Source organism: Hyperolius riggenbachi, chromosome 3 (genome assembly GCF_040937935.1).
Source record: "Hyperolius riggenbachi isolate aHypRig1 chromosome 3, aHypRig1.pri, whole genome shotgun sequence".
Taxonomy (NCBI): domain Eukaryota; kingdom Metazoa; phylum Chordata; class Amphibia; order Anura; family Hyperoliidae; genus Hyperolius; species Hyperolius riggenbachi.
In genome coordinates, this window is record NC_090648.1 from 106,079,292 (window position 1) to 106,223,470 (window position 144,179).

Consider the following 144,179-nt stretch of genomic DNA (forward strand, 5'->3'; position numbering starts at 1 on the left):
GAGTGAGGCATAAACAAAGCACACAGAGCCTGCAGGGGGCGTGCATAACTTGTATTCATTACAACAGAGGCAGCTTCCTGGGTCGACAAAGCTTGACAAAGAAAGGTAGATGAGATATATTACAAAAACAGTGGAACTAGAAAAGGCTGCAGTAATCCAGACCACATTAGAACAGGTGTAGGAAGTAGGAACTTATAGGAAAGAAGAAATAAGGTTGAAAATTGTGTTACAGAGTCTCTTTCAGTTCTGCTTTAATATCTCCATCTGTTATCTCACTCTTGTTCTTCCCTGCCTGCTGTGTGAAGCTTGGTTTTGCTTTCATTCATGGATTATTAGCATAGCTTGTAGAAGCACACTATGCCTTCTCATCAGAGTCCTATTAGTTATGCAGAAGGACAGCAAGAGAGCAAAATTATTAGAATTGCATATTTCTAATTTCCCCCTGTTCTCTAAAAAATGTGAAAACCATTGTATGACCATCTGCCCCCAGGTTCACACCATGTTTTTTGTTTATTAGAGGTTAGGATCTCTGAGGTGGAAGAGTCTAGCACGGAACACTCTTTGCACAAACTGTTTTTGGAAGCCAAATCCTCCATTTTGTTGAATTTGTTTTGAATGCAAGTTAGGTAACTTGCCTATATTTAAAGAGACACTGAAGCGAAAAAAAAATGATGATATTATGATTTGTATGTGTAGTACAGCTAAGAAGTAAAACATTAAGATCAGATACATCAGTCTAATTGTTTCCAGTACAGGAAGAGTTAAGAAACTCCAGTTGTTATCTCTCTGCAAACAAGCCATTAATCTCTGTGACTTTCAAAGTCGTGGAGAGGGCTGTTATCTGACTTTTATTATCTCAACCGTTATTGAACTATTTACTTTTTCTCTGCCAGAGGAGAGGTCATTAGTTCGCAGACTGCTCTGAAAGAATCATTTTGAAAGCTGAGTGTTGTGTAATCTGCACATATTATAAAATGATATACCTGAAAATAAAAATATGAGAATATTTTCTTTGCTGCTAATCTTCTAGTAATTATTCATAGTACACAACCAAGTTTATTTATGGCTAGCTGCAGCCATGTGCTATTTCCGTTTGCATTGCATTTTAATCTGAGTTTAGGGTTTAGTACATAGTTTGCATCCGTTTTGAATACAAGGTTTGTAACAATCTACTGAAAGTGATAGTGACATAGGAAAAATTTAATTTATAGCGCATTTTACTCTGGAACAAATATACATCTTATACATATGCATACACATGCATTTTAAATGTCACAATTTTTCCACGATAGTGTTCCTTTAACCACTTGAGGACTGCAGTGGTAAACCCCCCTAAAGACCAGCGAAATTTTGACTAAACGGGCCACTGCACCTTTAAGGCATAGCTGCAGGCCCGTACAACTCAGCACACAAGTGATTCCCCCCCCCCCCTTTTCTCCCCACCAACAGAGCACTCTGTTGGTGGGGTCTGATCACCTCTGCCCTCTGTATCTGTTTATACAAGTCTAAAAGCCATTTTTTCGTAGATTTTTTTTTAAATCAATTTTCTCAAAAACTGCAAGTCCAATTTGAAATTTTTGTTTTTACTTGTTCCCATGGAAACACAGAATCCATGCCATTCGTATCGCCGGGTCGTTCGTAAGTCGGGCGTTCGTAAGTCGGGGACTACCTGTAATTGACCTCACTAGTTAGTGGTTTTAGTTTTCCATGCAGTAAAAGCCTTTGTGAATTGACATTTAACAAATTATTTAGTAAAATCAGTACTTTTCCGCTATAGGGCATGCGATAATACTTTAAGAATTCAAGCCATTGGCACAGTACTGCTGTTCAGGGACTTCATCACGTCGACCATATATCGAGTGAATACGATCTCTTATATACTGAGTTCATGTGGTGGTAGGTACTATAAAATCCATCCCATCTATTTCTCAATTAAGTGCAGTGCTGTCATCTTCCAGTTATCTGCTGTCATCTCGGCTTCCAGTTAATGATGTTGATCCAGAAAAGAGATGCCTTCCACTTAGTATTTGGAAAAGTCCATTAATCCAGTTGATTCTCCTACTGGAAATTCTAGTCAGTCCCACCAAGTACAATTTCCATGGATCAATGTCTGCTTCAGCAGGACAGCTGTTATACCAAAAGCACATAGTCCAATGCACACTGGGTTATAAGTAGTTTATATCACTGCAAAACAACCACACATTATGACAAAAAGGTAAAAGGCTTAAAAATATATATAATTAAACATCTTATGGGAGAAGAAGCTAATATCAAGGTGGGTGGTGGAGGAAAGGGAGGGGAGGCAAGGGTAAACTGCTGCTCACCACCCCTCCCAGCCAGGATGCCAGAGGGGGTGTGGTTGAGCTGCCACTCAACCCCACCTCCTTTTGGGACAATGGAGGAAGGTGTGTCTGACTGGGGAAAGGCCATGTCCTGGCTGCAGACTGTTCCAGAGATGTAACAGGATGCCTGCCTTGTCTCTTGAGACAGCAAGATGTGACAACATCCACATGACTTGTACCGTTTGGCGCTAAATTAAGATATTTATGGGCAAATAACATTTTAAATGTTATTGGATAGAGAAAGGTAGAGATGGTCGAAAATGACTATTTCCGATCCTGATGGAATCCCTCATTCCGACAAATATCGTTCTGATTTCCACGGAATTCCGCAGAAATCTAAATTTCCAATTTCTGACTTCTGGGGAATGGTTTTTTTTTTGTTTTGCTTTTTGCAATTTTTGTTAATAATTTTTTTTTTTTAAAGTAGTTTTTACAACACTGATTCTCTGATTGGCCCAATAGGACGATGAACAACACACAATGGAGTGGGAGGGGTCAGAAGGGAGGACAATAGTGTCGGGCAGTGTTTATCCGAGGTGGTCTGGCAGGCCTGATCTCTCCCTGATGCATCTGGGAGGATCGGGTGCCGATGTACACATATTAGATTTTCAGTAAAGGCAGCCAACTTTAACCTACCATTTGTACAGATCTTTATAATCTCCAGAGATGCAAAGCCAACGCTGCTCACAAATAGAGGGATATGAGATGAAGATTAATCTTGACTTTAATCTGTCAGGATCTTATCTCTTGGAAATCTGTATGTTTATTTGACTATTCATGAGCAGTGGCGTAGCTAAGGAGCTATGCAATGGCGAAGCAATAGGGGATGCAGGCCCTTGGGCTAGAGGGGTCCTCCCTCAAGCACAGTATTAGTTCTTTATTGGTCCTGTGCTGATAATATTAACTTCTACAGATGATTTGAATAGTAGTGATCATTTACACACAGTTCCCCATCCCCTTCTTGCACCTCTGACACTCTGGTTGTCCTCCTTGATTGATTTTGGTGTGTTGTATCAATTGTTATCTATAGCATGCTTGGGGGGCCCCAATGCTAAACTTGCACTGGGGCCAACGGCTTCTTAGCTACGCCACTGGAGCTATGGACCCTGGTGCAAGTTTTACACTGGGGCCCCTCAAGCACTCAATACATAACAATTGATACAGTGCATCAAAACCTGCCAATGGCAACTACAGTGTCAGAGGTGCAAGAAGGGGATGAGGGACAGTTGGTTAATGATTACTACTTTTTAAAGCATCTATAGAAGTGATTATTACCAGCCCAGGACCAATAGAGAGCTAATATTGCGGTTGAAGGAGAGCCCCCAGGGGCCCCACTGACCCAAGGGCGCCGATGCAGTCACAACCTCTGCACCCCTATTGCTACACCACTGTTCATGAGCAATCATTTTTCTTGCTGCTTCCACTGTTTCCTCCATCCATTCAGGTGGAAACTATATCCTGGATAAAGCCTTGTCTAAATCTGGCATACATTTTGCTTTTCAAGCATTAGTGGGATTTCTAAGAAATAAGAGGCAATTTATGTAGTATGGGTAATATTACTGTGTGTGGGCACATAAGTTACGCGAGCATTGCTACAGTAATGTGTACTACGCTAATGGTGCAACTCGTGTTAGCGTGGGGCGGGCTAAATGAATAAATAAATGGGCGTGTTGCCTACAGTATGTACTGCAGGCTGTGCTTATTGCACATTGCTTGGTACTCTGCTACCACTAGTACCAATAATATGTTTATGCACAACTTGTGCATAGTAATATTACCAATAATAATCAGAACAGATCAAATTTTGGATCCATCTCCAAACCACATCTCCCCATATGTGGCCAGCGCAGAAGATCGAAAGTATTCCCTCCTGCAACATTCTAACTTCTTTCACTAAAGTTTTATTAAGCAGATATAAAAGTATAAACATACCAAATGCGTTTACAATGTGTCAGATTAAACACGATATGAAAAGTCACGAAACCAATTTTAAATGAACTATAATGAAAATAGTCCGCTGTAATGTCCATCTGAAAAAAAGGTTCATAGTTGAGTGATCTACTGTATTTTCTTGTACTATGAAGATTGCGTATTCCTTCGTTGGGCCCACCAATCGTCCCAATGTAAGTGAAATTTCTCCATAGTATCAAACATTGTATGAAAAATAAAATCTGTCAACATAATACTGTCCACCCTGGAGAGAACTTTATCAAAGTTAAGGTCTGGTTGTTTCCATGAACATGCTATAACCCATAGCACTGAACATAATAGTACATAATAAACCCTTCTCCACACTTTCGGAATTAGAATGTTGGGGGTTAGTAATAGTGCTTGTGTAGCCTCCAGATTAATTTGTTTTTCACATAAATTGCTTAAAAGAGAGCTCACCTGTGACCATATTCCCACTGCTTTCGGACAATCCCAGAATATGTGCAATATCGAGCCGTCAGTTTGACATCCTCGGAAACATTGTGGAGATACCTGTGGAAACATCTTATGCAATCTGGTTGGAACCTGATACCAACGCGTAGCTACTTTCAGCACTGTATCTCTGATTGCTGCATATTTTGTGACAGTTTTTATGTTAGAGTATATTTTATTCCATTCTATTATATCTAAATTCTGTGCTAAATCCGAATCCCAGGCCACCATGCTACTTGTTTTACATTTTTCTGCGTAGCTTCTCAAATGGTTATAAATAGAAGAGATCATTCCTTTTGGGGGTTGTTCTGAGAGATAGAAATTTTCAAAAAAGGTAGCATTTAGTCTACCACCTGGAGTGGAGTTCCGCACAAAAAAATGTCTAAGCTGGTAATATCTAAAATGCTCTGCATTAGGTATCTGTCTGTTGATTTGAAGTATTTCCAAGGGGAGAAATTTATCTCCTAACCAGAATTTATTGGCAGTGGTGTATCCATGAGAGATCCACCAATGGAAATTTCTATAGTCCAAAAAGGCAGGAGGGAATTCTGGGTGGCCAGTAAAGGGTAATTTAGGGCCGAACTTTGAGCCTAGTTGAAATTTTTTATGATATCTAAACCAGATACGCAATGAATCTGCTACAACCAGATTGCATTTATAGATCCGTCGCTGGTAATGGTCCGGTAGGTATATCAGAGATTGAATATTGTATGGCTCCACCGATAATGTTTCGAATTGGATCCATGGGATATTCAGCTCTGGTCGGAACCAGCCAATTATTTGAGAGAATCTTGCTGCCAGTAAATATGACCACAGGTGGGGTACCCCCACTCCTCCTTGGGTTGTTGCTCTATACAGGGTTGAGGTTTTAAATCTGGCTCTCTTATTGTTCCAAACAAATTTATCTATCACCTTTTGCAGTTTTTCGATAAGTTTCCTGTTGGGGGTTAGGGGGATTGCTCGAAAAAAATATAGGATCCTGGGCAGTATAACCATTTTTACGGCTGTGATTTTCCCAAGCCAAGAGATTTTATATTTAGACCATTCGTGCAACGTTTGAGTGATTGAGAGCACTAAAGGGTCATAATTAGCTGATATTAGTGAGGAGAAATTAGAAGTAATTTTAACTCCTAAGTAGGAGATCTCATGTTCCTGCCATTTAAAGTCGAAGTTGGCTTGATATAATTTTACCACAGTATGTGGGAGGTTTATTGGTAGTGCGTGGGATTTTTCTGTATTAACTCTTAATCCAGAGATTTTACCAAAAGAGTCCAATAGGGGGAGAAGTGTGGGCAGGGAAGTCAAAGGTTGCGACAAGAACACCAAAGAATCGTCTGCATAAAAGCTTACTTTAAACTCAGTTCCATTGATCTCATATCCCTTGATGTCTTCACTGGATTGAATTGCCAGCGATAGTGGTTCCAAAGCCAGTGAAAACAGCAAGGGCGAAAGTGGGCACCCTTGTCTGGTGCCCCTTCTCAGCTGTATCTGGTCTGAGAAAATACCTGGTAGCTTAATCCTTGTTTTAGGATTGTGATATAATGCTTGGACTCCCCTTAAAAAGTTACCTGTAAGTCCCATTCTCTCCATTACTCGATACAGATATGGCCATAAAACCGAATCAAAAGCTTTGTGTAAATCTAAGCTTAGCATAAGCAATCTGTTATCTTTAAGTTTCACATCCTGTAGGATATTACAAACTAATCGGACATTGTCTATAGTTTGTCTATTAGGCATAAAGCCAGCTTGTGGGTTAGAGACTAATTGGGGTATCACTCTAGAGAGTCGGGATGCCAGAATTTTTGCAAACATTTTTGTGTCATTATTAATCAGTGAAATGGGTCTGAAATTTTGTGGTAATGAATGATCTTGATTGGGTTTCGGGATTAGGGTCATGTTAGCAAAGGTCATGTCATCAGGGAATTTATGACCATTGAGGATACTATTAAACATCTCAACCATATATGGAACAAGTGTTGGTGAGAATTTTTTATAATATATGCTTGAGAAGCCATCAGGGCCTGGTGATTTCGATAATTTTAGGGATTTTATTACTTCACTTATTTCTGATGGTTTAATTGGTTCATTCAGTGTTTCCAATTGAGATGAGGTTAAGGAGGGAAGTTTAATTGAATTTAGCCAATCCTGTATCTTTGATGGGTTTGTCTCTTCTGGTTCTGCAAAAAGTTTAGAATAATAATTTTTAAAAATTTCCATAACCTTCTCTGGCAGAGATTCAAGACAACCAGATCTTGATTGTAGTCTATACACATGTGGGGGTCTGTAGTAGTGGGACAACTTACGGGCAAACATAGTGCTTGCAGAGTTACCATATAAAAGAAATCTAGCTTTTGTGAATTTTAAAGTTTTTTCTACTTTTTCTGATAATAATTTATCTAACTCTATTCTTTTTTCCCTGATTTGTCCCACCACTACAGAGTCCACCGTAGAACTCTGTTTACGATATAAACTATCCAGTTCACGAGATAATTGTTGTATCCTAGCTAGTCGTTCCTTTTTGCGTCTAACAGCCATAGTGATCAGTTTGCCCCTAATTACTGTTTTATGTGCTGACCATAAGACCTCTGCTGAGACTTCTCCATTATTATTAAGTATGAAGTATTCCTCTAAAGAATTTTGAATCTCATCAACATTTGACTGATTTTGCAGTAATAAGTCATTTAAGCGCCATGATAATGGAGAGAATGGGACCCCAAACCCCCCAAAGCTACCTGAGACCATGTGATGGTCTGACCAAACACATACATGGATGTCCGCATCTGTAGCATTAGCTAGTAAAATTGGGGAGACCATCACATAGTCCAATCTGGCAAATGATTGTTGAGGATGAGAGAAATAGGTATAACTCCTATCTCCTGTGTGAAAGGCCCTCCAAAGATCAGTCAGTTGAAATGTCCTGTGTAGTCCCCTCAGTACTCTTGGAAAGGTTCTACTATGCATAGAGGATGAATTTCTGTCAATTGAGGTATTGCTAACGCAGTTAAAATCACCTGCGAGTAGCAGATGACCTGATAATAGGCTTTCCAACTTAGCAAACATATCCTTAAAGAATTGTGCCTGTGAAGATTGGGGGGCATACACATTACATAGGGTGACATCTTTCCCCATTAGTGAGCCTTTCACTATAATATAGCGGCTGTCCGGGTCTTTATAAGTCTGAGTAAGTTCAAATGGGATTCTGTTGTGTATTAATATAGCGACCCCCCGTGCCTTTGAGGAGAAAGTAGTGGTATAACTTTTTTGATAAGATTTATCTAACAGCCTCAGAGGGTTCGCATGTGCAAAATGTGTTTCCTGAAGAAACAGTACATCAGCCTGCAATGATTTATACTGTTGAAAAGCTTTTCGCCTTTTCTGAGGGGAGTTAAATCCCTGTACATTGTGTGTAATAAATTTCAACGCCATTTCATTATCATATGTAGGCTATTAATAACCTGGTCAGAAAAGAGATTCTCCAAGGCACGTGGGGTCCCTCTCCCAATCCTTCTCCCCCCAATTATATTGATTTCCTTCTCCAGATATGCATATAAATCTCCAGGTGAACAGCAGTGAATCTCGGTAAGCAGCATAATAAAACATAACTGAAAATAAACTAAAACTAAACAAAAACATATTTGAAACCAACAGTGCTGCATAACAGATATTGGTGGAACAAAGCCTATTTGGCTTAAATCAGAACAATAATCCTTCCCAGGTCCAGTCCAAAACAGGACTGGATGTACCTGGAATACTCCAGTCGCAGTAAAAACTGACAACTGAAGGGGGTAGACAAATAGCACGAGCGAGGTTGGAGAAACATACCGCTATTAATGCAATATAGTTAACTAACTGTGCAAAGTGCTATACATTACGTCAGAGCTATACGTGTATCTTGTGTCCATTCCTATGTCTGAAGTCAGTCACCCGAAAATCGGCGACCTTTGTTCTTTTGAGATCGACGTGGTGTCCATATTGGAGAGAGGGGTCGCCTATTACTTTTAGCTGGGGTAGGTGGTAATGTCGGCGCCTCCAGACCCAGTTTAGATAAGAGACGGTGACCTTCTTTAGATGTGATAGCAGAATAGATAACCCCATTTTGTTGTACTACCAAGCGAAATGGAAAGCCCCATCTGTATTTTATATTGGCTTTTTGCAGGACTGCTGTAATGTCCTTCATCTTTCTTCTTTTTTCCAGCGTCACTGGAGAAATATCTTGATATATGGAGATTCGGTGGCTTTCATATTCCAGCGAGGTTGCCTCTCTCGATTCTTTTAGGATCCTCTCTTTGATAAGGAAGTCCTTCAGACATAAAACTATGTCCCTTGGTGGTTGCTCCGGTCCTGGTTGCGTTCTTAGTGCTCTATGAATTCTATCACAGGTGAAAGCTTTATCTTGTGCGTCAGGCACCAGTGATAGGAATATGGCGGAAACATGCTTTTCTAGCTCTGTGTATGTTTCAGGTAGTCCGCTTACCCGTAGGTTGTTACGGCGGTTTCGGTTGTCTAGATCCTCCGCTTGAGATTGCAAGGCCGTGACCGTTTCTTTCGTAAGCTCATGTTCTTCTTGCAGCTCGTTGTGGGCTTTTAGAAGTGCGTCATGTTTTGATTCAAGCCGGTCCGTGCGTTCCCCCAGCATAGTAATCTCATGTGTCAATGACGATTCAAGTTTATGCAGTTCTGACTGAAACTTACTGGCCAGTCTAGTGTACATGTTGTCCAGACTGTCTTCAAGGTCCTGTTTTGTGAGGCCTCGGTGTCTTTCTGTCCTGGATGTTGTCCAGTCTGGGCCTGAGTCTGCTACGGATCCTTGTGAGCCAGTGGGGGAACCGCGGCCATCTTGAGACTGCATGGCTGAGTCTCGTGTGCGGAGAAAATAGTCTCGTACCAGCTTCTGCTTCGGGATAACGGGTTGCCGGCGCTTCGGTGGCATGCACAGATAGTTTCTCTCGGGGATGCTATAGAAAATGTAGCAATATAGAGGCTTCTAATCCCCGGTAAGCGGCATTAATAACTCCGTTCGGCTGGAGCTACATCTAGGTGCGTCCTCCTCTCAGCGCGCCGCGCATGCGCCCCCAACATTCTAACTTCATGGTAACAGCTTTACATACCTGTGTGCACACTGCATGATTTTCTTGCGGAATCCAAAAACTAAGACAATTCCTGTGACCAGAGCCAGAGCAGTGAACGTCGCAGCCACAATGAGGAAAACATCTGAAAACATAATAGGAAAATGACTAAGGTATAAATAATATGCAGAGAGCTGTGATGTGTGGCGTCCGGGTAATTCAACATGTCAATGCATCGCAGCTTGCCTGTGATAAACTTTCAGTAAAAAGATGTTTATTTATACCTTAAAGAGGAACTCCAGTGAAAATAATGTAGTAAAAAAAGTGCTTCATTTTTACCATAATTATGTATAAATGATTTAGTCAGTGTTTGCTCATTGTAAAATCTTTCCTCTCCCCGATTTACATTCTGACATTTATTACATGGTGACATTTTTACTGTGGGCAGGTTATGTAGCTGCTCCTAGCTGTTTTGGCTGTTAGAGACAGCTGTAAACAGCTATTTCCTGTCTGTGAACCTTGTTACATTGTAACAAACTGCCAAAAGTACCGCGGTCCCAGAGCTTCTTGTGGGAGGGGTTTCAGCACAAAATCAGTCATACAGCGCCCCCTGATGGTCTGTTTGTGAAAAGCATTATATTTCTCATGTAAAAGGTGGTATCAGCTACTGATTGGGATAAAGTTCAATTCTAGGTTGGAGTTTCTCTTTAAAGATGATCTGTACTAAGTAAAAACACCCCTGGGGAGTACTCACCTCGGGAGGGGGAAGCCTCCGGATCCTATCGAGGCTTCCTCCTGTCCTCCTCCGTCCCACGGTGGTCTCACTGCAGGTCCAGGAATGGCGGCCATATAAATATTTACCTTCCCGGCTCCAGCGCAAACGCAGTAGCGGCTTTCGGCTCTGAAATAGGTGGAAATAGCCGATCCCAGTCTGGTCCGCTATACTGCACAGGAGCAAGTCGCCTGCGCAGTAGAGCAGACCCAACTGAGATCGGCTATTTCCGCCTATTTCCGAGTGGAGAGCCGCAACAGCGCCCCCGCTGGAACAGGGAAAGGTAAATATTGTGCAGCCTGACAAATTGTCAGCTGTGCTTTCCGTGGGCTGCAGCGAGACTGCCGTGGGATGGAGGAGGACGGAGGAAGCCTTCCACTTTCTGAGGTGAGTACACCCCAGGGGCATTTTTTCTTAGTACAGAGTCTCTTTAAAGAGAATCTGTACTCTAATATTCTTACACTAAAAAGCATACCATTCTATTCCTTATTTTCTCCTGGGCCCCTCTGTGCTGTTTCTGCCACTCTCTGCTGCAATCCTGGCTTGTAATTAACAATTTTAGGCAGTGTTTACAAACAAACCAACCAGCTTCTAATAGGCTCAGCTAAGCATAGTGTATGAGTCATTCAGAGTATGCAGGGGGCCTGCAGAGGGTGTGTATCGCTTCTACCAATCACAAGCAGCCCTGCACATTCCACACAATCAAGCTTTAGCCCGACAAACAGGACAGAGGAAAGATACATTGATTTATTACAGAGACAGTGCAGTTAGGAAAGACTGCAGTAAGCCAGAGCAGATTAGAACAGGCATAGGAACTTATAGGATAGAAGAACTAAGGCTGAAAAATTTGTTACAGAGTCTCTTTAAAGAAGACGTGCAGTAGAACTGTTCATTCTTTAGCATCTGTTTAGTAGCAATGATACTCTTGCACCTGTTAAATTTACTGCGGTTGATTAAATCCAAACTCAACTCAAGTTTGGGTCCTGTTCGACTTTCTGGATTTGCCAGACGATGCGGATGGCAACGGAGTCTGACCGAATCAATGCTAGGCTATGAAAACGCATGGTGTCCAGTCTCATTAAGCTGCTTGCCACCTACGTTTCTCAAAACTCACCTGCCGCCATCTATTCGGGGCCTCCACTGCTGCTGTCGCCATCCAAATCACTCCCTGCACACTACAAACGTTGGTATACTGATCCCAGATCCCCATCAGAAGCATTAGACTACAAGTGGTTTGCATGAGACCAGTGGGACAATTATCATAGGTTCACTGAGTAGTGGGCCAGTAAAAATCCTTCCTGGTGCTTGTGAGATATTCCCAATTCCCATTCGTCCTTTGCAAACCAATGGGAGCCTGATACTTCTGATGGCGCTTTGGGATATGAAGTGACAAAGAAAGGTGTTGACACAAAAATGGATCACAAAACCGATGAAAAACTGATGCCCAATGTAACAAACAGATCAATTTAAAGGGAACCTAAACAGAGAAGGATATGGATTATTTCTTTTAAAATAATACCAGTTGCCTGACTCTCCTGTTGATCCTGTGTCTCTAATACTTTTAGCCACAGCCCCTGAACAAGCATGCAGATCAGGTGCTCTGACTGGATTAGCTGCATGCTTGTTTCAGGTGTGTGATTCAGACACTACTGCAGCCAAATAGATCAGCAGCACTGCCAGGTAAAATGTATTTTTTAAAAGGAAACATCTATATCGCTCTAATTTAAGGTTCCCTTTAAACAGAAAACGGATCGTTTTTTTATAGGATCAGTTTTTCCATCTGGTAAAGTGTGAGCCCAGCCTTGAGAGTTCAGTTTTACAGAGCATCAGCTGCATTATCAAGATGCTTGTGCAGGCTAGATGTCAAAAGGAATATTTGTAATTGTCTGGTGACTAGGGATGTTGCAAACATAGAATTTCCGTTCGCGAACGGCGAATGCGAACTTCCACAAATGTTTGCGTACAGGCGAATCTGGCGGACATAGACTTCAATGGGCAGGCAAATTTTAAAACCTACAAAGACTGTTTCTGGACACACACAAAAGTGATGGAAAAGTTGTTTCAAGGGGTCTAACACCTGAACTGTGGCATACCGGAGGGGGATCCATGCCAAAAGTCCCACCAAAAATTACGAAGTTGATGCAAAGTTGGGTTTTAATCCCTAAAGGGCAGAAACAACATCATGCTCTGGGTGTCAGTGGGCTGTGGAGTGTCTCACACAGAGAAATGCAATAGTACTATCAGAATACAGTGAAATAATAATGCACTGGAGTGGTTCTGTGCCTGTAACTTAATGAGGTAACAGCAGTAGTGTGCACACAGCTATGGGAGTCAGTGGGCTGTGGAGTGTCACACACCATAAAAACAACGGAGACCAATGTGCTAGCCCTCAAAAGGCCTGTTTGGAGTGCATTCACAGCAAATGTGGAACAAGAACACAGGCCTAGCTAATGCTTTCCCTACCTATCTGCAGTAAGTCTGACCCTGCTCTTACTAACAGTCAGCAGCCAGCAGAGAATTAATTCAATATGGCCACCGCTACTGATTTTTGATAGGGGGGTCAGGGGTCCAGGAAGGGGTGCTAGCTGATTGGCTGCCATGTGTCTGCTGACTTTGAGGTAAGGGGTCAAAGTTTAGCTCATTGATAATGTATAGGGGGCGAATCGAACATGTCAAATGTTCGTTGTTCGCCGCAAATGTGAACAGCTGATGCTCGCAGAATACTGCTCGCCAGCGAACTGTTTGGGCCATCTCTACTGGTGACAATCTAACATGTGTACAGGTGTCTCCCTTTGTCTGTGGCCTCCTCTTCAGCCATCAAATGATTTGACAGAACCTTGGCCACCAGCCACTATTGTAGTTTCCCACAGCGAGTTGCATATACTCCATACAACAGAATAGGCAGCTTGGATGACATGTATCCAGCATTTGTAGATACATTTTGCCTCGAAAAGCTCCTGAACCTGCTCGAAAAGCTTCATCTGCTGGCTGTCAGTGGTATATTTCAAATATTCATGTCTAATATTTCATGTTGATACCAGGAAGAGATAATATAAAATGATTGCACTTTGTAATAATCAGTTACATGCTACACATACTGGTACTTGCTGTGGAATCGCAGTGGGGAGGTTCCCAGCCTTCCTGGCAATGACACTGCAGCTTGTGGTCACAAATCTGGTAAAACAACAAATCACGCTGATTATGTAACTTGTATATGCACAACTTCATTTGAAGGTGCGTACACATGAATCCATTATATTATACATTAGTGTTCCCCAACCTCATTCTTAAAGGAGCAGGGACAGCCAAACTATCCTAGGAAAAATACACATATACAAGTAGATAAATACTTGTTCTACTTACATAACAAAAGTATTGTATTGTCCATGTTTTTTAGTGAATTTTATATAGTAAATAAAGAGAAATCTATTTCAGGCATTTTTTATTTTTATTACCTCTGACTGAAGCCAATCCTGATGTAATTTTCACCCTTACTTTTTTTTTTTTTTTTTTCCTCTTAGAAACTGCACTGTCATATCTAGCTTGCTTTGTAAACACATGTTCGCACTGCATAGATCTTATTTCAGCAGCTTCTGCAGAGGGGTGAGGTGTATTTACCTTCTCAGCCTTGTGTCACACTGAACTGCCCTCAGCCAATCAGTTAGGAGAAGGAATGTGGGAGGGGAGATAAAAAGCTTACTTCTCCCTGGCAATGTACCAAATAGAGCTAGGCTGACTGAGATAAGATTTGTTACAGCAGAAACATTTACGATTATATTGGAATGCTTGTAATACAGGGTCAGGTTGTAGACTGCATAATAAACAAAGCAGTGTATAAATGGAATTTGATTTTATAGCTCACAGTCCTGCTTTAAAGGACAGCTGTACTGATAAGGATATGGAGCCTGCCATATTTAAGGATTGTCCTGCACAGGTGCAATAGAGATTTCCTCGTACTGTACCTGTGCAGTACACTCCTGACCATGGCAGCCAGAGCCGCGCAAGCGCAGTGGATGTCGACTTGCACCGCTGTGCACACGCTCCCTTTTCTCTCTCTTCTGCCACAGGGGACACCTATAGATCCGGCTACTTATACTGGGGACACCTATTGACCTGACTATCTATACTGGGGCCCACCTGTCACTACCTGAACTGGGGAGCACCTGTCACTACCAGATCTGGGGGGCACCTATCACTACCTAAACTGGGGGGCCTGTCACTACCTAAACTAGGGGCTCCTGTCACTACATACACTGGGCGAGGGTCCCTGTCACTTCCTGAACTGGGGGGCACCTGTCACTGCATACACTGGGGGGTTCCTGTCATACCTAAACAGGATGTACCTGTCACTAACTGAACTGGGGGGCTCCTGTCACTACCTGAACTGGGGGCTCCTGTCACTACATACACTGGGGGGCTCGTGTCACTACCTGAACTGTGGGGCACCTGTCACTACATACACTGGGGGTCCCTGTCACTACCTAAACTGGGGGGCACCTGTCACTACATAAACTGGGGGGTACCTGTCACTAACTGAACTGGGGGGCTCCTGTCACTAAATGAACTGGAGGGCTCCTGTTGCTACCTTAACTGGGGGGCCCTGTAACTACCTAAACTGGGAAGCTCCTGGCGCTACCTAAACTAGGGGGCACCTGTCACTACCTAAACTATCCAGCCCAGCCAGCCCAGCATCACCACCAGTCAACCAACCAACCCAGAATCACTGTCAAAAAAGCCACAGCATCACCACCAGTCAGGCCAGCATTTACTTCAACAGTATTGCCAGGCCAGCCAGGCACAGCAGCCAGAAGAGGAGAATTCAGAAGCCAGGTGAGAGGTGTCTACCATATTAAGGGGGCATTCTGCCTATTTATGTGAACTGCTGTCTATTTATGTGCCTCATGACTGCTGAATTTGTCTTGTTGTGGGCCTCATGGTTACTGAATTTGTCTTTTTGGGGGCCTCATGGTTACTGAATTTTTCTTCTGGGGGCCTCATGGTTACTTGTTTTGTCTTGTTGGGGGCCTCATGATTGCTGAATTTGTCTTGTTGGGGGCCTCATGATTTGTTCAGGGCCTCAAGATTGCTGATATAGATCTGGCTATCTAAACTGGGGACACCTATAGACCTGGCTACTTATACTGGGGACACCTATAGACCTGGCTATGTATACTGGGGGCACCTGTCAATACCTGATCTGGGGGGCACCTGTAACTACTTAAACTGGGGGGCCTTGTCACTACCTAAACTAGGGTCTCCTGTCACTACATACACTGGGGGTCCCTGTCACTTCCTGAAGTGGGGGGCACCTTTCACTGCATACACTGGGGGGCTCTTGTCATACCTAAACTGGGTGTACCTGTCACTAACTGAACTGGGGGGCTCCTGTCACTAAGTGAACTGGGGGGCACCTGTCACTACCTAAACTGGGGGCTCCTGTCACTACATACACTGGGGGATCCCTGTCACTACCTGAACTGGGGGATCTTGTCACTACCTGAACTGGGGGGCACTGTCACTACCTGAACTGGGGGGGCACCTGTCACTACCTAAACTGGGGGCTCCTGTCACTACATACACTGGGGGGCTCCTGTCACTACCTGAACTGGGGGACACCTGTCACTACATACACTGGGGGGTCCCTGTCACTACCTAAACTGGGGGGCACCTGTCACTACATAAACTGGGGCATGGGCGTAGGGCCCGTGGTCGCAGGGGTCGCCGTGGCGACCGGGCCCGCCTCCTAAAGAGGCGGGGGAGGGGCCCGGGGGCCTGGACCCCCCAGGTGTTGAAATCCCGGGGACTGGCTCCCGAAGGCAGAGCAGGATGCTGCAGCGGAGCAGCCAGTTTCTCCCGGAGGCAGAGCAGGGCTACGGCAAGATGGCTGCCGAAGCCCTGCACTAGAGACTATTTGTGTCTCCAGTACAGGGCTTCAGGCACCATCTTCCCGTAGCCCTGCACTCTGCCTGTCAGCGAGGGAGAAACTGGCTGCTCCGCTGCAGGATCGTCGCTGGAGGAGCTGCACGAGGGAGGCTGGCTGCATGTCGGGGAGCTCACGTCAGAGGCTGGCCAGGTGAGTGAATTTTTTTTTATTTGTACAGGTTTATTTTCTGCTGACTGCTCCCACATAACGATTATTTTCTGGTGACTGCTCCCCACATAGTGTTTATTTTCTGGTGACTGTCCCCACATAACGATTATTTTCTGGTGACTGTCCCCACATAACGATTATTTTCTGGTGACTGCCCCCACATAACGATTATTTTCTGGTGACTGCCCCCACATAACGATTATTTTCTAGTGACTGTCCCCACATAGCGATTATTTTCTGGTGACTGCCCCCACATAACGATTATTTTCTGGTGACTGCCCCCACATACCGATTATTTTCTGGTGACTGCTCCCCACATAACGATTATTCTCTGGTGACTGCCCCCACATAACGATTATTCTCTGGTGACTGCCCCCACATAACGATTATTTTCTGGTGACTGCTCCCCACATAACGATTATTCTCTGGTGACTGCCCCCACATAACGATTATTTTCTGGTGACTGCTCCCCACATAACGATTATTTTCTGGTGACTGCCCCCACATAACGATTATTCTCTGGTGACTGCCCCCACATAACGATTATTCTCTGGTGACTGCTCCCCACATAACGATTATTTTCTGGTGACTGCCCCCACATAACGATTATTCTCTGGTGACTGCCTCCACATAACGATTATTTTCTGGTGACTGCTCCCCACATAACGATTATTCTCTGGTGACTGCCCCCACATAATGATTATTTTCTGGTGACTGCTCCCCACATAACGATTATTTTCTGGTGACTGCTCCCCACATAACGATTATTTTCTGGTGACTGCCCCCACATAACGATTATTCTCTGGTGACTGCCCCACATAACGATTATTCTCTGGTGACTGCTCCCCACATAACGATTATTCTCTGGTGACTGCCCCCACATAACGATTATTCTCTGGTGACTGCCCCCACATAACGATTATTTTCTGGTGACTGCTCCCCACATAACGATTATTCTCTGGTGACTGCCCCCACATAACGATTATTTTCTGGTGACTGCTCCCCACATAACGATTATTTTCTGGTGAATACTGCTCCCCACATAACGATTATTTTCTGGTGACTGCCCCCACATAATGATTATTCTCTGGTGACTGCCCCCACATAACGATTATTTTCTGGTGACTGCTCCCCACATAACGATTATTTTCTGGTGACTGCCCCCACATAACGATTATTTTCTGGTGACTGCCCCCACATAACGATTATTTTCTGGTGATTGCCCCCACATAACGATTATTTTCTGGTGACTGCTCCCCACATAACGATTATTTTCTGGTGACTGTCCCCACATATTGATTATTTTCTGGTGACTGCCCCCACATAACGATTATTTTCTGGTGACTGCCCCCACATAACGATTATTTTCTGGTGACTGCCCCCACATAACGATTATTTTCTGGTGACTGCCCCCACATAACGATTATTTTCTGGTGACTGCCCCCACATAATGATTATTTTCTGGTTACTGCCCCCCATAACGATTATTTTCTGGTGACTGCCCCCACATACCGATTATTTTCTGGTGACTGCTCCCCACATAACGATTATTCTCTGGTGACTGCCCCCACATAACGATTATTTTCTGGTGACTGCTCCCCACATAACGATTATTTTCTGGTGACTGCCCCCACATAACGATTATTTTCTGGTGACTGCTCCCCACATAACGATTATTCTCTGGTGACTGCCCCCACATAACGATTATTTTCTGGTGACTGCTCCCCACATAACGATTATTTTCTGGTGACTGCTCCCCACATAACGATTATTTTCTGGTGACTGCCCCCACATAACGATTATTCTCTGGTGACTGCCCCCACATAACGATTATTCTCTGGTGACTGTCCCCACATAACGATTATTTTCTGGTGACTGCCCCCACATAACGATTATTCTCTGGTGACTGCCCCCACATAACGATTATTTTCTGGTGACTGCTCCCCACATAACGATTATTCTCTGGTGACTGCCCCCACATAACGATAATTCTCTGGTGACTGCCACAACATAACGATTATTTTCTGGTGACTGCACCCCACATAACCATTATTTTCTGGTGACTGCTCCCCACATAACGATTATTTTCTGGTGACTGCCCCCACATAACGATTATTCTCTGGTGACTGCCCCCACATAACGATTATTTTCTGGTGACTGCTCCCCACATAACGATTATTTTCTGGTGACTGCCCCCACATAACGATTATTTTCTGGTGACTGCCCCCACATAACGATTATTTTCTGGTGATTGCCCCCACATAACGATTATTTTCTGGTGACTGCTCCCCACATAACGATTATTTTCTGGTGACTGTCCCCACATATTGATTATTTATGGGTGACGGCCCCCACATAACGATTATTTTCTGGTGACTGCCCCCACATAACGATTATTTTCTGGTGACTGCCCCCACATAACGATTATTTTCTGGTGACTGCCCCCACATAATGATTATTTTCTGGTGACTGCCCCCCATAACGATTATTTTCTGGTGACTGCCCCCACATACCGATTATTTTCTGGTGACTGCTCCCCACATAACGATTATTCTCTGGTGACTGCCCCCACATAACGATTATTTTCTGGTGACTGCTCCCCACATAACGATTATTTTCTGGTGACTGCCCCCACATAACGATTATTCTCTGGTGACTGCCCCCACATAACGATTATTCTCTGGTGACTGCTCCCCACATAACGATTATTTTCTGGTGACTGCCCCCACATAACGATTATTCTCTGGTGACTGCCCCCACATAACGATTATTTTCTGGTGACTGCTCCCCACATAACGATTATTCTCTGGTGACTGCCCCCACATAACGATTATTTTCTGGTGACTGCTCCCCACATAACGATTATTTTCTGGTGACTGCTCCCCACATAACGATTATTTTCTGGTGACTGCCCCCACATAACGATTATTCTCTGGTGACTGCCCCCACATAACGATTATTCTCTGGTGACTGCTCCCCACATAACGATTATTTTCTGGTGACTGCCCCCACATAACGATTATTCTCTGGTGACTGCCCCCACATAACGATTATTCTCTGGTGACTGCCCCCACATAACGATTATTTTCTGGTGACTGCTCCCCACATAACGATTATTCTCTGGTGACTGCCCCCACATAACGATTATTTTCTGGTGACTGCTCCCCACATAACGATTATTTTCTGGTGACTGCTCCCCACATAACGATTATTTTCTGGTGACTGCCCCCACATAACGATTATTCTCTGGTGACTGCCCCCACATAACGATTATTTTCTGGTGACTGCTCCCCACATAACGATTATTTTCTGGTGACTGCCCCCACATAACGATTATTTTCTGGTGACTGCCCCCACATAACGATTATTTTCTGGTGATTGCCCCCACATAACGATTATTTTCTGGTGACTGCTCCCCACATAACGATTATTTTCTGGTGACTGTCCCCACATATTGATTATTTTCTGGTGACGGCCCCCACATAACGATTATTTTCTGGTGACTGCCCCCACATAACGATTATTTTCTGGTCACTGCCCCCACATAACGATTATTTTCTGGTGACTGCCCCCACATAACGATTATTTTCTGGTGACTGCCCCCACATAATGATTATTTTCTGGTGACTGCCCCCCATAACGATTATTTTCTGGTGACTGTCCCCACATAACGATTATTTTCTGGTGACGGCCCCCACATAACGATTATTTTCTGGTGACTGCCCCCACATAACGATTATTTTCTGGTGACTGCCCCCACATAACGATTATTTTCTGGTGACTGTCCCCACATAACGATTATTTTCTGGTGAATGCCCCCACATTGCGTTTATTTTCTGGTGAATGTCCCCACATTGCATTTATTTTCTGGTGAATGCCCCCACATTACGTTAATTTTCTGGTGAAAGCTCCCACATTGTGTTTATTTTCTGGTGAAAGCTCCCACATTGCGTTTATTTTCTGGTGAATGCTCCCACATTGCGTATGTTTTCTGGTGAATGCTGCGCACATAACGATTATTTTCTGGTAACTGCTCCCCATAATGCGATTATTTTCTGGTGAATGCTCCCACATTGCGATTATTTTCTGGTGAATACTGCGCACATAACGATTATTTTCTGGTGAATGCTGCGCACATAACTAATATTTTCTGGTGAATGCTGCGCACATAATTTTCTGGTGAATGCTGCGCACATAACAATTATTATCTGGTGAATGCTGCGCACATAACTAATATTTTCTGGGGAATGCTGCGCACATAACGATTTTCTAGTGAATGCTGCGCACATAATAATTATTATCGGGTGAATGCTGCGCACATAACAATTATTTTCCTTCAGACTGGCATCTTGCTACTAATTGCCCTATTTTCTCTGGGTGCTGCGTATGTTTGCAAAGTGAACGTGGCAGCCATGCTGCTGGAAAGTGGAATTGATATAGCCATGCCATGCACAGCTATGGGGATTTGGATATGTGTGTGCTTTGGGTGTTGCGAGGGGGGGGAGGGGCTGTTGTTGCCGGGAGGGGGGGGGGCCCACATCCAGATTCCGCATCGGGGCCCAGAGGTTTCTAGCTACGCCACTGAACTGGGGGGTACCTGTCACTAACTGAACTGGGGGGCTCCTGTCACTAAATGAACTGGAGGGCTCCTGTCGCTACCTAAACTGGGGGGCCCTGTAACTACCTAAACTGGGAAGCTCCCGGCGCTACCTAAACTAGGGGGCACCTTTCACTACCTAAACTATCCAGGCCAGCCGGCCCAGTATCACCACCAGCCAACCAACCAACCCAGAATCACTGTCAAAAAAGCCACAGCATCACCACGAGTCAGGCCAGCATTTACTTCAACCAGCTAAGCACAGCCCAGCATCACCGACAGCCTGGCCACAGCATCACCGCCAGCCCGGCCACAGCATCACCGCCAGCCCGGCCACAGCATCACTGCCAGGCCTTTCAGCCCACACATCATCCCCAATCCAGCCAAAAACAGTATTGCCAGGCCAGCCAGGCACAGCGGCCAGTAGAGGAGAATTCAGAAGCCAGGTAAGAGGTGTATACCATATTAAGGGGGCATTCTGCCTATTTATTTGAAATGCTGTCTATTTATGTGCCTCATGACTGCTGAATTTGTCTTGTTGGGGGCCTCATGGTTACTGAATTTGTCTTGTTGGAGGCCTCATGGTTACTGTATTTGTCTTGCTGGGGGCCTCATGATTGCTGAATTTGTCTTGTTGGGGGCCTCATGATTGCTGAATTTGTCTTGTTGGAGGCCTCATGATTGCTGAATTTGTCATGTTGGGGGCCTCATGATTGCTGAATTTGTCTTGTTGGGGGCCTCATGATTGCTGAATTTGTCTTGATGGGGGCCTCATGATTGCTGAATTTGTCTTGTTGGGGGCCTCATGATTGCTGAATTTGTCTTGTTGGGGGTCACATGATTGCTAACTGCAAGACTATGGAAAAAGCTGAATCATCATCATATGAGACAATAGCATTAAACCTACTTTTTTAGCTTGCTAAAACAGAAAATAAAACTGGGAGGTTCTAAAAAATGAATACATTTTTCAGGAATAGGATGGATGAAATTGTTTATCTTCACAGTTAACTTGGATTTTCCATAATGTTCATGTATGAGTTAAAACGTTTGTATTTAGTTTAAATTACTGTTGGCACTTTGCGATAGATAAGTGACTTTTGGGCTGTAGTTTGGGCACTCGGCCTCCAAAAGGTTCGCCACCACTGTCCTAGTCTAATGTCCCACCATTGCTAAGTTCATGTAAATTTGGCTCCTCCCGCAACCACACCCACATTTTGGCCCATGACCACACCCATTTGTCCTTGCGGCGCGCTATGCTCTCCACACGACTTAACCCTACACAACTTGCCCCTAATTTTCAGCATGGCAAAAACTTTTGGCGCCACTTCTCCCCCCCCCCCCTTTTTGCCCCCCCCCCGGAAAATTTTCTGCGGATGCCCATGGTGAGAGGCTGGCCAAATTATGTAGATTAGTTTTACTTGAAAGCCTAACAAACATAGCAAAGTATTGTGTCAACATGCTGTAGTTCTTCTCACTTTCTCGTCTACTACAAAGTTGCATTATGAACTCTCACCCCATGTCCTGGGCATTTGCTGGAGCAGTCTGCCGAGCGGAAAGCACTATTAACAGTCATACATTTCCCGCTGTAACAAACCTAGAAGAAAATGGGAAACAAAGATACCTTGTAAATACATATATCAGACACAGGAGTGTATGCACTAATCTGCATTAAGCAGGATCACATGCTTCAAAACATGTCTGAGGCTGGGTGCACACTTGTCAGTGTGTGAAAGGTCGCATTTTCTGTCATGTGCGTTTTTGCGTTTGTAGTGCGTTTGCGTTTTTTCCGCACATGCGTTTTTCTTGCAATCTGCGTGTGTTTTAACGTGTTTGTGGTTCACATATACAAAATGCATATGCGTTTTGTATGTTTTTTCCATGCTTTTTTCTATTGTGTTTTATGCAAATCACTAGGAAGACAACAGGAAACGGAAATACATCAGAAAACATTTTTTTAATAAATAACACATAAAAACACGCATGAAAAATGCATGCGAAACGTATTACATTGCGTCACTATTGACTTTCATTATGTGCGCTTTTCATACGTTTTTGAAAAATATGCAACAAAACCAGAATTAAAAAAAAACGCATATTATAAAACGCATACGCGTTTTTGTATATGCATTTTTTGATGCGACCCATTGACTAACATTGCAGGCAAAAATGCTGCGTTTTCCGCAACGCTAGTGTTTCTGCTAAATGTGTTCCCAGCCTAAGAATCCAGGTTGTACTGGAATTATATTTCCACAAAGGAATCTGCAATAGAGATTCATAAAATGCTTCCCATGTATATCAGATCTGGTAGGATTTATTGTATCTTCAATTTAATTCTTGCTAATGCACTTACTTGTCCTTCACCACACATTGTGCCATTTTGTACCAATCCCGATGGATGTAAGACTGCCCGACAGCTTGAAACAGATGCAACAGATGCACTGACTGTGGCGTTAGCGCTGCCTCCGGAGCAGAACAGCACTCCGCATTTGACATCACTGTGAAAAAATACAGGCAAAAAAAAAATAACTGCAGTATGATCACCAACTATGGGGTTCTGTTGAATGGTCTTTATTGCCACTTTGCTTAACTATTGATGAGTCATGCCATTTTCTCATCAGTCCATATGAGTTTCAACACAGAAATGTAGAATGGAATACTGGGCAAGCCATACGGATGTGAGCTGCCAGCTTCCTATGGGCTGGTAACATAGGGAAATTATATCTAGAAATGAGCTTGAATTTTCACCAAAGCTATTTTTTTTGCAAAAATATAATGGAATTTAGCAAGATGTGTATGTGAAAATAAAACCTTTCTTGAAAATGTGTTTTTGCATGCGAATTGACTTCACTGCATTCTGTAAAAATGTGATTTCGCATGCATGTCCAAGGGCAGCAGAGTGGACTTCATCCCAATCAGTAGCTGATACCCCCTTTCCCATGAGAAATATTTTCTCGAATAGATCTTCAGATGGGTCTGAATGGCTGATATTGAGGTAAAACCCTTCCCACACTGTTGCCAGGACCCTGGTCTTGACAGTTTCCTCATTGCATTGTGGGAAAAAAACAGCTTTTTCCAACTGCCAAGCAACCAGAATCTACCTTTGTGCATATGTATATTTATAAAAAAAAAACCTTTAAGGGGCCCAGACACCTAACGATTTTGCCGCCGATATACGGCCGATTCGATCACAGTGATCGGATCGGCTGTGAAATCGCCGCGCACACCGCTAACAGAACGATCGATTTCTGTCCGAAATCGATCGTTCCCATCGATTCCCGTCGATCCGTTCGTGCGGAAGATTTCTCTCGATCGCCGGCGGGTCGGGAGTGCGTCCATAGCGGCGTTCGAATGCCCGACGACCGACGCAATACAGCGGGTATACATTACCTGTTCCGCTGTCACCGCTGCTCCGTCTCTGCACTGGGTTCCGTTCCTGCAGCTACACAGAACTTCCTGTCCCGGCAGGAAGTTTAAACAGTAGAGCACCCTCTACTGTTCAAACTTCCCCTGGACAGGAAGTTCAGTAACTGCAGGAACGTTCTGGAACCCGGAGCGGAGAAGAAGCAGCGGTGACAGCGGGGACTCACGCCGGCCGTAACAGGTAATGTATGAGGGGGGGAGGGGGCGGCAGCAGCGGCAGCTCAACAGATTGTGATCAGTTTCAGGCTGAAATCGATTCACAATCTGTTTGCAGTAAAGGTGGCCATACGATCCCTCTCTGATCAGATTCGATCAGAGAGGGATTTGTCTGTTGGTCGAATCTGATGGCAAATTGACCAGTGTATGGCCACCTTTAGTCTATTGCATTGTTATGAGGTGTAGTTATAGACAATAGTAGTTGGTGCTGTCTGTTTCTTTTTCATGTCTGCCAGCAGTAAACATGATTACATTCAGGCTTATTGTGGATTAAGCAATGTGAACATATTGCATGGCGAATATCAATCATTTCTTGATCTCGCTTCTATTTTTAACTTCTCACTTTGCAATGTATTAGTTTATTTTTTTCCCCTTTTAGGTAAAGTTCCTCTATAAAATGCCTTTTATTCTTTAGAATAGAGAGAAGTGCAGGTGAGCACTTACCTAGCATTACAGGGCACATAGCTGTTAGAGATGTATTGGCAGTATCCATAGTTGGTGCCTTTCTGATTAACCTTAAAGCAAGAGTTGGATCCCACAGACGCACCTGTCAAAAAGGCAGATTCTTAACTGGAATGTGCAAAAATGGCCATTTTCGCTTTATCATAATTCTCTCCAAAATTTAACATTTTTCTTCATTTCAAGTGTACCTGAGATAATGATAACGGGTATACTTATACCTACCTGGGTTTTCCTCCAGCCCCATGAGATGTGTGGCCTCCATCGCTGTCCTCTCTGGCAAGATTACCGGGGTTGATTACAAGATAATGGAGAAGCCGGAGAGGGCGGCGATGGAGCCCACACACTACATGGGGCTGGAGGAAGACCCAGGTAAGTATAGGTATACTCCTTATCGTCATCTCAGGTTCTCTTTGAGCATTTAGCCTGACCAAGCAACATTCTGTGCATGAGCTGTAGGGAGGTCATGGTTCACTTACTTGCCCCCCACAATGTCATACACTGATCTTCCAAACTGGGGCACTTCCCATCATAGCAGTAGCCCTGCCCACCATTGCAGGGGCTTCCATTGAAGATGAAACGATCTTCTGGGCAAAGTGGAGACTTCCCATCACACATTTCGGACAGATCGCAGCCATCCTTGGCAGGTCTACACACAAAGCTTGTTTCTTTGAACTACAAAAAGACGAGATGGCAGGATGAGATACTGGGATCATTTCCTCGAGTCATAGAATTGTCTTTCAAGGAAGATGTAATTCATAACCTATCCTAATTAGGTGTGTAAACTTCAATAAGTACTCAATTAAATTCCATTATACACAATAAACCATGAAAAATGGTAATAATTTAAAACTGCACATGATTACATGATGCTGAGAACATAAGAAGTATAGTTCCTGAAAATGATACAGCAGTGGTCATCAGTTTGACCAGGACAAGTATTGCTGTTAATGTTTACCATTATAAATTCATACACTGGCCATAACCATATCATTTTTGACTGCCAGTGGTGGACCTACGGTAATTCTAGAATACTTGCCACAGATACTGTCGCAAGCATTTCCACAAATTCACTTTTTTCCATCTCAAGTCATAGTTAGATGGCCTTTCAGTCCCCAGGAAGGGGAGGTTGGAGACAAGTCAGGGCCTGTGTCCAGTGAATGTTTTTTTTTTGAGTAGAGGGCTGATGACTACTTGCTTCATAGAGGTGACAATCCTCCCTTCTTTCGAAGTTCAGTGTCTTGTGAAATGCTGGTAGAAACAGGTCAGGGCTTTACAACATGACCTGTATTGGCTCAGGGTCTGGTGGAGGATTAGGAACTGGAGGATAATCGAGCCATGTTCTTCACCAATTTCCTTGAGGTAAAACTATTAGCTTGTTCATGCATCCAATATATGACTGCATTGTGTTTAGGTACTGTAAATTGAACGGCAGAAACCAAACAGAGGAAACTTTGAGAAGAGGTGAGACATTTCTCTCATAGATCCTTTGATGACACTGGGGTTTTGGCAAGATGAGTGGAACAGCTGCAGTCAACTGTGCAGGGGCATAACTACAAATCATGCACCCCTCAGTAAAACTTTGATAGTGCCACTAATGTTCGAACCCTTTCCCTTGCCTACCCCTGGTGACCCTCACAGCCTGGGGCCCATCTTGCAAAGGTCATAAAACAAGTGTGGGCATCGTAATCTTCACACCTATAACAAGTGTAGCCACAAAAACACCTGATCTGAAGCATGGGCCCTTTATCAGAGTGGGTGAGGTAGTAGTTGGGGTCCCCTTACAGCTCTGGTCCACCTGCCATTGCAGGGACTGCTCCCTTCCCTTGTAATTACGCAGCTGCACCTGTGATGAAAATGATGTTTTATTGCTGATCACTGCTTATTGACATGGTTTCAGCAGACAATCTTTGTACCTAATACCTGTGTATTGGTGAAAATACACCAACCATCAGATACTGTTGGCAGTTAGACATATACCTGAGTACTGAGTTCTCTGTTCATATCAACATTCCCATGAGTACCTCAACCTCAGAGAAATATCATGTCTAAGGGCTCCTGTATTTCAATATTTCTTCCTAGACCTTTGGTAGTTTTCTACATAAAGCTAAATTTCAGTTAAGGGTGCCTTAAAAGAATGCACAAACCTTACAGTTCTCGCAGCAGTCTCCTTCTGCACACTGAGCTTTATCCACGAATCTACAAGTGGCTGCATCACAGCAAGGATCTGTGCATTCCTGCAACACAAACATATGTACGGTGTATAATATAAAACAGCAGCACTTTCTTTACCTACAATGTGGAAACTGAGCATATGTGGTTAAGGCAGGGTGCTGGTGCATTACATTGCCAATTCAAGACAATATACCTAGATATACTACAACTACATATTTGCAATAAATAGATCCGTGGAAGATGGGAAAAAGTACAAAAATGACACAGTACCTGTATATTCCGGCGTATAAGACGACTGGGCATATAAGACGACCCCCCAACTTTTCCAGTTAAAATATAGAGTTTGGGAAATACTTACCGTATAAGACTACCCCTCTTCCAACACATACCAAATAAAAATTAAAAAAAAAAATCATATACTGGTGCTATGTATGAACGGATACTGGTGCTGTACTGTATGTGGTATCCAGTATATAAAAGTATATAGGTGATTGACTGGTTGGATTGGTCAACTCTCCCTAAGTGGATTCTCTTTCTCCCCATTTATCAGAGCGGTATGGAAGAATAGATTGCGCTGTGCCCATAAAACACGCCTCTTTCACCTGTCTGGTCCGCCCTTGTATCCTATTTACCTCCTTCTCTGCCTCTCAGGTCTCGCACATGTGCGCTGCACCGCTTCACTACAGTCCTCAGCAGCGAGATCTGAGAGGCGGTAACAGGATAGGGCGTATCACCCGGCATCAATGACATCTGGCGTATAAGACGACCCCTGACTTTTCAGAAGATTTTCAAGGGTTAAAAAGTAGTCTTATACGCCAGAATATACTGTACTTGTTTTTACCCAATTGTGAATGTTAGGGGCTTGTAAGCTTGCAATTATATGATCACCCAAAAAATAGTGCTTTTCCTGTTGAAATAATATTATGTTTCTTATCACCATATTTATAAAAGTGGCAATCAGCTTAGTTGATCACCACTTTTATAAGTGTTTGACACTTAGGAGGACCCATTCACATTACCAAACACAGATGGCCGGGTGATCAGAACGCAACGCATACGAATGAATGCCATCTGTGTTTGCATGCGTTGCGTGGCTGATTACCATTGTAGTGAATGGGACAGCCATGCGTTTGGGCAAAACATGCATGCAGCATGCGTTCGCAGACCGCAACGCATGCAGTGTGAATATCAGACAGTGCAGTCTATACACTTCTAATGTCGTGCGTGTCTGCTTCCTGCACATGTTGCCGAAATCCGGATGGCAGCGCGTGTATTGTGAACGGGGGCCTTATGCTGGGCATACATGGTTCGTTTTTGCCGTCCAATTCTCCCATTCGATAGTTTCGCCGCTCAACTCTGCAGTCAAGACTCTTATCTTCCACTCATTTTCCTTATCTTTTTCCATTCACTGCTATCAGGAATTGATCAGCGAAACGATCGGGCAGGAGATCGGACATGTTGGAAATGATCTATCGAGCCATCTAAATAGCTCAAAAACGAGCCGTGTAGGCCCAGCATTAGTTACGACTGTCACCTCTCTGCTGGAATTACTAGACACCGGTAATGATTGCTATAATTAGAAAGGCGTATACGCCATAATGATGCACACATTTTTACACCTAAGTGCTATTTGTGTCCTGCAAAAGGTTCCCCTTTAACCACTGCACGGTGCTGTTCATTCTGACAGGTAGTGATTACCCCTGACCATGCTTGTACTTCTGGCCAATCTTGTACTTGATCGGTGTTCTCCATTTTGAGCCGGCTTGCCTGACCCCTCTCAATCCTGATCCCTTGGCTTGACTCAGCCTGTGACTTCGACCTGCCTGCTAATACTGCCTACCCCGGTCTTGACCTTTTTTTTCTGACTAGGCTTATTGCTGCCTTCCCTGACCTCAGCCATAATGTAAATAATGATGCAGGGTAGAAGGTGAATGAGTAACATTATTCAGTGCAGGTATATAGGTAACCATTACCAGCTTAGCACCAGTGAAGGGCTAATGCAGATGTTGGAGTTGGTCCCCTAGTGGGACCATCTTGTTCAGGGGCACTGGTGCAATTCCAATCTCTGCATCCCCTATCACTACACCCGAGGCTGGATTTATAATATTTGTGCCCCATGGCCAAGTAACTTGTGACTCCCCTATCATGTGCCGCAGCACCCCTCCCATTTCATGTGCAGCCCCCTCTTCCATGTGTATCATCCATGTGCAGCAGCCCCTTTATTTCATAAACAGCTCCGTATAGCATCAGTTTCCTTTTCCATGTGTTTCTCCCTATTTTCACCCTCCTCTTTCATATGTAGTAACCTCTCCTTCATGTCCAGGTGCCCCTTGGCCTGCAGCCGACCAAGGCCCGGGCCTTTGTGGCCTTTCCAGAAATCCAGCCCGACTACACCACTGCCTTCAGTGGCGTATCTACAATTCATGGGACCACCAATGTTCACACCCCTTCCCTTGCCCCCCTTTGGTGCCCATCGCAGCTTGGGGGCCCATCTTACAAAACAAGTGTGGCTATCATGATCTTCCCACCCATAACAAGTGTAGCCACAAAAACACTTGATCCATAGACCCCTGTATCGGAGGAAGCGAAGGTTAGTCATTGGGGCCTTTACAGCTTTGGGCCCCCTGCAATCGCAGGGGCTGTTCCCCTCTAGTTATGTCCCTGACTGCCTTCACTGGAGGTGACAGTCTGACACTACATAGCTTTCCTTTGTGATACTTGTTAAAGCGGAATGAAACCCAGCATTTCTTCTTTGCTCTAATAGATTATTTACAGCATATTACAGTATACACTACCACCAATTTTTTTTTTTACTAGAACAGCATACAAAGATTTAAACACAGGACTTAGAAGCTCCCTGCCGGGAAAGCTGACCACATCCGAACAGGAGATAATGTTTACTTGTGTTTACTTAATTGTATCAAGTGAGGAATGTAAACACTTCTCTGACACTGCAGACTCTCCTGAACACAGACAGACCATCAGAAATTATTTATGAATAAAGCAGTTATAAATAAAAAAAAAAGCTCTCAGAGCAAAAAAAGTGTACTTTGGGAACTTGTAATTTCTTAATGAATAATAATACTTATGCACAAAAGAAAATGATAACCGTATGGCATATAAAAAGTAGGAAAACATGTTTTTTATTGAATATTATGTCAGGGTTTTATACCGCTTTAAGATTACCTGTGTTGTACCGCAATCACAGTCCTCACCCATTTCAGTGAATTTATTGCCACAGACAGGAGGGGATTCCATATACTGTATTGATGGTTTCTTTTTCATACACATCGGCATAACATTGTAAATGAAATTCTGGAAGTTTTCCAGGCTGCAGGAACTAAAGAGCTGTGGGGTGTATTTGCTGTGTGGGAACAGACGAAAAGAGAGTGACCACCTGGAAATCTGGTCATGTGACATCACTGTCATGACTTGCTATAAACTCCTTTGTGTAATGCCTGGAATACACAGGTCAACTGGCGGCTTGATTACCGCTCGTCCCCGCCGGCGCTTCCTTATCAGCGCTCGATTCCCTGCCATTGTCCGCCGGCGGGAATCGAGCGGGCGCGGGTCGAGCGGCATGATCGGGCCAGCTGAATATTATCAGCTGGCCGGATCAGCTGGTCGATACACGGTACAGAAACGTACCGTGTATCCCCAGCATAACTGATGAAACAAAGTAGTATGTACATACAGATAGGCACCCAGTATAACAAGTAAGAACTCTTTACTGAAGAAAAAACAAGCAGAGATATACACCACCATGGAAAATGCAGCTTAGAACAGAGAGGAGCACAGAGAGTACACAGGAAATCCCAATACCATAGAGATCATCGCCACATTTTACAGACAGTGACATTTTGTGGTTGCTTTACTGTATTACAGTTTAACTAATAATATTGTTACTACCAACAGTAACTTAATTTGTCTAAAAGATGAATCCATATTCATAAAAGTCTGTAGCTATTCTTTTATCACAAATTCCACACATATTTCATTTTTTTTGACACCTTTATATAAACTACATTCAAGTCACATTTAAGATGCTGCAACTTATAAACCCCTAAAGCAACAAAATATCTATTGTATATAATATACAAAATGTGGAAGGGTTGCAATTGTTATAGCTACCAGACACGCAAATGTTTCTTTTTGTAAGGATGCTCCTTCAGATTTTGCAGAATTGAAATATCGGCATTTCTGAAACATACCTTGTGAGATATTATATGGAAGGGGTATGGCCCGATTGAGTACAAACAACTTTTGTATATTATTTGTAAAAATACAAAACTTTATTAATCACTTGCAAAAACCACTATACAAAATTAGCATCAAACCATATATGGCAGCAGGAAATCCCCAGTTCCCAATAACCCACACCCCAAACCCACTGTACCCAGGGCCCTCTAGGGGCTTGATTCACAAAGCGGTGCTAACCTACTTAGCACGTCTAAAGTCTTTAGACGCGCTAACCAGGGTGCTAAGTAGGTTAGCACCGGATTTCTCAATCAGATCGCGCACTAACTTTGCGCGCGCAAAGTTTTACGCGCGCAAAGTTTTATGCGCGCTAAGTCCCATAGGCTTTAATGGGCACTTCGCGCGGAGCGCCCTGCGCTCTGTGCAGTACGCGCGTAAAGTTTTACGCGCATAAAGTTTTGCGCGCGTAAAGTTTTATGCGCGAAAAGCTTGTTTAGACGTGCTAAGGGGGTTTTCACAGGCGTGCTAACAGTTAGCACCGCTTTGTGAATCAAGCCCTAGATCTGACAAGGTCCAACCGGTGGACTTAATGCACAATGATTGAAAGCTGCGCAGCTTTGTAAACAAAAAATCAAAAGCAAAAAAAGAGAGAATCAAAATCAAGATGCAAAAAAGTTCAGGCTAGCCACATGATATTTATAAATGTTCCAGTGTAGAGAGAGGCCAAAACAAAGGAGCAGGTATCCTCAGCTCTCAGCGAACCATGCCGACATCACCTCAGATGTTTAAGAGTTCATTATTTGTTGTACATTCACCAAGAGCCAGTATATTGCAGCATATATTGGAAACAAAAGTCCATGCAGCAGTGGCTCATTAACCACAAGCAAGTTGGCAAATATTAGCAGTATTGATGTTGGCAATTCCTTGCAGATATGCCAATACACCAAGAGCCAGTATATTGCAGCATTAATGGAAGCAAAAGTCCATGCAACAGTAGCTCATTGACCATAAGCAGATTAGCAATTATTAGCAGTATTGGTATTTGCAGTTCCTTGCAGGTAAACACATTATTGCTGAAAGCAGATCAAGCAGCCAGTAGATGAGAAGCAGCAGCAGCAGCCATAAAGCATAATGGCAATATGTATCAGCCAAGCATGTGGATAGTGTAGGGTTGCCCAGTGGGCTCTTACTCATCCGAGCAGGATTCCTGCAGATGCCAGCGGTGTTGTCCGAGAGGAGGTGATGTCCTGTGGGGGCATGGGGAGTCAGGCACCAGGGGGGTCCGCCGCCATAGAAGAGGACGGCGTCCTCGATCGATTTCTCCAGCTACTACCGGCTTCTTCAGGAGGCGTGTCCACAGAGCTGCAACGCACTCCCTATGTAGTCGCCGCCGCCCAATCCAGCCACACCACTCGGCCACCCGCGCCCCCGCCCCCGGGCCAAAGCGAGCAGGGGGGCGGGGCGGGAAGACACGACGGGCGAGCCAGCCAATGGTGCGCCCGGCGCGTCCGCCAAGCCCCGCCCCCCTGCGCGCAGGCCAGGGGACAGGGGCGAGAGAGACCAGGAAGCCGGATCAGGCGGCGGGGACACACGGGGAGTGCGCACAGATCATCAACAGACTAGGTAATTTCTCAAATCAAATACTACATCATTCACATTATAACCAGCCTTTTATCCGGAACAAATTCGTATAGATCAGCAGCTAGTAAAATATCATAATATGAAATAATATGCCCCATAGATAAAGTAGGCACCCTCACAATGCATGCGGTGCCAATCATATGGGACAAATATGCCACCACAGAGGTGGAATTAACAAACATAAATGTAGATTAACTAGCAAGGCTACGAGAATACCCCAATGGAACGGATGGTCCCCCCCTAAAAGCCACAGACAGCTGAACGGGAGTGCAGCAGCAGCACACCAGAGACCCACAGACAACACAACTTAGAGGGGCAAAAATGGGGCATAACTGATATTTTCATTTAAGCCAGGATATCTGGTTGCATCTAGCTCAAATATCCATCTGGCTTCCTTTTGTAACAAGAGACGATCCATGTTCCCTCCTCTAGGTGAACCGTGGATCCTATCCAGTCCAATAAACCGCAGAGATGAATATCTGCCATTATGGGCTTCTTTAAAGTGCCTTGCCACCGGGGTGAGACCGGCCGCTCTCGAACTCTTGATACTAATAATGTGCTGCGACATAATAGAACGAAATTCGTTCCTAGTCTTTCCCACATAAAATGCCCCACAGGGGCAGATCAATAGATAGACAACAAGGGCAGTGCCACAATTGACGTAGTGCGAGAGCGACCAATCCCTACCACCCGGCAGCAACACACTCCTTCCAACCTGAATAAATCGGCACATAGTGCAACCGCCACAGGTATAGGTGCCCGTTAATTTACAGTGCTTGGTACTGGACCGGGGATCCACAAAATGGCTATTCACCACCAGATCACGAAGAGAAGGTGCTCTACGAAAATACAAGAGGGGAGCATCGGAAACAATGGTACTTAATTTGGCATCGTTCGTCAGGATATGCCAGTGTTTCTGTAGAATACGGGAAATCTCTCTATGCTGAGCTGAAAATTTGGTACAGAATCTTGGTCTCTGTTTCTCGCTTCCGGCAGGGCATTGTTTCCCAGCCAGGAGCGATGTCCTCGAACTTGCATCTGCCCTTTTGTATGCTTTAATCAAGTTCTTATAACTGTACCCCCTTTCTCGAAATCTCGACCTCAGGCGAAATGCCTCTTCATGAAAGGTTTCATCGTCGGAACAGTTCCGACGAATGCGTAAATATTGACCAGTAGGAATACCTTTAATGGTATGTGTGGGGTGAAAACTTTCCGCCCTTAACAGAGAGTTTGTTGCTGTCTCTTTCCTATATAGACATGTTGATACATGGCCATCGCCGGAGATCGAGATCAGGAGATCTAGGAAAGGGACGTGTGTTGGGCTCATTTGCATGGTAAATTTGAGATTCCGAGTGTTCTGTGTCCTGATCACCCCTCTCGGCATTTCTGTTTGGAAATCTGCATTTACGGTCAGAAATTGGTAACCAGAAATCCTGCACTATCGTCACTCTGTAATTTTATCCCGATCACAGAACTCATTGGAACAATCATAGAATGCATAGTCAGCTCAGAAGTATTTAGCCAATCAGAGAGTGAAAAAAAATGACCACAAAAAAGAAAAGACTCCTTGAAAAACAGAAATAGAATTTCCACAGATATACCGCATTACAGCAATTTGGTAATTTTAGGCCAATCACAGAGCATTGGACAAATCAGAGAATACAGAGACAACTCAGCAATGGCAGAAATCAGAATTTCTGACAATCCTAATGTTTTTGTTACTTGTTCCACTGACTGCTTCTTCCTTAATTTCCATGTCCCCGGGTTCCTGTGTGACGTAATGCAGAGGCCTAATACTACAGGCCTCTAGTAGTCACAGACAGGGAGTCTATCTGTTGGCCATGCTGACCAGTGTATGGCCACCGAAAATGTAGGTACCTTCTCTTAGGTACATAACAGAACATTTGAAAGCATTCTCTGTGTTTAAAAACTTTAACTTTTAATGCAGAGAACAATAGGAGTTTATATTGCTTTGTCAATCTCTGCTAATCTTAATCATTGTTGACCTCCAAGCTAAGCTTTCTGTCTCGTCTCTTCACTCTTGCTTCCCCCTCCCTCTTCTACTAAAGTGAGCCGTTGCAATGGTAACGTGTCTATTCATCAGAGGGAGGGGATGCAGAGTGAAGATAATTGGCGTAGAGCTTATCCTGAACAGCAATGATTACATTTGCCAATTAGCAGAGATCAGAATAGCAGTACAAACTGCTCTCTGTATCAAAGTACCGTAAATGTTTTTCACTGAGGGATGTTTTCAAACACTCATTTATGCACCTAAGAGTTAAAAGTAGGTACTTAAATTTCAGTTTAGGTAGATTAATCCCACTTTTACTTATGAATGGGAGATTTCTTGATGTGAAATACATATGTGAAATATATGAAATATGAAATCGGTGGCACAATACAATAATAATAATTGCATTATTTGTATAGCGCCTTTCTCCTGTCGGACTCAAAGCGCTTGCGAGGCAGCCACTAGAGCGCACTCAGTAGGCAGTAGCAGTGTTAAGGAGACTTGCCCAAGAAACTCGTTACTGAATAGGTGCTGGCTCACTGAACAGGCAGAGCCGAGATTTGAACCCAGGTCTCCTGTGTCAGAGGCAGAGCCCTTAACCATTACACTATCCAGCCACTACGATTATTCCTCAATGGGAAGTGTGCTAAAAAACGTATGTATCTCTGCACTCTATCCACGCAAGTACCCACCCTAGGCTGGGGGCCATGATACAAGACTCATTGAAGCACAGGCAGGTGCTCATGTCATGACTCATCCCCAGGTTGTGTCCCATTTCATGGGCAACTGTGGCAGCAACAGAGATGGCATTTCTGCTGTGATCCTGAAAGCAAAGAAAAGCATTACAGAAAAGGTGAGGAATAGCAAAACATTTGCGCCATACTTTACCAATGAGATTGCAACAATACACAAACATTTCAACACTGAGCCTCATCCACCAACCCAACCATCTCCATGTACATGAAAAAAGAGCGTCCAAATCTGAGCGCTCAGAAATAATCGATACTAGATATCTTTACATTTATTGATATTATTACAGTGCTAATGACAATAGTAAACTATTGGTGATAGATCACAATATTTTTATACAGCTAAACCTTACCGCATTCTCACACTGAACCCTCCCTCTACCAATGCCTAACCTTAACCACTTACCCTGGACACCTAACCTTATAGAGGAACTTTAGCCTAAACAAACATACTGTCATTAAGTTACATTAGTTATGTTAATTAAAATAGATAGGTAATATAATCTCTTACCCATCCACCCTAAAAGAGCAGGCAAATGTTTGTGATTTCATGAGGGCAGCCATCTTTTTGGTTGAAAGGAGGTGACAGGGAGCATGAGACACAGTTCCAACTGTTCTGTGTCCTGATCACCCCTCTCAGCTGCGTGCGCTAGGCAATGAGAACAACATCAGAAATCCCATCATGCTTTGCACAGCATCAGGGAAAAAATGCCCGGGGCAGATTTCTTTGATGGGGCGGAGCTGAGGTTCTGTGCAGCTAAAAATGAGGCTTGGGTAAGAAAAACCGTTCTGATGCTGTGAAACTGTTAAAGAAGCACCAAGCCTTTTCAGTACTGCTGAGTAAATGTTTAGTCTGGAGGTACACTTTAAGCAACCTTAAACATTTATCCGTATCCCAGCCACCAATCCGCCAGAAAAAAAACCCAATATAAATAGCGGCTATGGAGGGAAATTTGGGCTACAAATAGCAGGCGGGTGTCCCCAGCCATGGAAGCCCAAATTTTCTCTCATAAGCACTAGTTATATGGGCGCCTTTGATAGTGTCTAAACTTCTGCAGATCACTGCCGCCCAAATTTCCTTTGTCCAAACTAAAAATATGAACTGAATCTGCAAAGACCATCTCACTACCTGAGCCCTGGAACTCATGCCTTCCCATCTCATTTCATCCTACATCTTTCCTCATCTTTCATTCCTGCCTTAACATACTGTATTTTGTTCAAACTCTCTCTCAAATAATATTGTGAAATAACCAAAAAAGAAAGTTTCCGAGAACTTTTAGTGATGGGACAGCAACTAGTTGCCACTCCGGTACTCAGAGGCCAGACATCTGCTGCATGCTTGTTCAGGGTCTATGGCTAAAAGTATTAGAAGCAGAGGATCAGCAGGACAGCCAGGCAATGTGCATTGTTTAAACTGAAATAAATATGGCAGCTTCTATATTCCTATCACTTCAAGTGTCCTTTAAGGACAGTAAAGTCCTTAGATGTAAAAATGTCTCACTCATCCGCTGGGTGTTAGGCCCTGGACATTGAAAGAAACACTAACTCACCTGAATAACGCCGGTGGAATGTGCTTCAGAACACATTGTCCCCTCATAGCCCACACCAGCCATGGCACCATCCAGGTTTGTATTCCTGAGAGACAAACAAGCTAAGATGAAGTCAGGTTGTTTTCCAATAAGAACATAAAAAAACGATTTCCACCTTTAGTCAAGAAAAAAAGAAAACCCATTGGAAATGGGGCTAATGGTCAGTGCTTGGAAGAAAACAGATCACCATATTTTTCTATGGCCAACCACAGTATGAAAGATGCTGACTGTTAGGGACTGGAACAGACTGGACAGAAATAGGAGAATATGAAAACATTACCTCATGTCTGCCCATCAGTGCCTCCAGCTGCTTCCTTTTCCTAGGCCACCTGTCACCTCTCTGTTCCCTCCCCCACACAGCATGCTTGTTCTTCCCTCACCATGCACGGGCTGCCCTCACCACTGAGAAAGCATACTCAGCCAATCAAAGGCATGCTGGGTGGGGGAGGGAACAGAAATGTCACAGGTGGCCTAGGTACAGGTAGAGCAGCTCTGCACCCTCAGGGGTGTGAATATTCCAACTAATTAACCTCCATTCACCGGCGTACCTACCGGGGATGCGACCCCCTCAGCCGCAGGGGGGCCCGGGGCTGCTCTGGGGCCCGCTCACTGTGCGTGGGGGGAGCGCTGCTCTGGACCCCCCAGCAAGGTGCTCAACTGGCCGCAGCGTCTAATAGACGCTGCGCCAGTTCATTCCCCGCAGCCCCGCTCCACAAGCCTGCATAGTCTCCGGCAGGCAGAGCAGGGCTACGGCAAGATGGCCGCCGAAGAAGCCCTGCACTGGAGACTATTTGTGTCTCTAGTACAGGGCTTCGGCAGCCATCTTGCCGTAGCCCTGCACTCTGCCTGTCAGCGCGGGAGATGTGCTGCAGGAGGACTCGGGGAGCTGCGAGCCAGATGCCGGGAGAGAAGACTTCTGTCAGGTAAGTGAATTGTTTTTTTTTTCACAGGTGCATTTTTTTTCTAGTGTCTGCTGCCTACATTGTGATTTTCAGGTGTCTGCTGCACATTATGATTTTCTGGTGACTGCTGCCCACATTATGATTTTCAGGTGTCTGCTGCCCACATTACGATTTTCAGGTGTCTGCTGCCCACATTACGATTTTCAGGTGTCTGTTGCCCACATTACGATTTTCAGGTGTCTGCTGCCCACATTACGATTTTCTGGTGTCTGCTGCCCACATTATGATTTTCTGGTCACTGCTGCCCACATTGCGATTTTCTGGTGTCTGCTGCCCACATTATGATTTTCTGGTCACTGCTGCCCACATTGCGATTTTCTGGTGTCTGCTGCCCACATTGCCATTTTCTGGTGTCTGCTGCCCACATTACGATTTTCAGGTGTCTGCTGCCCACATTACGATTTTCTGGTCACTGCTGCCCTCATTGCGATTTTCTGGTCACTGCTGCCCACATTGCGATTTTCTGGTGTCTGCTGCCCACATTACGATTTTCAGGTGTCTGCTGCCCACATTACGATTTTCAGGTGCCTGCTGCCCACATTACGATTTTCAGGTGTCTGCTGCCCACATTATGATTTTCTGGTGTCTGCTGCCCACATTGCGATTTTCTGGTGTCTGCTGCCCACATTACGATTTTCTGGTGTCTGCTGCCCACATTGCGATTTTCAGGTGTCTGCTGCCCACATTACGATTTTCTGGTGTCTGCTGCCCACATTGCGATTTTCTGGTCACTGCTGCCCACATTACGATTTTCTGGTCACTGCTGCCCACATTACGATTTTCTGGTCACTGCTGCCCACATTGCGATTTTCTGGTCACTGCTGCCCACATTGCGATTTTCAGGTGTCTGCTGCCCACATTGCGATTTTCAGGTGTCTGCTGCCCACGTTGCGATTTTCTGGTGTCTGCTGCCCACATTGCGATTTTCTGGTGTATGCTGCCCACATTAGGATTTTCTGGTGACTGCTGCCCACATTGCGATTTTCTGGTGACTGCTGCCCACATTGCGATTTTCTGGTGACTGCTGCCCACATTGCGATTTTCTGGTGACTGCTGCCCACATTGCGATTTTCTGGTGACTGCTGCCCACATAAGGATTTTCTGGTGACTGCTGCCCACATTGCGATTTTCTGGTGACTGCTGCCCGCATTAGGATTTTCTGGTGTGTGCTGCCCACATTATGATATTCTGGTGACTGACTGCTGCCCACATTAGGATTTTCTGGTGACTGCTGCCCACATTAGGATTTTCTGGTGACTGATGCCCACATTGCGATTTTCTGGTGACTGCTGCCCACATGGCGATTTTCTGGTGACTGCTGCCCACATTGCGATTTTCTGGTGAACTCTGCCCACATTACGATTTTCTGGCCCACATTACGATTTTCTGGTGAACACTGCCCACGTTACGATTGTCTGGTGAATGCTGTCCACGTTACGATTTTCTGGTGAACGCTGCCCACATTACGATTTTCTGGTGAACACTGCCCACGTTACGATTGTCTGGTGAATGCTGTCCATGTTACAATTTTCTGGTGAACGCTGCCCACATTACGATTTTCTGGTGAACTCTGCCCACATTACGATTTTCTGTCCCACATTACGATATTCTGGTGAACGCTGCCCACATTACGATTGTCTGGTGAATGCTGTCCACGTTACAATTTTCTGGTGACTGCTGCTCACGTTACGATTTCTGGTGACTAGTGCCCACATTACGATTTTCTGGTGAACTCTGCCCACATTACGATTTTCTGGTGAACTCTGCCCACATTATGATTTTCGAAAGGCCCACATTACGATTTTCTGGTGAACTCTGCCCACATTACGATTTTCTGGCCCACATTACGATTGTCTGGTAAAATGCTGCCCACTTTACAATTAATTTACAGTGAAACGCTGCCCCATTACGATTATTTGGCACCTATGGGGGGGGGCCCCATCCAAATATTCGCAGGGGGGCCCAGTGATTTCTAGTTACGCCCCTGCCTCCATTCCCTACAAGAGTTGGTGGATGCTTGATTGCAGGTTTGCAGTTTGTCCGCCAAACAGCACCGCATAAAGTTTGCATCATGAGAGCAGTCTCATACACTCCTCCCATCCAGATTATGCTCCTTGGCACTTGTTTGATGTCTGGAATAGCTCCAGAGTGAGCCGAGTGAATGGGCACACCAGACAGGGGAAGGGAAAGAGAGGTGCCAACCGTGGCTCATGAGCAGGAATGATGTAAACTGCAAACCTGCAATCAAGCATCCACCAACTCTTGTAGGGAATGGAGGTTAATTAGTTGGAATATTCACACCCCTGAGGGTGCAGAGCTGCTCTACCTATAGTTGGCTGCAGCCCTGTTAAGGTGGGCATACACTGGTCGATTTGCCTTCAGATTCGACCAACAGATAGATCCCTCTCTGATCGAATCTGATCAGAGAGGGATCGTATGGCTGCCTTTACTGCAAACAGATTGTGAATTGATTTCAGCATGAAATCGATTCACCATCTGTGGAGCTGCCGCTGCCGCCTCCGCCCCCCGCCAGCTATACATTACCTGCTCCGGCCGGCCCGAGTCCCCTGGTCTCCACTGTCTCTTCTCCAGTCTGGGATCCTCCAGCATCACTTTACTTCCTGCCGGGGAAGTTTAAACAGTAGAGGGCACTCTACTGTTTGAACATCCTGCCGGGACAGGAAGAAGTGAAGCCTGCTGGACTCGGAGCCCAGCGCGGAGACGGAGCAGCGGTGACCAGGGGACTCGCGCTGGCAGAACAGGTAATGTATTGCCACTGTATTGCGTCGGTCGTCGGGCAATCGAACACTGCTATCAATGCACCCCCAACCCGCCGGCGATCAAGCGAAATCTTCCGCATGGACAGCAACGACGGGAATCTACGGGAATGATTGATTTCGGACGGAAATCGATCGTTCGGTCAGCGTTTGCGCAACGATTTCACAGCCGATTCGATCACAGTGATCGAATCGGCTGTGTATAGGCGGGAAGATCGGTAAGTGTATGGGCCCCTTTAGAGGTTACGACCAGGGCGTGTACCTGTATGGATCATGGGTGTTAAGTGGTTACATATAACATACTTGCTAACACACATTCAGCAATGTTGTTAATATTTTTCTATATTTTGCAAGTCGCGGTTATAATAAAATGCTATTAATTTAAAGGGAACCTTCACTGAGAGGGATATGGATGTTTCCTTTTAAACAATACCAGTTTCCTGGCAGTCCTGCTTTTGTATTTTGCTGCAGTAGTGGCTGAAACAAGCATGCAGCTAATCCAGTCTGACTTCAGTAAGAGCACCTGATCTGCATGCTTGGTGAGGGGCTGTGGCTAAAAGTATTAGAGACACAGGATCAGCAGGAGAGTCAGGCAACTGGAACTATGTCAAAAGGAAAAATCCATATCCTTCTCAGTTTACTTCTGCTTTTGTCTGCTATGCTATGTATGGTTAGTCTCAGCATTCTACTGGCCAGAATGCCTCTTCATGAATATTAAGCGGCATCTCTCGCATTGTGGTATCTGGAGGTATTCGCAGTCAGTACTATTAGCGGGCACTTACGTCAGAAACTGGGCATTGTCGTGATACTTTCTCGGCAGCAGGTCTTGCTTTCTCCAGGCAGAGAAGCGCTGAAGGTTTGTGTTGGCTGCGGGGACAACTTCAAACAGATCTTTTGTTTCCCAGAATTCTATCCCGACCAGTGCAACAAATGTATTGATTGCTTTATATACCTGAAATAGAGTGAGCAGACGATGTGTCATATCCGTGATAACTGCAATATAGCATGGCCAATAACTTCTGGGTTCATTTAAGTTGTGTGCTGTGGCCCCTGTAATTATTAGGTGGAGATTATGGCCTCTATTGCTGCCTTTACACATTAGTCATAATTTTATGAAACAGCCAAAAGGCTAAAATAGCAATAAAATGTCTACAATTGGAAAGTACCAAATTCTCAACTTACCACATTAACATAATTTATCATTTCAAAAGTTCTCTGTTTAATGAGTTCCTTGCTGTGGTTATACTTCTCACACTACAATGCAATAAAAGAAAAAGAGGACGTAAATCAAATAATAACAGAATGAAATAAAAACAGATTTCAAATGATCACAATTCACACTGCCTACAAGATTAGATATATACTTTTTCTGTCCCTAGGCCGAATTTCTTGTGGCTAACCTTCAATGGGCAAAAGATACCCTCCCAGTCTGTGGGCAGACCGCCCATTCTTGTGTTGCTGCCAGTTTGCAGCAGCCTTACCTTTCCATTTGCAGTTTTCTCTTCCATTTGCAGCCATTTCTCTTCCATGTCCAGCTGCCCAAATCCCAGGTCTCTGTGGATTTTCCAGAACTCCATCTATGACTACCAAAGTAAGCAGCCCATTCTATTGTTCTTTTGTAAGTACACCTTTTTAAAGAGGAGCTGTTAGGTATAAGGTGTCAGAGAAAATAAACACATATATCAGTAGCTAAAGATTGGCTGTACTTACATTACATATGCATTTCACTGTCCACGTTTGGATTTCACAGAATTTGTATATAGTATATGCAGAGATAGATGCTCCTGACAGCTCATGGCAGGCTCCATGTTTTTCTGTCAAATGTGTCGTCATGTCCTGCCTGCTTCCTGATCACAGATAAGCTCGTACTTGAACAACACAGTGTGCAGTGAATATTAATGAGCCATGTGGCTAGGAACAATAGCTGACTCCTGCAGTGTACTCTGCCCGGAGATTTATCAGTGTTACGCGCTGGACTGATTACAAGCTGCTGTAACGTCTCATTAGCAGCCGAGGGGAGGGCCCCAGAATGCTTTGCAGTATAGTATGCGGCTTGCGTCCTCTTGGGTTTTAACAGCCTTACTGATAAGCACACATCAAAGGTAACTGAGATTTTTATCTTCACTAATGGCTTTTGGGCTTCCTTCTAAACTGTTTAACACAGGAGAATAGAGGTTTAAATTAGCTTCTGCAGCCTGACAGTTACTCTTTAAGGACTAGTCCAAGCAGGCGAGTGGGAAGTGGTGTGGCCACTGAATTACAACTGTCTGAACAGCTTCTCACGACAGCATATGCATGCAAAGTTGTGCTCATAAGCTGTTAGCATGCATTGGTCAAAATCTTGACAAATTCCTGTCTGGGGCCCTTGGCAATTGCCCAAAATGTGGTTAAAAATAATAACAGAAGCACAACCAAAACTTTCTATATAACCAGGCTGCCCTCAGAAAGGTTCTTTAGAACATATCTTTTGGCACTGCCCAGAAATCACTACTCTATGGGAAGAGACCCACCAACTGATATCATCAATAGTGAATGTCTCAGTTCCTCTGGATCCGATCTATATGCTCCTAGGAAAACCTATCCCAGGTGTAAATAAACACTCCATGCGTCTAATCACACACATCCTTACTGCAACCAGGCTCTCAATTGCTTCTGCCTGGAAAAACATTGCACCTCCCAATATCTCTGATGTTAAACTGAAATTAAACTGGGTCAAATCTATGGAACAGATGACGGCCTCTCTGAGAGACACCGAAGATTTGTTCCACAGAGTTTGGGACCCTTGGACCACTACCACCCCGGACCTTCTACCCCATTGACCTTCTAGGGTCCCTGCCCTATAAACCTCAGGCCCTTTCCGTACCTGTAGTCCCACTTCAAGGAGTTGTCTGAACACTGTGTCTTACTAACCCCCCCCCCTTTCTTCCCTTTGCCCTCCCCCCCCTTCCCCCCCCCCTTCCTCCTCTCCAGTTCGATGTCAATACCCAGAATTTTCTTTCTCGAACAGGAAACCCTCCTCAGCTCCTCCCACACACCCTCTATAGAACCTTTCATACGCCTTTCGGTTGCTCCCAGTGAATGTGTCTATATGGACCCAAGGATACCTCTACTCATCTCTTACCTCTGCTCCTGAACTCCACCCATAACATGGTCTCCAACTTCTCTGGTCCTTCCTTAACCTCAGAACATTCTCGCAGGGACATTTTCTGAGTCTGTCACTTCAGACTGAAGATTTTGTTAAAAGTTATATCTGTACTGTATATACCTATCGGGTTCTATAGTCCCAACTGCATTCTACGTCTTGTACACTTATTGTTATCTTGAATAAAATATAGTGTTACAAAAAAAACTTTCTATATAACCAGGCAGGATCAGTTATATCCCCACTAGTTACAGCATCTTAGGTGGCAGCTTGTTTGCAAATACAACATTTGTCAGCACTTGATAGATTATGTTCAGTCCTTGGTTCTTATTAATTGTTTTGTACAAAAAGGTTATAAATATGCTGCTCTAGGGATCTGAGATAAGCTGGCCATGTGGACAGGATATTACTTTTAAAAGATAAGAAGCAATCACACTTTGCCATGAATCATAACGGTGTATTTATTATTATTTTAATTCTCAGTACAAAGATTTTACAGATTCCCTATCACTGTTGAAGTCAGGTCTATCTTAAGGGCCCGTTTCCATTAGTGCAGAAATTGGGCAGATCCGCAGCGTTTTCCCCTCAGGCAAATTGGGAAACCCAGCCATTAGGAATAATGCTGCAGCCATCCGAATCGCTCGCCATAGCGATTCGACTGACAATGCAGCAAGTTTGACGTTTCTTTTCAGAATTCGTTTGTTGTTATAGACGGTATTTTGCCATTTCATTTCCATTTATTTAACCTTAGCGCTAAATTTTCGTTTACAACCTCTTAAAGGGACACTTAAGTCAAACAAAAAAAATGAGTTTTACTCACCTAAGGCTTCCAATAGCCCCCTGCAGCTGTCCGGTGCCCTCGCCGTCTCCCTCCGATCCACCTGGCCCCGCCGGCGGCTACTTCCGGTTTCGGTGACAAGAGCCGACAGGCTGGGAACACGAGTGATTCTTTGCGTTCCCAGACTCATTAGCACCCTCTATGCTGCTATATGATATATGCTATAGCAGCATAGAGGGCGCTATTGTGGCCGGGAATGTGAAGAATCACTCGCGTCCCCAGCCTGTCAGCTCCTGTCACCGAAACAGGAAGTGGCTGCCGGCGGGGCCAGGAGGATCGGAGGGAGACGGCGAGGGCACTGGACAGCTGCAGGGGGCTATTGGAAGCCCCAGGTGAGTAAAACTCATTTTTTTTGTTTGACTTAAGTGTCCCTTTAAGAGGTTGTAAACGAAAATTTAGCGCTAAGGTTAAATAAATGGAAATGAAATGGCAAAATACCGTCTATAACAACAAACGAATTCTGAAAAGAAACGTCAAATAGCGTCTATAACAAAAACGATATTTACACTTGTATTAAGCATAGCAATGCAATGGTAGGTTTTACAAATATTTTACTGTAATTATATACTTAACTGTAGGCTCACACAGATCTCTCCCTATCCCTATCCCTAACCCCTAGACCCCCTCTTTGTTTAAATATACATCATTTAATAAATTGTATATATTACATATATTGTGCTGTAACTATACTTAACCTTACTCTCACACAGAGCCCTCCCTGTACCTATCCCTAACCCCTAGACCCCTCTGGTGGTGCCTAACCCTAAGACCCCCCTGGTGGTGCCTAACCCTAAGACCCCCCTGGTGGTGCCAAACCCTAAGACCCCCCTGGTGGTGCCTAACTCTAAGACCCCCCCTGGTGGTGCCTAACCCTAACCACCCCCCTGGTGGTGCCTAACCCTAACCACCCCCCTGGTGGTGCCTAACTCTAACCACCAGTGGTGCTCAGCAGAGCTCGAATATTCGAGTAGCTCGAATATTCGAGCTCTTTTTCAGCTATTCGAGCTCGGTATTCGAGCTCCGAATAGCTAGAGCTATTCGAATGGGCTATTCGAGTAAACTCGAATAGCCCATTCACTATTCGAGCTATTCGAGCAAACGGCGCTATTCGAGCTCGAATACCGAGCTCGAATAGCGTCATAGCCCAGATTGATGTCCTTAGAGCCAATCAGAGGGCTCCCAGGCCCTCTGACGGCAGCCAATCACAGAGGGGGACCCTGGCCAGCCCCTACCCTATAAATAGCGGCCGCCATGTTCCGTTTTTCCGTCCTTGCCTGAGACTTGTACAGAGAGAGATCTGCTCCTTTGTGCTTTGGCTTAGCAAGAGCTCTATTGTGGTCATTTACCTAGCGTTTTTGCTCACATACACCTCCTATACACACCTATATTGTTGTTAGTTAGATAGACATTGTATTTTAGTTAGTAGCTTTTGTGTTACATAGAGACAGCTGCTGCAGGCTTACAGCTTTAGGCCTCAGGGCCTTGCCTGTGTGGGCAGCTGTTCTCTCCTGTCCTCTGTTTATTTCTCATCTATACCAGTATTTCTGCTGTCCTTTACTAGAGTTGGGCTGAACCTCCGATTTTAGGTTCGCGAACCGGGTTCGCGAACTTCCGCGGAAGGTTCGGTTCGCGTTAAAGTTCGCGAACCGCAATAGACTTCAATGGGGATGCGAACTTTGAAAAAAAAAATAATTATGCTGGCCACAAAAGTGATGGAAAAGATGTTTCAAGGGGTCTAACACCTGGAGGGGGGCATGGCGGAGTGGGATACACGCCAAAAGTCCCCGGGAAAAATCTGGATTTGACGAAAAGCAGCGTTTTAAGGGCAGAAATCACATTGAATGCTAAATGACAGGCCTAAAGTGCTTTAAAACATCTTGCATGTGTATACATCAATCAGGTAGTGTAATTAAGGTACTGCTTCACACTGACACACCAAACTCCACTGAACAGAACAGGTATGCAGTGGCAGGTTCACTAAACAGGTATACAGTGGCGGGTCCACTGAACAGAACAGGTATGCAGTGGCGGGTTCACTGAACAGGTATGCAGTGGCAGGATCACTGAACAGGTATGCAGTGGTGGTGGGTGGGTTCACAGAACAAGTATGCAGTGGCAGGATCACTGAACAGGTATGCAGTGGTGGGTGGGTTCACAGAACAGGTATGCAGTGGCAGCAGGATCACTGAACAGGTATGCAGTGGTGGGTGGGTTCACAGAACAGGTATGCAGTGGCAGCAGGATCACTGAACAGGTATGCAGTGGTGGGTGGGTTCACAGAACAGGTATGCAGTGGCAGGATCACTGAACAGGTATGCAGTGGTGGTGGGTGGGTTCACAGAACAGGTATGCAGTGGCAGGATCACTGAACAGGTATGCAGTGGCAGGATCACAGTAGAGGTATGCAGTGGGCTGAGGGCTCACTGAACAGAACAGGTATGCAGCCAGGAAGAAGTTAAGCCTAACTAATCTTTCCCTATATGAGAGACTGCAGCAGCTCGCCCTACTCTCACTAATGCAGGCACACGAGTGGCCGTAATGGCCGCCGCTGCCTGCCTTATATAAGGGGGGTGGGGCTCCAGGGGCTAGTGTAGCCTAATTGGCTACACTGGGCCTGCTGACTGTGATGTAGAGGGTCAAAGTTGACCCTCAGGTGCATTATGGGGCGAACCGAACTTCTTCCGCAAAACGTTCGCGTGCGGTACCCGCACGCGAACCACCTAAGTTCGCGCGAACCACGTTCGCCGGCGAACCGTTCGGCCCAACTCTATTTACTACTGATTGATTGTATTTTGTATTGTAGTTATATACTGTAACTGTACTAGGACAGTCACTCAGTCACTGTTCATAGGCTACTAGCTCCTGCGTGTGCGTGCACTCACTGTCTGTGTACACACACTCTATTTCCTTCTGATTACTGATTGATTATTTTAATTTCTAGTTGTACTTCCTGACTGTTACTACTTACTTACTGTACTAGGGACACTCACTCAGTCTCTGTTCATAGGCCAGCTCCTGCGCGTGTGTGCGCGTGCGTGCACTCACTGTCTGTAGTGTACACACACTCTATTTCCTTGTGATTACTACTGATTATTGTAACTGCTAGTTGTACTTCCTGACTGTTACTACTTACTTACTGTACTAGGGACACTCACTCAGTCTCTGTTCATAGGCCAGCTCCTGCGCGTGTTTGCGCGTGCGTGCACTCACTGTCTGTAGTGTACACACACTCTATTTCCTTGTGATTACTACTGATTATTGTAACTGCTAGTTGTACTTCCTGACTGTTACTACTTACTTACTGTACTAGACACTCACTCAGTCACCTCACCCACCAACCCACTCCATTAAAGTACCCCACTTTTCACCCGCCCTTTTAAAAAACTTTTGTGTTTACGCCCAAAACATCGAAGATGTCTGGAAGTGGCAGCCAGCGCGGTTTGGGCAAGGGGAAGGGCAGCAAGGGAATCAGGAGGAGAGGGAGCAGCATTGTGGCAAGCCGCGGGCGCGGCCGCGCCACCATGCACAGTTCCGCAGCAGCAGCGTCAGTGGCTAACATTCCTCCTATAGCCACTGGCCGTGGACGCCTTGGGCGCCGCCCAGCAGGAGCATCTGCAACTCACGCTGCAGAGACACAGCAGCAGCAGCGTGTAGCACCTGCTCCGATTTTCCTCCAGCCGAGTCGGAAACGTCCCATTGAGGAAAAGGATGCAGACACTGTGGTGCAACTGATGACGGAGGATGAGCAGCCCGCCATCAGCTCTGCATCCGAGGCCTCCACCCTCACCACCACCACCACCACCCCTGTTCGCAGCAGCCGCCCAGCAGGGCCTGGGGAGGAGGCCAGTTCACCGTCAGTCGCCGACCTGTCACTCAGCACTCTTTTGACCCCAGGCATGATGAGTCAATTGTCTGCTGTTGTTGGCGATTTGGAGGAGGAGATGCTGATGGGCACTTTGGGGGATGAGGGATTGGACAGCAAGACTGTGGCGACAGTCAAGCAGCCCATCCATGCATCAGGAGAGGAGTTTGGGGGGTCATCATCCCAGCAGGACATGTTTCAGGAGGGGGAGGATGATGATGACACGGTGACAGACAGAGACTGGGTGCCACCAGCTCCAGGGGATGTCGTCATCAGCAGCTCTGAGGAGGAGGAGGAGGATGCGCTTGTGGGCCTTGCAAGGAGGCGCATCATTGCAAGCATTGGCAGCAGTAGGCAGGTCCCACAGCCTGCTGGTGTCTCAGGCTCAGCAGCAGCAGCAGCAGCATCTGCCAGTACCACCACCAGCCGCACCCAAGCCCCCCCCCCCCCCCCCCCAACCACCACAGGGACACAGGCAGCAGCGGTTCCATGCCGTAGGGGGTTGTTTTTGTCACCAATCTGGCGTTTTTTCACCATGCCCACAGTGTACAGCAAGTACGCCACTTGCAACCACTGTCAGCGGAAGTTGAGCAGAGGTGCAGACCCCTTAAAGTTCAGCACGAGCTCGCTCATCAACCACCTTGCTGCGAAACATTTCCACCAGCATGAGGAGTTCCAGAGGCTGAAGGCATCTGGTGCTGGCAGTGGCACCACACCCATCACTGCACAGCCTTCAGCAGCTGCAGCAGCAGCAACAGCAGCCACCCGCCCTCCTGCTCCTCCAGCAGCACCAGCAGGAGTGCGGAAACGCACTGCTCCTCCCCCCTCTGCAACTCCTGCCGCCGACACTGAGGCCTGTTCTGGCAGCCAGTCCTCAGTGGCCTCCTCTGCTGTGTCTGCTGATTCCCGTGCCAGAAAAAGGCCACGCCAGAGCCTTTTGAGCGAGTCCTTCCAGGGGGTGGTTAGGGCTCTGCCTCCCAGCAGCCGTCGCGTGCGGCAGCTGAATGGCTTGCTGGCACGGGCCATGTGCTCCCAACTCCTGCCGTACACGCTCGTGCAGGAGGGGAGCGACATGCGTGCGCTGCTTGCTTGCGCAGCCCCAGACTGGCAGCTCCCCAGCAGACACTTCTTCGCCCGCAAGGCCATTCCTGCACTGCACCGCTTTGTGATGGCCAATGTGGAGCGAGGGCTGGAGCACGCGGTTGGTGAAAGGGTCCACGCCACCATGGACTCCTGGAGCAGCCGCTTCGGGACAGGCCGCTACCTGTCCTTCACTGTCCACTGGGTCAGCTTGGTGGAAGGGGGTGAGGATGGGAGAGCAGCAGCGGGCACAGCAGCAGCAGCAGCAGCAGCAACACAGTGGGTGGTGCCCCCCCCGCAGGGTCAGGGGAACTGCAGCAGTTTCCTCCGATCCTCTGCCATCCTCCGGCACACCTGGCCAAACCCCCCGCCTCAGCAGCAGCGTGAAGGCCCGCCACTGCCAAGCGCTGCTGCAGTTGGTCAGCCTTGGGAAGACCAAGCTGACGGCAACCCATGTGTTGGCCAAACTCCGGGAGCAGGAGAGGATTTGGCTGACCCCCAGAGGCCTCAGAGTCGGAGAGGTGGTGGCCGACAATAGGGCCAATCTGGTTGCCGCAATAGACAGGGGAAACCTGACCCACATCCCCTGTCTTGCCCACGTGCTGAACCTGGTGGTGCAGAAGTTCTTGCGCACCTACCAGGGGATGGGCGAACTGCTGGAAACGGCAAGGGAGGTTGTGCGTCACTTCTGGCGCTCGGCTGCAGCCTGTGCGAGCCTGGAAGACGTGCAAAAGGAGCTGGAGCTGCCACGCCATCGGCTGATCATTGACGTTCCAACTCGCTGGAACTCCACCCTGGCGATGTTGGAGCGTCTGGTTGAACAGAAGCACGCTGTCAACCAGTACCTTGCCCTGGCCACTGTGTCCGCCGCTCAGAAAAGGGACAAGACCAGCAACATCCCATCCATCATCCCCGATGACGACTGGAGGCACATGCAGCAGGTGTGCTTAGTGCTGGCTCCCTTTCTGCAGGCCACCAACATGGTGAGCAGGGACCATGCTATGGTCTGCGAGTGGGTGCCCCTGGTTTGTCTGCTGAACAGGGCCCTCGATGCTTTGCTGGAACAGGGAGCGGCAGCCTTGGACCAGCAGGAGCGGCAAGCAGCTGCACAGTTCACCTCTGAGGGGGAGGAGGAGGAGGACTTGGTGGAGGTCCCTGACCTTGCTGCTGATGAGGGGGATCAGCACAGTGCAGCTGAGTTGGTGCAGGGGTGGAGAGAGGATGAGGCAGCAGAGGAGGAGGATGAGGACAGCACTGTTGTCGATGTGCCAGCACACGTGGCCTGCCTCTTCCCAATGGCAGCGCACATGCTGACGTGCCTGCGCAAGGACCCCAGGGTGATCCAGATGAAGCAGAGGGAGGACATCTGGATCAGCATGATGTTGGACCCACGCCTCAAGGGGAAGTTGAGCCAGTTCCTGCCGCCTGCAGGAGGAGACCCAGCGCAACAAATAAGGAGCTTGCAGCAGGCCCTTGTTGAGCGCTTGGAGGAAGCCTTCCCCCAGCCTTCCACCCCCACTGTCCAGCCAGCACAGAGGCAGCAGCAGGTGCCTGCATCCAGCAGCAAGCGCCCCACAGACCTGCTGTCTCTCAGCAACGAGCTCTACAGGACTGTAGAGGCTCCGGCAGCAGTGACTAGAGAGGAGGTGCATGCAGCAGCATCCTCCTCCGGTCACAGCCAGCGCCTGACCCGCATGGTGGCTGACTACATGGGGTCCTACAGCGGGCTTGACAGCGATGCCCCTGTTGAGCCCATGGAGTATTGGGTCAAGCGCCTGGAGATCTGGAGCTAGCTGGCGCAGTACGCCCTGGAAGTGCTGTCCTGTCCCCCTTCCAGCATGCTGTCCGAGCACTGCTTCAGTGCAGCTGGTGGCGTGGTCACCGAGAAACGCTCACGTCTGTCTCACAAGTCTGTGGACAGACTGACGTTTCTCAAGATGAACCAGGCGTGGGTGGAAGGCGAGTTCCTGGCCCCTGTTGTCGGCGAGAGGGGGACATGAACTGGCTGCCGGAACTTAGAACCATCGTTAATGTGCCTTACCACCCTTTACCACCTCCTGGCTCCTGCTCACTAAGCCAGCCTGGTTCACTTTGACTATTACGTCGCCTGCAGCCACACATTTTACACCTACAGTGGGCTGCTGTGTACTGCCCTTCTGCTGTCTGTCTGTGTTTCCCACTGCCAGGGTACACAGAATTACCTTCTGCTGCCACTCTGCCACCAGCTATTACGTCAAACAATAGCTATATCTGTAATTGGTTGTAAAACCAAATCTACAAAACCATAAAAAAAAAAAAGGTTTAATTTTTCTGAGGTGCCCGGGTTGAAAACTGTGTTGTCCCAGTTGTGTATTGGACACGATGTGGGCTGCACGACCGCTGTCTGGGACCTCCTGCCTGCTGTTTATTTACAGCCCTGGTATCACCGCTAGGTACCAGGGCTATTATGTCACGCTGCCTGCCTGCTGCCACACTCACACTACTCCTCCATTCCTCCTGCTGATGCTGTTGTTTGTCTGTGTTTCCCACTGCCAGGGTACACAGAATTACCTTCTGCTGCCACTCTGCCACCAGCTATTACGTCAAACAATAGCTGCTCACATAATTACTCCTCCATTCCTCCTGCTGCTGCTGCTGCCGGTCTGTGTTTCCCACTGCCAGGGTACACAGAATTACATTCTGCTGCCACTCTGCCACCAGCTATTACGTCAAACAATAGCTATATCTGTAATTGGTTGTAAAACCAAAACTACAAAACCATTAAAAAAAAAAAGGTTTAATTTTTCTGAGGTGCCCGGGTTGAAAACTGTGTTGTCCCAGTTGTGTATTGGACACGATGTGGGCTGCACGACCGCTGTCTGGGACCTCCTGCCTGCTGTTTATTTACAGCCCTGGTATCACCGCTAGGTACCAGGGCTATTATGTCACGCTGCCTGCCTGCTGCCACACTCACACTACTCCTCCATTCCTCCTGCTGATGCTGTTGTCTGTCTGTGTTTCCCACTGCCAGGGTACACAGAATTACCTTCTGCTGCCACTCTGCCACCAGCTATTACGTCAAACAATAGCTGCTCACATAATTACTCCTCCATTCCTCCTGCTGCTGCTGCTGTCGGTCTGTGTTTCCCACTGCCAGGGTACACAGAATTACATTCTGCTGCCACTCTGCCACCAGCTATTACGTCAAACAATAGCTATATCTGTAATTGGTTGTAAAACCAAAACTACAAAACCATTAAAAAAAAAAAAAGGTTTAATTTTTCTGAGGTGCCCGGGTTGAAAACTGTGTTGTGCCAGTTGTGTATTGGACACGATGTGGGCTGCACGATCGCTGTCTGGGACCTCCTGCCTGCTGTTTATTTACAGCCCTGGTATCACCGCTAGGTACCAGGGCTATTATGTCACGCTGCCTGCCTGCTGCCACACTCACACTACTCCTCCATTCCTCCTGCTGATGCTGCTGTCTGTCTGTGTTTCCCACTGCCAGGGTACACAGAATTACCTTCTGCTGCCACTCTGCCACCAGCTATTACGTCAAACAATAGCTGCTCACATAATTACTCCTCCATTCCTCCTGCTGCTGCTGCTGTCGGTCTGTGTTTCCCACTGCCAGGGTACACAGAATTACATTCTGCTGCCACTCTGCCACCAGCTATTACGTCAAACAATAGCTATATCTGTAATTGGTTGTAAAACCAAAACTACAAAACCATTAAAAAAAAAAAAAGGTTTAATTTTTCTGAGGTGCCCGGGTTGAAAACTGTGTTGTCCCAGTTGTGTATTGGACACGATGTGGGCTGCACGACCGCTGTCTGGGACCTCCTGCCTGCTGTTTATTTACAGCCCTGGTATCACCGCTAGGTACCAGGGCTATTATGTCATGCTGCCTGCCTGCTGCCACACTCACACTACTCCTCCATTCCTCCTGCTGATGCTGCTGTCTGTCTGTGTTTCCCACTGCCAGGGTACACAGAATTACCTTCTGCTGCCACTCTGCCACCAGCTATTACGTCAAACAATAGCTGCTCACATAATTACTCCTCCATTCCTCCTGCTGCTGCTGCTGTCGGTCTGTGTTTCCCACTGCCAGGGTACACAGAATTACATTCTGCTGCCACTCTGCCACCAGATATTACGTCAAACAATAGCTATATCTGTAATTGGTTGTAAAACCAAAACTACAAAACCATTAAAAAAAAAAGGTTTAATTTTTCTGAGGTGCCCGGGTTGAAAACTGTGTTGTCCCAGTTGTGTATTGGACACGATGTGGGCTGCACGACCGCTGTCTGGGACCTCCTGCCTGCTGTGTTTATTTACAGCCCTGGTATCACCGCTAGGTACCAGGGCTATTATGTCACGCTGCCTGCCTGCTGCCACACTCACACTACTCCTCCATTCCTCCTGCTGATGCTGCTGTCTGTCTGTGTTTCCCACTGCCAGGGTACACAGAATTACCTTCTGCTGCCACTCTGCCACCAGCTATTACGTCAAACAATAGCTGCTCACATAATTCCTCCTCCATTCCTCCTGCTGCTGCTGCTGTCGGTCTGTGTTTCCCACTGCCAGGGTACACAGAATTACATTCTGCTGCCACTCTGCCACCAGCTATTACGTCAAACAATAGCTATATCTGTAATTGGTTGTAAAACCAAAACTACAAAACCATTAAAAAAAAAAAAAGGTTTCAATCTGGTGAGCCGCTCTGTTACTAGAGGTGGTGGGGTCACGAGTGGACACTCTTTTTGGCACGAGCACGATTAAGGAGTGATAATTATTGTATGCCTGCAACAGTATTACACTATTCTAGGTCTTTCTTTCAGATTATAAGCGCGCAGTGGATTGATTTTTATACAAAGTATCTCAAGAGGACTGGACACAGCGCACTTTAGCTTAATAGAGACGTTAATTAGTAGTGGGGTGGCGCAGCATTGTTTTGTGTTTTTTATAACTGCCTCATTCACTGCCTGCTGCCACACACTCATCCTCCTCCTCCTGCTGCTGAATTTACCTCCTGCTGTCTGTGTGTTTCCACTGCCAGGGAGCACATACAATGGCGCTTCCAACATGCGTGCGCCACCAGCTATTTGTTACGCTCAAAAATAGCTGCATTTCTTTAAAAAAAAAATTGAAAAGAGAAATAAGTGAAGAAGAAGAAGACGATATAGAAAAAGAAGGAGAAGAAGAAGAAGGAGAAGAAGAATAAGATGAAGAAGAAGAATAAGATGAAGAAGAAGAAGAAGAAGAAGAAGAAGAAGAAGATGAAGAAGAAGAAGAAGAAGAAGAAGAAGAAGAAGAAGAAGATGAAGAAGAAGAAGATGAAGAAGATGAAGAAGAAAAAGAAGAAGAAGAAGAAGATGAAGAAGAAGAAGATGAAGAAGAAGAAGATGAAGAAGATGAAGAAGAAAAAGAAGAAGAAGAAGAAGATGAAGAAGAAGAAGAAGAAGAAGAAGAAGAAGAAGATGAAGAAGAAGAAGATGAAGAAGATGAAGAAGAAGAAGATGAAGACAATATAGAAGAAGAAGAAGAAGATATAGAAGAAGATATAGAAGAAGAAGAAGAAGATATAGAAGAAGATATAGAAGAAGAAGATATAGAAGAAGAAGAAGAAGATATAGAAGATAAAGAAGAAGAAGAAGTATATACAGTACTGAACAGAATTTTGGACACAACTTCTCTTTCCACCTTTTTTTTTTTTTTTTTAAAGGAACATCCTCACATAATCACTTGCTGTTGTTACTTGGAAAAAAAGATGTTTCTTGCATCATTCACCCTCAAAACAAGTGTTGGAAGCTATTTAAGGCCAATTCGAATAGTCAGCTCGAATAATGAGCTCGAATACCGACTCGAATAGTGAGCTCGAAGTCCGAGGTCGAATCGAATAGTAAAAATTATTCGACTCGAATATTCGACTGACCTCGAATAATTTACTATTCGAATTCGACCAAACTCGAATTTTAAAAAGGGGTATTTGAGCACCACTGCTAACCACCCCCTGGTGGTGCCTAACCCTAACCACCACCCCTGGTGGTGCCTAACCCTAATCACCCCCTGGTGGTGCCTAACCCTAACCACCACCCTGGTGGTGCCTAACCCTAAGACCCCCCTGGTGGTGCCTAACCCTAAGACCCCCCCTGGTGGTGCCTAACCCTAAGACCCCCTGGTGGTGCCTAACCCTAAGATCCCCCTGGTGGTGCCTAAACCTAAGCACCCCCTAGTGATGCCTAACCCTAACCATCCCCCTGGTGGTCTATATTGCACTGTAACTATACCTAATCCTCCCTGTACCTAACCCTAACCCCTAGACCCCCCTGGTGGTGCCTAACCCTAACCACCCCCTGGTTGCGTATATTATACTGTAACTATACCTAACCCTCCCTGTACCTATCCCTAACCCCTAGACCCCCCTGGTAATGTCTGAACCTAACCATCCCCACCGCACAAACACCCTAAACACATATAAACAATAATATATTTAATCCTTAAAATACTTCTCTACAAATAACATGAATAAAATAATTTATATATTTGTAATAAAATAAATAGCCTTAAAATCATGTATACATTAATATTATAAATAGAGAAAAGTATAGATAAATATATACAATACAATAGATAGCCTTACAATCTTAAAATAACAGTATTATTAAAAGCGATATTTTAGTAACTATAATCAACGCATTATACCAGTTAATACCAAAAGCGATGTATTTCTAATACAATAAGGTTGAAAACGGTATTTAACCCCCTTGGCGGTATGAAAAATACCGCCAGGGGGAAGCGCAGCAGTTTTTAAAATTTTTTTTTTTTTTAAATCATGTAGCGAGCCCAGGGCTCGCTACATGATAGCCGCTGCTCAGCGGCATCCCCCTGCCCGCTTCGATCGCCTCCGGCGATCTCCGATCAGGAAATCCCGTTCAGGAAATCCCGTCCATGGCGACGGGGCTGGATGACGTCACCGACGTCAGCGACGTCGGGACGTCATTGGGAGACCTGATCCACCCCTTGGCGCTGCCTGGCACTGATTGGCCAGGCAGCGCACGGGGTCTGGTGGGGGGGGCCGCGCGCCGCACCGGATAGCGGCGATCGGGCGCGCGGCGGCGGCAATCGGGGTGCTGGCGCAGCTAGCAAAGTGCTAGCTGCGTCCAGCAAAAAAAAAATATTTAAATCGGCCCAGCAGGGCCTGAGCGGCACCCTCCGGGGTTACCGCTAAGGAGGTTAAGCATTATACATATGAAAACAAATTTTTAAATGATCAAAGAAGTGTAAACAAAAATTTAGTTGTTATACTTTTGTAAGCGAAATTTTAAAACTAAAAAATAAGTAAAAACTGATATAAGCGAAATTTAAAAACGAAAAAATAAGTATAACACAAACTCAAAACGAACTTGTAAACGATATTTGTTATAAACCTTATTTTGTAAACGAAAACTTTTGTTAACACGATCCCTGTAACCGCTATTTCTCGGGCGCCCTTTTTTCCTGTCGGGCGCCGAATAGCCGATATTTTGCATTGCAGTCTATGGCGGCGCCCTTTTTGTCCACTATCCCTGTGCGCCCTTTTTTACTAGCCCGCTTCCTTGTAGTATAAGAGCTTGATCGTTTATGTAAATATAGGCTAATAAATATTCTGCAGTTCGGACAATAGATACTGGTTGGTCTTTTTCTTTTAATTTGTGTAGTATAAGAGCTTGCCTGCAAAATTTGTTCATAGCATTCAAAGTCTATTGGCCCTCATGCTACACGAAGGTGGTAAAATTGGTCAGTGATTGGCCAATCAAAATGGAAGGTATGTATGTACCTTAAGAAGTGAACCAGTATACACAAGTGCACCACTCATGGAATGAGGGATCCATACCTCTAGTAGAAAACGGACTGCCTTTGCCATTGGTCACTTGCATGTTGTGACCCTCAAGTTCCTGGCAAGCTAACATTAGCCCCCTGGAAGAATTGCAGAGTTGGGTAGTCCTGAGTCAGGGGACAATGGCTTGCAATCAGCCAAGCTGGAGTCAGATGCCTATATGGATGGATTAACACCATCCAAGTCAGGATCAGGAGCCAGTTCATAAGCTTGCATTTTAGGTTTGTGCAGGGGTTTAGCAGTAGGAAACGTAAAGAATACAACCACATCCAGGCCCTTTAGAGGCCGTTCTTCACCGTTTTTTTTTCCGCTTTTAATTGATGCTATGGCAGTAATGATTACCTATGTAAATTTATTGAATAGTGGCAGTCATTAACAAACTGTTGCCCTCCTCTGCTTACACCTCTCTAACAATGTAGATATCCTTGGCCCAATGACCCATAACGCCTTAGCTACACCACTGGCCATGTGGCACTTGCATGCCAGGGTTCAATCCGTCCTGGACACTATATGCATGGAGATCATATGTATTTTCCATGTTTGCATGGGTTCCCTTTCAGTGCTCCTTCTTTTCTCCACATTTCCAAAACATACCAGCACATTTATTAATTTAGCTCAAAACAGAACAATGTGGGGATGTGAGATTATGAGAGAACTAGTGACTAGTGATGGGCGAACACCTGGATGTTCGGGTTCGGGCCGAACAGGCCGAACATGGGCCAGATGTTCGGCATGTTCGGCCCGAACCCCGAACTCAATGCAAGTCAATGGGGACCCGAACATGCCGCAATATGGCCCCTCTATGGGGTCGCAGGCATAAGGGGGGAGCATGCCCCGATCGCGGGGGGGGGGGGGGTCGGAAATTCCCCCCACCCCCTCCTGCTAGCGCTCCCCCCTCTGCCCGCTTCCCCATAAAAAAGTTGGCGTAAAGTTAAATATTACCGGTGGTGGCTGCTGCAGTGGCTGGCTGGCAGTGGTGTGAGTGAGGACTAGGAGAAGGAGTCCGAGTATGACGCGTTGAGGCCGGGCAGCGGGCGGTTCAGCGGTAGTACCCTTGTGGTACTTCCGCCCTTTCTCTGACCTCACGTCCTCTACGTGATGACGCATATGAGGGTACGCGTGACGCGTACCCTCGTATGCGTCATCACGTAGAGGACGTGAGGTCAGAGAAAGGGCGGAAGTACCACAAGGGTACTACCGCTGAACCGCCCGCTGCCCGGCCTCAACGCGTCATACTCGGACTCCTCCTCCTCATTCACACCACTGCCAGCCAGCCACTGCAGCAGCCACCACCGGTAATATTTAACTTTACGCCAACTTTTTTATGGGGGAGCGGGCAGAGGGGGGAGCGCTAGCGGAGGGGGTGGGGGGAATTTCCGACCCCCCCCCCCCGCAATCGGGGCATGCTCCCCCCTTATGCCTGCGACCCCATAGGGGGGCGGTATTCGGCCGAACAGTGCCCTGTTCGGCCGGGCATTTAGTAGTTCGGGCGAACCCGAACGGTTTGGCCGAACACCATCAGGTGTTCGGCCGAACTCGAACATCACCCGAACAGGGTGATGTTCTGCAGAACCCGAACAGTGGTGAACACTGTTCGCCCAACACTACTAGTGACATGAATTGTTCCATTAACTGTGTACAACATTTTTGAAAAATAAGTCAATACTATACAATGCATAATAATAACACAACACGGGTCTACATCACACTTACCATAGATTTATCCACCACTAGATAAAGCTGGACATATTTTTGAGATTTCAAAAATGCCTGCTTCTGGAGAAAACAACAAGGATACAGAATATTAGACCAACTTTGCAGAACACTGCAAACACTGTAGTAGCACATAGGGAGGTATTGCAACATGCACTTCCTCCCCTCCTTCTACAGCTTTCCTCTGAATTCTTCTCTACATGAGAATTTCATGTACGTAGAAAAATAGAACCTGAAAATTTTAGTGCCCGAAAAAGCCAATAGTTCAAAGGTAATAGTAAATATCAGTAAGAAATACAGATATTTTGCTGAAAGTAAACATAACCTTATTCTAACACATAACTCTCACTCTACCATTGGCTAACCTCAACCATCCCCCATGGCTTACCTTAACCACACAGTCCCTCCATGGATAACTTTAACAACACTCCCCATGGATAACCTTAACCACTCTCCATGGCTAACCTTAATCACTTTCCATGGCTAGCCTTAACCCTTCCTCAAACCAGCAAATTTTAAAGCTCCACCACAGGCGCCCATACAAATATGCCTATGGCTGCTCCATAACTTCTGCTACTAATGGGCGCTTACATTTCCTGTTTTCTAGCACTCCCTTCTTCAGCCTTGAGTACAGCTGTATCAGTCTAATCTTCCACAGCTAACCCTAACCCTACCACTGCTAACCTTAACCTCCATCCCCCCACAGATAACCTGAAAGGATACCCGAGGTGACATGTGACATGATGAGATAGATATGGGTATGTATAGTGCCTAGCACACAAATAACTATGCTGCGTTCCTTTTTTTTCTTTCTCTGCCTGAAAGAGTTAAATATCGGGTATGTACAGTAAGTAACTGACTCAGTCCTGACTCAGACAGGAAGTGACTACAGTGTGACCCTCACTGATGTGAAATTCCAACTATAAAACACTTTCCAAGCAGAAAATGGCTTCTGAGAGCAGGAACGAGATAAAAAGGGTCAATAGTTCATAGATTTTAGCTCTGGCATACTTCAATGAATGTGTCATTGAGCAAAAACTATAAACAGTTAAAACTTAAAAGTAGGTTTAAACCTAAAATAAAACTGTGGAATATTTTTAAAAGTCATTTTTAGGAGAAGTAAGACAGATACAATCATTTATTTCATTAGATTATTTTTGCCTCAGGTGTCCTTTAACCACACAATCCCTCCACGAATAACATTAACCAACCTCACACGACTAACATTAACCACTTTCCACTCCTAACCTTAACCCTTCTTCAAACTCGCAAATTTTCAGGCTCTGCCATAGGAGCCCATACAAATATGCCTACTGCGGTGCCCAAACTTCCACTGCTAGTGGGTGACCAAATTTCCTGTTTTTAAGAACTTCCTTCTCCATCCTTGAGCACAGCTGTGTCAATCTAACTCTGTGGGACTTTCTGGGTTTGCCAGATGAGGTGATGCACCTCTTCACAATGGGATCATGTAAGCACAATCTACTGTATATGTACCCAGAACGATCTGCTGGATTTCAGCTTGTCTGTACTGATAGCTGTTGTTCTTTAGTATAGCGTTAAAGATTACATAATGTTACAGGGCTGGGGGGGAGGGAAGTTCAGGACTAAATATTTACCTGAATGGCTGTAATTCCTCCAGGCAGATGATTGCCACGCCTTGCTCGGAATTGCAGCCATGGCTGAATTTCTTCAAAATCTCTGCCAAAGCTCTGGCAACGTCCATCTACATTTCCATCGTCTACTCTATCCCCGGCTTGGCAGCAGCAGCCTGATCAGTGGCTGGGGACGTGCGCGGCAATGCAGGTGGAGGTATCTGAAGATTTTTGGAAGATTTACAAAATATTGCCGCATTCCAGAGTGGGGGGAGGGATGTGTCACCTGCTTTCCAGTTATGTCAGATCAGCTAAGTATGTAACCCTGAGACGCCTCTCCCAATTCTGCAGCATTGAGACAGTGCTTGTCAAGAGATGCTCTGTCTTTTTTACCGGAGAACACCTGAACTGAGAGAGATATGGAGGCTGCCATATTTATTTGCAATTTAACAATACCAGCTGCTGAACTTCCAGGCATCGATAGTGAATCAAACACTTAAAACAAGCATGCGGCTAATCCAGTCAGACTTCAGTCAGAGCACCTTATCTGCATGCTTGTACAGGGTCTATGCCTAAAAGTATTAGAGGCAGAGGATCAGCAAGACAGCCAGGCAATTTGTATTGTTTAACCACTTGAGGACCGCAGGCTTTACCCCCCTTAAGGACCAGACCCTTTTTTTCCATTAAGACCACTGCAGATTTCACGGTTTATTGCTCGCTCATACAACCTACCACCTAAATGAATTTTGGCTCCTTTTCTTGTCACTAATAAAGCTTTCTTTTGGTGCTATTTGATTGCTGCTGCGATTTTTACTTTTTATTATATTCATCAAAAAAGACATGAATTTTGGCAAAAAAATGATTTTTTTTTAACTTTCTGTGCTGACATTTTTCAAATAAAGTAAAATTTCTGTATACATGCAGCACGAAAAATGTGGACAAACATGTTTTTGATAAAAAAAAAACCCCATTCAGCCTATATTTATTGGTTTGGGTAAAAGTTATAGCGTTTACAAACTATGGTGCAAAAAGTGAATTTTCCCATTTTGTAGCATCTATGACTTTTCTGACCACCTGTCATGTTTCATGAGGGGCTAGAATTCCAGGATAGTATAAATACCCCCCAAATGACCCCATTTTGGAAAGAAGACATCCCAAAATATTCACTGAGAGGCATAGTGAGTTCATAGAAGATATTATTTTTGTCACAAGTTAGCGGAAAATGACAGTTTGTGACAAGAAAAAAAAAAAAAAGTTTCCATTTCTGCTAACTTGTGACCAAAAAAAAAAATGAAATCTGCCACGGACTCACCATGCCCCTCTCTGAATACCTTGAAGTGTCTACTTTCCAAAATAGGGTCATTTGTGGGGTGTGTTTACTGTCCTGGCATTTTGTAGGGTGCTAATTTGTAAGCACCCCTGTAAAGCCTAAAGGTGCTCATTGGACTTTGGGCCCCTTAGCGCAGTTAGGCTGCAAAAAAGTGCCACACATGTGGTATTGCCGTACTCAGGAGAAGTAGTATAATGTGTTTTGGGGTGTATTTTTACACATACCTATGCTGCGTGGGAGAAATATCTCTGTAAATGACAATTGTTTGATTTTTTTTACACACAATTGTCCATTTACAGAGATATTTCTCCCACTCAGTATGGGTATGTGTAAAAATACACCCCAAAACACATTATACTACTTCTCCTAAGTACGGTGATACCACATGTGTGGCACTTTTTTGCACCCTAACTGCGCTAAGGGGCCCAAAGTCCAATGAGCACCTTTAGGATTTCACAGGTCATTTTTGTTTCAAGACTACTCCTCACGGTTTAGGGCCCCTAAAATGCCAGGGCAGTATAGGAACCCCACTAATGACCCCATTTTAGAAAGAAGACACCCCAAGGTATTCCGTTAGGAGTATGGCGAGTTCATAGAAGATTTTATTTTTTGTCGCAAGTTAGCGGAAATTGATTTTAATCGTTTTTTTTTCACAAAGTGTCATTTTCCGCTAATTGATGGGTGATTGACACGTGGTTGACAGGTGATCAGGGGGATAGATGCATACAGTACACAGGGGGGGGGGGGGGGTCTGGGGAGAATCTGAGGGGTGAGTGGGGGTGATCAAGAGGGAGCAGGGGGCAGTTTAGGGAATAAAAAAAAATAGCGTTTACAGATAGTGACAGGGAGTGATTGATGGGTGATTAGGGGGGTGATTGGGTGCAAACAGTGGTCTGGGGGGTGGGCAGGGGGGGGTCTGAGGGGTGCTGTGGGCGATCAGGGGGCAAGGGGGGGAAATCAGTGTGCTTGGGTGCAGACTAGGGTGGCTGCAGCCTGCCCTGGTGGTCCCTCGGACACTGGGACCACCAGGGCAGGAGGCAGCCTGTATAATACACTTTGTATACATTACAAAGTGTATTATACACTTTGTATGCAGCGATCCGGGTGCTAGTAACCCGCCGACGCTTCCGTTACAGCGCGAGGTGGGCGGAGCCAGGCGCCGGTGGCTGATCGCATCACGAATTACGCGATCGCTCCGCCCATGCCCGTACAAGGACCGCCGCCAATTGTACATGCGGCGGTCCTTGCGGGATCCACTTCCCGGCCGCCATTTGTACATGCGGCGATCGGGAAGTGGTTAAAAGGAAATACTATGGCAGCCTCCATATCCCTCTCAGTTCATGTGTTGCCCTTTAAATTAAAGAAACATATGAGGATGCCTAAACTATTTAAATTGAGGCAAGAGAGAAGCACTAGCTGATGTTTCCTATGGAAAGTCTTACAGCAGGTCCACCTAAAGTTGCCTTACCTGTGCCGTATTGCTGGATCGGGAGGATTTGGAAACCTTTCCCTCCACCCAGGTCTCATTAGTGACGCCGCAGGTTTTGGGAGTCTCTTCTGTGCTCTCGTACACGGCATGTTCTCCATCATCCATCTGATTCAGCGGTTCAATCAGGTAGCGGCGATTACGAGTGTGAATAAGACCCCTGTAATGGCAGGATATATGTCCAAGCTATGCAATTGCAAGAGTTAGGAGGAATAAGAAAACCTGATCTGTCTACATAGACTGGATGATTCCAATAGAATGAAAACCCGGCTTCATCCTTCATCAATCTTCAATTGTAATATGTTAGAGAATGGAAAAGACTAAAGGTGCGTACACACATGCGACTATAGTCGTTTGAAACGATCGTTCCCCGATCATTTCAAACGACGATCGTTTAAAAAAAGCAGCCAACGACCATTAAGTCTAACGATGGACGAGCTAGATCGTTAAAAATGAACGATCTAGTTTGGCGGATTTTTTCCAACGTTTGCAAAAGTAATACATCATTCAAAAAAAGCAAGAAAGAAAAATTGGCACTAAATGCAATGATGGTCAGGCCCTCGGAAGGGGTTATAGGTGGTTACGTCTCTGAGGAAGCAAGCAACCTAGCTTGCGAAACGGCTGTTAGACCAGCTACTTGTTGCATGTATCTGTCTATGGATGGGATGAAATAAATAGGTGTGTTTCAAACTATTGGTGCCCGGTTCGCCTTTCTCTTTTCAACTTCTAATACATCGTTGGAAACGGTCGTTCGTACTAGGCTTGACATGCGCATTTCACTATTTTTCCATGGAACTTTTCATTTTTATGCGCAAGCGCAATAGTTGCTTTACGTGATGTAACATTCGTTCTAACGATCTGATCGTTACACACCTTTAAAAGCTAACTTTACTTAGGTCGTTCTTTCCTCAATTAAAAGTTTGTTCGTCGTTCACAACGAACGATCGTTGTCGCATGTGTGTACGTAGCTTAACAGTTTTGTTTTTCAACTAAGAATTGCAATGGCGAGGCGATTGGCTTTGTTCTATTTTCCACAACCAGGATTCCGACTAAATCAGTTGGGTATACAGCACAATTGCAGTGCATTTGCAATTTCTGATGGGAGAAAAGAAAACATATAGGAGAATATTTGAATCACTGAAAAAAATGCATAGTAGTACAATTGTTATGCAATTTCCCTGCGCTCCTATACTTTGTATAGAAGGCCAATCACATGAAACATGCAGCAGGTGCAAGATCTGCGATCAAGAAAAATGGTGTTGCAAATGCAGCTCACTGGTGTAAACATCTCTGCAGGGTCTAAAATAGCATAGGGAGTACTGGCGTTTTTGCGCTCATAACGCAATATTGATCGGATCACAAAATGCACTAAGTGAAATGCAGCCCTTAGGCCTACTCTACACTACAAATCGCAATCGCTAATCACTTTTGTGTACAATATTGTGAAGCGATTACCTGCGTTATTTTGCAATTTGCATTTTTTGCAAGCGATTTTTGTATGCATTTTTGTTTCGGGATTTGCAATTTTCTCTGTGCAAAGAAACAGTTAGTGCCATCTTTAACCCAGAAGTGAATGTCTTTTAAAGCAAATTTGCCTGAAAAAAATGCTCACAAAATCGCTGTCCAAAGTGCTTTTAGGGCTGGAACCCACTAGAGCGATTTTTTGAGCGTTTAGGGAGGTTTTCAAAACACTAGCGATTTCCCTAAACGCTCAGCTAATGTTAATGGATGGGCCAAATTTCACTGGAGCGATTGGGATGACCAAAATCGCAAACGCAGGACATGCAGCATTTTTAGCGTTTAGGGTTTCTGCAATATAAAGTATATAAACGCTGGGATAATTGCTCGTCAAAACCTACACAGAGCGATTTTGTTAGCGTTTTGAAATTACTACACACTCTAAAAAAATTTAAATTAATTAAAGAGACCAATCAGAATAAAAGACGCTAATCGATAATCGCTACACAATCGCTGGCAAAACGCTTACACTTTTTAAAATCGCCACCCAAATCGCCAGAAACCGCTCATGAAATCGCTTACAAAACGCTCATACAAAATGCTAGCGATAACGATTAGTGATAGTGATTTGTAGTGGGTTCCAGGCCTTAAAGCGATTAGCAATTTTTCCTATACCGTGCATTGAAGCGCAACCGCCCAGAAAATGACGCAGGACCCGCGTTTGCGATTGGAAAGAAAGCTCATCACTCAGGTGGGAACACTCACATATAATTTCATTACACAATCACTTTTACAGCCCTTTAAAAACACTAGTGAGAAATTTTTTTTTAAAACTCTCATGGGGCTTGATTCACTAAACTGTGATAATTCATATCACGGCCATTTGCGCATGATTACAAAATGCGGGTCCTGCTCCATTTCCTGGGCGGTTGCGTGCAAAAATCCACGACGTGATAATTCGCGATCACACGCAAATGCAAAAATGCCGTGATATCAGTTGTCACGGTTTAGTGAATCAAGCCCATAGTGTGAACCGGCCCTCAGGCGCCAAAATAACCAGAAATGGTCCTGGCTGTTATTATCATCTATGTCAGGTATGGGCAAACTTGGCCCTCCAGCCACAAATCCTACAAATCCCTACAAATCCCACAATGCATTTGCCTTTCAAGTCATGACTGTGGCTGTCAGAGTCCTGCAATGCATTGTGGGACTTGTAATTCCTCAACAGCTGGAGGGCCAAGTTTGCCCATGCCTGATCTATGTGATTGCAGCTCACAGCTTTAGCTCACCTGAGTCCCTCACATGTAGAGATGCTGACCTGAGACTCATCATCTTGCTTCACATATCCCTGATAACAACAGTGGTCCTACAGGAGATTAAGAGACAGAATTTAATTCATTTAATATGCAGGTTCATCTCTATTTGAAGGCTTCAAGACCCTTTAAATGCACTTCGTATCTAAACTTCCATATAAACTGGATAACAAAAAAAATCCAAAGTATAATTTGGCATAATAATAGAAAGCACTGTCCACACACATTGAGGGCTGGAACCCACTAGAGCGATTTTTTGAGCGTTTTGGGAGGTTTTCAAAATCGCTAGCGATTTCCCTAAACGTTCAGCTAATGTAAATGGATGGGCTAAATTCCACTGAATTGCAATGACCAAACTCGCAAACGCAGGACAAGCAGCATTTTTGAGCGTTAGCGTTTCTGCAATGTAAAGTATATAAATTCTGGCGTAATCGTTCATAAATCACTATGCAGAGCGATTTGCTAGAGTTTTAAATTACTGTACACTGTAAAAAAAATGTTAAATTAATTGAAAGGACTAATAAGAATTAAAAGCGCTAATCGCAAATCGCTGGTAAAAATCTTACACTTTTTAAAATCACTACCAAAATTGCCAGAAATGGCTCATGAAATCGCTTACAAAACGCTTATTGAAAACGATAGCGATTCTGATTAGCGATAGCGCTTTGTAGTGGGTTCCAGGCCTCAGACAGGATCTCTTTCAGCTCTACATGGACCAGTTTGCAACAGATTTGGCCATCTACCCTGATGAACAAAGTAACACATATGGAAGACCTCTGTGAAGGGATAAGAAGATAGCATCAGTCACGTAACTGAAAGGGAAGCAATGGGCTTGCCTTGCCATCAGGAGAATGGATTCCACTGCTTAGCTATAGACAGATCTGCAACCAGAGGACTAGTTAATATTACTGGTATTGTAGACTACTAGTGGCTTCACCCAGCACCTAAATTACCGAATACCCCCTTTCAGAGTACCTGCTAAGGTCCCTAGCCATGGGGGTCACTACAGGAGGAGGAGTAAGGGAGCATGAACCCAAACAATAATTTCTGGGTGTCCCATGTGCTGTTTTCCCCTAGGGGATTGATGAGCATCTTCTGTATGTAAGGATGAAAGGTCTTATTTATGGACATTTTCACCAAACAGGCATTGGCTCTACATACAGAACATCATACATTCTCTATAGGTACCTGATTGTCTGGGCTGGTGGTTACACGAGTACCGTCATCCAGATAGGTAGTCTCGGTGAAATCTGTTGTTATCAGACCCCTGCAGCAGGCAGTAAAGAAGACATCATGTTAACATCACTTCTGTGAGCACAAAACAAAATATTAAGCTCCCATTTAAATAAGGCTCTATTAGGTTGCCCGCTGTTCGCTAAACCTGCCCTGAATTTCATAAACATTAATGTTAACCAAATCACTGTCACCAAGCACAGATCTACAATTTACTGTTAGAAAATTGATCTTTCCAAATTCCAATCCATCCTGTGTCCAGCTGAGAATTTCCAAAACTGACAGTGAGCCTTACTTGTCAACAGTCTTGGCAACAATACTGTGTTTGGAATACTGTCTGTTTCCAGAGAATACAAGGAAAATGGCACAGAATCAGAGTTTCAGCACTTCTTTTTGCAGAAGGATGTGGTGCCCAGGTGTGGGGTTTGTGCATAGATTTTGTTTTAACCTGCTGCTTGATTTCAGTTCAAAGGTCCCACCCCCTTTAATAATGGCAAAAATACATTTACAATAAGAAGTAGCACTAGGCATAAAAGGTTATAATCACTTTATTATTCCATTCAAGATAAAAACTACAGTAATTTTAATCAAATGACAGGTACCATAAAATTCATTAGTTACTCAATCAGAATATACAGTATGTTTTCACTCTCTCTCCACCATTTGAATAAAATAAGCTTTTAACTTAAATGGAATAATAAAGCGATTATAACCTTTTGTGCCTAGCATTATTGCAATTGAAAATTCCAAGTTTTTAGGAAACGTTCCTAGGTTGCATGTTTCCCTCATGTGTGCAGTACCTTCATTTTGCTTGTTAAGCTCAGACTTCCAGCATTTAGTATTTAAAGGGATACTTAAAGTGAACCTTAAGTCAGAAAAAAAAAATGAATTTTACTCACCTGGGGCATCTACCAGCCCCTTGCAGCAGTCCTGTGCCCTCGCAGCTACTCACTAATCCTCTGGTCCCCCGCTGTCAGCTAGTTTCGTTTTTGCCGACAGGCCCGTCAGGACTGGCCACGCGTAGCTTTTTCCACATTCCCGACTGCAATTAGCGCTATTGCGGGCCGCAACGTGCACAAAAATACGCGTTGCCGCATATCTATGCATTCGTAATGCGGCAACGCGTATTTTTGTACGCGTTGCAGCCCGCAATAGCGCTAATTACAGTCGGGAATGCAGAGAAAGCTACGCGTGGCCAGTCCTGACGGGCCTGTCGGCAAAAACGAAACTAGCTGGCAGCGGGGGACAAGAGGATTAGTGAGTGACTGCAAGGGCACAGGACTGCTGCAGGGGGCTGGTAGAAGCCCCAGGTGAGTAAAATTCATTTTTTTTTCCTGGTTTAAGTGTCCCTTTAAGCCTTGGGTAAAAAAAAATCAGTTTTACTCACCTGGGGCTTCTACCAGCCCCCTGCAGCCGTCCCGTGCCTTCGTAGTCACTTACGGATCCTCCTATCCCCCACCACCAGCTTGTTTCATTTTCACCGACAGGCTTACTGCGCCTGCACATTCTTGGCCACATGTCTCCTTGTTCGCGTTCCCGTCCGCAAAAGTTTCCTGCTCCGCAATAGCGTCCTTCGCAGGTGCAGGAAGCTATTGCGGACGGGAACACAAAGAAGACTATGCATGGCTAGGCCTATCGGCGAAACAAAACTGGCTGGCGGCGGGGAAATGGAGGATCCGTGAGTTTCTGGGAGGGCACGGGACGGCTGTAGGGGGCTGGTAGAAGCCCAAGATGAGCAAAACTGATTTTTTACCCAAGGCTTAAAGCGATCCAGAGACAAAGCACCCTCATGTATTTTTCCATATATATCAGTGGGAACATTAGAGGAAACTCCTACCCTGCTCTCTGTATCATTCTTCACTGCTCAGTCTGCCTATTATCAGCCCTGATAAAATCTCCAACTGAGTATTCAGTCTGGCTTTGCTTAGGAATCATTATAGCTGAGTCATTATAGCAGAGCCAGAAGGGGGCAGGCTTGAGCTTGAAAACACATCAGAGAAGACAGACTCAGCTATAATGATTCCTGAGCAAAGCCAGACTGAATGCTCAGTCGGGTGATTTTTTTCAGGGCTGATAACAAGCAAGCTGAACAGTGAAGAATGAAACAGAGAGCAAGGTAGGTGTTTTATCTAATGTTTCCACTAAAATATATGGTAAACACATGAGGGCACTGAGCTACCATCACTGGAACTCTTGTACAAGACTCGCTGTATGAGAAGGGTCAAAAACATTATCAAGGACAACACTAACCCTGGAAACGCCTTGTTTGAGCTCCTTCCATCAGGTAGACATTTTAGATCAATCCGCATACACACAAACAGACTGAAAACCAGCTTTTTCCCATCTGCCATGAACTTAAACTCTGAATCCTCCCTGAAATAATTAACACTGTGTACAAATTGTTTAAATATTGAAATACCTGGCATACTTGTATAATTTCTTCTCTTTCTACCACTCTTACTATCACTATATTCTCTATATGCACCGTGGGGCTGTCATGAAAAGTAATTTTGTTGTGTTACACAATGACAATAAAGTGCTTGAATCTTTCATGTTATGTAATGGCCTAAAGGAATTTAAAATATAAAAGCAATGTTTTGGGTCATCATAACTTCCCTGAGTACCCTGCATGGCTGAGCTCCTATGCATTACCGTTTACATGCAATCACTTTCTTCTATTCTGCCGCAGCTGCGTGACTCAGGCATAACTTTTGCTAAAAGATCAGCACGCCATTAGGAATAGAAAGTTCATATTTTTGAAAGTGATAGAGGTAGCAGCTTCAGTATTCCTCTCACCTCAGCTTTCCTTCACAGAAGCAGAAGGGACTTAAACAAATAAACCTAAAAACGAACATAAACGAAGAGAATGAAAGCAGATCTGGCACCGGCTGCAGTTGACCAATTTCCTTTAATCCAGTGGGTACAGCATACAAACAAGTAGTAAAAGGGTCGGCCTAACAGCCGTTTCGCAGGTCTCCCTGCTTCTTCAGAGGCACATGTGCCTCTGAAGAAGCAGGGAGACCTGCGAAACGGCTGTTAGGCCGACCCTTTCACTACTTGTTTGTATGCTGTACCCACTGGATTAAAGGAAATTGGTCAACTGCAGCCGGTGCCAGATCTGCTTTCATTCTCTTCGTTTAAGTACTACTTTGGTTTATGGATGTGAGCACGGTGGTGACCAGAATCCAGTGCTGTTCCCAGTCCCTATCTTTGAGTGCTGGTCATACTGCTTTCTTTCCTTAACAATAAAAACGAACATACAAGAATGTGGAGAAACCTGAAAGCCTAGTTTTAGTTTAGCCAAGGTTAGTGAAAGTGCTGTTTATAAAATAATAGGCACTTACAAGGAGGAACTCCGGGCACCAGTACTACCTGCATCACTGAGTATTTACTTTCAATGATTATTACCGGATGAGAAATCAGTCACCAGGGACAAATGTGTGGAATGGAGGGAGATGTTATCTAAGTTCTTTCACCAAGCTTGATTCAAGTTCACCCACCGCCAGCATTACAGTGAACCAAGCACCATTTTTAGCACCCAGGGTATCTCAATAACACATTTAATATGCATGCCAACAATGTGGGTCATTAATAAAAAAAAAAACTTTTAATTTGACCTCTTCTTTTTACATTTAAATGTTTAGCAGAGTTTTTTATTTGCCTATTTCCGAGGCCTGCCTGACCGCAGATGTTTCAGGCAGGTAAGGACTGATATAATTATTTTATTGTACACATTAGCAGAGAGCAAACAAAAGCTTTCATCTGCGGGGGCGTGTAGTTTGGACACATTGTGCTCCAAAGAGTTTACAGAAGTCACAGATGCTATCTTTACACTTTTCCCTGGTAAAATAATTGCAGGGAAAGTTGATGCATTTATGGCCTGCTTTACTAAAATCACTATCAGGACTGCTGGAAATCTTCTGGCAAAAAGTGGGTGGTTTTAACTTGAGTAAGTAATTAACTCAAGTTAAAACCACCCACTTTTTGCCAGAAGATTTCCAGCAGTCCTGATAGTGATTTTAGTAAAGCAGGCCATAAATGCATCAACTTTCCCTGGTCAGTTCGATTACTCTGGTGGAAATCTATAGCGCTACAAGACACATCATCATCATTTTGATTTATTTGCAACAAAAGTCAATCAAAATTATGATCGGATGGAAAATGTCAGTCTATCAGACATGGCAGAGGAGCACCGGCAGATTGAAAATCTGTATGAGAGAATTTAATCCCTCTCTGATCAAATTCAGATCAGAGAGTAATTGGTTGGATGACAATCTAAGGGCGTATGGCCACCTTTAGGAGGAATAGAAGGCTAAAGGTAGCAATGAGTAGAGCAAGTAGAAATCTGTCCCAGTAACCAAAAACAGGATTGGGGGAGGTTTGTCAGTTAAAAAGTGGAACATAGCACTTCATGTGCATTAATTGGAACTGAAAAAATTAGCCTGGTGACCAAGATTGCCTGGTGCTGGATACATGTGCTTGCCGGTTGTTGGAGCAACTGGCCAAAACAGCATAAACCTCAACCCTCCCCCCCCCCCCCCACCCCGACCCCATGCAGCTTAAAATACCCACCGAGTGTCCAGCACCATCTTCTATCCTTCAATTTGCAACTAACGGCTTTTCGCCATCCTCCGTGCATGGCTCCCGGCATGTCACCGGACCCGCCTAGTGGCTTTCCGACGTTTCGTGCACGTGGAGCTGTGCACAGATGCCAGAAAGCCGCTAGGGGCAACAGAAAGGTTAGAAGATGGCGTTGGACATTTGGTGAGTATTTTTTGGCCTAACGCCCAATTCCGTCTCCCCCCCCCCCCACACACACACACAAAACTGTCCCCATTATCCCCTCAGGCATGTTAGTTGAGGCTTCTGGTTGCTTCTTTAAAGGATAACCAAGGTGACATGTGACATGATGAGATAGACATGTGTATATACAGTGCCTAGCACACAAATAACTATGCTGTGTTCCTATTTTTCCTTTCTCTGTCTGAAATGTTCAACATCAGGTATGCAGGTGACAGTTTCTCTCTGGATCGGACTGCGTCAGACTGTAGCATAACCCTCACTGATAAGTAATTACAGCCATAAAATACTTTCCTGTCAGTAAATGGCTTCTGAGAGCAGGAAAGAGATAAAAAGGGTCAATAATTCATAGATTTGAGCTCTAGCATACTTCAATGAAGGTGTCATGGAGCAGAGACTATAAAACAGTAGAAACTTAAAAACTAGATTTAAACATAAAATAGAACTGTGGGATAAAAGTAAATCAGTTAAAAAAAACAACAAACAGCCCCTGGAGAGTACTTACCTTGTGAGGGGGAAACCTCTGGATCCTAATGAGGCTTCCCCTGTCCTCTTCACACTCCGGGATCCAACACTGGCAGCCCCAAACAATGGTGATGTAAGTATTTACTTTCCGCTCTCCTCCGATGGGCTCCAGCGGAAATAGCCGAGCCCGATCAGGAGTGCTCAGAAACCAGCTACTGCCTCTGCACAAGAATGCAGAAAGTCAATATTGCAAGCACTTTTGTGCCTGCACCACGGCCCACATCCTTCACTCTGGAGAGTGAAGCAGACGGGGGAAGCCTCATTAGGATCAATAGCCTTACCCCCCCTCCACCCAGGTACCGTAAGTACTCCATAGGGGGTGACCTGAAACATCTGCAGAGGAGGAAAAGGACTTTATGTTGTGGGATTCTACTGCTATTACATTTAAAGAGACTCTGAAGTCTCATAAAATTCAAGTTCTTATTTAAAAAAATCTCTTTTACATCATTGCCCTAACTAAAACGCTGCATCCCCGCAGCTGCACACTAACTAAATCCCCCCAAACTCCCCAGGGCACACTGCGGGCAGCGCTTCTGTGAGAGGCAGAGCTTTCGGCTGCAGCTCTGCCTCTAACAGCACGGACCGCCTCCTCTCCCCCGCCGCTCTCAGTCTTCCTTCACTGAGAGGGGTGGGGGAGAGGTGGAGATACGTGCTGGAGGCAGAGCTGCAGCTGAAAGCTCTGCTTCCCGGGGCAGCAAAATCTACGACCAAGAAAGTCATGGATTTTGCGGGGGGAGTAAGGGGGGATTTAGTTAGTGTGCAGCTACAAGGATGCAGTATTTTAGTTAGGGCAATGATGTTAAAGTGATTTTTAAAATAAAAATGTGAATTTTATGAGACTTCAGAGTCTCTTTAAATGTACTTAGTATTGAACTGTATTATTGTTAAAAAGAGCAGGAGGTGCACCAATAGCAAGCTAAGGTGCAAACAGTGACAGCTAGTGCGCATCAGATATTGTGTATTGATATAGTTTGATGTAATATCACTCACTCTGTCTTCTGAAGGTGTAAAAGTACCGGTTGCCCTTCCACATGTAGCCTGTACTGGACCTGATCCGGATACTTGCTCTGGAGAGAGAGTACATGTACTGAAGATTAAGTGTGACAAGTAAACATAACATATCATTCGAAGCTTTTGCCTTTACACCATGGGCTTCTGCTTTTGGCATGGGCATGACAGAATGCAAAACAGCCTTAAACACCTCTACATTAAATGGTTAGTGTACATATACTTAACTGTGTATGAAAATGAGAATTTTCCATAGTATATGTAATTCTGTTACTGATTAACTCCTTTTAAGGTACAGGAATGTTAAACCCAGAAGTACAGTATGAGCTGTTACTAATAGTAAACAAGCTGCTGTGCATGCCGCTGATCTTTGTTCTAAAATGCTGTAATCAGTAATGGAAGTAAATTACATTTTTGATAAGAATGTTTATGTTATACTTTAAACTTTTGTTGAATGTTTGGCTTCAAGCAAGCCCGAACTGAAAATAAACTTACAACAAGATACCATAATTAATTGTCTGCATAATAATACCGGTAAATAGAACTTGAGTTTCATATTCTTATTTTCAATTTAAGGGCTGCAACTATTGTGAAGTGTAAACAGCAGCCATGTCAGTGTGACCTAAAATCTGCTTTATTCAGCTCCAACACAGAGAAAAATGATTACTTTTTGAACTTTTCAGTGCTATTCTGTTATGAGTTTGTTCAGCTAGAAAGAAGTGTTTTTACTTTTATTTACATTTCAGGTTTCCCTGCATTCAACCGCAATGTGACTGTCTCCTTTGCATAGATAAAGCACTCTTTTACTAATCCTTGTCGTTAAAAAAGGAAGTAAAGTCAGGTAAACTCTAAGTAGGAAAGGTACTATACTGCATGTACTCATGTTTATCTTATCATGTGACATATTAGTTCAGGTTGGCAATGGAATAACTGAGGATTTTGTGGCCCCAGGGCAAATTTTACATGGGGCCCCAAGCACTCTATTGATATGAAGCCCCAGTGTCAAAGAGGTGAAATAAGAGTAAGGTGACAGTTTGTTAAGGATTACTACAATTCAATGCACATATAGAGGTGTGTTCATTACCAGCATAATAGCAATGAAAAGCTAATAAGATGGATGAAGGAGAGCCCCTAATGAACAAGTTTGGTCCAGGGGCCCCGGGGCGGTCGCAACCTCTGCACCCCCTATTGCTATGCCACTGTGGGCAATACTTAGCAAACTTGTTCAATGGTCCACTGACCGTGAAACAGACAGCTTTTCCTACCCAGTTTATTGTGTGGAAAATGATCCTTGATAGGTTGTGTGGCGTGACTATTTTATCTTTATATGTTTATATGTTATATTCCAGCTGTACCTTGTATCTGTACACCTGTGAAGGGATGTGCAACTTGCAAATACTTATGCTAATGTTTGTTTTTAGCCACGTCCACACTTCTTCCTATATGAGATCATTGTTGCTTATCAATCTTTACACTTAACCACTTCACCTCCAAGGGTTTTTCACTCCTTCCATTCATTCGCCTATAACTTTATTCCTACTTATCACAACAAAACAATCTATATCTTGTTTTTTGTCGCCCCAATTAGGCATTCTTTGGGGGTACTTTTTGAAATATTTTATTCTAAATGTGTTTTAACAGGAAAAATTAAGAAGAAAAATGGAAAAAAAATATTTCTCAGTTTTCAGCCATTATAGTTTTAAAATAATGCATGCTACCATAATTAAAACCCACACATTTTATTTGTACATTTGTCCCAGTTATTGCAACATTAAAAAATTTTCCCTAGTACAGGTACAGTACACCCAGTAAAGGTGCATTTTTTCAGTGTTGCGTCCATCCCTAATTACAAGCCCATAATTTATAAAATAATAGTAATATACCCTCTCGACATACATATTAACCATTTACCGCCATCCTAACGTATTAAAACGTCATGCTTACCGCTATTAACAGCAACATGACGTTTTAATACGTCGCGCATTCCCGCCGCTGCTACCGCCGTGTGTCCGCCGCTACCGCCGCCATTACCGTCGGGATCCCGTGCTGGGCAATTGGGGAAGAGGACTGAACAGTCCTCTACCCAATCGCAGTGCCTGGAGTGAATGGACGTGACCGCGAACAGCGGCTACGTCCATTCACATAAACAGGAAATGTAACAGTTTAATAAAGTGTGTAAAAAAAAAAAAAAAAAAGTGAACACGTCCTATGAGTGTTCACCATCGCCATCTTGTGGCCAAAAAGTATATTACACCTACAAAATACATACATTTTCAAGTATATACACATCATTAATAAAATTACACTTCCAACCCTCCCCCCCAAAAAAAACACTTGTAAAAAAAAAATCAGCTTAAAAAAAAAAAAAAAATAGTTGCCTTAGGGACTCAGCTTTTTTTATTCTATATTTTATGGGGGAAAATTAATTTTAATTTATTACATAGGAGCTTGTAATTATGGCCAGAACAAACAGAAAAATAACCACTTATATTTCAAAATAATATACTGTCGCCATACATTGTGGTAGGGACATAATCTAAACGGTTTAATTATCGGGACCACTGGGCAAATAAAACGTGTTTGTTTTATCCACAGGAGAATGTTTAATTTTAAAACTATAAAGGCTGAACACTGAGAAATAATGATTTTTTTTCTTTTTTTTTCTGTTTTTCTCATTAAAATGCATTTAGAATAAAAAAATTCTTAGCAAAATGTACTATCCACAGAAAGCCTAATTGGTGGCGAAAAAAACGAGGTATAGATCATTTTCTTGTGATAAGTAGTAATAAAGTTATTAGGGAATAAAAGGGAGGAGCGCTGACAACTGAAAATTGCTCTGGTCCGTTAGGATAAAAACCCTTGGGGGTGAACTGGTTAAAAAAGTTCAGTCCCTAAGGCTATTTTTTTTTTTTAAAACATTTTTTGGGGATAACTATTGGGCAGTGTGGGAGGTCAGGGGTTAATTTAAAATGTAAAAATAATGTCAAAATAGGTATTTTATTGAAAAACATATGTAGATGTAATTTTACTATTTGGCCACAGGATGTCCTCACGCCTGACTTCCTTATGCGTAGTATTTCTATGCAAAGAGGAAGTGATGCATGGATGGTGTTTGTGAATGGTAGCGCCGTCTCATGGACAACTGTGTTCATTCACACAGGGACTTAGATCAACGAATGGGGACTGTGTTCCCATTCATTGATCTAGCAGCAAGCGATCGGCAGCAGTAGCAAGCATGGGGGGGGGGGTAAGTGGGAACGTGCATCGGGGAGGGACGTAGTAGCTACCTGCCTGCAAGCAGTTATGGCATTTTGCAGGGACGTAGTTATTCGTGGGAGGGGAAGTGGTTAAAGGGTACCTAAACTAATATGTGACATGATGAGATAAACATGTGTCTGTACAATGCTGAATTGGGTGTTTATTTTTTCTCACTGTGAGGGTTAAAAATTTAGGTCTGCAAATTACAGTTTCTCTCCTATTGGACCTAGTCAGACCATAGCATAACTCTGACTGATAACTAATTACATGCCATAAAACTCTTGCCTTACAGAGAACAACCTTTAAATGCTGGGAACAGATTAAAAAAGGTCAATAGTTCATAGACTGTGGCTCTGGAACACTAAAAGATTGTCATTCAGCTGAGACATAAAAAACATTAAACCTACTTTTTCGCTTTTAAATGAAAATGAAAACTGTCGGATTCTAGACATAAATGAATAAAGTTAGAAAATATACTGTATGTCATATTCGGGAGCAGAAGGATCAAGACAATAGTTGACAATTGACATCCTCATTAGTTTATTTTTTTGTTCAGGTTTGCAATTCTGTACTGTATTAAGCTCGGATCTTGTTACATCCAAATCACGATGACTGGACTGATTCTTACATGATAATGGCAAAGCTTATATGCCTCTAGGACCATAATTCCAACCTTCCCACCCAACACATTCACCCATAGACAAACAATTAAAATGCTGGACTGCTTAGCTAATTGGATAAAATAGGCCAAAGCAGCCCTTCTTTATTAACACAACCAACTTAACAATTCTTATAAAGAACACAACATAAATTGAGGTGAGTCAACCGGAGGCCTACTATTTTCCAACCAAGGAATTATTTTGGGCAAGCAGCCTGTCCGGCCCCCAGCCGTGTTCCCGGCTCAGGGACAGCTGAATGCCCCCCACTTCTTCTGCAACAGCAGAGCTTACTTTTTACCCTAGGTGTTTTGCCCCGCGGCAAAACCCTCACAACAATCACAATAAACTGACCTCCGGAGACCTCACCCCGCCACAAATCGCGTGCTTGACCCCCTTAAGCCCGCGATACCTCCACCAACCTGAGTGCCCTCTGGATGCCGTCCTGCAGCCCCAAAGCCCACATGTCGATTCCTACCGCATTTAAATGAACTCCATCAGCTCTCAAGTACAAACTCAAACTCTCCTCCAGCTCCCTGTGACGAATCGCCAATCCCCCATTCCTTGTCATAAACTTCGCAATAGCCCTATTCAATTTTGACCGTGCTTTGTTGACCTTGTCAACCGATCTGGCCAGCCGCCATGTTGTTCTGGCCACTATGTCGGACCAGACAACTGTCGTGTCAGGAAACTCCCTCCTGATTCTCAAAACATCGAACTTAATGTCCTGCTTCAATGATCTAGCCGATCTGGCCGCCAGGTCATTGCCGCCCGCATGCAACACCAGCACGTCCGGGGCCCGATCCAGCCTGGAGTATTTGTGAACCTCCGTCAAAACTCTTGACCACAGCATACCCGGGAACCCCAGCCATCGTACCAACACTTTACCTCTTGGAAAGCCCAACTGACGGCCTTCAGGCCTGACGTCCGCTCTCCTGGCACCCCAAGCTACATAGGAATGTCCCAAAATCCAAACCAGTAGAGGTGGGGAGCCATCTGAGGACACAAGCAGGCGCGGAGCTAGGGGGGGTCGGGGTAGGTCAAGTGCCCCCGGGCGCCGGGTCCCCAAGGGCGCCCAGCTGAGCTGATTTTTTTTTCCTCTGCGGAGGGGAGCAGCGCAGAGAAGAGAAGAGGGAGAGCTATGCGGACGGTGGAGAAGGGGGCCATCTCCCCCCCCTTCTCTCACCTTAGGGCTCTCCCTCCCTCCATCGCTGTCCCCTCCGTTATTGTCCGGGTGCTGGCGCAGCGGGCGGGACTCACCTCCGTCTCGCTCCAGCGCCGGCCGGAAGTTCGGATCCCGCAGCCGCTGCTCTGGTCTGGACTAGACCAGAGTAGCGGCAGATCCATCCGCGCTGCGACGAGACGGAGGTAAGTTCCGCCCGCCGCTGCCAGCACCCGGACATTAATGGAGGGGACAGCGAGGGAGAGAGAGCAGCTCTCCCTCTTCTCTGCGCTGCTCCCCTCCTCCTGGGGAGGCAGGGAGGGGGACACCTGGCTACCTACTCTGGGCATATATACCCCTGGCTACATCTACTGGGCATATATACCCCTGGCTACATCTACTGGGCATATATACCCCTGGCTACATACTGGGCATATATACCCCTGGCTACATATACTGGGCATATATACCCCTGGCTACATATACTGGGCATATATACCCCCTGGCTACATCTACTGGGCATATATACCCCTGGCTACATCTACTGGGCATATATACCCCTGGCTACATCTACTGGGCATATATACCCCTGGCTACATCTACTGGGCATATATACCCCCTGGCTACATCTACTGGGCATATATACCCCCTGGCTACATCTACTGGGCATATATACCCCTGGCTACATCTACTGGGCATATATACCCCTGGCTACATCTACTGGGCATATATACCCCCTGGCTACATCTACTGGGCATATATACCCCCTGGCTACATCTACTGGGCATATATACCCCTGGCTACATCTACTGGGCATATATACCCCCTGGCTACATCTACTGGGCATATATACCCCTGGCTACATCTACTGGGCATATATACCCCTGGCTACATCTACTGGGCATATATACCCCTGGCTACATCTACTGGGCATATATACCCCTGGCTACATCTACTGGGCATATATACCCCTGGCTACATCTACTGGGCATATATACCCCTGGCTACATCTACTGGGCATATATACCCCCTGGCTACATCTACTGGGCATATATACCCCTGGCTACATCTACTGGGCATATATACCCCTGGCTACATCTACTGGGCATATATACCCCTGGCTACATCTACTGGGCATATATACCCCTGGCTACATCTACTGGGCATATATACCCCCTGGCTACATCTACTGGGCATATATACCCCCTGGCTACATATACTGGGCATATATACTCCTGGCTACATATACTGGGCATATATACCCCCTGGTTACATATACTGGGCATATATACCCCCTGGCTACATCTACTGGGCATATATACCCCTGGCTACATCTACTGGGCATATATACCCCTGGCTACATCTACTGGGCATATATACCCCCTGGCTACATATACTGGGCATATATACCCCCTGGCTACATATACTGGGCATATATACCCCCTGGCTACATATACTGGGCATATATACCCCCTGGCTACATATACTGGGCATATATACCCCCTGGCTACATGGACTGGGCATATATACCCCCTGGCTACATATACTGGGCATATATACCCCTGGCTACATATACTGGGCATATATATACCCCCTGGCTACATGGACTGGGCATATATACCCCCTGGCTACATGGACTGGGCATATATACCCCCTGGCTACATATACTGGGCATATATACCCCTGGCTACCTACTCTGGGCATATATACCCCTGGCTACATATACTGGGCATATATACCCCTGGCTACATATACTGGGCATATATACCCCCTGGCTACATGGACTGGGCATATATACCCCCTGGCTACATATACTGGGCATATATACCCCTGGCTACATATACTGGGCATATATACCCCCTGGCTACATATACTGGGCATATATACCCCCTGGCTACATATACTGGGCATATATACCCCTGGCTACATATACTGGGCATATATACCCCCTGGCTACATGGACTGGGCATATATACCCCCTGGCTACATATACTGGGCATATATACCCCTGGCTACCTACTCTGGGCATATATACCCCTGGCTACATATACTGGGCATATATACCCCCTGGCTACATATACTGGGCATATATACCCCCTGGCTACATATACTGGGCATATATACCCCCTGGCTACATATACTGGGCATATATACCCCCTGGCTACATGGACTGGGCATATATACCCCTGGCTACATATACTGGGCACATATACGCCTGACTATATATACTGGGCACATATTATTCTCCTGGCTACATATACTGGGCATATATACCTCTGGCTACATATACTGGGCACACATATCCCTGCCTACATATACTGGGCACATATACCCCTGGCTACCTGTTCTGTGGACATCTCTACCCCTGGCTACCTGTTCTGGGGACATCTATATCGCTGGCCACCTATTCTGGGGACATCTATACCGCTGGCCACCTATTCTGGGGACATCTATACTGCTGGCCACCTATTCTGGGGACAACTATAGACCTGGGGCTACCTATTTTTGGGGAACCACGTCAGATTGAGTGTATTTTGGAGAACTGCTGCCAGGTGAGAGGTGTCTACCATATTAAGGGGGCATTCTACCTATTTATGTGAAATGCTGTCTATTTATGTGACTCATGACTGCTGAATTTGTCTTGTTGGGGGCCTCATGGTTACTGAATTTGTCTTGTTGGGGGCCTCATGATTTGTTGGGGGCCTCAAGATCGCTGAATTTGTCTTGTTGGGGGCCTCATGATTGCTGAATTTGTCTTGTTGGGGGCCTCATGATTGCTAAATTTGTCTTGTTGGGGGCCTCATGATTGCTGAGTTGGTTATGTTGGGGGTCTCATGATTGCTGAATTTGTCTTGATGGGGGGGCTCATGATTGCTGAATTTGTCTTGGAACATGCTGGAAGGTACATACTGAGGGAGGGTGGGTGAGCGTGAGCCTGCTAACCTTCATATACATTTGGCTCCACCCATAACCACGCCCACAATTATTATGTAACCACGCCCCTTTTTGGCGCGGCGCGCGTACCTTGACTTTGGGGGGCGCATTAATAGTCTTTGTCCCCGGGCGCTGAAAACCCTAGCTACGCCTCTGGACACAAGAGAGGTACAGCGGAGGGAAGAAGGATAAGGAGTGGAGGGAAGTGGACAAGGGGTGGTGGGAGAAGGATGAGGGATGGTAGGAGTGAAAAGAAGGGGAAGGGGGGGGGGGGGAGGGGGGGGGGTTTAAGCGAGCAAAGGAGGAAACAAACTCAGTAATATGTCCACATAACAATGACATTTTTAACACTTACATACTACACCAAATGCGGTCTGACATAACCCAAGAATCTACTGGATTCCCATCGGCCGATGCGCTTTACCATAGCACTACCTAGACCCCACCTGGCGGCCTCCGTGGCCGCCCCGATCCTAAACGAGTGGGAAGCAAATTGCTTTGCCTGAAAACCCAAACGAGTCAAACATGCCCGAAAAACTGCCACAAACTGATAGCGGGATAACGAAGATCCGTCCCCGTGGCAAAAGAAGGATACCCCTGACCGCCTCCGCTCTACCAGGAATTCCCTAATCGCTGCAACTGGGCAAATCTTAGAACCCGGAATTGGCGATAAGACCACAGTAACACCCTTCCCTGCCTGGTCCGCTTTGGACTTTCTGACATGAACCCTCAGACCTTCCCCCACCAATGTCACATCACCGGCTAACAGGCCCCCATGCTTCCATTTCGCCGGGCTAACCACCTCACTTATTCTAAACGCCCCAAAAAATGTTAGAGTAAACACCGCTCTGAACAGTAACACTTCCTGTTGCGATGAACAAACTGCTGGCAAGAGCTCCACCAGCGAACCCAGCACCTCAAATGTCACTGGCCTGCGGGAGTCCCGTACTTTGGAACCCAACCGAAAACCTCTCATTGCTTGCCTAACTATAAATTCTTTTGTCACATCCTTAAACCCATTTAGCTTGAACATAAAGGCAAGCCCAGCCAGCTTCCTGGACATGGCCGTCGCCGAAATACCCTGAGCAAAACCATTACCAATAAAGTAGATCAGCAGACTTAGGCGATCTTCATCTGACGAGCAATTTATATGGCGCGTTAAGCCGTTCCATTGCTCCCAGACCCCTGAGTATGCCGCCCAGGTAGCTCTTGACAACGACCTCTGAATCAATGATGCGACCGCCCTCCCGGAATCAACCACACCGCATCCGGGCAGGGATACCCCTGATCTTCCGCGTCCGGTGCTGCCGCTCGAAACCTCTCCCACTGAAAACGAGAGAGAGCATCGGCGATAGTGTTAATGCAACCCGGAACATGCACAGCCGACACAAACATATTCAAACGTAAACAGCACAGAACCAAATGACGCAACAAACGTACCACCTGTGGCGACGAGGCCGACACATTATTAATGGCCCCCACCACTCCCATGTTATCACAGTGAAAACGTATGCGCTGATTCCTAAAGAAATCACCCCACAATTCCACCGCGACCACAATCGGGAATAGTTCCAACAATAAAAGATTTTTTGTAAGACCGGCCTCTCTCCAATCCGCCGGCCATGCCGCCACGCACCACTTTCCTCCAAAATAAGCCCCAAATCCATGCGCCCCCGAAGCGTCCGTATAAAGTTCGATTTGAAAATCCTCCACCGTCTCGCTCAACCAAAATGACCGACCGTTGTATTCTTGCAAAAACGATAACCATACTTTGAGGTCTTCCCTGTGCTCTGCCGTAACCCTGATCCTGTGATGAGGTGATTTTACCCCTGCTGTCGCCCTTGCCAGTCGTCTGCAAAACACCCTACCCATGGGTATAATGCGACACGCAAAGTTAAACTTACCCAACAGCGATTGCAGGGACCGCAACGTAACCTTTTTGGACTCCAAGACCAGTAGAATTGACCTCCGTAGGTCCTCAATTTTTTCCTGAGGCAATCTACACTCCATGGCCACGGAATCGATTTCCACGCCCAAAAACTTCATAGTAGTGGCCGGCCCTTCCGTCTTGTCCCTAGCCAATGGAATACCGAACTTCTCACATATGTGCTCCATTGTAGCCAACAACTGCGCACATATATTGGAACCAGGCGGGCCCAGGAACAAAAAGTCATCCAAGTAGTGAATAACCGAATTCACTCCTGCGATGTCCCTCACTACCCATTCTAAAAATGAACTAAATTTCTCGAAGTAAGAGCAGGAAATCGAACACCCCATAGGGAGACAAAGATCAACATAGAATTCCTCATTCCACACACAACCCAACAGTCGTGAACTCTCCGGGTGAACTGGCAGCAGTCTGAAGGCCGATTCAATATCGGATTTAGCCAACAAAGCTCCCTGCCCTAATTTACTCACCCAACGTATGGCTACATCGAAAGACGTATAAGCCACTGATGCCTCCATGTCACTAATACCATCGTTCACCGACGAACCTCTAGGATAAGAAAGGTGGTGTATCATACGGAACTTACCTGGCTCTTTTTTGGGCACGATCCCAAGCGGTGATACCACAAGATCATCAAAAGGTTTTCCCCTAAAAGGACCTGCCATGCGACCTAACATCACCTCCTTTCTCAATTTTTCTGACACAACCTCGGGCATTTCCTGAGCGGATTTTAAATTAACTGAACGAGAACTTACTGCAGCGGAGCATGCACTGGGAATCACAAAACCGAACTGAAAAACCGTTCCTTAAGAAGGCTCCCGCCTCTGCGTCTGGATACCTACTTAGAAACGGAGCCATCGCGTCCACTCTCACCGGTGTCGTCCCTCTTTGAATAATGCTCGCTACCCCTCGACTTTGCTGGTCTTGAGCACTTGCTGGCGGGGTGACTTCCATTGCATGAGGAGCACTCGTGTCGAAAGCGGCATGACCCCCCGAACTTGCAAGCTCCCTCGTTATATTGCCAGCACTGGCCCTTTCGCTTACCTGTTTGCTGTCCGGTTGCGGACGACCCCCCAGCCGCGGCAGGAAAGGACTGGGAACTCCGAGTCGGAATCATCAAATTCATCCAGGAGATCATATCCTTGTGATCCCACCGGACTCCAGGCCTCACCGCTTTTTTCTGCCTAAACAATTCGTCATACCGGAGCCAGGCTTTGCCTCCGTATGACCGATATGCGTGACCAATTGAGTCCATATAGCAGAACAAACCGGTGCAGCATTCCGGCTGTTTCTCGCCGATAACCCCTGCCAGGATGGTAAAGGCCTGAAACCAATTCTGGAATGTTCTCGGTATCAGCCGGTACCTCCGCTTTTCCTCCTCCTCCTTCTTACTCTCGTCAGGCTTCACCCTGTCGAGATTAAATTTCTCGAGCGGAAGGAGGGAAAAGATCTCCACGTACTCACCCCTCCAAATGCGCTCGCGTACCTCCTGCTTCAAATGTGACCCTAACGGCCCCTCCACACACAAGTACATCTCTGAATGAGCCGCATCCGCTATACGTACACCTTTGTCTGACGTGCCCAACCCAACGCCGCTAGAAGCTGCTACTGCAGCGGGCGCCAGCGTTGTCGGTGCCTGCATGACTTCGGACGATACCATTGCTGTCCCCTCGGGCGTCGCACCAGCCAGGGGAGTTAACCCTGACCATGCTACTGTCGGGGGAGAAAGGGGCGACGAGCCTGCGCTCTTAGCCATCACGTCCCTGATAGAAACCATAACTGAATTCAAAAGTGCTAACGCAGTATCTGCCGACACCCCAACCCCGCTCGTCTGAGGCAAACCTTGTCCCCCTGACACCGCCATGTGCGGTGATGCAACTACACTCCCAACTCCGGCAACCCCCCCGCCGACACCCAAACCCCCATCTACAACAGAACTAGCCAAAGTATTTGCAACAATGTTTGGTACAGTATGCATAACATTCAAGGTTGCTGGCTCACCGAGCTGCATCGGACGTCCGTCCCGATCAGCGGGCAATCCCGATCCTGGTTGCTGCAGGGGCTCGTCTTCAGAGGAGGAGATCTCGCCTTCGGACCTCGACTCCGGCTCGGACGGCTGCTGGGCGGAAGATGCTGGGGAAGGAGACCTGGCTCTCCTAGCGGCCGAAACTCCATGTCCTTTTTTGCTGGACCCCTTTCCCGGGGCCTTGGAAGCGATCTTGGGGGTGCTTTTTGGGGGAGCAGGAGCTTTGCCCTTGCTGGTCCCCGTGCTCTGACTCTTCCCTCGCCGGGCAGCCCCGCGGGGGGCTGCCGTAGAGCCACCGGCCGTGGAGGTGGACGCCCGTGGGGGTTGGGCCGCCCTGGCCTGGGTGGGTGCTGCTCCTGTTCCCGGCCGGGCAGCAACTGATGCTGCTGCCGTGATCGCACCTGTGGAGGGGAGTGCACTGCTGGATGCCTTGCCCTTGCCTCCCCTCCCGCCCTGCGAGCTCCGTTTCTTCGCGGGATTCCTCCCGCCCGACCGACCAGAAGCATGGGTGGAAGCTTTGGCGGCGGGCTGAGGGTCCCCTAGGGGGCTCCCATGCCGGCGGCGTGCTCGCGGGGTCCCATCAGGGCTAAGCCGCTCTGGCGGCCTGGACTTGCGGGGGCCCAAAGCCTCTGTGGGTGGCGTCGAGGGGCCGGGCTGGCTGCCCGCAAGCTGCTCATGGACCCAGCGGGCCCCGTTTACCTCTGCTGCCTCCCTCACTAACCTCATAAGGTCCTCCATTGCCCCCGCTCGGTGCAGACACGCGTGGCAGACTTCCTAACTCCGCGCGCAGTCTGCCCGAATGCCTGTTCCGCCCCCCGCCTTGCTCCCAAGCTCCTCTGCGCCTCCCCGCCCCTGGCCAATCAGCGCTTCTTCCCATCGTGCAGGGCCCGTGCTCGCCCCGCCCCCCAACACACTTAACCCCGTCCTGTCCCGGCAAAAGCCTGCCCTATCATGCTGGGACTCCCTTATGTCCTGCGTCCTCCTGTCCATCCCTCACTTTCATCACTTTTGCAATAAATGGTATTCTTAGTGCCAAGCATAAATACACACATAGTTCATCTGGGTATTCTGTAGTGCTGGTCCAACTCCATAGTTGCTCACTTAAAACATAATTATCACAAATCACTTCTGTTTTAAGAAGGCAAAATTATATTCAGCATTTCTTTTTAGTAAGAGGGCTTTTCGGTCTGTTAGCCTTTTATACATTCCTAGTGGTTCTGGGTCACCATGAGCTAGCTGGGTATTCAGGAGTTACCTGTGTGTCTCTCTTGTGCCATAAATGAATTTTCTCTGGAAAAACAGTTTCATACTTCAGATCTGTGGGTAGTTCGTCAAAAGCTGGGAGAGGGAAAAATGATGTTTTTATTAATTTTGGAAGTAGAAATAGGAACAATTCACTAACACATCACAGGGCCTTTCTGAAGTTCACAGGCATTCCAAATTCATAGGTTCTAAGTGTCCCTACTGGCAAACATGTCTTACAGGGTTCCTGAAGTGAGATGTGGCTTAACCACTTAAGGACCAGCCTATGCTGGTCTGATCTGTGCTGCGTGGGCTCTCCAGCCCACAGCACAGATCACTTTGAAGCCAGGGCGACCAGACTTCCCCCCTTTTTTCCCCACTGGGGGGATGTCCTGCCGGGGGGGGTCTGATCGCCGCCGGCCATCTGCGTTTTGCAGGGGGGGGGGGCTCCTCAAAGCCCCCCTCCGCAGCCATTTCCGCCCTCACGTTCCTTACCTCCCTCTTCCTACGTAATGCGCAGGACGGAATTCCGTCCTGCGCATTAAAGGATAGGCTTCCGCCTATCAGATTCCGGCGATCCCCGGCCAATCAGAGGTCGGGGATCGCCGATCTGCCTTACGGCAGCGCCGTATGATGTAAACAGCGGTGATTTCTTCCCCGCGTGTTTACATTTTGCCGGCGGGCATTCGGCGGCTCTCCGGCTGTTCACGGAGACACCCTCCATGAACTGACATGGAAAGGCCGCTCGATCGAGCGGCCGTTTCCATGGTAACCCACTTAAGACCTGCTGACTCCTATGGGCGTTAGCTGGTCGTTAAGTGGTTAATGAGATAAATGTGGACATAAAGTGCAAGTCCTGCTTAGAACTTGTCTGTGTCGGCTTTTTATTTTTATTTTTTTAATAGCAAAGGTAAATAAAATCAGTGCTTTATTTCTGCAGTTCTCCTGAAACCAATTATAGGTTGTTAAACTTCTGGGAGCAGGATAGTGATTAAAAAAATCAATAGGTCATCATTTCACTGTATGGGAGCTGAATGAACAGCAGTATTGTAAGCGTGATGCTAACTAAGGCTCAAAATTCAAACTTCAAGAAAGATCTGTTTAGAATTAGTTCTACAGAAACTATTACTTATGTATATCTTCAATTTATTTTCACTTCAGATTTTATTAAATTAGGAGATTTGGAGGTGCCCATACATCTGCCGATTTTGCAGCCCAATTGACTATCCGATTCGATACTTTTATAGAATCGGATAAAAATATGTCCCTTAACATGTCTGCCCAATTGATTTGGTAATGGGTAGGATAGATGCACCCAATGGGCCTGATTCACAAAGCGGTGATAACCAAGTTATCACGCCTAAAAGACTTTAGGCGTGATAACCTTTGCACCGCTGAGTTAGCACCGCTTTGTGCTGGTGATCGCGCAATTGCGCAATTCCGTGCGCAGCGCCCATAGAGTTTAATGGGCACATTGCGCGCACCGCGCAGATCGCGATGCGCGACTGCGCTCGCAAAACTTTGCACGTGGGAATTTCGCACGAGTTTCTTCTTATCATGCCTAAACTGAGTTTAGGGGGGGGGCGTGGCCAAGATGGCGTACTAAGCAGACGGCTTTCCCTGGAGCTCCGCGGACTGGCGATCACAATCTGCATACATCAGCTAGCTGGGACACTTAAATCTTATGATCTGCATAGTTTTTCTCACCCAAGCAACCTGGACGACTGGTATACCCCTCCAGAGCCGTCGGCAGAGGGTGGCTTGATATCCCCGCCGGACCCAACAGATTCTCCAGGCCCTGCTCGCCCTCAAAGAACCGATCACCGCTTTGCACCATATGGCGAGATGGGAGGAAAGAAAAAAGACAAGCGGGAGGGAAACCCAGCTCTTGCAGCTCCCCCATCGACATCGTCGGCTCAAAAAAATGCAGTAGCTAACTCTCCGCCTGAAAGCCCTAACATGGCAGACGACCACGTGGAGGAGGCTGCTACCTTACCTAATACAGCAGAGCTCATGGACGCCATAAAAACATGGCAAGTTGCCCTTACTATGAAGATTGATCACATGGAAGCTAAGTTCGGGCTGCTCCGGCAGGATGTGGCGGTAATTAGAGACAGAACCTCTGATCTGGAACGCCACACCTCAGATACAGAAGACACCCTTCGGCGCCATGAGGTTTCTATCTCAGACAACACCAAGAGAATTACACAGCTGGAGATCAGGGCTAATGATGCCGAAAATAGAAACCGGAGAAATAATCTTCATATGTTAGGTCTCCCCGAGGGGACTGAAGGCGCTGATGTGGAACACTACATAGAGCATCTCCTCAGGGACCTCCTGCCAGATGATACCTTCTCGGCTCACTTTGTGATCGAGTGAGCACACAGGCTACCGACTAGTGTTGGGCGAACAGTGTTCGCCACTGTTTGGGTTCTGCAGAACATCACCCTGTTCGGGTGATGTTCGAGTTCGGCCGAACACCTGATGGTGTTCGGCCTTTTAAGTTCGGGTTCGCCCCGAACTACTAATTGGCCGCCGAACAGGGCCGAACAGGGCCCCTGTTCGGCCGAACAGGGCCCTGTTCGGCCGAATACTGCCCCCCTATGGGGTCGCAGGCATAAGGGGGGAGCATGCCCCGATCGCGGGGGGGGGGGGGTCGGAAATTCCCCCCACCCTCTCCGCTAGCGCTCCCCCCTCTGCCCGCTTCCCCATACAAAAGTTTCAGGAAGTACCGGTCCGGTGGTAGTGGGTGGCTGGCAGTGGGCGGCACTGTGAAGTGAGTGACTGAGGAGGAGGAGTCCGGAGAGTGACGCGTTGAGGGAGGCCGGGCAGCGGGCGGTTCAGCAGTAGTACCATACTACTGCTGAACCGCCCGCTGCCCGGCCTCCCTCAACGCGTCACTCTCCGGACTCCTCCTCCTCAGTCACTCACTTCACAGTGCCGCCCACTGCCAGCCACCCACTACCACCGGACCGGTACTTCCTGAAACTTTTGTATGGGGAAGCGGGCAGAGGGGGGAGCGCTAGCGGAGGGGGTGGGGGGGAATTTCCGACCCCCCCGCGATCGGGGCATGCTCCCCCCTTATGCCTGCGACCCCATAGGGCCCCCAAAAGCGGGATGTTCGGGGAGTTCGGGGTTCGGCCCGAACATGCCGAACATTGCGGCCATGTTCGGCGGACTTTCCCGAACCCGAACATCCAGGTGTTCGCCCAACACTACTACCGACGCGTACAGGCCCTCCGGGTGCATATCCCAGGCCGGTTATCTTTCGTGTCCTCAATTACAGGGACAGAGATGCAATCCTTGCTGCAGCCAGGAAGAAAGGGGATCTGAAGCTGGGCAATACTCGATTGATGTTATTCCCTGACTACACAACTGAGACCCAGAAGCAGCGACAAAGCTTTCAGCATGTCAAGGCTAAACTGCGCGATAAAAAAATCAAATATGCTATGCTGTTTCCAGCAAGACTCAGAGTCCAACACCCAGATACGGTCCACCTCTTTGAAACACCCGGAGAAGCCTCGACTTGGCTTGAAAAGCTACCTGCTGCGGACGAAGAGGAGTAATACTTGCTAAATCAAGGTTTATGCGTTTCTTTATTATACTTCACTTACTTAACATGGCTGAAAACGGCTGGTGAGTTAAACTGTTTATTTTCTACTGTACTAAGGAGCACATGAACATCTATTTCGTTTCCTAAGGATCTGGTTTATAGACCACTAGACTCTGGTTAACTTTTTCCTAGTGTTATATGCTCTCTAGATAGCAATATGGCGCCGGAGACGCTGGAGACTGTAGTTTCTTTATATCTGTTATAGGATTAATGCAGGGTTCAGAAAACAAGAGAGGTGCCTGTAGCCACTGGAGCGTCAGGTGTCTGTGACACTGTGGGGAACTCTCCGCGAGGGGAACCTTTTTGAAGTGCTTATATGTAAACTACGCATTTCTTCCTCATAACACTGAGCATTTCGGAGAGCTCCTTGTGGGAAACCTTACTACAGCTTAACAAACTGTGTAGATGATCAGAAACTGTACACAAGATGATCCACGGCTGGTTGCCTACACTTTAGCTCCTCTTAAACATCGATAGTCACTGTGCTGAATATTTCTTATTCATATCTTTAAAATATTCAAAAATATGCTGCACATGATTGGCGGGAAAAACCCCGCGCCTTTTTGATTTGAACTGAGAAGAGCGGGCTGGCCTGAGTCGCGGTGTACTGAATGACCGAGGAATATCTCCTGGCTCGGTTGTGGCTGCGGTGTGGGTCAGCTCTAAACACTCGGGCCCATTACAAGTACACTGGGAACAGTTTTGCATTTATATGAATATTTCACTGAACGCATAATGCACATGTTTCACGCTATACTTTAATTACTATTTACTATTAACCATGTTTCTTCCATACTTACTACTGTCCCCCCCTCCTCCTCCTCCTCCCACCTCCCTCCGGGTACTAAATTGTCTTACATATTTTTTTTCCGGAATTAACCCCATCTCCTCCGAGCCTATGCCTTCTTCCCTCTGTCTGCATCCTCTAACAAGCAAGCTCTATCTATATACCCTTCCTAGATAATGAGCAGAGCAATACGAGGAGAATACCTGTTGAATATGTATCCTGACATTTGTATAGCTAAAGATGTTTACTCTGCTAGTCGCTGCTCTGGCAAGCTGCAACAAAATAATGGAAAGTTTATGAGACCTTGGCAGCGCCATTATCAATACATGTCACTCTGCACTATTCTTACGCTGCAGGGTAACACGATGCTGCTTATTTTAGACTCCTCATAGGCTAAGCGATGCTTGGAAGTGCGGAATGCCAGGGCTCCGACACTCTCAATTATCCTTTGAAGGGGTATATTCTTGGTTCAACATGAGAAATTAGCAAATGGGAGCCCATATGAAGGACGGCATGGCTAAAACTGCCCTACCTCATTTAACGGGTACAACTTTATCGCGCATCCACTGAATCCTATGTCATATTATACTCAAGTTAACGTTAAGTGAATCTACACTTTACCCCCTAAGCTTGCCTAACACTACGGCACAACCTTGCAGTATGGATGTGCTCTTACTGTGAGCCCCCGGCTCTCCCTACAATGGTGGTGATTTGGGGGAGGGATGCATGAAACATATTGAAGTGAAGCCTTCATACTTGCTCACGAGAGTTTGATGGAGGTGCGGGGGGTGCGGGGATTGTCTCAGTCTGTCTTGGGGAGGCAATTTCCCCTCATTTTGTGGAGTGCAGATAGGTACCGCTGACATTCTCTGGTGTGTCGGGCGCTTTCCCTGGGGCAGACTGCGACAAAAAAGTGTGGGCTTTATATATACTATGTATATGTGCTTGCAATACGTATTATATACGCTTACTCCATAACTCCTTTGAATACTCTCGGGGACAGGACTCTCTACCCTAGCCGACTTAAATGTTCAACCTAGAAATGCCCGATGTCTCAATTATATTATTAACTCATGCAGCATGCCCAAAACTTGTCTGGCCCTTGTATGTCCACTGGGTGGAAGTGCAGGACAATAAATACTCACAAACGAAAATTCTGCAGAATTATTTTCTTCACAGCACTGTAGTATGGGTGTAGAGTGGTGTCTCAGTATGGGTGGCATGCCTGAGCCGCTGCGGCCTTAATCTCTGCACTATAATACCCTAAACTACCGCTAAGACAGCTAAAGCTACACTTAGCCACTTAACACATATACTATTTGATAATTGATGAGAATTCTTCTGAGCTAACTACACTTGATTATGCTAAAATTCTCTGATCGCAGTTTAACTAAAGGCTGCGGTCACATGGGCGTTTAGGCTCACAGAATCCTTTCCCCTAGGATGTTTACAGGGGCTGCGGCGACTTAGGGTGTGTGTACTCACCTCGGTGAGTCGGGAGACACCTATTGCAACTTATACATATTGCCCTGAATAATGTTAGTAGACACCACTTCACTGTGTCCAACCTTCACATGCAAAGTATTTGGCATTTAACTAGATACCTTACCCGAAACAATTCAAAATATAGGCAACCGAATTTAAATATACTATGTATATAGGTCTGAATTAAGTATTATATATATTTCTTGTATGGCTTCCTCTAAACCTGCCCAATAGAAATGAACTAAATCCATATAGTCAATTAGGTAAGCTCTATACGCGTATACAGGGAGGAGGACCCCCCCACTTCCCTTCCCCATTATACAGTCTCCTTAGGACATCGCTCAAATTCCGTAGTGATGAATCTAAATGCGACCTCCTTGGTACAATGTTAACACTTTACCTAAATGTTCACTAAATAGTACCCCCAGCATTATTGCTGGGCGCCGCTGGTTTGCGGACCTCCAGGGGGCCCTACCACACACCCTAGTAGGAGCAACAACAGTTTTTCTTTTTTTTTGAGTTCCTGTTTCCAGTCCTTTTTTGGGACTGAAGGTTGCTTAGTGCACAAGTTCCGGTTCAAGGGATCCAAGACGTCCTGATGTTGAGGTTTGAAATACAGGATGTAGGGTGGGGGGATTTTGGGTATATACAGGTTTATTGCATCATGCTTTGTCTTTGTTCTCTTTACTGTCCTTCTTTTCGTCCGGTCTCTGCAGCGGTCCCTTCCTGCCCTCCTGGTCGGGGACACCCCCTTCTGACTTGTAAGTACAGGTCTCTTCGTCATCATGCATACAGTTGTTTAATTATAAAGCATAATAACACAAATGACAGTACTTAAACTTATTTCCTGGAATGTGCGTGGACTGGGCTCTAAGATAAAACGATCATTGGTTACTAGTTTTCTCAAGCAACACTCGCCCAATATTTGCTTCCTCCAAGAAACACGTCTTACAGGAGGGAAAATCTTAGCCCTTAAAAAGCCATGGGTAGCCCAGGCCTTCCATTCTACATACTCCTCATACTCTAGGGGGGTATCAATATTAATAAATAAAAATTTAATCTCTCAATTACATGATATCAAAATTGACCCGAGTGGGCGGTATATAATTATACATGCCACAATAAATAATGAAAAGCTTCTGCTGGTAAATGTCTATTTGCCCCCTCCCGCTGACATAACAATACTAGACAAAATACTCACCATAATTGCTCAATTCCCCACGCGAAAACTTATAATATGCGGAGATTTTAACTTGGTACCAAACCCTAAATTAGACAGACTGAGGTGTAATACAAGAGACACACTAGAATTCAGTAAATGGATAGATACCTGCAACATGCATGATGTGTGGAGATGGAAACATCCCGCCACAAAAGCGTATTCCTGCTACTCCACATCACATGGCGCGCTGTCTAGAATAGATTTGGGTTTGCTTTCCTCTGAGGTTCTCCCCTTGATTAAGGACACACAATTTCTCGCAAGAGGCATATCAGATCATGCCCCCTTGGAACTGGTCATGCAACTTGGTATTAGGCAAGGGGACAGAACCTGGAGACTCTCCAAACACTGGATAGCAGACCCCACAATAGATGATTAGAGTTGGGCCGGACCTCCGATTTTAGGTTCGCGAACCGGGTTCGCGAACTTCCGCGGAAGGTTCGGTTCGCGTTAAAGTTCGCGAACCGCAATAGACTTCAATGGGGATGCGAACTTTGAAAAAAAAAATTTATGCTGGCCACAAAAGTGATGGAAAAGATGTTTCAAGGGGTCTAACACCTGGAGGGGGGCATGGCGGCGTGGGATACACGCCAAAAGTCCCTGGGAAAAATCTGGATTTGACGCAAAGCAGCGTTTTAAGGGCAGAAATCATATTGAATGCTAAATTACAGACCTAAAGTGCTTTAAAACATCTTGCATGTGTATACATCAATCAGGTAGTGTGATTAAGGAACTGCTTCACACTGACACACCAAACTGTTCACTGAACAGAACAGGTATGCAGTGGCGGATTCACTGAACAGAACAGGTATGCAGCGGCGGGTTCACTGAACAGAACAGGTATGCAGTGGCGGGTTCACTGAACAGAACAGGTAAACAGTGGCGGGTTCACTGAACAGAACAGGTATACAGTGGCGGGTTCACTGAACAGAACAGGTATGCAGTGGCGGGTTCACTGAACAGTACAGGTATGCAGTGGCAGGTTCACTGAACAGGTATGCAGTGGTGGGTTCACAGAACAGGTATGCAGTGGTGGGTTCACAGAACAGGTATGCAGTGGTGGGTTCACAGAACAGGTATGCAGTGGTGGGTTCATAGAACAGGTATGCAGTGGTGGGTTCACTGAACAGGTATGCAGTGGTGGGTTCACAGTACAGGTATGCAGTGGTGGGTTCACAGAACAGGTATGCAGTGGTGGGTTCACAGAACAGGTATGCAGTGGTGGGTTCACAGAACAGGTATGCAGTGGTGGGTTCACAGTACAGGTATGCAGTGGTGGGTTCACAGAACAGGTATGCAGTCAGGAACAAGCTAAGCCTAACTAATCTTTCCCTATGAGAGACAGTGCAGCAGCTCGCCCTACTCTCACTAATGCAGGCAGGCAGTGGCACACGAGTGACCGTAATGGCCACCGCTGCCTGCCTTATATAAAGGGGGTGGCGCTCCAGGGGCTAGTGTAGCCTAATTGGCTACACTGGGCCTGCTGACTGTGATGTAGAGGGTCAAAGTTGACCCTCATGGTGCATTATGGGGCGAACCGAACTTCCGCAAAAGTTCGCCTGCGGGACGCGAACGCGAACCACGGAAGTTCGCATGGAACCGTTCGCAGGCGAACCGTTCGGCCCAACTCTATAGATGATATCATAAAAAGGCGAATTAAAGCGTATTGGTACACTAATACAGGTTCCTCTACCCCTCAAATGATATGGGATGCTAATAAGGCAGTAATACGGGGACATTATATAGAAGCCATTAAAATAGCTAGAGAACAGACCAAAGCCCTGGTCCAGTGGAAGGAAAGAATAGCAACTGAGCTTCAAGCTGATTATATAAATTCTAACGATCCAGAAATATATAAAAAATGGCAGCTAGCTTTACAAACCCTAGAACTATATAGACTTGAAACCACCAGAAAAAATCTCTTGGTCCAGAAGCAGAGAATTTTCGAACAAGGAGACAGAAATGGTGGTATGTTGGCATGGTTATCTAAGGATACAAATACCACCATTTCTATTCCTCAGATATACACAACCTCGCAAACACTATCAACCAATCCAGATGACATTAATGCAACCTTTTATGAATTTTACTTAGATCTTTATTCCAGTAAATCTACAGTGACAGATACTGAACTCACAAATTACTTAGCTGGAATAACCTTACCCACACTGAATGAAGAAGATCTTAAGTTACTTGAAGCTCCCCTAACACTAACAGAAGTATCTGATGCTATTGTGGATATGCAAGCCGGTACAGAAGTATCTGATGCTATTGTGGATATGCAAGCCGGTAAAACTCCAGGGTTAGACGGTCTCCCAGTAGAATACTATAAACAATATTCTAAATTAGTGGCTCCTAAGTTAAAGGACTCCCTTCAGTCCTGCTTCAACGGAGGGTCTCTCCCGCCCTCCATGTCCGACGCCCTAATCATAGTGATCCCCAAACCAGGAAAAGATCCTCTGCAATGCTCATCCTATAGACCAATTTCGCTGTTGAACACCGACGCCAAAATCTTGGCAAAGATACTGGCCACCAGACTGAATCAAGTTATAACCAAATTAATACACCATGACCAATCCAGATTTATTCCGGGCAAAGGGACTTATATAAACATACGAAGACTAATGACCAACATCGCTGCCTCCCACTCAAATGCAGGACAAAGGGTGATTGCCTCTCTAGACGCCGAGAAGGCATTTGACTCGGTTCAGTGGAAGTATCTATGGGCAACACTAAGTAAATTTGGATTTGGCTTTGGTAATAATTTTATTAAATGGATTAAATTGCTGTATGCAGGTCCTAGGGCAAGAGTTAAATCGAATAACACAATATCAAAATTCTTCCCCCTTGAGAGAGGTACAAGGCAGGGCTGTCCCCTCTCTCCTAGCCTTTTTGCTCTGGCCATGGAACCCATTGCATCCATCATCAGGCACACCAACACAGTACAGGGCCTGGTCATAGATAATCTTCATGAAAAGATATCCTTGTACGCAGACGACATCCTCCTCTATCTACACGATCCTGGCCCCTCACTCACTAATGCCCTTAATTTATTTAACACCTTTGGCAATATGTCAGGAATCAGAATAAACTGGACTAAATCACTATTATTTTTACTGGATGCCGTATCTCCTACTGCATCACACCTAAACCTCCCTCTGCAGGCGGTCACCTAATTTAAATATCTTGGAATACACATTACTAAAGACCTTACCAATTATCAATCCCTAAATATTGACCCAATTATTCGTCAACTAGAAAACAAATGCACAATTTGGAATAGACTACCGTTGTCCTTGATAGGAAGAATCAACCTGATAAAAATGATCTTCCTGCCTAAATTTAGTTATGCCTTTAGACAAACCCCTATGTGGCTGCCACTATCGCTTTTCCAACGAATAGACAAAATCATTTTGAGCTTCATATGAGCAGGTAAACAGCCACGGTTAGCCATTGACATTCTACAACTACCTAAAAACAGAGGTGGCCTTGCCTTGCCAAATTTTCAAAAATACTATTGGGCATCTGTCCTCGTAACTATTAGGTGGTGGTTCTCACAAGATGCAACAAATCCAGCGGTGAATCTGGAGGCAGCGATGTTGGGGTCATATGAACAACTCACTAACTTACCATACAGAGGGCCTAAACTAAATCCCCGAGTAACTCTGGCTATGAAGACAACCTGGAGGTCATGGAGGGCGGCTAGAGCTCCCCTGATAAAACCTGGTAATATTTCTCCATTTACACCACTCTGGGGCAATCCACAATTACCTAATTTTTCCACAATTCCTGACCCAGTTATATGGGCAAAATACGGAATAAAAAATATAGCGCATATACAACACGATAACACTTGCTGCACATTTAATGAGCTTAAAGCCCAATTCAACCTTCCTAACAAATACCTCTTCCGCTATCTGCAGCTTCGCCATGCCCACAGGGCTCAATTTGGGTCACAACCCCCCGCACTTCAGACAGATGATATTGAACAATTATTACTAACTAAAGACCTCCCCAAACCTTTGTCTGCCATTTATAACGAACTAGTAAACTTAAATAATACCAGACTTGATAAGTGCTTACAGAAATGGGTGAATGATATTCCCTCCTTAGACAGAGATGATTGGGACGTTATACTGGAGGACTTCCCCACATCGGTTATCTCAGCTTCTGACCAACTAATTCAAACCAAATCCCTACATAGGGTCTATCTAACTCCTGAAAGATTACATAGAATCAATAGTGGTAATTCGGACAGATGTTGGAGGTGCAGTATAGAATTGGGTAATTTCATTCACATATTTTGGACCTGCCCACGAATTACTCCATTTTGGAGAGATGTGCACACAACAATGAATACTCTATTGCAGGTTTCCTTGCCCTTTGATACAGGCTTGCTGCTACTTGGGAGATTTAGTGAAGATACTATCCCCAAACACAAACAAACACTAATTAAAGTTCTCTGCTTTCAGGCAAGGAAAGAAATCCTAAAATATTGGAAGAAAACGTCAATACCAACTATAGGTACCTGGGCTAAAGCCATCAATCTGACCCTCCCGCTCTATAAAACCACTTACCTTAACAGACGCTGCCCTAAAAAATACAATAGAGTATGGGGGGTATGTGAGACCAGAATACTAGATCCTACGAGTGAAAATTTTATTCCAATTTTAGACTAAATTAATGGGTGTGGCCTTCTGGGGGGGTGTGTGGGGGGGGGTGATCGGACGGAAATCTTTTTCTTTCTCTCTCTCCCACAAGTCATACTTTTCTCTGGACTTGTTTTTCTCTAACCCTCTAGTATCACAGTGGGATCAAGACTCTCTAACGCAACTGAGCCTTCGCTTAAAATTACGCAGCATTTTGTCAAGTATAATATAAAAATAATATAGCTACTGTAACTTGATGTATTATACGTGATAATACTGCTGAATCTAGAATTACCTGATGATTGTACAACCCACTGTGTACTATCTACTTCTATCTGTTGTTGTACCACAAAAAATCTAATAAAATTTCAACTGTTAAAAAAAACAAAACTGAGTTTAGTCATGATAAAGGGCTTTTCACTGGCGTGCAAACAGTTTGCACCGCTTTGTGAATCAGGCCCAATGTGTGTTCTATTTTAGTATTTTTAAAGAAAAAATTATATAATAAAAAGAGAGGTAATTGCTTACCTCTCCAGAAGATAGACACCAGTTCAACTGGAAAAAAGTTTTTATTCAAAAAGCAATCTGACAACACATTTCATGGGTCATGGCCCCCTTCCTCAGGTCAATACAAAATTCCTTGATAGCATTGGGGATAGAGTGTAGGTGCCTCTAATACCAAACCAATCAATTGATTTGGGGTCGAAATCTGTTTAAACCATCAATCAGACATGCTGGAAAAATCTCAATCGAAGCTGCTCGATTGGGTGCGTGGCGGACAGACCACAAGTCCCCAAGTGTAAATGGCACCCCTCCTGTTGCCCGTTCAGTGCAAAATCTTACTTGTCCTGCAGCCATGACTCCCCAGCCTCATCTGCCATCACTCCCATGTGGCACCAGGTGTGTGTGACGTCACTCTCACACACAGGGGCGGACTGACAACTCATGGGGCCCAGGGGCAATAGGAGATTATGGGGCCCCTTACCAGTGTCGTCCACATTTTTAATGTTATTTTTTTACAGAGTAAGATCCCTATTTATTGTCCAGCTGAAGACCAGACTAGTGGCGCGCAGAGCGAGAGCGTCCCTTGCAGCTGGAAGAACAGCGGTAAGTCTCCGCCCGCTGCTAAACCGCCGAGATTTAAAAATACCGGAGGGGAGAGCCAGGAGGGGGGCCCCAAGGTGAGGGAAGGGCGGGAGACTTCCCCACGCTGTGCACACTGCCCCTTTCACTGCGCTTCTCCCCTCCTGCTTAGGGTGCTCTGGCGGGCCCCCCCTGACCACGGGCCCTCGGTCTGTGCCCGAGTGCCCAAATGGTCAGTCCGCCCCTGCAGTCACACACACACCACGTGATACACGTGCCATGTGGTGGTACTTGGGGGTGACAGCCAAGGAGGCTGGGAGTCGTGGCTGCATTACAGGTGAGATTTTACACTGTATGACACTAAAGGGACGTGTACACTTGGGGGACGGCCAGGCAGGCGGCAGAGGCGGCGTCATTAGGGAATTGGCCTGGGCGCAGGCAACAGATTTTTTTGTGATCGGGCTCTATCAGAGAGAGATCTGTCTATTTGTCGATCTGGCCATATATTGCTAGAGGTATGGGCACATTTAGACCACAACAGGAACAATGACTGACTGCACAGATCTGTATAAATAAGAGAACAATTTAACTGGTAAAGATGTCTATACTGTCTATCCAGTGTAAGTATGACAGCAGTAACACTTCAGTTTGTTTTTTCTGCGCAATTCAGCTTTTGATCTGCTGGCCAACAAGCACTTTCGACATTGAACTTAATGCAACCAAAATACAGCATTTGTAACCACACACGTGTCAGGATTTCACAGTGTGGCTACACAGCACCAAAGAATCTCTGCTTGTCACATGTGAGAGCAGCTACTGCCATGCCCTGTGTGCATCCATGGGACAGACGCCGCCTCTCACAGCGCCTGTGCTGAACACTCGCACGTGCCTCACAGGTCAATGTATGCAGCGCCTGCAGCTAGTAATGTAAAGGAGGCCTTACCAGGAGAAAAACCACCTTAACATTTATGTGAAAGTACTGGCAAGTAAAATATATTCAAATGCAGTTTCAGACTTGTATGGTGCAACAAAGACAGTAATTAACCCAAGCAGATTACAATGATCACTCATACAAAGCAATGACAACCCCTAAAAGTATATCCGGGTACACATTAATTGTAATTTGATCTCAGTCACTAGAAACTGATCTCTGTACATAGTTTCAATACACGCCTTATAAAGCCATTGCTGTTATTCTGTAGTGTTATTTCATTTTCAAACTGTCAGTCACTGCAACATATCATCATTATCAATATGCCCCAGTGGTGTAGAGGGAGACCCAATGCAAGTTTTATATTGGGTCCCTTCAATGACTTTATTTATGACAATGGATATGGAACACCAAGACCTGCCAAAGACAGCTGCATTGTCAGGGAAGTGGTCGCTAAGCAGAGGAACAGTTTGATCACTATTACAGCTGCTTAAAGAGAACCTGAACTGAAAATAAAAAGTCAAAATAAACATACACAGGTCATACTTACCTCCCATGTAGTCTGCTCATCAATCTCTTTCTCCTCTCCTGCGTCCCGTTTGTCTACTGTAGTCGATGGAATTCCCTGTCCTCAATTTTGCAAATGGCCATTACCCCATAACAGCTTCCTGGTCAGCACGCTGTTAAACTGTTATATCGTCCACTTGAGCCATAGGGAAACATGGACATTGCCTTGCACATTCAGTTGTAACTGACAGCAGCTGATATATAACTGACAGCAACTGGTATATTTCAGTTCTGACAAAATATTGTCAGAACTGGAAGACATCACTGTAGGAAGAAAATGGTGAGCTTCTGAGAAGAACTGATGGCGAGATAAGCATGTAATATTCATTTGCAGCTAAACCATGTGTTTATTTTAAATAATTTTACTCAGTTCAGGTTCCCTTTAAGCAGAGCCCACAATGGGGTGCTGTGGCGGAACAGGTGATTTGGGTTCAGGGGATAGCGGGCACCTAGGCGGTGAGCTGAGTAGCCAATGCGGTACCAGTAGCCGATCCGAAACTAGGTAGAGACATGGCCGGATTTCTGGCAAGGCCTCATAGGCCATGGCCTAGGGCACCAGATAAACAAGGGGCGGCCTGCAGACAGTGGGCATTATTTGCAGGTCATTATTTGCAAGTGTCCAAACAAATGAAAGGGGTCAGGATAACTGCACTATTAGTACCAGCTGGCATCTGCCTGTGCTGTGCTACAGGCAGCTGCAGTCCGTTAATCAAACGTTTGTGAACAGTGTGTGACTAGCAAAAAGCCAGGCCTTGTCCAATGACATAGCAGCAGCTGCAGGCAGTTACAGAAGGCAGGGTCTCACGCACTTGGCGTGGGGGATGAAAGGACCAGGGACAGCACCAGCAAATAGTACAGAATACAGAAGGCAGCCTCTCACAGTACACATTTCTTAATTATTGATTGGCCAGCGCTGTTACCCTGAAAACAGCAGTGGGTACAGGACTCACTTTTACGTGTTGCTGACCCCACCCAATGTCCAATTGTGAGCCACTTTTGACAATGTGTGTGTGGTGGATGGATCCCACCACGCCCATCACCTGTAGATCGCTTGATTGACCAGTTCCCCGTGTGACGTGATTGATTCACTTCATATTGCCATAGAGACCTCGGCACTAGCCGCAATAGAGGACACCAGCGGCCCAAAAATGTTTGGGTGGGTGTGTGTGTGGAGAGAGGTGGTAGGATACGGTTTTGGTTGGGGCGGCTGGTAATAGTTGGCCTTGGGCGGTAAGATGTACAAATCCGGCCCTGGGTAGAGAAGGAATATAGTAGCCCATCATTTACTTGTAGATGATGGGCTACAATAGTGGTCGTTTTAGTACTTGAGGAGGTTAGTGTTCGGTACTTGGAGGGGGGGAGGGGTAGGCATTATGTGAGGGGAGGGGGCTGTCGGTTTAGGCACTTGTAGGGGAGGGTTCAAGTGAGAATGGGTGCCGGGTAAGTGCATAGTAAAATATCAGTAATGTAAATATAATAATTTTACTAGCAGCACCACCCAGGCACCGCTATCTATATGCCGCTATGGTCCATGGGCTCCAGTGAGGTTGTAACCTCTGCATCCTCTATTGCTACACCACTGGCAAGCCCTAAAGTTCCTATATAACCTTAGACCTCACAGTTATGGTGCACTGAGGTGACAACCAGATGGATCAGTGGCAGGGCCAGGGACTCACCTAGCAGCTGGCTGTCCAGTAGAGCCAGTAGTAATAGGAGTGCAGCTCCCAGCATGTCCTCCTGACTGAGATCCCTGCTTCTAGTCACAGTGACTGAGGAAATGAGTTGTGTGCATTGTGCGGAGACTCTGGCTGCCTTTATAGGCTTCTGCGAGATTCATATGAGAAAACAGGTTACTCAAGTCCACAGACAAGGCAGAGGTGACAACATACCTGTCCCAAGGCCACTTCTGTTATGGGTGTTATGTTAGAATGGTATCTAGGTATAGTATGTACTGTTTTAGATGTCATCATAATATCATTGTACAAATGCTGCAGTGAATGATCGCTGACAGTTGAAACTAAAGTACTGTGTAATGGGATTTCAGCATTACAATACAGACTGGTAAATATCTACCTAATCTTATGGGGTGATATAAGGAGAAAAGGAAAACCTATTGAGGTTGAAGTATATGGCTAAGACACACTTTCAGAAAAGCAGGAGTTTGGTGTTCGTTTCTAGAGATGTCGCAAAAGTAGAATTTTCTGTTTGCGAACGACGAATGCGAATTTACGCAAAATGTTCGCTAACAGGTAAATCTGGCCAACCGCCATAGACTTCAATGGACAGGCGAATTTTAAAACTGGACACAAAAGCGATGAAAAAGTTGTTTCAAGGGGTCTAACACTTGGACTGTGGCATGCCGGAGGGGGATCCATGACAAAAGTCGCACCAAAAAATTACAGAGCTGATGCAAAGTCGGGTTTTAAACCCTAATGGGAAGTAATCACATTATGCACAGCTCTGGGTGTCAGTAGGCTGTGGAGTGTCTCATGCAGATAGATACAATAGTACTATCAGAATACAGTGAAATAATAATGCATTGGTGTGGTTCTGTGACTGCAACTTAATGAGGCAACAGCAGTACTACTAGTACACAACTCTGGGTGTCAACAGGCTGTGGAGTGTCTCACACACAGAAAAACCACATGAGACCAATGTGCTAGCCCTCAAAAGGGCTGTTTGGGGTGCTTTCACAGCAAGTGAGGAAGAAGAACACAGGCCTAGCTAATACTTTCCCTACCTATCTTCAGCCAGTCTGACCCTGCTCTCAGTGACTAACAGTCAGCAGCCTGCAGAGAATTGATCCAATATGGCCACCGCAACTGCTTTTTGAGGGGGGGGGGGGGAGGGGTCCAGGAAGGGTTGCTAGCTGATTGGCTGCCATGTGTTTGCTGACTGTGAGGTAAGAGGTCAAAGTTTAGCTCAAAGATAGTGTATAGGGGATGAATCAAACACGCCAAATGTTCGCTGTTCGCCACGAATGCGAACAGCCGATGTTCGCAGAATACTGCTTGCTCAAACTGTTCGGGCCATCTCTATTCGTTTCTGCTTCTTTCTCTCTGGTTTTAATTTTTTGAATTTTGTTTTTGTATGCCTTTGCATTTTGGTGTGTTTTCCATGAGCTAGGTTATTCCACATGGGCATTGCTAGGCTCCTCAGAGATCCAGGGCACTTTTGGGCACTCCAGACAGAAAATGGGTGTGGTGACTCACCAGAATGTGGGTGTGGTCATGGGATTACATGAATTTAACAGTGGTGTAAGTAGGCTTGCCCAGAAAAAATGTTGGATGAAGTCCCCTCTCCATTAATGGAAAAAAATGCAGCATATCACATAAATAGGCAGTGTCACTTAAAACGAGTTGCCTGGCATCACAGCGCCGAGCATGGCACCACTAGAGATGTCGCGAACCTCCGATTTTCGGTTCGCGAACCGGGTTCGCGAACTTCCGCAGAAGGTTCGGTTCGCGGAAAAATTCACGAACCGCAATAGACTTCAATGGGGAGGCGAACTTTGAAAAGTAGAAAAAATTATGCTGGCCACAAAAGTGATGGAAAAGATGTTTCAAGGGGTCTAACACCTGGAGGGGGGCATGGCGGAGTGGGATACATGCCAAAAGTCCCGGTGAAAAATCTGGATGTGACGCAAAGCAGCGTTTTAAGGGCAGAAATCACATTTAATGCTAAATTGCAGGCCTAACGTGCTTTCAAACATCTTGCATGTGTATACATCAAACAGGGAGTGTAATTAGAGTACTGCTTCACACTGACACACCAAACTCACTGTGTAACGCACCGCAAACAGCTGTTTGTGTAGTGACGGCCATGCTGGACTACTGCGCAACATGGCGTGATTGCTCTTTCTCACTCAGTGATGTCAGGTAATGTGTGACTTCCTTCTCAACTTTCCATGGCATTGTTAAAAAGCTTACATTTTGTTTTTAATTTACATTTTCTACTTGCTGTGTACTTGTTCAGTACCGCTACAATGAGAATCCTGTGGAGGCGGGCAAGTCTGCCATTGTGACCCCGGGTAATGGCCGGGGAATGAGAGGTTTGAATCCGGTGTGGAGCCTGAGCAACGGCTACCACTACACATCCAAGGAGGGCAGCGGGCAGGCATGCACAACCGCCCGCCCCGAGGTAGTGACCAAAAATAACAATACAGGAGGAGGACTTTCGAGGCCCTGCTGTGTATTTGAAATTAATGTACTTTAAATCCTTTAACGAGAACCAGTTATGGCGGGCAAAGATGACACCACATTCCTTTCATGAGAATCATATGGAGGCGGGCAAGTCTGTCATTTGTGACCCCAGGTAATGGCCGGGGAATGAGGGATGGAATCCGGTGTGGAGCCTGAGAAACGGCTACCACTACACATCCAAGGAGGGCAGCAGGTAGGCATGCACGCCCGCCCCGAGGTAGTGACCAAAAATAACAATACAGGAGGCGGACTTTCGAGGCCCTGCTGTGTATTTGAAATGAATTAACTTTAAATCCTTTAACGGGAATCCGTTATGGAGGGCAAGTCTGCCATTGTCACCGCGGGGAATGAAGGTTGGATTGCGGCCCGAAGTGGGAGCCTGCTGAGACCCATGCTATAGCTGCCCTGACCGTGCTTTGCAGACCAGGCATCTGTGGTCAGATGGACCCTTGAGCCAGCGGAAGACAAACCAAGTCGAAAGCATTTGCCAAGAATGTTTTACGGAGGGCAAGTTTTTTTGCCCTTTTTTAAATTTTTTGAAAATGATAGATGGTTGTATTTTTAAATTGTTTGAAAGTTTAGATGGTTGTATTTTTAAATTGTTTGAAAGTTTAGATGGTTGTATTTTTAAATTGTTTGAAAGTTTAGATGGTTGTATTTTTAAATTGTTTAAAAGTGTATCCATTCTTCCTCCCCCCAGCCACGAACAATACCATGGGAACGTGGAGCAGCAGAAGCCCCCTGTGACGGCTGCCACGGTTGTTCTCCGCTGCTTGTCTTTTGAGGGGTGCTTCTTTTCCTCAGGTGTTCTTGCCATAGCCGTTTGTGCCTTCTCTCCAGGTACCTTCGTAAAGCACTTGTCCCTACGTGACAGTTGGCCTTTCCACGGCTCAATTTTTGCTGGCAGAGACAACAGATGGCTTTGCTCCGATCTGAGACACACACGTGAAAAAATTTCCAAACCGCTGAGCCCCCCTGGGGTGATGGCGCTATGGTGGCATCAGCAGCAGCTGACGTTGAAGGGCATGTGTGCTCCCTGGCCATAGCTGGCGATACATGGCACCGGACACTGCCCCCAGCTGTTTCTGAGGACGAGCTCCCTCTGCTTCTATCATGGAGTCGTCTCCTCCTACTTCTCTCTGACTCCTCCTCTGAACTGTCCCCCTGGTTAGTGTTGGGCGAACAGTGTTCGCCACTGTTCGGGTTCTGCAGAACATCACCCTGTTCGGGTGATGTTCGAGTTCGGCCGAACACCTGACGGTGCTCGGCCAAACCGTTCGGCCATATGGCCGAACTAAGAGCGCATGGCCGAACGTTCCCCGAACGTTCGGCTAGCGCTGTGATTGGCCGAACGGGTCACGTGGTTCGGACCCGAACGCGCTCTGATTGGCCGAACTGTCACGTGGTTCGGGTAAATAAATACCCGAACCACGTCATATCTCCGCCATTTGTCTGTGGGTTTAGCTTTGGGTAGGCAGGCAGGGTAGTTCGCGCTCCAGCCACGCTAGCCAGGGTCCCCCCCAGTCATTGTGTGTCGCTGCTGGGAATAGTAGTACACCGCTCGCTCAGCATTCTGTTTACTGCCACTCTGTGTACCTCGCTCAGCCACACTATATAGCATTCTGTTTACTGCCACTCTGTGTCTGCTGGGAATAGTAGTACACCGCTTGCACAGCCACACTATATAGCATTCTGTTTACTGCCACTCTGTGTACCTCGCTCAGCCACACTATATAGCATTCTGTTTACTGCCACTCTGTGTCTGCTGGGAATAGTGGTACACCGCTCGCTCAGCCACACTATATAGCATTCTGTTCACTGTTCTGTGTCTGCTTGGAATAGTGGTACACCGCTCGTTCAGCCACACTATATAGCATTCTGTGTACTGTTCTGTGTCTGCTGGGAACAGTAGTACACCGCTCGTTCAGCCACACTATATAGCATTCTGTGTACTGTTCTGTGTCTGCTGGGAACAGTAGTACACCGCTCGCTCAGCCACACTATATAGCATTCTGTTCACTGTTCTGTGTCTGCTGGGAATAGTGGTACACCGCTCGCTCAGCCACACTATATAGCATTCTGTTCACTGTTCTGTGTCTGCTGGGAATAGTGGTACACCGCTCGCTCAGCCACACTATATAGCATTCTGTTTACTGTTCTGTGTCTGCTGGGAATAGTGGTACACCGCTCGCTCATCCACACTATATAGCATTCTGTTCACTGTTCTGTGTCTGCTGGGAATAGTGGTACACCGCTCGCTCAGCCACACTATATAGCATTCTGTTCACTGTTCTGTGTCTGCTGGGAATAGTGGTACACCGCTCGCTCAGCCACACTATATAGCATTCTGTTTACTGCCACTCTGTGTACCTCGCTCAGCCACACTATATAGCATTCTGTTTACTGCCACTCTGTGTCTGCTGGGAATAGTGGTACACCGCTCGCTCAGCCACACTATATAGCATTCTGTTCACTGTTCTGTGTCTGCTTGGAATAGTGGTACACCGCTCGCTCAGCCACACTATATAGCATTCTGTTTACTGTTCTGTGTCTGCTGGGAATAGTGGTACACCGCTCGCTCAGCCACACTATATAGCATTCTGTTCACTGTTCTGTGTCTGCTGGGAATAGTGGTACACCGCTCGCTCAGCCACACTATATAGCATTCTGTTTACTGTTCTGTGTCTGCTGGGAACAGTAGTACACCGCTCGCTCAGCCAGAGTATATAGCATTGTGTTTACTGCCACTCTGTGTACACCGCTCAGCCAGACTATATACCATTGTTTACTGACACTCTGTGTACACCACTCAGCCACACTATATACCATTGTTTACTGACACTCTGTGTACACCGCTCAGCCAGACTATATACCATTGTTTACTGCCACTCTGATTCTGCTGGGAACAGTAGTACACCGCTCGCTCAGCCAGACTATATACCATTGTTTACTGACACTCTGTGTACACCGCTCAGCCAGACTATATACCATTGTTTACTGACACTCTGTGTACACCACTCAGCCACACTATATACCATTGTTTACTGACACTCTGTGTACACCGCTCAGCCAGACTATATACCATTGTTTACTGCCACTCTGATTCTGCTGGGAACAGTAGTACACCGCTCGCTCAGCCAGACTATATACCATTGTTTACTGACACTATATAGCAGACTATATAGCATTGTGTGTACACCGCTCAGCCAGACTATATACCATTGTTTACTGACACTCTGTGTACACCGCTCAGCCAGACTATATACCATTGTTTACTGCCACTCTGATTCTGCTGGGAACAGTAGTACACCGCTCGCTCAGCCAGACTATATACCATTGTTTACTGACACTCTGTGTACACCGCTCAGCCAGACTATATACCATTGTTTACTGACACTATATAGCAGACTATATAGCATTGTGTGTACACCGCTCAGCCAGACTATATACCATTGTTTACTGACACTCTGTGTACACCGCTCAGCCAGACTATATACCATTGTTTACTGCCACTCTGATTCTGCTGGGAACAGTAGTACACCGCTCGCTCAGCCAGACTATATACCATTGTTTACTGACACTCTATGTACACCGCTCAGCCAGACTATATACCATTGTTTACTGCCACTCTGATTCTGCTGGGAACAGTAGTACACCGCTCGCTCAGCCAGACTATATACCATTGTTTACTGACACTCTATGTACACCGCTCAGCCAGACTATATACCATTGTTTACTGCCACTCTGATTCTGCTGGGAACAGTAGTACACCGCTCGCTCAGCCAGACTATATAGCATTGTGTTTACTGCCACTCTGTGTACACCGCTCAGCCACACTATATAGCATTGCGTACTCTGCCAGTCAGTGTGTATATTGCTGGGATCAGTAATACTCCACTCACCGTCAACCACTATATGAGCTCAACATGAGTTCCCCAGAGACCTCCGCTGTGAGCAGCACTCCCAACAACAGCAACAGCCAACGCCCCACGCAAGCTATAACATCCACCCCAGCAGCCAGTGGTCAGCAGCAGCCCTCCCCGGAGGAGAACGTTGTGTCCATCAGTCCGTCGCCAGAGCGATTAATGAGGGCTGCCATTGAGGAGATGATGGGGCCTGATGTGGAGGAGGAGGTCTGGCTCAGGCCAGCATCCCAAGTTAATGTTGAGGACGATGAGGGGTCTGTGTCTGGGGATGTTGGGGTGGCAGAGGTGGTGGGTGGGTCAGACTCAGGAGAAGAGTTGTATGATGAGGATGATGATCGGGACCATCTGTATGTGCCTCAGAGTCCGACCCCGGAAAACATGTTGTATCGTGTGTTTAGGTACTAAAATCTGCGTTCCCTCCCAGTAGTGTTGGGCGAACAGTGTTTGCCACTGTTCGGGTTCTGCAGAACATCACCCTGTTCGGGGTGACTATATAGCAGACTATATAGCATTGTGTTTAATGCCACTCTGTGTACACGGCTCAGCCACACTATATAGCATTGTGTTTACTTCCACTCTGTGTCTGCTGGGAACAGTAGTACACCGCTCACCCGCCACTGTATAGCATTGTGCTCTGTGTCACTGCTGACAATAGTGGTACACCGCTCACCCACCACTGTATAGCATTTCTGTACTGCCACTGTACTGCTGCCAGTCAGCGTGTACTTTAAGGATAAGTGAAATGAGGAAGAAATCCGGTGAAAGAGGGAGGGGCAAGGGAAGAGGTGTTTCCCCTGACGGTTCACGTACAGGCCACAGGGGAGCACCCAAGAAAACCCACTCAATACTGCCCATGTTGTCCAGGACAACAACCCTCACAGATCCAAAAGAACAGGACCAGATAATTACTTGGATGACCTCTCAAGCGTCCAGCAGTGGGTTAAGCAGCACCAGCACATCACGCACGAGGTCCGAGTCCTCAGCCAGTTAAAGTCTGGGCTTTCTTTGAAGACTGCACTGAGGATGTTACCATGGCGATTTGCAAGGTGTGCAAGACCCGCCTGAGCAGGGGGAAAAGTATTAACAACCTCTCCACCACCAGCATGAGCCGCCACATTCTATCCAAACATCCCACTCTGTGGGCAAACGCGGCAGGACAGGGTACCACCAGCAACACTGCCTCCCTTGGGTTCACCAGACTCACCACCAGACCCGCCTCAGCAGCAGCAGTAGCCCAGCCATTGCGTGGTTCACAACATTCACAAACATCAGACGATGCTGACACTGTCACTTTCCGGACTAGTGCTCTTGAGGTCTCCCAGTGTTCATCAAACACAACAACCAACAGCCCTTCGGTGTGCAGCGCTACGGTTGAGTTGTCTGTTTCTGAGATGTTTGAGCACAAGAGGAAATTGCCAGCAAATGACCCCCGGGCCGTGGCAGTAACAGCCAGCCAGCATAGCCAAGCTTCTGGCCTGCGAAATGCTGCCATATCGAGTGGTGGAGACAAACAGCTTCAAGGGCATGATGTCAGTGGCCATCCCACGTTACGTGGTTCCCAGCCGCTACCACTTTGCGCGCTCTGCAGTGCCTGAGTTGCATGAGCACGTGGTCAGCTAAATAACCCGAAGCTTGAAGAATGCCGTTGCCTGCAAGGTTCACCTCACCACTGACACCTGGACGAGTGCGTTCGGCCAGGGTCGATACATCTCCCTTACCGCGCACTGGGTGAACCTTGTGGAGCCTGGCAGCGATTCCTCACCTGCTACGGCGCGGGTGTTGCCCACGCCGCAAACAGCTGGATAACAACAGCAGCACCTACCTCTCTGACTCCTTCTCCTCCAACGCATCTCAAAGCTGTACCTCATCCGGAAATGCTAACCCAGCACCAGCAGCAGTAGGATCGTGGAAGCAGTGCAGCACAGCTGTTGGCATGCGTCAGCAAGCGTTGCTGAAGCTGATCTGCCTTGGGGATAAGCAGCACACAGGGGAGGAAATTTGGAGGGGAATAAAGGAACAGACGGATTTGTGGCTGGCACCGCTGGACCTGAAACCGGGCATGAAGCTAGACACCTGGCACGAACTGGCAATGTACGCAATAGAGGTGCTGGCATCCGCACGCTTTTTGTCCTCATGCAAGGCCTGGGTTGTTGTGTCTCACAAAGCGTGGCCTTCTCCTCCTGCGCCTCCTCCTGTTCCATCACGTGTGCTGCTGCTGCTGCTGGGTTACCGTTGCCGCGTGGTCCCTGTTTATTGAACCTCTTATCTTTATTACATTTATGACTACATGGCGGTACAAAGCATGCTATCCGCACGCTTTTTGTCCTCATGCAAGGCCTGGGTTGTTGTGTCTCACAAAGCGTGGCCTTCTCCTCCTGCGCCTCCTCCTGTTCCATCACGTGTGCTGCTGCTGCTGCTGCTGCTGGGTTAGCGTTGCCGCGTGGTCCCTGTTTATTGAACCTCTTATCTTTATTACATTTATGACTACATGGCGGTACAAAGCATGCTATCCGCACGCTTTTTGTCCTCATGCAAGGCCTGGGTTGTTGTGTCTCACAAAGCGTGGCCTTCTCCTCCTGCGCCTCCTCCTGTTCCATCACGTGTGCTGCTGCTGCTGCTGCTGCTGCTGGGTTACCGTTGCCGCGTGGTCCCTGTTTATTGAACCTCTTATCTTTATTACATTTATGACTACATGGCGGTACAAAGCATGCTATCCGCACGCTTTTTGTCCTCATGCAAGGCCTGGGTTGTTGTGTCTCACAAAGCGTGGCCTTCTCCTCCTGCGCCTCCTCCTGTTCCATCACGTGTGCTGCTGCTGCTGCTGGGTTACCGTTGCCGCGTGGTCACTGTTTATTGAACCTCTTATCTTTATTACATTTATGACTACATGGCGGTACAAAGCATGCTATCCGCACGCTTTTTGTCCTCATGCAAGGCCTGGGTTGTTGTGTCTCACAAAGCGTGGCCTTCTCCTCCTGCGCCTCCTCCTGTTCCATCACGTGTGCTGCTGCTGCTGCTGCTGCTGGGTTAGCGTTGCCGCGTGGTCCCTGTTTATTGAACCTCTTATCTTTATTACATTTATGACTACATGGCGGTACAAAGCATGCTATCCGCACGCTTTTTGTCCTCATGCAAGGCCTGGGTTGTTGTGTCTCACAAAGCGTGGCCTTCTCCTCCTGCGCCTCCTCCTGTTCCATCACGTGTGCTGCTGCTGGGTTAGCGTTGCCGCGTGGTCCCTGTTTATTGAACCACTTATCTTTATTACATTTATGACTGCATGGTGGTACAAAGCATGCTATCCGCACGCTTCTTGTCCTCATGCAAGGCCTGGGTTGTTGTGTCTCAAAGCGTGGCCTTCTCCTCCTGCGCCACCCTCCTCCTGTTCCATCACGTGTGCTGCTGCTGGGTTAGCATTACCGGTCCCTTTTCCTGGAACCTCTTATATGTATTACATTTATGACTGCATGCCGACAAAAAGCATGTTACCTGTGCAAAGAAAACAGACATTTCCCGCATTTAAAAGACAGTTTTCCCTTTGAAACTTTAAAATCGATTTTCTCAAAAACTATAAGCTCTTTTTGCTAAATTTTTTTTTCCTCTTGTACCCACTCCCAAGGTGCACATACCCTGTAAATTTGGGGTATGTAGCATATAAGGAGGCTTTACAAAGCACAAAAGTTCGGGTCCCCATTGACTTCCATTATGTTCGGAGTTCGGGTCGAACACCCGAACATCGCGGCCATGTTCGGCCTGTTCGGCCCGAACCCGAACATCTAGATGTTCGCCCAACACTACCCCTGGTCATCTCCTCTACCGGGAACATATGTGGTATCCGTATAATCGTCATCATAATCCTCCTGGCCAGCTGCGCTTTCCTCAGACACCTCCTCAAGTGCACCAACTTCAGGTGGTCCACCATCATCCCCATCCACACACGTTACGTCCATACTATCGACACCTAACTCAGACGTATGAGGTGGTGTACCTGCGCCTTCTTGTTGTTGTTGCAGTAGTGGCTGGGAATCAGTGATTTCACCACCACCACCAAATAACTCCTGCGAAGTGTCAAATGCAGCGGATGTGGTGCTTGTTGTAGCGCTGGTGGCTGCGGGAGATGAGGTGTTCTGTGTTAAATACTCAATCACCTCCTCACGATTTTGGGAAGTGATGGCACGTGCCTTCTTCTGAGCACTGAATTTTGGGGCAGGTCCGCATGAAATCACAGCAACACCACCTCGCACAGCCACAGACCTGCCGGTGGCTGGTGGCCTTCCTCTGGGTCTGCCTCTACCTCTTCCTCTACCTGGTTTGTCCATTTTGTCCATCTCGGGGGTATGCTAGCTATATGCAGTGAGGTGGGTTCTCACTCAACACAACAGGTAGTTAGATGCAGTGAGCTGGGTTCACTCAACAGTAAAGGTACTTAAGATGCAGTGAGGTGGGTTCTCACTCAACACAACAGGTAGTTAGATGCAGTGAGGTGGCCAGGTGGGTTCACACTCAACACAACAGGTAGTTAGATGCAGTGAGCTGGGTTCACTCAACAGTAAAGGTACTTAAGATGCAGTGAGGTGGGTTCTCACTCAACACAACAGGTAGTTAGATGCAGTGAGGTGGCCAGGTGGGTTCACACTCAACACAACAGGTAGTTAGATGCAGTGAGCTGGGTTCACTCAACACAACGCTAGGTATATGCAGTGATGATGTGGGTTAAGTAAACACAACAGGTACTGGGTAGTTAGATGCAGTGAGCTGGGTTCACTGAACAGTATACAGTAAAGGTACTTAAGATGCAGTGAGGTGGGTTCTCACTCAACACAACAGGTAGTTAGACTTAGATGCAGTGAGCTGGGTTCACTCAACACAACGCTAGGTATATGCAGTGATGAGGTGGGTTAAGTAAACACAACAGGTACTGGGTAGTTAGATGCAGTGAGCTGGGTTCACTCAACACAAAGCTTGGTATATGCAGTGATGAGGTGGGTTAAGTAAACACAACAGGTACTGGGGTATATGCAGTACTGGGTAGTACAATGTGCAGCTCCCTGTCACACACACAGGCAGTCAGTCACTCACTGAATGTGCTGGGCTGCTGGCAGTGGCACACACACTATCAATTAGCAAGGCTGTGCATGCAACAAAAGTGTCAGAAAAAAAAAATGTACAGGTTGAGCTCTGAAAAGAGCTGTTGCTGGGTGCTTTAAAAGCAATATTAATCAGTCAGGAACAAGCAAAGCAGCCTAGAACCTAACTAATCTGTCCCTAAGAGAAAAAGTCTGCAGCAGCTGTCCCTTTCCTCTCTCTAGCAGGCACACGAGTGACTGTAATGGCCGCCGGAGGCTGCCTTATATAAGGGGGGGGTGGGGCTCCAGGGCTTACTGTAGCCTGAATGGCTACAATGTGCCTGCTGACTGTGATGCAGAGGGTCAAAGTTGACCCTCATAGTGCATTATGGGGCGAATCGAACTTCCGGAAAAGTTCGCCTGGCGCAGGCGAACGCGAACCCCCAATGTTCGCCTGGAACCGTTCGCCGGCAAACCGTTCGGTACACCTCTAGGCACCACACCACCCAGTATGCCCACATAGAGACGCCAGCAGATTGATGCACCACAGCTCCCAGCATACCCGCCATTGAAGCACCACAGCTGATCTTTGGGGCTAGCAACTCCCCTGTTATTCCATAATCCAAACAATGAAATATAGTATCATATTTTTTTTTACAAAATGACATGCGCTTTTGCGGTCTGTGCAGAACAGCAGGAGTTTTGTGCCATGGTCATTTCTGCATGTTTTATTTTTTTCTGTGTTTTGAATTTTTGAAATTGTGTTTAATAATATAGTGTAAAACATATATATTAAATAGGGAGTGTAGTGATACTCCTATATTATTCCACACCAACCAAAGTAAAATGGGCTGGAAAAATAATCAGGCTTTGCACCCTGATATCAAGCACAATTCACTAAAACATAGAATGTTTGAGAAATGCATTGTGGTAATAATGACAGAGTGAGAGAGAGAAAAAAAGGTTTTATTTGTCTCTATAGATGTACAGATGCTTGTACATAGATCTGGAAATATATCAGTATAAGATAAGATATCAGTATAAGGAAACAAGATCATGAGTAGTATTCAGTCAAACATGGTTAGCTCACAAAAAGTGTCAGCTGTAAAGTGGTTGCACTAATAAAGTTACAAATAACAAAACTAAGCTCACAGTAGCCAATAGAAGCCCAAGTTGGCTCATACTGGAAGCTGATTGGTTGCTAGGGGTGGCAACAAGACTTGAAAGTGTTTTTATGCACAAGGCCCAAGCTGCTTTGCTGTCATTGAATGTGAGTCTGTGAGGCATCTGTACAAAATACATCTACTGTTGAGGTGTGACAGAATTACCACTCATCCCCACCCACCATCAATCATTTTGGAATTGTCCTCATATCTGGGAATGGAGGGAGATGATCCAAAATGAATTTGGATGGGTGAGGATTGGTGAAGATTCTGACTTTGTACAAGCACACCTTGTCCTCTGCCGGTTATGATTATCCTAATAATGTATTCATAAATAATTACAAGAAATATATATATGCCAATGTTCATTTTATTTATTTTTTCATTATAAGAAGACACTGTGTGGTGCAAATGGTAGTTACCATAGCAACCAAACCATATTCACCTTGTAGGCTGTAATTAGTAAAGGAAATTTAAATTGGTTGCTATGGGTTACTGCCATTTGCTTTCACTGCTTGCTTCCAGCACCATTGTATAAATAAGGTGTACAGTTTATTTTTCTTCATAACATGCAGTATAGCTATATTTATGTCCCCTTGTATTGTAAACTGAAGAAATGTGCATAGTAGCTTCATTTTAACAGTACCCTGGTTGCTGTTAGTCTTGTTTCAAAATAGAATTATAACTGATGCAGGGACTGGTGCATAGAAAAGTGAAGCAATTACTTGTATCAAACAATCCCCATGCAGACTCCATAAATACACTTTGCTGCAGTAAAACATGGGCTTTCTATTTTGTTTATTTATCTTTGTTGTGTTAATATTAATTAACTGGCACTGAATTATCAAGATGTGCAAACACACTTGGACAAAAGAAATGGAGCAGTTTCAGTAAACAGTGATCGTTTTAGCTGATTGCCAAGAGCAACAGTTTTGCTTTTTCTTCAGTTTTCTTTGTAGTGTTTGTTAAAGGACCACTCCAGCAAAAAAAAAAAGTAAGCAGTTAAAATCTGACAGAGCTGGTAGGTTTTGGACTAGTCCATCTCCTCATGGGGAATTCTCAGGGAGATGGACTAGTCCAAAACCCGTCGGCTCTGTCAGATTTTAACTGCTTACTTTTTTCGCTGGAGTGGTCCTTTAAAGAGAACCCGAGGCAGGGTTCTTCCATCACATTCCCCATACAGAGGCTGGGTCTGCCTATAGAGCCCAGCCTCTGTTGCTATTTAGTTTCCTCCAAAGCCCCCCCTGCGCGCTGTTAGACCCCATAAAACACAGCCGCGCTGGCGACACGCAGCGTGTCGCAGCCGGCTGTGTTTATCTCACTAATGCCAGTCTCACCGCTCCCCCGCCTCCTGAATCGCTCCGGTCCCCGCCCACGTCCCTTTCCGCTGATTGGAGGGAAGGGACGCGGGCGGGGACCGGAGAGATTCAGGAGGCGGGGGGAACAGCCGAGACTGACGTTAGTGAGGTAAACACAGCCGCATAGGGCGGCTGTGTTTTATGGGGTCTGGCTGAGCGCAGGGGGGGCTTTGGAGGAAACTAACTAGCAACAGAGGCTGGGCTCTATAGACAGACCCAGCCTCTGTATGGGGATTGCGATGGAAGAACCCCGCCTCGGGTTTTCTTTAAGGTGCCCATTAGACGTACAATATTTTCCTAAAATGTGATCATTCAATCAGATTTTTATGATCAAATTGTACAGAAAACCAAGCATTATGTGAAGATAATCAGCATGAAATTATTCTATTGTTGAGCGCAGGGCAATTTTACCATTACTAGCACTGGGGAAGCACTGGCCTTTAACCCATTGGCAGCATGCGCGTTACAGGTGTAATGCGTTTGTTGCTATGGCAACGTGCATTACCCCGGTAACGAACGTGCCGATAGCTTAATGGCTGGTGCCCCCTCTATTGATACACACCTGGTTCTAATTCTAAGTACTTAGGACTTTCCTAGAATCTTATTTTGGGTACAAAAGCCAAAAAGATTGACATTTTTATTGGTTGACCATGAACCATTGGCTGACTTTTTTATCTGTTCTTTGGACTCAGAAGCTGTCATTAACTGCTGCCCTAATTCTTAACTGTTAGAGCTGGTTCATACTCTGCTCTTTTTCAGGGCTTTGTTGAACACCGGCGATCAGCAAAGCGCTGCTCCTAATGTATCCCTATGGATACAGTCACTCTGCAGCGTTTGCGATCAATTGCAAATGCGCTGCATGCAGCTATTTGGGGGTGATTGCGCTGTGATTCCCATTCTATTGAACGGGAATCACAATCGCAAATCATGGAGAATCGCAAGATTTTGAATCGTGATTGCGAACCTGAACGCAATTGCGGGCAAGCGCCAAATGTGAACCGGGTTTACAGTTTTGAGGGGCGGGGTTAAAAAAGCAGCCTACTTCTTCTATGTAGGATAGGAACTGTACATACAAATGCTTATTGTTTTGCGCATACGCTAATGCATACACGTGCCTTTCGGGACCGCACTCACGTGGCTGGTAGCATTCTGCTCTGTGCAAAATGCTCCCGGCCACATGAGCGCATCTAAGAGCAGCGCATTTGCGCACTGCCGACCTGCCTACGGAGGGGACCGCAGATGAGTGGCTGCCAGCAGAGAGACTTCAAGGGGCTGAAGGAGGCTCCAGGTAAGTAGATCAGCATTTATTTATTTTTTCTATCATGTATCCTTTAACCACCCTGGCGTTCTGATTAAATCGCCAGGGTGGCTGCGGGAGGGTTTTTTTTAAATAAAAAAAAAACTATTTCATGCAGCCAACTGAAAGTTGGCTGCATGAAAGCCCACTAGAGGGCGCTCCGGAGGCGTTCTTCCGATCGCCTCCGGCGCCCATAATAAACAAGGAAGGCCGCAATGAGCGGCCTTCCTTGTTTTGCTTACATCGTCGCCATAGCGACGAGCGGAGTGACGTCATGGACGTCAGCCGACGTCCTGACGTCAGCCGCCTCCGATCCAGCCCTTAGCGCTGGCCGGAACTGTTTGTTCCGGCTACGCTGGGCTCGGGCGGCTGGGGGGACCCTCTTTCGCCGCTGCACGCGGCGGATCGCCGCGCTGCAGCGGCGATCAGGCAGCACACGCGGCTGGCAAAGTGCCGGCTGCGTGTGCTGCTCTTTATTTCATTAAAATCGGCCCAGCAGGGCCTGAGCGGCAGCCGCTGGCGGTGTTGGACGAGCTGAGCTCGTCCAGACCGCTCAGCTGGTTAAAAAGAGTCCAGTATATTTTAGACAACTGTTTTTATGTATGAAAAGTTGTATATCAAGTTGTTTGTAAATTAGGGACTGTCTTGTTATTCTTTTGCAACTAACTAAATGGATCTTCTTTCAGACCTAGAAAATGCTGATGTGTACTCTGACTCTGCTCAGACTACTGCTGCCAGTTTTAGGTGAGTAATAAAACTAAAAAAGAAAAAGTATGTTGGTTCTTTAGTTCTGCTGTTCAGTTTATGTATGGCACAGCTTTCAGACAGATTGCAGCAGCTCATAGTGTAGGCACCACTTTTACTACTGTGGAAGAAATGTAGCATATATGGAATACTTTTTTTCACTATCTGCAATCAGCTAAAACCATTTTGCTGATCCTAATACAATTAACATACAGTATAAGGCCCCTTTCACACACGTTTCACGATGTGACGGAATGCTTCCGACAACGCAGAGGCAATGTATACTCTGCAGTGCATTGGCGAGCTGCACTGCTCAACACACAATTGCACTGGAGTCAATGGCACGGCAAAAATCTATTTCGATTGTTGAGGTAGCGGTGCGGCGCGCGTGCGTGCGGTGATCGGCCATAATTCAGTGATGTACTTCCTGTCCAGTAGGGAGCACGTCACTGAGCGAGTGGCAGAGCTAGGCAAATCACCCTGTTGGCGCACTCTGCCGCAGGGTGACTTAAACACAAAATGGTGCGGTGTGATTACCCTCAACGGGCTCCCCTGGACAATCGCACCGCACTATGGCCCATATGGAATTAACTTTTTCTACTGAATTTTCTCCTCGAAGAAAATGTTTCACCTTTAAAAAAAAACAAAAAAAACTTTTAAGCACTTTTTAATTGAAAAAGTATATTACACTACCAGAAATAGTACTAGCAAAACAGATACACTCACACTTTACCCAAAGGGGCTAAAGCATCGCGCGCAAAGTCCGGTGCGTGCTAATGTCGCACCTAATGACCCTGTAACGTCGCATTGGATGCGTCCTTAACGTCGCCCCTATGCAACGTTAAAGTCGCATGCATGCAACGTTAAAGTCGCATCCAATGCGACGTTATAGGGCCATCGCGATGCAACGTTTCGAGCAAACCGGACTTTGCGCGCGGACTGATTTGGAAAACAGTGATAACCTAGTTAGCACCCTAGTTAACACGCCCAAAGTGTTTAGGCGTGATAACTGGGTTAGCACCGTTTACTGAATCGAGCCCTTTATAGTCATAATGCGGTGCGTGTGTCTGAGGAAAATTTTTATTATAGCCAAATAGAGACCACACAGGGGTCAAACAGTATAGGTAACACTCCTTCACGGAAGGTATACTGGGGTTTAATCACGACAGGACAAGAAAAGGGTGCATACAGTGTATATACAATAATAAGGTATAGCCTCTATTTGGCTATAATACAAATTTTCCTCGGACATGCACCGCATTATGACTATATAGTGTGTTTATTGAGGATCCTAGCCTTCTATTATAAGTCCAGTATTGGTACTATTAATACTTAGACTTATATACAGTACTCAAATCACAGTTGTGGAGTGTGTTGGAAGGAGATAGCTACACCCCACTATCTAGTGGGGGGGATCAGCAAAGACCCTTTTTCCTCACACTTACAGTACCATTGATGATTGTTGGTTATCAACTGTAACCAATTTCAGTACATATTGGGCTTGATTTACTAAGCGGTGCTAACTTTAGCACTGGCCCTCAGCATGTCTAAACTCAGTTGAAATGTGAGCTCTGATTGAGAAAACCAGTGCTAACCTACTTAGCACCCTGGTTAGCACTAAAGACTTTAGACATGCTAAGTAGGTTAGCACCGCTTAGCAAATCAAGCCCATTGGCTTTAGCCCCTTTGGGTAAAGTGTGAGTGTAATTCAAAAAGTACCAAAGTGTAAATTAAAAAGTACTACCAAAACTATTTTGAGGATTTTCTCACTTGTTGGTGGTTTTGAAGGCAAAAAAAAAATTGCATATGGGCCCATGGGTGAAACCAGCCTTAATCGCAGTGCTGTTTTTATACTAGTGCAATGTTGGAATCTGACTGTAACGATTGTGGAATTCTCTCCGTGGTCAGCGCACAGGATGTGCACTCACACCGCGGAAATGCTCCACAAGTGTATGATTTGAGAGAACCCAGCAAAAGGTGCAACGCACCTGTAGAGGGAGATTCCTGTCGGCAGATGGAGCTGTGGAGTGCAGAGGAACAGATCCTCTGCCCTGCCACAGACGCCAGACAGGAATTGTACGAAGGGAAGAACGCAGGGCAAGATAGCCCTTAAAGAGAGAGAGTAAGAGACAGAGTGTATGTGTGTCCACCAATCTAGTCGCCACCCAGCGACGATGAACACACAACCATGAAAATCAGGTGAGAAGGCAATCGCAAGGGATGGTGATTGCTAACAGCGACACAAAACTGAATAGGCACAGAGGAGGATTCTATGTATGTCCACCAATCTAGTCGCCAACCTGCGACGGTGGACACACAACAGAGGAAACCAAGTGAGAACGCAATCGCAAGGGAAGCGATTGCGAATGAGAATGAGCACAGGGACCGAATGTATGTGTGTGCACCAATCTAGTCGCCAACCCACGACGGTGCACACACAACAGCAGATACAAAGTAGAAACGGAATCACGAGAGAGGCGTGTGAGAACGCGGAAAAGCCGCCGCATCTGCTGAAAGCAAGGCGGCTGATTCCGCATCCAACGCGGCGGTTTGCACGCGTAGGCACGCGTCCAAGGTGGCAGTTTGTACGCAGCAGCAGAAGTCAGGACCTTTATACCAGCAGGGAAAGTGTCAGCTGATCAGGACGATCACCTGATTCCTGCTGGAATTCAAATATACCAGCACTCCAGTTTTCTCAAAGAATCACGTTCTTTTATTGAGCTAACATATCCACAGAAATGACCGACAATTGTTTCGGGGCCTCGCAGGGTCCCCCTTTCTCAAGGCGTGTGTGGTTACAATCAAACTTCCAAATACAACTAATATATACATCACTAATCCCCTATGCCCCCACCCCAAACCATGGTGAAAAGGTGATGTCATCTCCTCTGCTCAAAACAACAACATATGCCCATTTTGTCAAATATTTACTCATCTATGCCATGAGCAATTTTGCTTTAAACTCCAGTGTACACAGTGCTACTGAGTCATGCATGTCTACCTGTCCCAGTGTCTCCTCGCGGTGCTCCTGTTGTAATCCATGCTGATTTCCTTCAGATGTATATCTCTTCGTTCCTGATTGCTACAAATTCGCAGGACCCTCAGAAATTGTGACACTGGAAGTCCATCTTTAAGATGTTTTGGATGTGAACTCGTGTAATGCAACAATGTATTTCTGTCCGTTGATTTCCGGTACAGTGACGTACTGAGTTTGTTATCAACGTTGTGCACCATAACATCAAGAAATGCGATGTGGGTTTCTGAGGTCTCTGGGTGTCACTGTCGTAACCTCATGAGGAGGTGAATGAGACACCGTAGTTCCCAGCCCCACGTGAGCTACATTAGCGTAGCCTGGCAACAGTGGGACACGCTGGAGTCAATCCCATGACTCCTTGCGGCCCTGGTTGCCGGGCAGCGATGTGATGCCGCATAGTGATTGGTTTGATGGCATTAACCAGTCACGAAGCGGGGGCGTGGCCAGCGGCGCGAACGATAGCCCGATACGGGATTAGGAACGTGAGAAGCTGTCAGTCATGACTAGCAACGGCTCCCCGCTGGATGTTTACATTTGAATGGTGGTACTAATCAGCATGGATTACAACAGGAGCACCGCGAGGAGACACTGGGACAGGTAGACATGCATGACTCAGTAGCACTGTGTACACTGGAGTTTAAAGCAAAATTGCTCATGGCATAGATGAGTAAATATTTGACAAAATGGGCATATGTTGTTGTTTTGAGCAGAGGAGATGACATCACCTTTTCACCATGGTTTGGGGTGGGGGCATAGGGGATTAGTGATGTATATATTAGTTGTATTTGGAAGTTTGATTATAACCACACACGCCTTGAGAAAGGGGGACCCTGCGAGGCCCCGAAACAATTGTCAGTCATTTCTGTGGATATGTTAGCTCAATAAAAGAGCGTGATTCTTTGAGAAAACTGGAGTGCTGGTATATTTGAATTCTGGACTTATACTTTGGTGGTTTGCCTATACCACAATACCAAGCACCCTACCTAAGATGGTGTGCCCAGTCACAACTTTTCCTGTTTCTGATTCCTGCTGGACTCATACTTGTAAAGCAACAGAGCAAGCAGGATCCACTGCTCTTTCCGCCAGAGCAAGTGCGATCCAAGTAAAGCAACAGAGCTAGCAGGATCCACTGCTCTTTCCGCCAGAGCAAGTGCGATCCAAGAAAAGCAACAGAAGGGGCTACCAGTAGCAACCGCTGCTCTGGTTAGCGCCCAACAGACAGACAGAACAGGCAATACAAATATACAACCTGATTGAACTAGAGGGGTGTCTAATACAGCCCCCAGAATTACTCTAAGTTAGCTAACAAACCAACAGAGAAGGCTGACACTCCAGGAGTGAGTTTACAAACCGTTATGACCAGCGAAGCCTTCTGGTCAGCAGCAGGCTTTTATACTGCCAGCCCTCAAACGAGACAGCTGAGCAATTTGCATTTATGCAAGTCTCTCAGCAAAGCAACTCTGAAAGTTGCAAGATGAAGCCAGGTCTCTTTTCCAGAGACCTGCATCTCTCAGGCATAAGGAATGGTCAAACAACTGGCTGCCTGTGCAGCCAGCTGAGCGGATCATTACACTGACCTGTGCGATTGCACTCCTACACCCTACGGTATATGGCGCAATCACAGCAAAATCTTGGATAGTGGAAATAGAAGGAATTTACCTAGTGAAAAAGTACCCTTTATGAGAACTTAGCAGATTTTATATTACTGCAATGTAGCAATGCTTATGGTTATTCCTGAATGTTGTGAACAGCAATCTGTGTTGCAATAATTACCGGGCCCTTTACTGCTAAGTGACATCACACTGTTTGGTGTGTATGAGGATGTTGGGAAATATTACCATTCAGTCTCTTGCCAAAGAAAATAAAAGATTATTAACTGGGCAGGAGAAACCCTACAATAGGGTGTATACACTAAATACAGGTAAAATGTATGTTCCCAGGTAAATCTTACCGGGTTTAGAATAGTTAGAGCGGGTCTCCCTTTTCCCGGCAGCCTTGTACCTGAAATATCAGCAGTAAAGTGTTTGTGTGGCTCACACATTCCCTTCTGGCCTGTCTCTTGCCCAATTCCAGTTTAAGTGCAGCGATTGAATCCACCATATTGGATTGTCTGTGCGCTGAAATAGATTGGGAGGCATTGAGCAGTCCGGCCACCATGTGGTGTGTGACACTAACTATACAATTCGTCAAACAATCATTTATGTGTGATTATTCGTACGGACAATCGGAAATGATCGTTTGGGACTAGGGTTGCTCGTAAACAAAATTACGAGTAGCACTTACTAGCCACGGGAGAGGGAGTGTTACCTTACCCATGCCGCTTCCTATAGCCGAAGTGCTCCACTCGCGTTCCACGTAAGTCCCATGCTTCCTCCTTAGACCCGGAAGCTATAGGGTGTAGCATGGGTAAGTTAAACCTCTCCCACCCCCTACCCCCTTCACCCAGCAAGTGCTACTTATAATTTCGATTGTGAGCAACCCTATTTGGGACCACTAACTGTCAGAAATCTCCTAACCAATCAGATGAATGGAATCCATCGATCCCGTCAATCTGATTGGTTAGTACATTTTTGCCCGTTAATTTTCTCAATGATCATACGGATAATCGTTTGTAACCGATAGTTTGGCAAATTGTATCTTTAGTGGCCACCTTTAGAATTAATTACAAATTACAATTAATCCTCCTACTTTTTTCCAGAGTAATCCTCCTACGTTTTTTCCAGAGTAAAATGAGCCATAAATTACTTTTCTCCTATGTTGCTTTCACTTAAAGTAGGTAGTAGAAATCTGACAGAAGTGACAGGTTTTTGACTAGTCCATCTCTTCATAGGGGATTCTCAGCAAGGCTTTTATTCATTATAAAGATATTCCCTAAAAAGGATTTAAACAATGATGCTGGACAGCTTCCCTACTCGCTACACAGTTTTTTGGCAGTTGGACAGAGCAACTGCCATTCACTAAGTGCTTTTGAAAATAAATAAATCCCTGAGAATCCCCTATGAAGAGATGGACTAGTCCACAACCTTTCACTTCTTTCAGATTTCTACTACCTACTGTAAGTGACAGCAACATAGGAGAAAGTAACTTATGGCTCATTTTACTCTGGAAAAAATGTACTTCTTATTTGTCTGTTTGCACATATTTCAAATTTTACAATTTTTCAACATAGTGCCCATTTAACAGTAAAGCTCTGTACACACTCTTGACCACTGTCACCCTAAAGGAATGAAATGTCTGGTTGGCCGAGAATCGTTTAAAAAAAAAATTATCCTAATGATGGTTACAAGACAGGGATTGTCATTCATATAGAGCTTGATTCACAAAAGGGTGCTAACACAGTTAGCACATCTAAAAGCTTTGGACGGGCAAATTAGGGTGCTAAGTAGTTTGCACGTCCAAAGCTGTTACTGATCGCGCGTTAAGTTGGTGTGCCTGAAACATCACACAGTTCGCATGTAAAATAGCTTTTCAGGCTATTTTGCGTGCAAATGGTGCGACATTTTATGCGTAAAGCGGCCGTTTTCGTGTCCTAAGTGCCTTTTCACTGGCGTGCTAACACTTAGCACCCTTTAGTGAATCGAGGCCTTAGACTGATAGCTCCATTCTAAGGGCTTGATTCACAAAACAGTGCTAACTGTTAGCACGCTGTGAAAAGTGAATTTTTTGCGCGTTAACGGTCATGTTCGAGTGATAAATTTGTCTTATTGCGGGAACGCGACCGTTAACGCGCAAACAATTTGCGTTAACGCGCAAACACGAATTTTTGAGCACGATAACCGGTATTTCATGCGAAACCTGGTTTTACACGCGAAAACGGGCTGAAACGCGGGAAAAGCCGCGCTAACAGTTAACACCGTTTTGTGAATCAAGCCCAAAGTACTCACATGTGGCAAATTTTGCAGTTCTGGCTCCTCATTTTTGCACTTCTGCGTTGCATTGTGGCAAGTTGCATCGTGTTGCATTGCAGCATGCTTTTTTCAATGGGATGCAATGTGATGCAACTCAATGCAACGCATCTAAGGGCTGGTGCACACCAAAAGAGCTTTTCTGAGCGCTTTGTGATTTTAAAATCTCTTGCTAATGTTATCCTATTGGTGTGCGCACACTGGAGCCATGTGATTCTGTAAAAATCCACCATAGCATTGCATTAGCAAGAGCTTTTAAAATCATTAGCGCTTAAAAAGCTCTTGTAATGTGCACCAGCCCGAAGTGTAAATGCAGGCTCCAGCTTTAGGTGCTTGCAGTGATCATGTGTTATAGCTAGTAGCCTCCATATTAGGGTAAAGTTTAGAGGAGCAATATAGACTGACTCGAATTAAGTAATTGCTACAGGCTATACTGTATAATCACTCTATCCTGCTCTGAGTTACATTAGTGGAGATACAGCTGTGGGTTTGTCCTTCTACAGGTTATAATCCTCTATACAAGGGACATAATTATGAGGTGGTGTTTCCTCGGCAACTTCACTCTATCTACAAGAGAGACACTCAGGTATGTTGGGTGATGCAGGATGTATTGTAGTATGAAACATTCTCTATTGCTTTCCATCTGAACTTTGTGTAATAAAACAGCGATGTTCTGTCATGTTTATACCTAGTGTATTTGCAGATATTTCTAATGATCTAGGGAAATGAAACATTATTTAATGATCTATGGAATTATTTATATATTTTTTGTCTCCATTCCAAACCTCTATAATAAATTATATATATTTATAAACTTTCTTCAAACTTCTTTGGCTGATATATGTCTTGCTCCAACTGGAGTCCTCTACCAGAGGTCTGGGGACAGGAGTGTAACAATCGCCCCACATGGGAAGGCCAAGGGACTAAGGTGGTCCACTCCTGTGAGCAAATGTAGAGTTTAATGCAAAGCAAAGGAGCATCATACTTGACCTGCTTCTGTTGACAGGACAGATCTCCACTCCCCCCTTCAGTGTAACCATGTAATGGGCAGCCAATAAACATGTTCTTCGCAATGCATGTCACATGACATGCAGAGACAGAAGCCTCAAGGTAATTAGCTGCACATCACGGAGCTACACTGAAGCTAACCAAATCCTAACAGACCTCCCCCCAGTGATCCATATCCAACCCCGCACCCATGCCTAACTCTAACTGCCCCCCCCCCCGCCCACCCAGCTGGAAATCTGTATGGCCCGCACCTGCATAGCAGCGCGGAACGCAGCCTCGAAGTAAAAGAGGGTTCCGGTGAGCATTGGTGGGGTGGATTAGAATCAGAGCAGCCTCTGGATCATCATCATCTTACTATAGAAAATGTGTGGCAAATTACTTACATTTAATGCCGGCTTGGATGCATTCCCTATTTTGAAGACAAAACAAGACACAGAACATTTATATTGCGCTTTTCTCCTGGCCAATGATGCATGCAACTTTTCACCAAAGTAATTTTCACATTGAAAATGACCTTGTTGATTTTGAGGAAATTTTTGCGAAAATACATTGCATTTTCACAATATGGTAAAAATTCGCAAAAACGAGATAAAATTGTAATTTTACTGCAAAACTGCAAAAATTTTAGTTTTTTTTAATCTTAGCATGAACATTCTAAAAAATACAAAAAAATCACAAACCTATGACAAAATGATTTTCGATGTGAAAAGAATATCAGCATTTTCGCTCATCACTGCTCCTGAGCTCCAGCCACTAGGACACACTCTATAAGCAGTAGCAGTGTTAGGGAGTCTTGCCCAAGGTCTCCTCACTGAATAGGTGCAGGCTTACTGAACAGGCAGAGCCGAGATTTGAAACCTGGTCTCCTTAACCATTACTCTATCTGTAACGATCGGTGTAACACAGAGAGGGTCTGATTACCGGTGAACTGCAGTATCACCGAGAATGCAGAATATACCCGATTATTGGTGATCTGCAGTATCACCGATAATCAGATATATCTACTAACCTCTGGACACCTGAGATAGCAAGTGAGTGTTAAGTGCAACAATAATACTTTGAGAATAGCACAGTAGTAGTTCCTTCCGTAGGCCTAGACTCTCCCGGGGGAGGAGCTAGGCTGAGAGTAGGAAGGACAGAGCGTGAGTGACACCAGAGAGAGGGTGTCACTAACAGGTCTGGGAACTGCCTCTAACAGTAAGGCCAGTTCTCGAGGTCGGGCAATCCAGGTCGTAAACACACAGACAGATACGGTACAGATTCAGGAGACAGATACGGAATCCAGTAAACAGGCAGGGTTTGGCAACGGAGTATCAGAATAGCGAGGTACAGAATCAGAATGCAAATACAGAGTCCAGGAACGAGCAGAGTTTGGCAACAGGATATCAGAAATAGCAAGGTACAGAATCAGAGTACAGGAGGATAGTCAGGCAGGCAGAAGGTCATAACAAATAATACAGTTCAATATTCCTAGCGCTAAGGTGTGAGGTCCGCGATCGTCGACACCTTTGGAAACTATGCTAGAACACAGATACAGACAAGGCCTGAGTGCTACCACGTAGTGATCGCAACGCCAGACACCAGAGGAATGCCCAGCACCCAGTGTATATACACCAGTGCTCTCCAGCACCTCCCCCAAGTGCTGGACCAATGAAAGTTGCTGCAATTGTCAGCCGACCGGCCTGGTCAGCTGACCCTCCTCTGACTGCCATAAAGGCCCTGCCTCTCCGCGCGCGCACGCGTCCCCCCCAAACCAGCGTGGACCACCAGTCCCAGCCACACCAGTCATGTGTGGTAATGTTGTTGCTGTATGGGATGCGGATTCCGCCGCCACGCTGTCTGAGCGTGCGGCGTTTCCTCCGCATCCCGCCTTACTGAGAGAAGTAGGCCTATGCGTACAAACCGCCGCGTCTCTCCGCGCTACCGCTATGCCAGCCGCGGAAACAGCCGCCTCATCTTGCGTCCACGCGGCGGCTTTTCTGCGTTTCTTCACAGTACCCCCCCCCCCCCCTGAGGAGTGGACTCCGGACAGCTCCTTCCAGGCTTCTCAGGATATAAAGCGTGGAATTCACTTTTCAGTCTGTCAGCATGCATGCGACCTTCAGGTACCCATGATCTCTCCTCAATACCATACCCTTTCCAATGAACCAGATATTGTACTGAGTTCTGAACTATGCGTGAGTCTAAAATCTTCTCTACCTCGTACTCAGGTTGGTCATCTATCATCACAGGAGGAGGAGGAGTGGGACCCACATGGACTGCTGGCTTAAACAGAGACACGTGAAAGGATCTTACGCCACGCATACTGGCAGGAAGATCAATGGCATAAGTAACATTGTTGATCTTTCTAGTTACTGGAAATGGACCCACAAACCTGGGCCCCAACTTGGCTGAAGGCTGTTTTAAGGTTAAGTGACGTGTGGATACCCAGACTAAGTCTCCTGGTTGAAATTTCCACTCCAAGGAACGTTTTTTGTCAGCTTGACCTTTCTGACTTTGAAACGCTTTCCCCAAATTATTTTCCACGATCCCCCACACGTCCCTAAATGACTTTTGCCAGGCCTCCAGAGCTGGAAACAGAGTGGAAGCGATTGGCAATGGGGAAAATTTGGGCAGCTTCCCAGTAACTATCTGAAATGGACAGAATCTCGTGGACGAACTTTTCAAATTATTGTGCGCAAATTCTGCGAAGGGCAAAAACTTGACCCAATCGTTTTGCGCTTCAGCAACGTAACACCTCAAAAATTGTTCTAACGATTGGTTGACCCTCTCAGCCTGACCATTGGTCTGTGGGTGGTAGCCCGACGAAAATGACAGTTCCATGCCCATTTGGTGACAGAATGCCCTCCAAAATCTCGAAACAAATTGGACTCCCCGATCTGACACGATGTTTTCCGGAATGCCATGCAAACGGAAAACATGGATGATGAATAAATCGGCCAACTCCTGGGCCGAGGGGAGTCCTTTTAAGGGCACAAAATGGGCCATTTTACTGAAGCGGTCGACTACCACCCAAATGACCGACATGCCCTCAGACCTGGGAAGTTCACCCACAAAATTCATGGACAGGTGGGTCCACGGCTCACTCGGGGTGGGTAAGGGCTGCAACATTCCCACAGGTGCCAGCCGGGAGGGCTTACTTTTTTGCACACACTGCACACTCTCTACCATACTCCTTACAATCCGTTGCCAGAGAAGGCCACCAAGCGCACCTGGCAACCAGATCCTGTGTTCTGGAGGCCCCAGGGTGTCCCGCATTTTTGTGTGAATGGAACATTTGTAAGATCTGGAGACGGAATGGCAGTGGTATAAACATAACCCTTTCAGGCTTCCCCTCCGGGGCGTCCTGCTGAAAGGGCCCTAAGGTCTCCGTCCAGTCTTTCCATGTCTCAGTTGTTGCCAGTATCAGTTTCTGCGGGACAATGGTCTCTGGGGTAGAGGGCTGTCCTGTCTCTGGCTCAAAACATCTGGACAGGGCATCTGCTTTAATGTTCTTGCTACCTGGAGTGTACGTAATTATGAATCTGAACCTCGAGAAAAACAAAGACCATCAAGCCTGACGGGGACTTAATCTTTTAGCTCCCTCGATGTATTCCAAATTTTTGTGATCAGTGAAAACTGTGATTGTATGTTCTGCTCCTTCCAACCAATGGCGCCATTCCTCAAAGGCTAACTTAATGGCCAGGAGCTCCCTGTTGCCTATGTCGTAGTTTCTCTCTGCCGGAGAGAACCTACGAGAAAAATAGGCGCATGGGTGTAATCTACCCTGCAACCCTGATCGCTGCGACAGCACAGCCCCCACCCCGACCTCCGAGGCGTCCACCTCAACAATAAAGGGGTAGGAAGTGTCGACGTGTCTCAGGATGGGTGCAGAGCAAAACAAGTCTTTTAACGTGGAGAACGCTTGTAAAGCTTCTGGAGACCAGTGGGTAGTATCTGCCCCTTTTTTAGTGAGACTAGTGAGGGGTGCAATGACTGTGGAGTACCCCTTTATGAACCTTCTATAGTAATTGGCGAATCCTAAAAATCTCTGGAGAGATTTTAGTCCCACTGGTTGAGGCCATTCCAGAACAGCAGAGACCTTGGCAGGATCCATAGAAAGGCCCGAGGTGGAAATTAGTGTTGGGCGAACACCTAGATGTTCGGGTTCGCGAACGTTCGCCGAACATCGCCGCGATGTTCGGGTGTTCGCGCCGAACTCCGAACATAATGGAAGTCAATGGGGACCCGAACTTTCGTGCTTTGTAAAGCTTCCTTACATGCTACATACCCCAAATTAGCAGGGTATGTGCACCTTGGGAGTGGGTACAAGAGGAAAAAAAAATATTTGAAAAAGAGCTTATAGTTTTTGAGAAAATTGATTGTAAAGTTTCAAAGGAAAAACTGTCTTTTAAATGTGGAAAATGTCATGTTTCTTTGCACAGGTAACATGCTTTTTGTCGCCATGCAGTCATAAATGTAATACAGAGAAGAGGTTCCAGGAAAAGGGACCGGTAACGCTAACCCAGCAGCAGCAGCACACGTGATGGAACAGGAGCAGGCGCAGGAGGAGAAGGCCATGCTTTTTGAGACACAACAACCCAGGCCTTGCATGAGGACAAGAAGCGTGCGGATAGCATGCTTTTTACCGCCATGCAGTCATGAATGTAATAAAGATAAGAGGTTCAATAAACAGAGACCGGGCGTCAACGCTAACCCAGCAGCAGCAGACGTGATGGAACAGGAGGAGGCGCAGGAGGAGAAGGCCACGCTTTCAGGTGCAACTCAGGCCTTGCATGTGGACAAAAAAATGTGTGCGCAAAGCAATGCAATGAGTAGTTTTCAGGACACAATGGGCTATTCGGAGGAGCTATTCCCACCCCCACAATCTTCTACCTGTGAAAGGTCAATGGAACAGCCACAAATGTTGTGCCCGGATTCACAACCTTTTTCTGTGGAAAATGCACCTCGCACTGAAATGCAAGGCGAGGCCGAGGATGAACATGACGTCAACAACTCAACATGACGCAAAATGGGGGCGGAACAGAAAGCTGCTTTCAATGTTTTGAAGGCCTTAATTGCCTCCGGTGGCCAGTTAGATGCATCATTCATCACACCCAAATCCCAGAGCAATGTGTGCAGGAATTTGAATCGCAGGAGGTGTACCGAGATCATCTGGACAAGTGACCAAGTGACCAAGTGACAAGTGACCAAGTGAAAAGTGACAAAGTGACCAGTGACAAAGTGACAAAGTGACAAAATGACAAAGTGACAAAATGACAAAGTGACAAGTGACAAGTGACAAAGTGACAAGTGACAAAATGACAAAGTGACAAAGTGACAAGTGACAAGTGACAAAGTGACAAAATGACAAAGTGACAAAGTGACCAGTGACAAAGTGACAACTGAGAGGTTGTTCTGGGGAGCTCCACTGCACTCAGTCGCATATGAGGAGAGGTCTCGTCGGGACTGCTGATCCTCCTCAGCTTGCTCAAAGCCTTGAGGGTTCCTGAAGATCCTCTGCTTGCATTTCGCCGGGGTTCAGCTTGGTGTCGGGGTCGGCGGCGTCCTCCTCACTCCAACGTGGCAGATCTTCTGTTGAAGGAAAAAAAAAAAACATTGTTAAAAGTCCAGTACCGCTTCTGAAGGACTCACCAAGAGATGCAGGAGCGCTTTAATCTAGCGCACCATCGCTCGCTGGGTGATGTCCCTCCCTACGCGCTGGAATTCTACGCTGCACATGCTAGCACGCTTTTGCGCAGTGCCGAGGCGCATTCCAGCAGCTAGCTACCAAGCTTCTGTGGATCTGATTGGGCCACCATGTTGGATCTCTGCCAAGTCCTCCAAAATTTTGAGCAATCCACATTGCGTGACTGAGCAGTGACAACTCTACAGTCAGCATTACAATACCACTGCTGTGTTTACTGAAGAAATCAATGTTGAAGATGGAAACCGCTGGCATGATGCAAGTGGGGGATTCTGAAGATGAAAACGATCAGCGTGATGATACCAACATCAGGCAACCTGCCTCAGGAAACGCTGGTCCCAGCTATGACAAATACAATACAATACAATAACATTTCTATAGCGCTTTTCTCCCATAGGACTCAAAGCGCTTAGGCTCTCTCAGATTCAGTAATTAGTAGGATGAAGTATTCACACAACAAAAGTTATATTTCTGCAAATGCCAAACTGAACAGGTGGGTTTTCAGTCTGGATTTAAACACGTCCAGGGATTGAGCTGTCCTGATCTGTTGAGGTAAGGAGTTCCAAAACGTAGGGGCAGCATGACAGAAGGCTCTGGGACCAAAAGTTTCCAAGTGGACTCTGGGTATTAATAGATTATTAGAACCTGTTGATCTGAGAATGCGGGGATTGCTACGCAGCTGCAACACATCTTTCATGTATCCAGGGCCTAAATTATTCAGGGATTTAAATGTCAGTAGGCCGATCTTGAATAGGACCCTCCATTCTATAGGTAGCCAGTGAAGGGAGTGCAGGACTGGCGTTATGTGGCAGTGACGGGGTTGGTTGGTTAGCAGTCTGGCAGCAGTATTCTGTATCAGCTGTAGTCGGTACAGGACCTTTTTTGGAAGGCCAGTGTAGAGAGCATTGCAGTAGTCCAGTCGAGATGTGATGAAGGCGTGGACTAAGGTTGGCAGATCTTCTGGGGGTATGAGGTGCTTGATTTTTGCAATGTTCTTCAGGTGAAAATAGGATGATTTCACCACAGCAGAGATTTGAGTTCTAAAGTTTAAATCCCAATCAATTAGAACTCCCAGGCTACGCACATGATCAGAGCTGCGCAGATCCGTGCCTCCTATTCCCAGTGGTGAAGACTGCAAGTTAAGTTGTTTTGTTATCATGCTCTGCCCTCCTATCAGAAGGACTTCAGTTTTGTCTGCATTTAGTTTCAGCCAGTTGTCATTCATCCATTGCTGTAGTTCACGTAAGCAGGCGTTTATAGTTAGAGTTGGGTCTGTCACACCAGGCTTGAAGGAAAGATATAGTTGAGTGTCGTCTGCATAGCAGTGGTATGTCAGGCCATGTTTTTGGATTAGTTTTCCCAGTGGTAACATGTAAATCGTGAAAAGCAGGGGAGAGAGGATTGAGCCCTGGGGCACCCCATACCTAAGTGATACAGGGGTGGACAGGAAGGGCCCCATAGACACTTTGTGGGTTCTGCCACTCAAGAAGGATTGGAACCACTGAAGAACTATGCCATCAATGCCGCAGTATTCCTGTAGCCTGTTTATCAAGATGTCATGGTCAACTGTATCAAAGGCTGCAGAAAGGTCTAGCAGTATGAGGATGGAGCACTCTCCTCTGTCTCTTGCCATGAGCAGGTGGTTGCATATTTGGATGAGGGCCGTTTCAGTGCTGTGGTGTTTCCTGAAGCCAGACTGGAATGGGTCATAACTGTTGTTTTGTAGGATTTTGGCTTCTAGCTGGAGGTAAACAGCTTTTTCAATTAGCTTGCCCAGAAAGGGAAGGTTAGAGACAGGTCTGTAGCTGGTCATTGCATCTGGGTCCAGGGAGGGTTTTTTGAGGAGAGGCCTGATGATTGCTTCCTTCAGTAAAGCAGGAAATATCCCTGATTTTAAGGAACAGTTAACAATTTTTAGGAATACCGGTACGAACAGGTCGGGGCAGTTCAACATGAACTGTGTTGGGCCAGGATCTAGGTCACAGGTAGTTAGGCGGACGTGAAGGAGGATGCTTGATGTGACTTCTTCATCAATTTCTTTGAAGTTTGACCAAGGTGTTACATTGTCTCTGCTAATGGTCTTCGGCGCTATATTAGGCTCAGATGCTGTAAGTTGGATGGCGGACCTTATAGCGGAGACTTTGTCTGTGAAGAAATGGGCAAATTGGTCACAGAGGTCCTTTGAAGACTCGATGTTAAGTTTTTGACATGCCGGGTTGCAGAGTTTTTCCACTGTGCGGAACAGTTGGGCTGGTTTGTTAACTGCATTTGCAATCTCTTGTGATAGAAAGGATGATTTTTTTTCCCGTGATTACCTTTTGGTAGCTCTTCAAGTGGAGGATTAAGGCATGTTTGTCTTCTGGGGACTGAGATTTGCGCCACAGTCTCTCAAGTTTTCGACCTTGTCTTTTCAGCTCTTTTATAGCGTTATCAAACCACTGTGCATGATGGTGTGGAGTAAGATATTTGGTGCGCAGAGGAGCAATGGTCTCAAAGGTGGAGGACACACATTTGTTGTATTTAAACACCAGAGTATCAGGGTCCAAGCTGGAGTCAGTCAATTCATCAAAGCTAAGGTTATCTCGGATATGTTGAGGTGTTAGCCCTTTTAAGCGGCGATATTTTATTTGATTCTTGACCTGGTGTTTGACAGCTGGTATTGAGAGGGAGAAGTGGATAGTGTGATGGTCTGACCAGGCAACAGGATTAATTTCCACATTGGCTATTGACAGCCCAGTATGGAATATAAGGTCCAGAGTGTGGCCTTTCCTGTGAGTACCAGAGCTGATTGATTGGAGGAAGCCCAGTTCATGTAAGGCACGAGGTAGCTCTATTCCAAGTTTTGAAGAGGAGTCATCCACCCATGTATTGAAATCTCCAAGAACAATCCATCTGGGGTGTTCCAGTGTTAGGTTGCATAGGAGGTCTACAAGTTCCTTAAGGAAGTCTGAGTGTTTTTCTGGTGGGCGGTAGATCAGCAATATGTTAATGTTTTTCTCAGCTGAAAGTTGCACCCCCAAGCATTCAAACGAGTTGGTAGGACCTACAGTAAGTGGTCTGATTTTCAAAGCTGATCTAAAGCAAAGTGCAACCCCTCCTCCCCTGCGTTCTTTCCTGTTGCAGTATATCACGGAATAGTTTGTTGGCACGGCAGCCTCCAGGGTGGGGCCAACTGGTTCAGAAAGCCAGCTTTCAGTCAGGCAGGCCAGATCAGAAGACTCTATTAGATCATGTATGATTGCTGTTTTGTTGTTTATCGATCTGACATTACAGAGGACAGCCTTGATGGGGCTACCCTGGGAGCTAGGGTCTGAGATTGATGACTCCAAGACAGAACAGTCTCCAGATGTGTGGCTGTCATCTCTGCTGGATTGTGCTGGAGCTATTAGGGTTGTTGGCTGGGTGTACTCTGCAGATTTTGTCACAGAGTTATTTTGGTTCTGCGGTGAAGAATATCTTTTCCCACGTCCTCTCGAGCCTCTCGAGAGGACGAGGAACAGCTGGAGTTGGAGCAGGAATTGGATGCCCCCACTGCCGAGGGACAGAGCGGTGCACGTTGGACTTCCACAATTTAGCGGGAATGGACAGCAGAAGAGGAAGAAAGTGATGCTGGTGACGAATATGGTGCATCACAACAATCACAACGCTCACAAGAACATGAAGACAGAGGAGTCTGGCAGGACTCTCTGGCACACATGGCTCAATTCATGCTAGACTGCATTGAACGCGGCCCGCGCATTATTCACTATTCATTATTATTCATTATTCTGGAATCTGGACAACACCAATTACTGGGTTTATACCCAGTTTATACAAACACAATGTTAAAAAACTGATTGAAGAAAGTGTCAGACAGGTCAAAAATGGAACAATTCCAGCAGGCCCTTGAGGATGGAGACTTTAGAGAGGAGATTGACATCCTCCTCCTTCTCTAGCCAGTTGTACGCCGACAGACTGACTTCAGCAAACCCAGGAGGACCAGGAGGGCAGCAAAGAACACAAGCTACTGCTAGTGCCGAAAAGGCAATGGTATTGGCAGTGTCCTTGGAGTGGGAACATTTTCTGACACCCATGCAGCAGCCCACAGAACAGCAATCGGGCAGTTCCACGTCCTCCAACACCAATCGCCTGGAGAAGATGGTCAAGGTCCAGGACTATATGTCAGATGGCGTAGCTGTGTTGAACAATCCACCTGCAGACAGACGGTGAGTGTGACAGGCAGCACAGAAGGACCATGGCAACTCACTCATAGTACCACAGTTTGATAGTGCTGCCCAAAAAATTATATGGATCCGTGGACCCGGGCACTGCGGGCAGTACTGGGAAGTGGGAACGCAGATTTTAGTACCTAAACACACGATACAACATGTTTTCCGGGGTCGGACTCTGAGGCACATACAGATGGTCCCGATCATCATCCTCATCATACAACTCTTCTACTGAGTCTGACCCACCCACCACCTCTGCCACCCCAACATCCCCAGACACAGACCCCTCATCGTCCTCAACATTAACTTGGGATGCTGGCCTGAGCCAGACCTCCTCCTCCACATCAGGCCCCATCATCTCCTCAATGGCAACCCTCATTATTCGCTCTGGCGACGGACCGATGGACACAACGTTCTCCTCCGGGGAGGGCTGCTGCTGACCACTGGCTGCTGGGGTGGATGTTATAGCTTGCGTGGGGTGTTGGCTGTTGCTGTTGTTGGGAGTGCTGCTCACAGCGGAGGTCTCTGAGGAACTCATGGTGAGCTCATATAGTGGTTGGCGGTGAGTGGAGTATTACTGATCCCAGCAATATACACACTGACTGGCAGAGTACGCAATGCTATATAGTCTGGCTGAGCGGTGTACAAGGAGTGGCAGTACACACAATGCTATATAGTCTGGCTGAGCGGTGTACACAGAGTGGCAGTAAACAATGCTATATAGTCTGGCTGAGCCGTGTACACAGAGTGGCAGTAAACAATGCTATATAGTCTGGCTGAGCGGTGTACACAGAGTGGCAGTACACACAATGCTATATAGTCTGGCTGAGCCGTGTACACAGAGTGGCAGTACACACAATGCTATATAGTCTGGCTGAGCGGTGTACACAGAGTGGCAGTACACACAATGCTATATAGTCTGGCTGAGCCGTGTACACAGAGTGGCAGTACACACAATGCTATGTAGTCTGGCTGAGCGGTGTACACAGAGTGGCAGTAAACACAATGCTATATATAGCGTGGCTGAGCGAGGTACACAGTGGCAGTACACACAATGCTATATAGTCTGGCTGAGCCGTGTACACAGAGTGGCAGTAAACACAATGCTATATATAGCGTGGCTGAGCGAGGTACACAGTGGCAGTACACACAATGCTATATAGTCTGGCTAAGCAGTGTACACAGAGTGGCAGTAAACACAATGCTATATATAGTGTGGCTGAGCGAGGTACACAGTGGCAGTAAACAATGCTATATATAGTGTGGCTGAGCGAGCGGTGTACTACTGTTCCCAGCAGCGACACACAATGACTGGGGGGGACCCTGGCTAGCGTGGCTGGAGAGCGAACTACCCTGCCTGCCTACCCAAAGCTAAACCCACAGACAAATGGCGGAGATATGACGTGGTTCGGGTATTTATTTACCCGAACCACGTGACCGTTCGGCCAATCAGAGCGCGTTCGGGTCCGAACCACGTGACCCGTTCGGCCAATCACAGCGCTAGCTGAACGTTCGGGGAACGTTCGGCCATGCGCTCTTAGTTCGGCCATGTGGCCGAACGGTTTGGCCGAGCACCGTCAGGTGTTCGGCCGAACTCGAACATCACCCGAACAGGGTGATGTTCTGCAGAACCCGAACAGTGGCGAACACTGTTCGCCCAACACTAGTGGAAATTATGTACCCCAGAAAAGTGACAGATGTTACCTCGAAGATGCATTTCTCCAACTTAGCGTAAAGCATGTTCTGCCTTAGTTTGTCCAAAACAATTCGGACGTGTGTCCTGTGCTCCGAGAGGTTGTTAGAAAAAATAAGTATATCATCCAGGTATACTAATATGAATTTGCCCAACACCTCTCTAAATACCTCATTAATTAGTTCTTGGAAGATGGCCGGGGCGTTACACAGCCCGAAGGGCATCACCAGGTACTCGTAGTGCCCGTCGGGCGTGTTAACCACCCTGGCGTTCTGATTAAATCGCCAGGGTGGCTGCGGGAGGGTTTTTTTTAAATAAAAAAAAAACTATTTCATGCAGCCAACTGAAAGTTGGCTGCATGAAAGCCCACTAGAGGGCGCTCCGGAGGCGATCTTCCGATCGCCTCCGGCGCCCAGAATAAACAAGGAAGGCCGCAATGAGCGGCCTTCCTTGTTTTGCTTATATCGTCGCCATAGCGACGAGCGGAGTGACGTCATCGACGTCAGCCGACGTCGTGACGTCAGCCGCCTCCGATCCAGCCCTTAGCGCTGGCCGGAACTTTTTGTTCCGGCTACGCTGGGCTCAGGCGGCTGGGGGGACCCTCTTTCGCCGCTGCTCGCGGCGAATCGCCGCAGAGCGGCGGCGATCAGGCAGCACACGCGGCTGGCAAAGTGCCGGCTGCGTGTGCTGCTTTTTATTTCATTAAAATCGGCCCAGCAGGGCCTGAGCGGCAGCCGCTGGCGGTGTTGGACGAGCTGAGCTCGTCCAGACCGCTCAGCTGGTTAAAGGCCGTCTTCCATTCATCGCCCTTTCTAATCCGCACCAGGTTGTATGCACCCCTTAAATCTAATTTTGAAAAGATTTTAGCATTGTTAATTTGAGTAAACAGGTCATCAATCAGGGGCAAGGGGTAGCAATTATTTACCGTGATTTTATTCAGGCCCCGGTAATCTATGCATGGCCGCAGACCTCCGTCTTTCTTTTTAACAAAAAAGAACCCTGCGCCAGCGGGCGACCGGGAAGGTCGAATGAACCCCTTGGCTAAATTCTCACGAATGTACTCTTGCATGGCCAAAGATGTAAAGATGGCCCCTTGGGGGCATACAACCAGATTGGAGATCGATGGGGCAATCAAATGAGCGATGTGGAGGTAATTTATCAGCAGCCTTGGGACAGAAAACATCTGAATACTCGGAATACTGTGCTGGTACCCCCTCCAAATGAATCCTGGTCTGGCCCAATGTCACCTTCCCTAAGCACTGCTGGAAACAATGGGTTGACCAGCTAGTTAACTGCCCAGTGGTCCAATTGATCTGTGGGGAGTGAAGGTGCAACCAAGGAATGCCAAGGATGACTGTGGAGGTGGTTATGTGTAATACAAAAAACTGTAATTTTTCGGTGTGTAGTACCCCTATAGTGACTTCCACCTCTGGTGTCTGAGAGAGTGGATGATTACCTTGCAGGGGGAATCATCTACTGCCGTAACCTGAATGGGTGGTTTTACCGGGGTGAGCGGAATACCTAATTTCTTTGCAAATTCAAAATCCATAAAATTTGCTGCAGAGCCTGAATCAACAAAGGCCTCGGAAACCTCGGTTTTATCTTCCCAAGTAACAGTACAAGGAAGAAGTAACCGTTTATCTTCTAGGGGTAAGAGACGCGCGCCTAGGGTGTTACCCACTACAACTCCTAGGCGGTAGCGTTTCCCGACTTATTGGGACAATTACGCACTCTATGACCCCCCTCTGCGCAGTAAAGGCACAGCTGCTCAGACATCCTACGTCTTCGCTCCACTTGAGATAGTTTTGACCGACCAATTTGCATAGGTTCGGGTGGAGGCGAGACAGGAGGAGGTGGAGTTACTGGAGGCGCAGCGTAGGACACCATCTTTACCTGACTACTACCCCGGGTCTGTTTCTGATAGCGCAGCCTGCGGTCGACTCGAATGGCCGATGAAATGGCCTCATCAACTGTCTTAGGTTCAGGCAGACTTAGCATAAGATTTGAGACCTCATCCGACAGTCCTAATAAAAAGCAATCTAAGAGGGCATAAGTGTCCCACCTGGCTGAAACTGACCACCTCCTAAGTTCTGCTGCGTAATCCTCGACCGGACCCTTGCCTTGACGCAAAAGCTTGAGCTTCCGCTCAGAAGTCGCAGCAAGGTCTGGGTCGTCGTAAATTACTGCCATAGCTTTTAAAAATGTGTCCACTGAAGTGAGGGCTGAGTCTCCGGTGGGCAAACTGTACGCCCATGTTTGAGAATCGCCAGAAAGCAACGTCTTAATAAATGTGACCCTTTGGGCCATTGTTCCAGAAGTTTAGGGTCTCAACTCAAAATAAGATAACACTCTACTTCTAAAATTTCGGAAGTCAGATCTGTGACCAGAAAATTTCTCAGGTACAGGTAAGCATATATCAGAACTAAGAGGGGATCGCACCTCATCTACTGCTGTCTGGAGGGTTTGTAAAGAACCTGACAAGGCTTCAATCATAGTCTTGTGACTACCCAGCACTTGATTGATGTTGTCCACCGAAGTGGCAAGTGCGCCCAGACGGTCAGAGTGTGCGTCCATTTGTATCTTGGTCTGGCATTCTGTAACGATCGGTGTAACACAGAGAGGGTCTGATTACCGGTGAACTGCAGTATCACCGAGAATGCAGAATATACCCAATTATTGGTGATCTGCAGTATCACCGATAATCAGATATATCTACTAACCTCTGGACACCTGAGATAGCAAGTGAGTGTTAAGTGCAACAGTAATACTTTGAGAATAGCACAGTAGTAGTTCCTTCCGTAGGCCTAGACTCTCCCGGGGGAGGAGCTAGGCTGAGAGTAGGAAGGACAGAGCGTGAGTGACACCAGAGAGAGGGTGTCACTAACAGGTCTGGGAACTGCCTCTAACAGTAAGGCCAGTTCTCGAGGTCGGGCAATCCAGGTCGTAAACACACAGACAGATACGGTACAGATTCAGGAGACAGATACGGAATCCAGTAAACAGGCAGGGTTTGGCAACGGAGTATCAGAATAGCGAGGTACAGAATCAGAATGCAAATACAGAGTCCAGGAACGAGCAGAGTTTGGCAACAGGATATCAGAAATAGCAAGGTACAGAATCAGAGTACAGGAGGATAGTCAGGCAGGCAGAAGGTCATAACAAATAATACAGTTCAATATTCCTAGCGCTAAGGTGTGAGGTCCGCGATCGTCGACACCTTTGGAAACTATGCTAGAACACAGATACAGACAAGGCCTGAGTGCTACCACGTAGTGATCGCAACGCCAGACACCAGAGGAATGCCCAGCACCCAGTATATATACACCAGTGCCCTCCAGCACCTCCAGCACCTCCCCAAGTGCTGGACCAATGAAAGTTGCTGCAATTGTCACCCGACCGGCCTGGTCAGCTGACCCTCCTCTGACTGCCATAAAGGCCCTGCCTCTCCGCGCGTGCACGCGTCCCCCCAAACCAGCGTGGACCACCAGTCCCAGCCACACCAGTCATATGTTGTAATGTTGTTGCTGTATGGGATGCGGAATCCGCCGCCACGCTGTCTGAGCGTGCGGCGTTTCCTCCGCATCCCGCCTTACTGAGAGAAGCAGGCCTATGCGTACAAACCAGACGCGGCGGTTTCTCCACGTTCCACTATGCCAGCCGCAGAAACAGCCGCCTCATCTTGCGTCCACGCGGCGGCTTTTCCACGTTTCTTCACACTATCCAGCCACATCTGTGAGTATGGAAGTGATGCTCTGATAAAGTCATGGAGGTAGATTACATTACTTTCAGTACTGCAGTTGTAGATAAGTGCTTTTTCCAAAAGAGATCCATTAACCTGAATTTGATGTAAGGTGCTAGGTTCATTTCCAGAGATCATCTGAAGATATTAAAGATCATTTCCAATACAAGAGGTAATTTAGTATCTCTCGTTAGACTGTCTGCATTTTCATTGTATTAAATATGTCATACATCCACATGTATAGTCTATGTAATTCTTGCTTTTTGTCCACAGAATGTATATCCAGACCAGCTTCAGTATGAGCTGACCTTGAATGGATCCCTGAAAGTGATTCACATTGAGAAAAATCTGTAAGTGTCTGTAAAATATATCTTTTATACCAGGATAAAGAACACGTTTCACCTTTGAGGACTAATGTTTCATCTTACAAGCCTGCATTGAGGGACCTACCTATAGAAACAGATTTACTAGTCTTCCTAACATAATTTGCTCCTCTACACATGATTCATCTGGCCATAGTCACTGTATAGAATAAAGAGTGCACAGAGGAAAAAGGTAAAATGTCACATTGCAAAAAAAACCCTCCTTCCTATGACATGTATGTTTGGTACACAAGGGGCTTGATTCACAAAGCGGTGCTAACCTACTTAGCACGTCTAAAGTCTTTAGACGCACTAACCAGGGTGCTAAGTAGGTTAGCACCGGATTTCTCAATCAGATCGCACGCTAACTTTGCGCGCGCAAAGTTTTACGCGCGCAAAGTTTTACGCGCGCTAAGTCCCATAGACTTTAATGGGCACTTCGCGCGGAGCGCCCTGCGCTCTGTGCAGTACGCGCGTAACGTTTTACGCGCATAAAGTTTTGCGCGCG

At 46.2% G+C, this 144,179-nt stretch overlaps 2 protein-coding genes across 4 annotated transcripts in view; one reads left to right on the forward strand and one right to left on the reverse strand.

Annotated features, from left to right (window-relative positions):
• Positions 1 to 1,562: 1,562 nt before the first annotated feature.
• On the reverse strand, positions 1,563 to 89,858 carry LOC137562202 (zinc metalloproteinase-disintegrin-like VLAIP-B). Its single transcript, XM_068273534.1, has 21 exons — positions 89,657 to 89,858; positions 87,963 to 88,045; positions 85,614 to 85,616; positions 74,706 to 74,782; positions 68,346 to 68,424; positions 67,134 to 67,210; positions 64,369 to 64,546; positions 59,979 to 60,038; positions 42,668 to 42,739; positions 42,268 to 42,437; positions 37,708 to 37,792; positions 36,101 to 36,231; positions 30,746 to 30,923; positions 27,532 to 27,621; positions 25,864 to 26,059; positions 25,370 to 25,472; positions 23,640 to 23,784; positions 22,803 to 22,883; positions 13,700 to 13,775; positions 9,872 to 9,974; positions 1,563 to 2,127 (listed from the first exon to the last, which is right to left on the reverse strand). Exons 1-21 carry the CDS (start codon positions 89,856 to 89,858, stop codon positions 1,959 to 1,961), a joined length of 2,358 nt encoding a protein of 785 aa, XP_068129635.1. The 3' UTR covers positions 1,563 to 1,958.
• Positions 89,859 to 116,653: 26,795 nt separating this feature from the next.
• The window catches only part of LOC137561086 (zinc metalloproteinase-disintegrin-like VAP1), a 128,121-nt gene continuing 100,595 nt past the window's right edge, over positions 116,654 to 144,179 (forward strand). For 2 of the 3 annotated variants that reach the window (XM_068272328.1, XM_068272330.1), the window contains exons 1-4: positions 116,654 to 116,744; positions 119,979 to 120,036; positions 127,479 to 127,561; positions 143,583 to 143,659. In XM_068272328.1, the coding sequence (XP_068128429.1) occupies positions 119,988 to 120,036; positions 127,479 to 127,561; positions 143,583 to 143,659 (209 nt within the window). In that variant the 5' untranslated portion in view covers positions 116,654 to 116,744; positions 119,979 to 119,987. Of the gene's footprint in view, positions 116,745 to 116,846; positions 116,889 to 119,978; positions 120,037 to 127,478; positions 127,562 to 143,582; positions 143,660 to 144,179 lie in introns of those variants that run through there. The other variant, XM_068272329.1, reaches the window with a different exon arrangement.

Excerpts from the sequence above, each read along its gene's own strand:
- LOC137562202 (XM_068273534.1), bottom strand. The coding sequence starts at position 89,858 with ATGTCGATGGGGGAGCTGCAAGAGCTGGGTTTCCCTCCCGCTTGTCTT. Across the intron at positions 36,232-37,707 it reads ATTCCACCGGCGTTATTCAG|GATCACAGCAGAAATGCCAT; the intron begins GTGAGTTAGTGT and ends CTTTGCTTTCAG. Across the intron at positions 26,060-27,531 it reads ACTGCTGCGAGAACTGTAAG|TTCAAAGAAACAAGCTTTGT; the intron begins GTTTGTGCATTC and ends GTCTTTTTGTAG.